Below are 136,203 nucleotides of genomic sequence, written 5' to 3'. Positions count from 1 at the left end.
TCATCAGATCTGAGCTCAAGAGAGCAGGAGACGCTGCAGCCTGTACACGTCATCAATGTAGACATTCAGGATAACCACGAGGAAGCCACGCTGGGCGCCTTCCTCATCTGTGAGCTGTGTCAATGTGTGAGTCTCCTACCAGGGTTTTCAAATGCTATTGCACCCGACACAGCAGCGGCGAAGTGGAGCTGAGACGCCACAAAATATGTTGTAGTTAATATATGTAAAGGGAGTGACTGGTTAAAAATAAGATATACTAATGAAAGTATGCAGTAAGTTACGAGGATTTATAAATGAAATTATCTGTTAAGCCAAACAAATGAGTCAGTAGTGACCTAATGAAAATACTGCCAAGGCTAAATAAAGGTGCTATAGATTAATAAATGCGTAATAATAAATGATTAAGTTCCCTGGCGCTGATGAGCAGTGTGTGCATGCAGGCTGTGTGTAATTTGTTTCCTCCTCCTCTGTAGATCCAGCACACTGACGACATGGAGAATGAAATCGACGAGCTCCTTCAAGAGCTTGAGGAGAAGAGCAACAGGCCTTTTCTTCACACCGTCTGCTTCTACTGATGCACAACCGAAAACCCGCAATAAACTCAGACCACAAGCAATCAAACAGAGTATGGACATGCATACTCCCTGCTCCTCAGTCATCTGTAACACAGTACATAGATAATGTGTGCCTACACAGCACTCACACACACATGGAGCTTTGGTCAGGGCCTAACAAATGGCTGCGCTTGGACATGTTGGTGATGTTGGGTTTTTCCTTAATGCAGAGTACAGACTCGCTGCTCTCGCTCTGCCTTTATTCCTTCGGAAAAGGTCAGACCAAGGTCCTCCCGCCATGCCAGTCCAATGAAATCACTGTCATGTCTCCTCAGGGAGAGCCATAACACCCCCTACCCCTACACCACAGCCCCTTCCGGTCAAACAACTGCTTTAGGAGTTCCTCTGATTTTTGTTCACTGCAGCATGTTGATGCTGACTTTTTATTTTCTCTAGATGATATATCATTGTAATTGATTTGAGCATAAATGTCAGATTTTTTTTCTCTGACCAGGTGCAGTGTAAATGTGTCTCTTGGGGTCAGACAGGGAGGAAGAGTAATTGAAGTGAATGCATTGTTTGTGCGACCGTGTGTGGTAGATTAGTTAGGATTAAGTTAAAGTTGGGTGGGATAATAACGGATAACCAAACCTAGGCCTCTCTGAGGCTCTCCTCTGACGTGTTTCCAATATAATGTGTTGATTCATATTTAAACTTGGATATGTTTATCTTTCAGGGTGTAGTTTTCTTTTTTTTGTAAATGTTAAACTGAAGCATTGTAATTATCTGCAAACTGCGAGCTCAGCTCAGAGTGCCTAACTTTTCTGTATGTACAGATGAATCCACTAAAGAGAACAAACAAGAAACATGCAGCGACTCTTTATTTGCTCTGACATGGGGTTCGTGTGTACACTTGTATATTAGCATGTTACATGAATTAATATTGAAGACCAGACCATCTGCCCTTTTTGTTTGATTTAGTTAATTTCTGCTCCATTTAGTCTGCTCCATCTTTTGGTTGACTGACAAATGTGTAAAAGATTGAGGTGTGCTAAATAAAGCTTACCTGGGTAGTTCACAAGTAAATGCATCTGTGTATCTATCCCATTTTCACTGACGGTACAATTAGCATATACATCTTGAGTAATGTACTTAACATTAGTTCTGATATATTGATAATTCATTAGAATCATTTTAAAATGTTACATCATGTCATTTTAAACAATGAAATGATTACGATCCACTTTACAGGATCTTATATAAAAAAAATATATATTTGGGCCAGTTTTAGCTTTTTTAAATGTAATGATTTTTAGTGATAGCGAGATGAAGCTTCATGAAGCATTGAAGCTTTCCATCCAATTGGTTCACTCATGGGCCGAAGCTTCATTTGCTCTACTGTGCCATCAAGTGGACAATAAATGTAAAACAGCTGGAGTGATTATAATGACACCATGGCTTTGGTGTGTGACGCTTTGAATTGAATAAATTAATGAATGTTTGTGATGCCAATACATAAATTATAAACTTATTAATATGGTGTCTGTATTTATGATACAATGGCGGGATCAAAAGGGAAAGTGGAAACAAATTGGGCAGAGGGTTGTGATGTGAATGTGCTTGTGTTACTTGTAACATGTAACACGTAAAATAGGGACAACATTTTATTCATTTATATTTAAAAATTACAACTTTTCCACAGTGCTCGGTTTCAGGCGGTTTCTTTTTTTTGCAAACAAACGCGCAATAAAGTCCCAAGTCCACAAAATGTGAGGGGGGGGATCCATTGCGTTTCGCTGCCCCTTATATTTCGATTCGCACGCCCAACCGGCGAACCATTTCCTAACTCAGTCACGTGGTACGGCCGGCTTGCAAGGCTTTGAACGTCACCACATACGTCATCAACACGAGCCTCGATACGCGCTTCACAAAAATCTTCCTGGATTACTCGATACACGATTCGAAGCCTCGACACGGAAGGACACATCACTAATATATATATAGATGGATGGATAGATAAACAAAATCATCAGTGATGTGTCCTTCCGTGTCGAGGCTTCGAATCGTGTGTCGAGTAATCCAGGAAGATTTTTGTGAAGCGCGTATCGAGGCTTGTGTTGATGACGTATGTAGTGACGTCATGCAGATGTTGTCCCTATTTTACGTGTTACATGTTACAAGTAACACAAGCACATTCACATCACAACCCTCTGCCCAATTTGTTTCCACTTTCCCTTTTGATCCCGCCATTGTATCATAAATACAGACACCATATTAACTAGGGCTACGTTGTAGCACTAACGGGCCCGAGCACACGCATTTTGAAGCCTGTTGCGGTTAGTGGAGAGAGCGATCAATGACCAAGCGTTGCATGCGTTTTGCTCACTGCGGCAAGGACAAACTCTTCACTTCCTGCGTCCGTCACACGATGTCGATCCTTGCCTGCTAATTGCTCATTACGGTCCACGCTATCAATTGCACATCACACTGTGAACATTTTATGTAAATCGAATGATAGTTGTAAAACAAAGCTTACTTCCTGTTGCCACTATTATAAATAAAATTAAATTCGTCAGTCTGTCCGTCCCAAAAAAATCCAAAATAATACGGACAGACAGACGGACGAAAATCCGTCCGTCTGTCCGTCCCCCAAAAAATAAAAAAATACAGACAGACGGACGGACAAAAAAAATGTTTAAAAAATAAAATCCGTCCCTCTGTCCGTCCCCAAAAAATTTAAAAAATACGGACAGATGGACGGACGAAAAAAAATTTAAAAATAAAATCCGTCCGTCTGTCTGTCCCCAAAACAATAAAAATAATACGGACAGACGGACGGACGAAAACAAAATTTAAAAAATAAAATCCGTCCGTCTGTCCGTCCCAAAAAAAATACTTTTTAGTTACTTTGGTACTTGCAGTTACTTTTTAGTTACCTTTGTACTTGTAGTTACTTTTAGTTACTTTTAGTTACTTTTGTACTTTTAGTTACTTTTGTACTTTTAGTTACTTTTGTACTTTTAGTTACTTTTCAGTTACTTATGTACTTTTAGTTACTTTTGTACTTTTAGTTACTTTTTAGTTACTTTTGTACTTTTAGTTACTTTTGTACTTTTAGTTACTTTTAGTTACTTTCGTACTTGTAGTTACTTTTTAGTTACTTTTGTACTACAAAAGTAACTAAAAAGTTAATTTTGTACTACAAAAGTAACTAAAAAGTAACTAAAAGTACGAAAGTAACTAAAAGTACAAAAGTAACTAAAAAGTAACTAAAAGTACGAAAGTCACTAAAAAGTAACTAAAAGTATGAAAGTAACTAAAAGTACAAAAGTAACTAAAACTACAAAAGTAACTAAAACTACAAAAGTAACTAAAAAGTAACTAAAAGTACGAAAGTAACTAAAAGTACAAAAGTAACTAAAAGTACAAAAGTAACTAAAACTACAAGGGTAACTAAAACTACAAAAGTAACTAAAAAGTAACTAAAAGTACGAAAGTAACTAAAAGTACAAAAGTAACTAAAAAGTAACTAAAAGTACGAAAGTAACTAAAAAGTAACTAAAACTACAAAAGTAACTAAAAAGTAACTAAAAGTACGAAAGTAACTAAAAGTACAAAAGTAACTAAAAGTACAAAAGTAACTAAAACTACAAGGGTAACTAAAACTACAAAAGTAACTAAAAAGTAACTAAAAGTACAAAAGTAACTAAAAGTACAAAAGTAACTAAAAAGTAACTAAAAGTACGAAAGTATCTAAAAAGTAACTAAAACTACAAAAGTAACTAAAAGTACGAAAGTAACTAAAAGTACAAAAGTAACTAAAAGTACAAAAGTAACTAAAACTACAAGGGTAACTAAAACTACAAAAGTATCTAAAAAGTAACTAAAAGTACGAAAGTAACTAAAAGTACGAAAGTAACTAAAAGTACAAAAGTAACTAAAAGTACAAAAGTAACTAAAACTACAAGGGTAACTAAAACTACAAAAGTAACTAAAAAGTAACTAAAAGTACGAAAGTAACTAAAAGTACGAAAGTAACTAAAAAGTAACTAAAAGTACGAAAGTAACTAAAAAGTAACTAAAAGTACGAAAGTAATTAAAAAGTAACTAAAAGTACGAAAGTAACTAAAAAGTAACTAAAAGTACAAAAGTAACTAAAAGTACAAAAGTAACTAAAACTACAAAAGTAACTAAAAAGTAACTAAAAGTACGAAAGTAACTAAAAAGTAACTAAAAGTACAAAAGTAACTAAAAAGTAACTAAAAGTACGAAATTAACTAAAAGTACGAAAGTAACTAAAAGTACGAAAGTAACTAAGTACCGAAAGTAACGAAAAGTAACGAAAGTAACGAAAAGTAACTAAAAGTACGAAAGTAACGAAAAGTAACGAAAAGTAACAAAGTAACGAAAAGTACGAAAGTAACGAAAAGTTACGAAAAGTCACAAAGTAACGAAAAGTAACGAAAAGTAACTAAAGTAACGAAAAGTAACTAAAGTAACTAAAAGTAACGAAAAGTTACGTAAAGTAACGTAAAGTAACGTAACGTAGGTGGCGCTATGACCCTGAACTAATATTAATATATGGATGTGTTCAGGTCAGGATTGTGATCATAGTCAGTAGTTGGGAGCCGGTTGGATAATGCAGAGTGGATTTACAAAGTACTTCCTGTTTCATGGCAAATCAGTAGGTGGCGCTATGACACTGAGGAAATATTGACACATAGAGCTGTTCAGGCTTGGTCTCTGATCTGATCATGAGACAGCAGTTTGGCGGTGATAGGACAATGTACACTGGACTTATGACAACATCGTCTCCTTTGGCGAAGGATGAACCTTCGCCGCACCTCAATGTTTACACGGTTTGAGGAAATGTCACAATTCTGACCATGATCCAATGACTTGACTGAGCTCTTTTGAGCTGTATATTGTAATGCAGCCAGGAGCAGTTCATCAAAGTAAAAAGTCACTTCCTGTAGCCAGCAGGTGGCGCTGTGATTTTAAGTCAAGATTTCTGTGTAGATGTCACCAGGCCGGGACTCTTGTCTTACATGTCTAGTTTGGAACTTGATTGGACCAAATATGTCAGAGATACAGAACCTCATGTTTTGATGGCGTGTAATCACACTTTGATGCCACGCCACGGTCACACCGTGTGACGAAAAATCGATCTTTGAGTTAGTTTTTATCTCCATCTTGTTGTGATGACACGCATCTCAATATGAAGTTGATCTGATGAAAGCCCTACGACAAGTTCGTCAAAGTAAAAATGTGAAAAATGGCCAAAATGGCCACTAAAGTCAAAATGGCGGGCTTCCTGTTTGGTCTAGCATATCTATCCAAGAGACTTATTTGTTTGTTATGAGAAGACACATGTCCCTAATGGTTTTTTGTACATGTCCGCAACTTGTGGTGCCGGGGCTGCCCTTTAGGGGGCGCTAGTCAGTTATTTTGCCACTCCCATTCCTTAAAACCATATGAATGTCTGCAGGGGGGGCTGTTGCTACACAAATGTAGTTTGAGGGAGATAGACCCATGAACACGGAGGTTACAGCAATTTCGTGTGTCACAGCGAGTCAATGAACTTTAACGGCACGCCATTAATATGGCGTTTGATGAAAAGTCACAGTAATCTTATGCCTACATTATCAATGTCTTGAGACCCTTTTGACATAGGTTTGACATGGCTGCGGTCAGTAGATGAGGAGGAATACTTCCAAGTGTAAGACATGCAAAAAACAAGACATTTCCTGTTGCTACCAGGGGGCGCTGTGTTTTTAAGTCATGATTTCTGTGTAGATGTCATCAGGCCGGGACTTTTGTCTTACATGTCTAGTTTGGACTCAATTGGACCATGTATGTCCAAGATACAGAACCTCGTGTTTTGATGGCGTGTAATCAAACTTTGACGCCACGCGACGGTCACACCGTGTGACGAAAGATCGATCTTTGAGGTAGTTTTCATCTCCATCTTGTTGTGATGACACTCATCTCAATATGAAGTTGATCTGATGAAAGCCCTGGGACAAGTACATCAAAGTAAAAATGTGGAAAATGGCCAATATGGCCACTAAAGTCAAAATGGCGGGCTTCCTGTTGCTTTTTTCCCATTGCACCTCTGACCTTTTTTGTTTGTCTGGTCATGATACACCTGGGCTACGATTTTTGTGAAGATCGGTGAAAGCTAACTGAGGGGCTTTTCCTTAGATGGCGCTGTTGAGCCATTTTTCCACGCCCATTTCAAATTACTCCAGAATACAATTACTTTTTGGGGTTTTGAATTCCCTGCAAACTTTGGTAACAATTTGAGCGTCTAGGCCCTGAAAAAGCCCCAAAAGGGAAATACAAATCCTTCGAAATACAATAGGGTCTCCCACCGGAGGTGCTCGGGCCCTAATAAGTTCATAATTTATGTATTGGCATCACAAACATCATTCATTCATTTATTCAATTCAAAGCGTCACACACCAAAGCCATGGTGTCATTATAATCACTCTGCCTGTTTTACATGTATTGTCCACTTGATGGCACAGTAGACCAAAGGAAGCACCATGAAGCTTCGGCCCATGAGTGAACCAATTGGATGGAAAGCTTCAATGCTTGATGAAGCTTCATCTCGCCATCACTAATATATATCTATCAGCAGTAATGTCCGGTTTAAGACCCAAATGTAAATCAGGAAACAACTGTAGTTTAATTAGAATATTCTTCATGACAACATAAAGCTACAATGGAAGTGAGACAGTATCGATGCAAACAATGACTCGTTTAGTTCATTGTAAACAATTAGCAGTAGGTCGTTACACACACCGGGCAGGACCGTGGACAGCGATCGGTCCCCGGTGCAAACCCAGGAGATCGTGGTCCACGTGTTGCCGCTCACTATTCACTGATGGAAGGTAAGAGACATAATGGAAACGCTCCTCGTTGGTTCAGTTAGTGTGGGATGTCAGGAACTCTCCTGGCGCACATGAACGCGATTCTTAACCGCGTTCACGACTTCATAAGGTTAGTGCGCGAAGAGGGTGTGTGTTTGTGTGTGTGTGTGTGTGCGCGCTCTTGTACAGATATCTTTGTGAGGACTATTTTAAATAGACTGCAGAGTGAGGACATTTTGAAGGTCCTCATTTCTTCAATGTGCTGTTTGAGGGTTAAGACTTGGTGTTAGGGTTAGGTAAGGGTTAGGGTTAGGCATCTAGTTTTGATGGTAAGGTTTAGGGTAAGGGGCTAGGGAATGCATAATGCTAATGAGTGTCCTCACTAAGATAGAAGTACAAACATGTTTGTGTACCTGCGGAAAATATATATTAAGGGGAAGCGTAGGTTTTCTGAAGAGAGGCTGTTTGCAGTTATTTTATAGTGTATAATAAATTACTATATTTAAGATATGCTCTCCATTAAATCAAGTTAAATCAAATTCACCTTTTTTGTTCAAAATATGTTTGTGGTTTATGAATGAGTGCACAGATAAGAAAACCAGACCGTTACTTTTCCAAAATAAAGTTACACAACAGTAACTAAAACTGAACCCAGAATTAGGAGCATTCTGGGAAACCTGTGGAACCCTTCAGGTTATCTAAACGAATTTGCCCTAAAGAACAGAGTGGGGGCAAAGTAATGGTGTAAACAAATGGATGCTTAAATGCCTTCCGTTTATTTCCTGTCATCTTGTATTCTGTATTCTGGTAACTCACGCTCCTTACAGGTCATCCATCAGCATCTAACTCTAAATTCATGTTATTTGTCCCTCAGCCTGGCTTTCACCAGTCCAGTTTACCTAGTCTTTCTCTACATGTGAGTTTTTGGTCACAGATGCTCAGATTCAGTCACACAGAGGACTCGTCCTGCCAGTTACACCCAAAGCACAGAGGTCTCCAGGGGAAAATGGTCCACATGAAGCAAATTGTGTACTGTAATGTCAATGACACTTGAAGATAAAATGTGGACTAAATTCATCAGATACTGTTTGGTTCGTTCTGTCAAATGAGCATGATTTGCAGCTTTGATTAGTCAAAACACATTTTTTTGTAAGTATCTATTAATGAAGGAAGAAGTGAGGTGAGATAGGCAACAAATGCCTCCAGCCAATTACAATGTTTGGTTACTTAAATTAACACATGAATCATAGTTCATGGAGATGACTTATAATATCTGAACGTTTCATCATGTAGCCTATTTTTAAACAAAGGACAGTTTCATGCCGTCATATCAGTCTGAAAAAAAAGTTTTTAGACTAAAACATTTGTCATTCAACTACAAGAAACATCATTTGTGTTGTCATTTAACAAACTGTTCATAAGACACAGATTAGATCATCTTTGTCTCTTTATAAAAACAAACACATTTAATCAGTTCAAGAGACAACATTTATATACTGTTCTTACACTCTGGTTTCTATGTAAAGTACACTTTTACATTCTTTATTAGAATCAAAGAGTGTCAGTTATTGTTTGTGTGTTGAAAGGTTAATTGATTATTCCCCCTACCTACAAGCCTATGAACTCATCTTCTGTCATGAATGACAGTCCAGCAGGCTTTTGCAGATAAACTGACAGACTAGTTAAAAGGGACAGGACACTAATCTCTCATATCCAGGGCGCACCAGTGAACAAATCAAACTGGAGTTCCATCCTTAGGAGGAGTGGATTCAGTCTTGCCTCCTGTTTTCACCTTGCCCTCGCTGTCAGTGACGCTAGCAGGCTCGGCTAAACTCTCAGCTGGTTTCACGGATTCTGCTTTGGCAGCATCTTCACTGTCCTGTCCAGCTGGGAGGGCACTTTTGTCCTCTGCTGATTGGTCGATGTCTGAAGAAGGTGGTGTAATGTCAACATCTTGTTTTGCATTCACCTCTGAGGCGGGAGCAACCACCTGTTCGACTTCTGAAGGAGGAGATATACTGTCAACCTCTGGCTTTGCGCTCAATTCCAGAGCTGGATCAATCACCTGTTCGACCTCTGAAGGAGGAGGTATACTGTCAACCTCTGGCGTTGCACTTATTTCCAGTGCTGGAGCGATCACCTGCTCGATTTCTGAAGGAGGAGGTATAGTGTCAACCTCTGGCTTTGCACTTATTTCCAGGGCTGGAGCGATCACCTGCTCGATTTCTGAAGGAGGAGGTATAGTGTCAACCTCTGGCTTTGCACTTATTTCCAGGGCTGGAGCGATCACCTGCTCGATTTCTGAAGGAGGAGGTATACTGTCAACCTCTGGCTTTGTGCTCATCTCCAGGGCTGGAGCAATCACCTGCTCGACTTCTGAAGGAGGAGGTATACTGTCAACCTCTGGCTTTGTGCTTATTTCCAGGGCTGGAGCGATCACCTGCTCGATTTCTGGAGGAGGTATACTGTCAACCTCTGGCTTTGCACTTATTTCCAGTGCTGGAGCGATCACCTGCTCGATTTCTGAAGGAGGAGGTATAGTGTCAACCTCTGGCTTTGCACTTATTTCCAGGGCTGGAGCGATCACCTGCTCGATTTCTGAAGACGGAGGTATAGTGTCAACCTCTGGCTTTGCACTTATTTCCAGTGCTGGAGCGATCACCTGCTCGATTTCTGAAGGAGGAGGTATAGTGTCAACCTCTGGCTTTGCACTTATTTCCAGTGCTGGAGCGATCACCTGCTCGATTTCTGAAGGAGGAGGTATAATCTCAACCTCTGGCTTTGCACTCAGTTCCAGGGCTGGAGCGATCACCTGCTCGATTTCTGAAGGGGGAGGTATAATCTCAACCTCTGGCTTTGCACTCATTTCCAGGGCTGGAGCGATCACCTGCTCGATTTCTGAAGGAGGAGGTATAATCTCAACCTCTGGCTTTGCACTTATTTCCAGGGCTGGATCGATCACCTGTTCGATTTCTGAAGGAGGAGGTATAATTTCAACCTCTGGCTTTGCGCTCATTGCGAGGGCTGGAGCTATCACCTGGGTGATGTCTGAAAGAGGAGGTATAATCTCAACCTCTGGCTTTGCGCTCATCTCCAGGACTGGAGCGACCACCTGCTGGGCCTGAGGTGCCTCACTGCGGGGCAGATTGAAGCCCATTTTGCCTCCAGTGGTTGTCGCCCCAGCTGAGAAAGGCGTAAGGGTCTTGGCATCATCCTCTCCAAGCAGCCAGTCCATCTTTTGAATGTGTTGCTTGACAGCGTCGTCGACACGAGCGTCAATCATAGCCTCTGTCAGGATGCCGTCTTCAGAAGAATATGCTGCCGCCTATGAAATCATGAAGCAAAACACGTGTTTTACAAATCCGTCTAAATTAAATAAAAATCCTCAGAAAATTTGAAGAGCAGCTGGGTGGTCATGTTTACACTGCAGTTTTAATTGAAGATCACAGCAATGACTTCAGGGAACTTACCTGCCAGGCCACACCCAGCTTGGAGATCTCCCTTCCTGACATGCCACCTGTCCTCTTCGCAATCTCAGAGCATTTGATTCCATAGTCGAACTGTGCCAGCTTCATCCTCCTGTACAAACACAAGGAAAAGCAGAAAGATGAAGAAAACAGGGTGGAGTTTCACACGGTTTAGCTGGCCTGGATGCAGTTTCATTCTAACTTTGCCGGGTTTTTGCACCTTATTTCATTTCCTCCTGGCCGGTGTGTGTCACTCCACCCACCAGATCATACATTGTTGTCGTGAATGCAATGTTATCGACAAAGTCACTTACATTGAGTCCAATCCGTCTCTGCTACAGAGCGCTGGTTGCTTATTTATTCAACTTTTATTTATTCAAAACGGCTGTTCCCATGGCCCTTAACAATATACATGCCAAGTATGAAGCCGATAAGATGAATGGTTCTCGAGCTATGCGTTCAACATTCAGACAGTCAGAGATTTTTGGTATTGGTAAATAATTATGCTGTAGTGTTGGGATTGTACTCACTGTCTCCCTACAGTGGCGGGTTCCAGCACATATCTGTCAAAGTACAACCGCACCAGCCTGTCCCGCTCCTCAGGGCCCGGCAGAGCAAAATTCACTATTTCATCTATACGGTCGTTTATGGCCCAGTCAAACTGCTCTGGCTGGTTACTGGCCAACACCAGCATGAACCTGCAGGAAGCACACAGACATGAAGCAGATTAGAAACGTGCTGCAAAGTATATGAAACTGTTCGGGTTTAGTTGAAAGCACCAGACTGACAGAGTGAAAATAAACATTTACTTATTGCTCTGTTCTCCAGTGCGATACAAGAACGCATTCAAAGTGGCTCTGAGGTCTTCACTGATCTTCTCCTACAAAATGTAAGAATGAAAAATGCTTGTGATGTAATTGATGATAATGCAGCCATTCAAAATTACATACTTTGTAGAGAAACTACCAAGGTTTCTGATAAATAAAATAGATGCACACTTACTGTGGATCTCTTGCGTAGGAAGGCATCAGCTTCATCAACAAACAGCAGCAGCCTGTGACAGAATATCACTAAAATCACTTCACTGGTGATACTTAAACAGCACATCGTCAGATTATCGTAATGTGGAAGAAATATACCCGCGTCGACTTGTGCTTGCCCAGTCGAAGACTTTATGCATGGCGGTCACACCATCACGACCCATGGGTGCTACATCACCACCAGTCATAATTGCATAGTCCATCCCAGAATGCATTGCCAGCTTCTACTCAACACAGAAAAACCTCAGTCAGTCAAAGCTTCACTGTACACGTAGTCTACATCATGTGGACATCAGGCGTACCTTAGCAAACAGCGTTTTGCCAGTGCCTGGCGGGCCGTACATGAGGATGTTCCTGTAGAGGCCGTTATTCTGCCTAGTGTTTCTTGTTGCTATGGCGATGTCACGCACGCGCTCTTCAAGGGAAGGCTAAGAAAAGAGGGAAATGCATTTGTCTGAAGTTATGAAACATTAAATTGGGTAAAATCTTTTGTAAAGACTTTGATATCCACTTACACTGAGCACAACTCCTTCAAGTGCATCCTGAGGTTTGCTCCTTAGTCGTTTAGTCGTCTGAGATGTGAAGGAGGGACAGGAAACTTATTATTAACATATTATAATCTGCAGCCACAAAAAGTAAAGAGGTTCAATTAATAATCAGGTACCTTGACTGGATGCTTGATTGCCTCTCCCACAGTTAATCGGGACGTCTCTCGCACCAGCGACGGCTTCCCAAGCCTCGCCTCGATGTAACGTCCTGCCACCCCTGTCGCGTTTCGGGCTGAATACACGCCAACAGCTAGAAGGGTCAATCCTGCCACCTGGTTATGTGACAGAACAGTTAATACTATTTTCAAACATTGGTCAATGCAAGGATCGAGAAAACTGCATCATTCAAACATTTTAATGGGGATTTATGAACACTCCTCTATTGAGTGTACTCATTGATAATACAAATACATTATTTAAGGATGGCTATGGTGATATGAAGGAAACTACTTGCTTTGATCATTTCTGCTATCAACAGTTTTTCTTCTCAAGGGCTGGATATGCAAGTACTTATGTGTGACGTGTTTGTCCAAGCAGTAGAAACACAATGTTTGAGCCATAAGAACAGACAAGCTTAAATCAGTAGTGTCTTTATATTGAGCTACTTTAAACACCTAACCAACCCTTATTTTGAGGAAGAAACCGTTTCAAAGAACTCATTTTGTTGCCCAGTCTGTCTTTCAGTGACATTCAGTGGCAAATTCAAACCTTATCATATAAAAAATGTAATTTTCACTAAGTGTGGATGGAACCAGACGTCTCACCGTGGCTACGACTTTGTCCCCGTCTGAAATAAAGGCTCTGAATCCTTCTCCAAACACAGCACCAGCGGTTCTAAAAAGCAAATACTCTTATTAACTGCCAGGTTGCCTTTAGGGTGCTATATACTAGTGTGATGGTGACTGCAACTGTTTTAAACACTTCAACATCTTCAATTTACTAGATACATGATTCAGGACACTAGGAACCATCAATAAAGTATATCGTATTATCGTAAACACTAGAGCCCAAGCAGTATGGATATTTGGGGGGGCGATACCAATATTAGAGAGTAAAAGATTTGATACCAACATATACACACATATTTTTGTTAAATGGCAAAGGTTTCTAACATGTCAACCCTTGTGACAAAGAAATCACATTTTGTAAGGAGTTAGTTTTAATATCGGCAAACATAAACGCTGATACAATGTGTCTGTATTGGCCAAAATTATCAACTTACAGATAAATGGATCAGGCTCTGATAAACAGTGTAGTGTAAAAATCGCAGTGTGTCTCACTTGATGGACTCCAGCACAGTCTGTCTGTGTTCTGCAGCCTTCAGACGGATCTGCTCACGGATGATATCAGCGTTCTCTCTCTCCACGCGGGCTCGAGCTTTGGATTCGGCCTCTATACGCAGGAGCTCGTTCTTGTGCCTCAGCTCCATCTCGTGCTCGATCGTCGCTGTAAAAAAAAAAAAAAAAAACACCACCACAAATACATAAACCTCAGCAGCTTCCAGGAGACCCTGTCATCAGTGTAACAGTGGTAACATCCATACCTTTCCTCATGGACTCCTGCTTATGTACTGACTCCTCCTGTTTGCGGAGGTTGTCGTCATTCAGAATTTGCTGTTAAAAATAAAAACAAGAAATCATCAGTAACTACAGCTCATTTGAAAGTATTTCACACTAAATATGAAGGCGATAACATCACCTGTTGCCTGAGTTGTTCCTCATATCTCTGTCTGGCCAGTTTGTCTTGGTACTGAGCTCTCTGTGGAGGGACAGAAAACAATCAACTGTAAACTCCAATTGTTCTGATTCACTGCTGCAATATACTTCAAATTCTTCTTTACCTCAAAAATAAAGGAAAAACGTATTTCTGTTCATACCGCTTGATGCTGCTTGGTCTCCTCATTCAGAGTTTTCCTCCTCTCCTCACCCTGGACTCGTATCTGGTCGCCTTTGAGCTGCTCGACCGCTGCTTCGTACTCCTGTTACAGTGGCACAAAAACAATGAGAAATCACAATACACAACACTTCATTGTATTGTGTTCATTGTAAGACTATGGTCCGGTGAATTCCCTCCAGATGTCAAGATAAATCTCTAACAGATGTTTTTTATAAGTGCCTTTTGATTTTCTCAGTGTTTAACTTTTCATAACATAACTGAGAAACGTAATTTATTTCACTGACTCTGCAGCACAGACTTAAACAGATATATGGGAGGTATGAACCCTCAGTGTTGCTCTAAGACTTGTTTCAAGACCTGTTTGCATGGTTTGAAAAAACTAGGATGTAAATTGACAAGTTCAATGAACTCTACTATGGCACTGCCCTGCAGCTGATCGAGAGTGGAGCAGGTGCAAAGTGTCCGTACCTTTATTTTGCTCTGGTGTTCCATCTGGGTGCTCTGCTCCTGCATGCGAGCCAACTCCAGAGCTTCTTTGGCGTGTCCTGGGTAGAGGAGAGAAGAGCGGACAACACACAGCTGAATGATGTGGTGTCTGTGTTGAAATACATTTTTAATTTGAGTCCTACTGTGGCTCTGTCTCAGTTCGATCTGCAGGATCCAACCATGCGAGTCCTGACAGGAATCCTCTTGTCTTTTACCTGACTAGTTTACATTCCCTTTGAACCTGATTGGTAAACTGCTTCGAATGAAATACTAAATACATTGCACGAAATAAACACAAAATAAAAGCTGGTGCATGTGTGTGTGTGCAGGTGGAAGGTGGGGCGTTACAAGCCAAGTCTGCAAGGTGATGACCTTTGAACCCAGTCTGATTGTTTGAATGAAACTGTGGCAGGCACGTGACTGTTCTCACGAGCTACCAGAACAAATAATATGAATGGTATAAGATGAAACTAAACACATGTGTATAGCTGCTGTTTTAAACCATGATGCTGGGCCCTTATTGAATGACTGAAGCGACCTCCACCGCGGAGCAGAGAGGAGCTGGTTGCTGCTGCTGCTTCAACGCTGTCACTGTGCAGTAATGTTATTAAAATCGGGCTCCTCCTGCTAAACACTTACGGGATTTGTCTAGCTCCTTGGCCGCGTTGGCAGCTCGCTCCAGCCCGGTGGGATCGAAGTTGCTCCATTTGTCCTTGGGTTTGTCTCCGCCGCCGCTGGAGCCTCCGGCCGGCGGCGGCGGGGGAGGCTGAGCCGGAGCTTCGGGCTGCCCCCTGTTCAGGCCGAACAGCCACGACATGTCTGCAGAGGAGGAAGAGAGGTCCGAGTGTCCGGGGCTGTAGACAGAGACAGAGACAGACAGGAGGCGGCGGCTGCTGCTGCTTCACTGATGTCCCTGCACTTCCTCCACACGTGTGTCACACGGAGCTTATCTGCGCATGTCCACCAGAGGGCGCACGGTTTCTCTAAAATAACAGCAACCGTGATTGGCTGGTGACGAGTATTCCCTCCTCTCATTGGCTAGATCACTCGCCACCGTGTTCGCGAAAGGTCAACTGTAGTTCCGCCCACAGTTGGTACGGCAGCCGGAGAGGGTCAGAACACCGACACAGCACATAGAATGGGACAGTATGTTCCTTCTGTTGCATCAGGCTGCTTGAGGTGTTGTAATTCAGAGGTCATGTGTTCTTTTCAGTGAGTGAGTTTGATCACCAGAGAAAAATGTACAACCAGCACAGGTTCCAGAAAACCACATGCACCAAACTCTCTGTGCACTCCTGATTCACTCTGTTTTAAATTCATTTAAAGTAGTGGTCACCAACCTTTTCAAGCCAAAGATCACTTTTTAATTCAAAACGTAAACTGAGACCTACCACCTGAATATCTCACAAAATGTTTGCAATTTCTGTTAAAGGCTCAATGTACGAGCATAAATACACACAAAGAAAGGCAGTTATGCAACTTTATCTATTCAATGCACAATATTCACATTAATATCAATTCATATTTACAGGATCTGTTGAATGCACAGTATTCAGCTTCTCAGATCAACAATATGTTCTGCAGCACAATGTTTTTACATCGGCTTTGCCTTGAAAATGGCCAGAAATATGACTATTTCCTTGTATAAAAGTTGTACTGTGTACTCAAATAAATACAAGTACTATACAGTATGAAGCCGTGCAGCTTCCGCTCCTGCAAATACTTCACAATAAAACAAAACATTTTACACAAATAAACGGATTTATTTTGAAACGCATACAGAAAGTGTTGCAACCATTTATGTTTGTTACATAATTCATCAGATAAACATTCAAACTCAGATAATTTTCTCTTTTTATTCTGCTGTGAAACACAATCTTTATCTGTCTATGTCACAAACGTATTCCCAACACTTCCCGAACCCGTTTCAAAGTAAAAGCACTCCAGCGTTAATACATTAATTTGTTTTAACTGAACTGATTGTTATGGACAGACCGGAAGATGCACGTCTTCATACCGTAGTGTCCTGACATTTAGTTTAGTACATAATCCGACTTGTATTGAAGGAAATGCATTAATATTATGCCTATTTTTATTGTTCCTATATTTATATTTCTTAAGTTTAGATTTTCCTATTACTATATTTCGTAAAAATGTACATTGTTCCTATTTTCTTATATTTCTCTATTTTATGTTGTTCCTATTTTTGTATTTCCTGGTGTTTACATTGCTAATTTTTAACAGGGGCCTCTGATCTATGCTATGATATATAGGAGTATACAATATACAATGACAGTATCGTCAGACATTTAATAAGCGCCTAGCAAACGTTGCTGGCACACGAGACTGACTATTGTGCTAATATGCACATTTAATTAGTAATAATATTAGACATTAATAAAAGTAATAATTAAGCATGTCTAGACATAATTTTGGTTTGAATGGGACTGCGTTGGACAGGAAGATTTTGTAGACTTGAAACTTGGGTGTTTTTGCTTCTCAAATGCCACTGGAAAATAGAATGTAAGTATTGTTGTCCTTGTGTTCAACAGTTTACTCTGTCATGCCAATAAAAGAATATTTGTAGGAATATATCGGCCAAAGCAAATAACATTCAGAATAACATACCTCTTAAATTCCCATCCTTAAAATAGCTGTTTTTTCAATGAAGAGAATCAAGAATAAATATCAAAATGTTTAATGAACTAAACATTATGAGGACAATCTTTACCAAAACAAAGGATAAAATACATATTTACACAGAGACAAAAGTCATCACATGATAACGCTTGAGGTCACTCTTTTCTTCCCAACCTCCAAAAAACTCACAATCCAACAGCATCAAATCATAATTTAACAATGGTTGCATGTGGTGAACATAAGAAAAGTTGTGGAAATTGATAATCACATAGGAGGAAAACAGCTTAGGAGCATTGCTATAGTATGTTGGATCGAAGTCAGTGAATGTAGCAGGCACAGGTGTGTGCAGACTAACAGTTGCTATGCTGTTTAATGTCAGATCTTGGATTATGATGATGCTCTATTGATGATTCAGTGCAGAACTGAAGTGTACTGAACTGAGTGTGTCTGGTCAAGTAAACCATTGTCAGCACTGTCACACAGGGAATAATGAATAGCAGGGGCTTTAATAGAAGTCTTATACATTTGACAAAACTCTTCTTTTGAATGGGTTTGAGTAGCATGCGTGCAGGGGACCACAGCGTGTAAAGTAACGGTCCTTGAAGGTCAAAGACCAAGGCACTTCAACAGTAATCATCTGCCCTGCCAAAGTGTCCTTCAATATGATATAACATCCTTTTCTACTTCAGGGATTTAGATCTGTTGGCCACTCTTTTTCAGTCAGAAGGAAGAGGGTTAGTAACAAGGACATTTTTCTTTTTCAAACTCAGGACCAGTGTGGTGCTGATCTATGTGGGACACACAGGCAAGAGACACTGATCAGGCAGTGGATAACAAACTGTCAGTCAGTGAACTCCTCACAACGAGCACCAGGCAAACCATGTACCTAATGGTGGTCAGACCCTGATCGCAACGTGGGTCTTTTCTGTGGGTTGTTAAACATGGGACAACCCTGGTATACTGATCAACAAGAGTGAAAAATACCTGATGAAACAGCCTATGTAAAGCAAAGAGGTGAGTGTATGTCTGGTCAGTTTCAAGATCATCAACAATCCAAGGTGCTGCTCTTCAAACCATACAGCAACTGGAAATACATAACTGTAGCAAGCTGTTTATTGTAATAACACAATTCGGGAGAAGACACCAGGGGGCTCTTTGCCGTCGCCCAGCGCTGCACGGAAGCCTTCCTGTCGCCGAGCCTGTGCCAGCTTAGCGAGTGAGAGGAATGACCGAGGTTCTGTGATGGCCAGATCACTGATAACATGTCGGTTCAGATCAACGCTGGTCTGTGTGGAAGAAGAGAGGAAATGTCTTACAAACATTACAGTGAAACGTCAAAGCTAAAAAGATCTTACAGAGTGCTGTTACAACTTTGTAATACGTGACACAACAAACCTTTGTAAGGTTGTGCATGAGGGCAGGATACTTCATGCCGTGCTCTCGTGATGCTGCTGCAATGCGGGAAATCCACAGCTGAAGAAATGACAGCACACATTAGAATGATTACCTTGATCAATCACAGATCACAAATTACTTGTGTATACAATGGTGTTTTTGCCAGATCTCAAGTAACTCCCTGTACTGTTTACAATTAATACACATTCTGCTAGCTGAAGACGTGAAATAGTGGTACCAAACAAAACTGAGATTGGAAGGACACCTGACTTTTAAGTAAATGACAATATTTTAAACAAGTTTTCTTTGTCATCTTGTGCTAAATGGATCTAACATTTGTAGAGCTTTTCTGTGGTGTCATCCAAGTGTCTGTAAGCCCCGAAAATCAAATTGGACTCGAAACGAGGTCATATACACCATGTTTTCAGCCTAAATGTCCTCTGTGATCCACGTGTGAACGCGGCTCCAGAGGAGGACATCAGAGGACATTTAGGCTAAAACGATGTAAACCCCTGAAGCTCCAAGTGTTTTGTGGAATCAATCACTTCACCCACCCCTCCATCCATCGGCATAGTGGAGATGGTAAATGGTGAAGAGATAATGAGTGGATTTTCATTTTTTGGGTGAACTATCCTTTTAAAGAAAGGTAGAGGAAGGAATAGGACTCAAATTAAACATGAATATAAGATGTAGGGTCCTGCAGCAGTAGTCTGGACCACACAGCTGTTCGAATAAGACGAGAGGTTAGAAGACACGTGTTTAAAAAGGACAAAACCTTACCGTCCTCATGTTGCGTTTCTTCAGCCTCCGGGCTTTGGTGGCGTAGACGAAAGCTCTCCTGACGGCCCGCACTGCCAGAGTGTAGCAGCGGTTCTTCCTGCCCCTGAAGTGCTGGAGGAACAACCGACAGCAGGGTGACTACACCGGATCTACCGGGAACATGTCTCACACATTACAGTCACTGCACCGGGGTGACGGCGAGCGGACCCATCTCTGAACAGCACAGTGACTCACTCGTTTCCTGAGGTCACGACAACAGACAGCACAACACGATGACATAAGACACAACAACGTGGGAGCAGGTTCGCCCCATCTGCCCCAGGAGATAGTCGCGACCTTACCCGCGCGTTTTTGAGAACTTCTTGAACTTTCCAGTATCTGTCGGGCCCGCGGCTTCTGATCCAACAAGACAGCGTCAGGAAAACCATGGTTGTTTTCCAGCCGAGGTGATTCAACAGAACGAAAACACGGGGTTTGCGTGACCTCGAGCCAGTTTCACCTGGAAGGAGATGAAGGAAACTGGGTTCACTTCCACACGCGACTGACGCAGATACACTGGGTGCGCTCGTTTTCTAACCCAGGACACGGTGTCTGCGTAGGAGTGTCATAAGACTGTGTGTGGAGGAGTATGTTTCCTCTGCGCCGCCCGGCTGGCATGTGGGGAGGAAAAAACAAGCGCCACGGCGAGAGCAGTGACGCGGCCGCGGTGGATGCTGGGATAGCAGGCGCTGTCGGTGGAGGTCAGAGAAACTCCAAAATGGCTGCTGTTTGTTTCACGTCCTTGAGCCGCTGCGGCGTTGTGGCGTGTCGTTCCCCCGCAGGACTGGTGGTAAGTTAGACTACGTGTCCAGTTTATATTGTTCTGTCGCTTCACTCACAGGGACACTTCACCTTCTGGCAGCAGAGGTCTCCGTCTATGCCCTGAAGTCAGTGCTAACGGTAGCCCTCCCTGTCAGCTGCGGTCACACTGACTGTGCTGAAACTTCAAAACATCTGATGTTGTTGGTTATCGGTTCGAGTGCTTAGCATCAAATGTAAACTGTTTTAACTCAAAAGTGTTTAACCTATAAGTGTTTACCTTAAAACCTTTAGCTGAAACCATTCAAGCTAATTAAAAACATCAGCCTGAGGGAAGTGATGGTTTTCTAACGTCACTGTAGTAATAGCGCCCAGTTCAGCAGTATTTCATTATAATTCAAATATCTGATTATTGACAGTTCTATGTCTATGAATGGAAAAGCATTTCAGATCAGAACTCCAAAAAACAATCCAACAACAAAACCAAAACAAGCCACATAACAAAAAGTGCTCACTTTGTAAAATCAACAGTCTTATACTGTATATAGCACAGATCCAAGACAATTTACTGAAAAGAAACCTATAGGTACACAGAGAAAATATAATAATGTAATTACAATAGTAAATAAACAGATATTTAAGATAATTAGGATCAGTCATCACAGCCCCTTGCTGTTTTCATCTGTAAATTTAGTTTGCTTAAAATAATAGAAAAAGGAAATCGGTTATAAACCCTGATATTATCTCGGCGATAATGGATTAGATGACTGGAGAAAGGTCTGCTACTCTCTTAAGAAAAGATAAATAACTGAAACCTTCTCATGTGTGAGGAGGATTCTTGAAAGAATCCACCAGTTTGAAGTATGTGGTGGATGTATGTTCCGAATCTTCAGTGCTTAACTACAAAAAGCTGCTTTCCCAAATTTTTTGCAGTTGTATTTGGCACATTTATCATTAAGCAGTGAAGAGTTGAAGGTTTTGGGCCATTTTGGCTTCAAAATGGTAAAAGAATTTTAAAATCTATTCTCAATGTTACAGATATCCAGTGCCCTGATGCTTTTACTGATGTGATATATCCTCTTTTCTTAGTTGTGGATACAATCCTTGCTGCTCATAATCTTTTTAATGTTGGACACATAATTGGGTGACATCCGAATCACATTTACACCTTGATCCAATTTTTATTCCAATTGGAAGCAATATATTGAAAACAGAAGGTGAACAAGAATTTAACCCTGAAGGAAACATCTCCAAGACAATTTCTGACTTAGTGTTGTCTCGTTACTATGCATGTATGTGTATATAATGAAAATAGACCAGCATAATAATCATATGTTGTCTCCCCTTGTCCCTGTTGTTAGGCGGTGCGGTACGCCCAAACAGCAGCGGCTCCGGCAGCTCAGCCCAGAATAAAGAAGTTCCAGGTGTACAGATGGGACCCAGACACTCCAGGGGACAAACCCCGCATGCAGACCTACGAGATAGACCTCAACACGTAGGTGTTACAGCTTTTCTCTCTGAGTGAGGAGGATGAGGAAGGCCAGTTTGTGCTGCATTTTGTCAGTGCAACTTTCAAACTGTGTTGGCGTTTATTATCTACTTAAATACACATATAACTAGAAATGCACCCAGTAGAGAGCATACTTCTGCCAAGGCCCAAAAGTCCTATTAAATTAAATCAAGCTGCACCAAATTTCACACACTCACAGATTCCCTAAATGTGACTGATTATTTTCATCAAGATCCAGGAAATATTCCTTGGTAAAACAGTGAAAAATGTCACAATTTTAAAGAAAGTGAAAAGGCGGAGGTAATGACACATTTGTAATTCTGGCACTAATGGTGGCTTGCTGCAAAGAGCATTGCTCATTTAATCCAAGTACATGAGGGCATAATTAATGACCTATGAACAGCCTACAGGTGGATTAAACTCAGGTGGATTAAACTCAGGTATATCTGGCAGCCTGTCATGTTTCCTGCCCTCCTCCTTCACCTGTTCCTCTAATCAGCTTGAGAAGACTCAACTCTCTTGTGTCAAAACAACTTGCAGCATTGACTCCCTGCCTGGTTGTTCTCTTCTACAGTTGTGGTCCAATGATTCTCGATGCACTGATCAAGATCAAGAATGAGATGGACTCCACTCTGACCTTTCGCCGCTCCTGCAGAGAAGGTCAGTGACATGGAGGCTGGAGTGTGCCAACAGAATCTATTATCAACTTTGATATGTGCCATTAGAAATTAATTTAATACAAATGCTTAAACATTCAAATGTACAGAAGCATTAGTTACAATTGCCTGTAGAAAATATTATGATCATTAAAAGTTCAGTGTGTAGAATCTTTTGACATCTAGTGGTGAAGTTGCATGTTGCAGCTGAATAACCCCTCACCTCACCCTCTCCAACCTGTGGCAGCCTTCAGTTGTCATAAAAACTCAAAAGGTGTTTAGTTTGTCCAGTTGCAGCTACTGTAAAAAAAAATGGCGGCCTCTGTACAGAGGTCCCGCTCCTGATGTAAATATATAGTATTTAAATATAAAGGGCTCATTCAAGGGGTAAAGGAAACAAAATTTCTTCAAACAGAAAATATCTTCTACTACACTCCAGTAATAAAATGCTTAAGTAAAGTTTAGTTATAGAGACCTTGTTTTGTGCCATAAATGATACTGAAAATGTTTTATCCATCTTTCTGCAGGTATCTGTGGGTCCTGTGCAATGAACATTAATGGAGGAAATACACTCGCTTGTCTCAACAAGATTGACACTAACATTAGCAAGCCAACCAAGATTTACCCTCTGCCACACATGTATGTGGTCAAAGACCTGGTACCCGTAAGTAAAAACCCTGAATAAAGAATCCACTACAGAGCTCTGGGAGCAGATGTTACTCCAGTTGTTCCATTTGTGTATAAAGCACGTTTCCCTCCTTAACTTAATTGATGATTTATTAATGTCATAACATTAAGGATTTTATTGTCTGTATATTAATTGAATGCATGTGTTTATGTGACTGCTGCTGTTAAGATAAGTTCAGCCTCATTTGATTTATAGCCTCTTAGGTAATGTCATATTTAAACCAACTGGCCAAAGGTCTTTTCTTGTTGAATATCACAGTGATAACAGGTTAACCCTCATGACAACTATTTCTCTCTTCTGTGTTGATGTGTTGCTGTTTTTTGAACATGGATGAATTCCTTTAACACAATCAGACTTATTTTTTCAAAGTGTATATATATATTTTTTAATTAACTTTTATTCTGACTTTTGTTTGTGTTGGCAGGACATGAGTAACTTCTACGCACAGTACAAGGCCATTGAACCCTACCTGAAGAAGAAGGACGAGTCAATGGAGGGGAAAGAGCAGTACCTGCAGTCTGTAGAGGACCGACAGAAACTGGTACACTGCCGGTTTTATTTTGGTAACACATTGCAGGCTTTACAGTGCTCAAAGTCCCATGACAATGAATATCCCTTCTTGCTTCTCTCCTGTGTAGGATGGCCTGTATGAGTGTATCCTGTGTGCCTGCTGCAGCACAAGCTGCCCAAGTTACTGGTGGAATGGTGACAAATACCTTGGACCTGCTGTGCTGATGCAGGTGTGTGTGCGCAGGTTGAACACATCAACATTAAGGACAGATCATTCTGGATTAATCTGAGTCAATTAAATAAATAGCCATGTGTCAGTATTCATAGTCATATATCCTGCCGTCTCTCAGGCGTATCGTTGGATGATTGATTCACGAGACGAGTTCACAGAGGAGCGTCTGTCCAAGCTGCAGGATCCTTTCTCCCTCTACCGCTGCCACACTATCATGAACTGCACCAAGACCTGCCCCAAGGTGACTGGTCAACACTCGTGTCTCGTGCACATCACAGTTCATACCATGACACAAGTACATCTTGTTTTCCCTAATTGCATTTTCAAGCGTGGTGCAAGGACAGAACTATAAACCAGAAAGAAAGAACCAACAAGACAGGGTTTTAGTAAAAGGACACATCCTTTATTCTCAGTATCCACGAGTATCATGTGTAAAAAAAAAAAACGTAATTCTGTATTTACAGATATGTTTAGCCACAGTTTGTGTACCTTATTGCGTTAATATGTTAACCGGCAGCGAAGCATTTTTTTCAGTTTTTTGATTTGCATCTGCATTTATTGATATCTGTTTATGAAAATCTTAATTTAAATGTCTCATGACAAAATATATTTTCTACCTGATGCACAAATATTTTCAACATCATATATGAAAATTACAGTGATGAAAGTGTTTGTTGTTAAATGACCACAGCTAGGTCACTGGCTGATTCTGTCCTGTATCTTGTGTCCTTAAACACAGTCTACATCCTGCAACATCTTCATCTAATATCACAATGATTCTCACCGGTCTCTTTTCACCCGTCTCCTCTTCCTCACAGGGGTTGAACCCAGGAAAAGCAATTGCTGAGATCAAGAAGATGATGGCAACATACAAGGAGAAGGCAGCTGCTGTCGTTTGAAACCTCCACTTCAGCGTCCTTTTTCTATAACTTTTCCCTCCATGATATAAATTGTATATTAATTAAGAATTCTTAAATGGTCTGAAGGGCCAGTGCACCAGTCAGCTCAACCACCACCACCACCACCACACCCTGGGTCAACTAATAGAAGTGAGTGTGTGTGTGTGTGTGTGGTTGGAGGACTTGGTGTTATAAACGCACATGTACAGTATGAATGCAGATGAGAGAGTGTGTATTAGTCTGTACCACATCATTGGTATTTATCTCCAGTTCCACTGTGTGTTTGTTTGTGCTCTTGAGAGAAACGATGCTGCATAGCAAAGTAAAAACATTTGTGTATCTTTCTTTTATGGCTTATTGCTTCTCAGGTTAGCAGCCCAGTGTTTAACTTCATTCAGATCTTCCAACACACCAACAACAGTCCTTGTTTTGATGGAAAATAAATAGTCAAAATGCCTGTCTTCCGTTTTCATTGGTTATTACTTGTCCTCATTAATGTCTCTCCTACTATTCACCTACCTCACCTGCAGTCATTGGCTGACTGTCCACTAGAGGTCATTACTGTGCAGAGGCCAAGCCCAAAATGGGTGGAACCAGCAGAAGCTTCATTGCTGGGTTTACCTGAGACCTGTCACAAAGGCAGACGTTTGTGATGAAGAGTGTCTGAGTGACACACGTCTGTGTCACAGTGTTTTATGTATTGTTATTTAAAATTTTTTTATGTTTTACTGTCCGTTCGTGCCATTCTTCTGAATATGATATCTACGGAACACCTTGACACAATCCTTTCACATTTGGCACAAACATTTACTTAGACTCGAGGATTAACTGATAAGAATTTGTTGCCTGGAGGTCAAAGATCAAGATCACGGCGACGTCACGTTCCAATGCATGTGATAAATCAGGACTCTCCATAGGGAATTTCATTACATCTGGCACAAACATTCATTTGAACTCAAGGGGTCAAAGGTCAAGGTCACTATGATCTCTCGAAACATGTTTTGTATTGTTAATGTAATCTCTCAGGAACACCTCAAGGAATTTCTTTTAAATTTGGCACACGTGTTCACTTTGACTCGCTGATTAGATTTTGTTGGTCAAAGGACAAAGAGCAAGGTCACAGAGGCCTCACAAAACATGTTTTTGGCCTCTTGAATGTGATATCTCAAGTCTGCCTTAAGGGGATTTCCCTAAATTCTGACCAGTTGTCACCTTGACTCAAAGATTAACTGAAAGGTTCAGCTCATAGTGACCTTAAATGAATATGGAAAAAAAGTTATATAGACAGAAACCGCACTAGTTGTCGGAGGCATACAACCGCAGTAGGATATTTCTACATTAAATATACCTTTTTTACCAAATTCAGTTTTCCCTAATCTTATTGATGATTTGCTTTGAGGATTGATCAAGTGCCTTTCTGAAAAAGATCTAAACTGTATGAAATGTAAAAAGATGTGTAACACCATAGGTTATTAGTTGTGTTCTTTTGGCACGACACAGAGCTTTCAGATTAACAATCTCTTCTATTTTGCTGCACACTAACTGGTTCATTTGGAAAGCCTCACTCTGCGCTCCAGGATGAGTGTTAGCGTTAGCCTGGGCTCATGTCGTAACCTACAGTTTTTGTAAACTAACTAGTAACATCGCAGTTTAGATGAGTAGAGGGGGAAAAAGCCCCACATGCTTTTAATGACATATATATATATATAAAAATGAATTCATAATAAATAATGAGATACATATAACTGACTGCTAACCGCAGCCGATAAAGTTTTTTTTGTTCGAAAGAGACACAGTGTGTTGATATTTATTTCACAGCTGATGATGACATTTGACAGGATTCAAATGGTTTTCATGTCTGGTGTTGATTCAATGCTGTAGTTCAATTCTGATTCGTTTTTTCACATGTTCATAACTTTTTAATAAAATGGTGACATATGGCATTTATATCACTCAGACTGGTAACCTATGGCAACAGTATATGTGGCAATAATCCAGCCAGTATCTATTATCTAACATTTGACCAGTTCATCAGTATATTTTTTCTTCTCTTGACCTGTTACATTACAAAGTGTAACCCTGATCTTGCTGGGTCTGGGGGTCGGATAACGGGGGCTGGAGGCTGGATGGGGAGGAGACTACAGATGTGGGGTGGTACAATGTGGCTGGAAGGTCCTCCTGCTCTCACAGGACACATGAGAGCTGAGCAAAGTCGGAGCAAACTGAACCAGAGTTAGGTAAGAAAACCACGTCTTAAGTTTGCAGGATTTTTGTTTTCAATTGGACACACTTTGTTATTTTCACAGCATGCATGTGTGTGCAGGGCTTGACTTGTGCTGAGAGTTATGAAGGGAAAAGAAATCAGGGGATATATGAGGAATGCATGCAGCCCAGTCAGTGTTTGAGAGACGCAGAAGCATCCCAGCTGTTTATCAGTCCTCAGAATGAAGAGCGAATAATAGAGGAGCATTTGTGTGCATGTTAATGGCTGTGGAGCGCTGACATGTGGTCCTGTGTTTTCACTGGAGAGAAGACGGAGGAGGGACTTCACAACACAGCCTGTAGCAATGGCACTACAATGGAGAGGGGGTGCCAAGAGGGAAAAAAAATCAGCTGCTGCTAGAGGCTGGGGGTCAATGAGGGCACATGGAAAGATGATTTTAAATGTGTGCTTGTTTTTTATTCATAGTTGCATTAAATCAAAAGGTGTAAAATAGATGACAGCAGTGGATCATGTTGCTGTCCTCAGAAACTCTTAGTAATGTGTGAGTGTGAACGTGGGGGGGAGATGGGGTCCCTAGCTGGGAAGGGAAGGAGTCATTGGGGAGAGGGGGGCTAATCGCTCCCAGATGTGTGCTGTGAAAACATATGGTTTCTGATAGCCACTGTGATGCACAAGAAGAATGTGTGTGTGTGTGTTTGTGTGCATTTGTGTTGCAGTATTACACACAGACACGCACACACACACACAGATTTATTGTTACACATGTAGAACTTGTGCAAACAATGTTTCCATCACGGTTGGCTCTCAGTGCGGCCTCACAGAGCAGTAGTCCACAGTGTAGGATGTGTAGAAGGCACATGTTGTGTGTATGAGGTGGCCTACAGTGCTGCAGCGGAGGAGGAGCATTCATACTTTCCACAAAGCAGAAAAAAAGCAGTTTTGTCATTTCTGCAGGAAGCAGGAGTTAATGGACTTTTCTGTTTGCAACACTGTGACTCACTGAATCCCATCGACAGCTTTAGAATGAAAGAAATTGGTCTGGTTGTCGGTGATGTCTTGGTGTTGTCAGTGTTTCGATTTTTCTGTCCACATGTCATTTGGACTCAACCTGAGAGGCCCTCACTGCTTGGTGGAGTGAAGACGAAAGAGTAAGGGGGTGAGGAGGAGGGAGGGTTCGAGGAAATGACCAGTGAGGGCGACAGAAGGAAAACGAAGGATGTGGAGGCAGACGTAGGGAGGGAAGGAGGGGTGAACTCGGAGGGCGGGGTGGGGTTGAGGGGTTCTCTGTTTCTTTTCCTGGAATGCAGCCTCCAGACCGTCTGCTGCAAAGAGGGAAAAGTAGGAAAACAGAGGGGTTGTTCTAAGGAAGACGAACGTGCCACATTCTTGCTGTCAGACTTTTCTCCCCCTCTCTCTTGCCATGGCTGTTTTTTTTGTTGTTTTTATTTGTTTTTGTTTTGTGTGTGTGTGTGGGGGGGGGGCGTCAAGGGAAGAACAGTGGGGGGTTGAAAGGTGATGGAGGGCAGGGGGAAAGAGGGAGACCAGAGGCACATCCAGCACTTCACAGCACTTCATTCCCCTCATGTCGCTCTGCCCTGATCGTTCCATCTTCTCCTCATCTCCCTGCAGTGTTGAAGTCAGTCTACCTCCCAAAGTGACCATGAGAGTCCTCCTGCTAATCTGCATGCCAGGTAACTGCACCGCCGTCCTCTGTCAGCTCTGAAAACGTGGCCTCAAATCGTCCATAGATTGCTTCATGCTCCAAAATGTGGCACTGTCAAACATGATGATTTGAGAAGCACTCTAGTTGCTTTCTTGCCCACAGTTGGATGAGAAGCGTCTGAACAATACATTTTTGCATTGACTTAGCATAAACTCTGGAAACAGCGAGCCAGGCTCTGTCGACAGGTAAACAAAACCCGCCTACAACAGAAAGGCACAGAGCATCACCCTTTTTTCACTCTGCATCAAACCAGCGAGAGGACGACAAACAGGATTTAAATAATGCAACCGTCTCTCGTGCAATACAAGATTGTAGCTTTTGTAAAAAATAGTTGGACCCCGTCACTTGTAGAAAAGAAACGGTTGAGAAAATTGGTTTTAAGGGATATAAGATGGTAAAAGTTCTTCAAATAGAAGTAAGAGTAGGTGTGTTGCAAATTAGTTGAAATACAAAATTATTAAAAGATAGGATGAAAGGTGATTTAACGTGCAAATGGTCTGGAAATACACACTCCGAAGTCAGGAGATTTAACGGCAACACTATATAACTTTTGAAAGGAACAACTTTCCCACATTTGCACAATCTAGTGGCTAGTCTGGCACGCCCCCTAACAAAGCCAGGAAAAGCGATATTTCCTACATGAGCTGGAAGCGGTTGTCCAATTACATCAGAGTGGGCCAATCAGAACAGCCTGGGCTTTCCTGGGAGGGCGGGCCCCGAAAAATCTTGCGTTTACTGACAGAGACTGAAAAGAGGAGCTGCAGCAATTGACAGTGTGAAGAAAGTGATGTCATTTTATAACATTAGAGCATGTCAGCCTTTTCAAGTAATAACACAAACTAAAATTTTTTTCCTGAATATGAGCATAACATATCTCCTCTAAAGCACTGAGGTGACTTTGTGTCACTTTTACTTACTGTGGACATGACAGGACAATGCTAAAGACTGTAAAGTTGTGCAACAGTAACACACACTTTAAAGCTTTTGTAATTATTGTAGGGTGGCTAAGGAGGTACAGCGGGTCATCCACTAATCAGAGGGTCTAAGGTTCGATCCCTGTCTCCCGAATTCCGGATTCCGAGATACTGAACCCTAAGTGGCCCCTGACATCTGTGCCAGCAGTTTATGAATTGTCTATGTTAGGGAAAAGTGCTGCACATACATGTACTGTATGAATGTGTGTGTGAATGGGTGGATGTTAAAACTTTAATGTTAAGAGCTTTGAGTGATTGTCAGGGTTAGAATATATATCTATATATATAATATATAAAGACCATTTAGTTATTGTAGCTTTTACCTTAAAAGGACGTAAATACAATGTTTCAAACTTCAGAAATTGAGATTTTGAAATCAAAAGTGAGAGCAGATAACAGATATTTAAAAAAAGTAGTAATGCACAACAGTGTTTCTTAGTTACAGTATCTAGAATACTCGTAATCACTGACTTTGTACCCTTGCATTGCACTCATTGCTTCTTTTTTGTGATGACTGTATTTGTCTGAAACCTCAACAGTTCTGCTGCTCGCCCAGGCTCAGTACCAGGAACGATATCCTTTTTTGGGTGAGTTCCTTAAAAGAATATGGGCCTGGATTGTTCCAGCTCAGCATCGGTTTATATCAGAGTTCTCCACATCTGGTCCTGATCTCTCCCTGTCCTCTGATATGTCACTTAGCCTTGAGGAGCTCTTTCTCTCCCTCTCGCTCTCTCTCCTCTTGTTGTTATTTACCACCAGCATAGCAACCGTTTTCACAGTGTAATCAGCTCTCTAACCACTCTGCATGTTATTGTTTGTAAACATCTTGCATATGAAGTCATGGATTAGGACCCCACAAGCTGCCAGTGTTCTTCTCCAGCTTTGGCGTGCAGGTGGTTCATTTTATGTGGAGCAGTGCTTTCTTGTGTGTGTTTGTGTATTTGAGGGGGAATGAGGGGGTGGAGACGGTAATTGGTTTCACAGTGTTGATCTCATGAAACATTCTTCTCTCCTACTTATGTCACGGCTTCACAGAGGACTATGGGCCAGATTATTTTCCAGGTAAAAAAAAATTGAAACACATAGAAATGTTCATTTTAGGTCTTTAGGTTTTACGTTCACGTTTAAATGTTAATTGCTTGGTTAAAAGAGATTGCTCCACTTTTGTTTCAGAGGGTGCAAATCCCGACCCTCCTTCCGGAACCTTCCAGCAGCAGGTCAGATTGGATACTCTGGTCCGTCCAGAAAAATCAGGTACATGTGTTGAATTCTCCTGTCAGAGTCACGAGTCACGTCAGGTCGCTGTGTTTAAAAAGGTTGTCAGCGACTCATTTGAAATCTACTTTGTTATGTGAACGTCAGAGTCTGAGTTGGAGACGGAGCCCACGGAGCCAGGACCTCTTGGTGAGAACGCTGCAGAAATGAGGACAGATCATCAGTTGTTTACTTTGAGTGGATAAATCATTTTTTCTTTGTATCTGATTTCCAGATTGCAGAGAGGAGCAGTATCCCTGCACCCGACTCTACTCTGTTCACAAGCCATGCAAGCAGTGCCTCAACAGCCTCTGCTTCTACAGGTATGCGTTAGTTTTTCATGTGTTTTAAATGAGCAGTACGCCTCAAATAAACATTCAGCCATTTTCTCTCAGTCGTCTCTAAAGTTTGTAGGACCAACAAACACTTCTCCTAAACCAGACTATTACAACTGCTCCAACCAGAAAAGTGTCTGTTTACAGGCTCTTTCCTTGGGCCATACCCAACCATCCCACTAATTTGCATTAAAGTCGGTTCAGTAGTTTCTGTGTAATCCTGCAAACAGACTAAACAGCAATTAAAATACTGATGGTGTGAGTCTTCGAAATCAGGTCACAAATACACATGTATAGTTTCAATAGGTATAGTTTCATTTGAAAGAATCCCGGGTATCTTTTTAAACAGTTAGGTAATGTAGCTTTTCGCAAACCTTACTTCCAAAAGGAATTAAAAAAAAGTACATTTCACTGGGGACTGTAGCAACTTCAGGAAACAAAGAGTCGCTGAGAGGCTGAGGTCGGGCGTCAATAGTTTGAATGACGGGCTAACCCGAAGATTACTGAGTAAAATGCGTTTAACTTTTTAAAGAAAATGGTGGTCAGCTTATTGCAACATGCACACACTCGTAAATTGAAGCAATCACAGGGATCAAAAGAAAAATAGCATAGCAGTTTTTACAGCAGTATGTGGTATCAACTGAAAACAAATCATAGTGCCTATGTTTATTATGATGAAGAAATGTGTCACTTAGTGCAACACTGTGGTTCCTTGGTCCATGTTTAAGAGTTCATGGATGACATTGGAGGTTTATCGAACAGATGAGTGTGTTACACAGATTATGCTTCCATGAGACTTTTCAACAGTAAAACATTTATAGAGATATTCCTGTTATAAGCAGGGTTTTGATTTATGTGAAGATGAGGATAACTGTGTATTTTAGGGTGAACTGCTCCTTTAGCGTCCCTGGTTCTTCAGTGCTCCACTTAAACTGTATTTAAAGACCCTTTATGTGCATAACAGGAATAAACATGTGTTTTCATTCAGTTTGAGACGAGTGTACGTCATCAACAAGGAGGTCTGCGTGAGGACTGTGTGCGCACATGACGAGCTGCTCAGAGGTGGGTTCGGTGTGTTGTGTATCTCTGTGTGTGTGTGTCGGTCCAGAGACTCTTGTTGTGTTAACTCTTGACTCCTCTGCGTCTGCGTGTAGCGGACATGTGTCGTGACCAGTTCTCTCGCTGTGGCGTGGCGGCGCTGAGTGGACAGTGCGCATCACTAGGAGGAACCTGTGGAAAGAGCTGTGGTGGCTGCTGATGGAGCACTGAGATCAGGGACAGACCACCCGCCCAGATACTGCCGCTTGTCTACAACTCGTCCACATCCTCTGACTTTGTCCTCCTGCCTCTTTTTCCTCCTCTTCCTCACTTCTCCCTCTGACTCTTCTATACCAGACTTTTCCTCTGTTTCTCTTTATTTCTCCACATTTATGTCTACCCAGTAGAGCCTGTGTGTATGGTTAAATATACTCCAAAAGACATTGATGACAGTACTAATCACTGGTGCTATACAAACATCACACTGGTGCTATAAAGAGTTAACCTTTAGAGATGCACATAAAACTGCAGAACATCTTCTTTTTTTTTTTGCCATATTGTATCACATTAATCTCATGCTTTGTGTTTGTTGATATGTTACTGTACTTGTGTTGAGAAGCAGTCATTGTCAAGATGATCAGCTCATCAGCGGTGGCCACTGTGCTCTGACATCAGAGAAACACTGATCAGTATCCAGCCGTCAGCAGTCTCATGGTTGAAGATCGTGAGATATGTGAAGAGACAGGTGGTGAGTGACCTCAGTTTTTGCACTTCTGCCACGTGGATCTGAGCTTAGCAACCAAGCAGCAAGCGAAAAATATATAGAATTATATTCCAGTGGCAACAAGTGCTCTGAAAAGGCATCTCACAAGCGGCCTCTGTACTACTGCTTTGTAAAACTGTCACTATAAAGACTGAGAAAAAAATTAAAACTTTTTTTTTTACTACAACTGTTCAGTGTGTGATTGAGTCGAATGGGATTTGTCGCTGTGATGTAATCTGAGGCAGTTGGCTGGCAGATACACATCGGCAGATATGAGCCTTTCAAAGCCGTATCATCATCAGTGTTTAAATAATTGACTTTGAATTTACAGAATAAACAATGCAAAAAAGATGCGCATTCATATTTACTTAATTCAAGTTCTATTAATGTGGGTGTATTTGTATTTTCTCAGGGTTTTATAACAACATCTCGGAAATTATAGTAAAAAATGTTAATATATATTGGACGATATATCAGTATTGGAAATATTTTACTCCCAAATATCTTTATCGTACGTTAGAGCATTAGGGCCATATAGAAGTTTTTGAATTCTTGAAATTACCAGATTTGTAATTTAATAAGTCATGATATTTTAAGAAAAAGAAAATATAAATTGTTTTGGGTTTTTCTTTGTGGTTCTTTCTTCAGAATAGACAGTTCCTTGAACAAACCTTCCTAAATCCTGACACTTATGATAACCTGGTACTGTTGAGGCAAAATATTAAGCATTTTAATGTTTGTGAAACTTGTACTAAAGAATAACTTAACAAGATGCTCCACATTTCTCTTTCTAAAGCAGATAAGAGGCTGATCTTCTGATACTCCCCCTCTGAAATGACATGTAACCAAAAATTAAGACTTTATTTTTCGAAATCATAGATTTTTTTTCTCTTTCAGTGGCACTAATACTCTATTGGCTTCAGCCCCCAAAACACTTCATTTAATTCACTTATGAAAGACAAGAATGATGCACACAGTGAGTTTATTCTCCTAAACATTTATGAATACTGTCCAAACAAGTCACATTTCTCTTATTAATCATCAGTGTCCTACATACAGTTGGTAAAAATAAAAGAATTTACACTCAATAAAACTAGTAATAACTAATAAAAACACACATGCTGTAAGTAAACCCTCCCACTGCAGCAGTTCACAGCTTCTGGCCCATTTCTCAGTTATAAAATAGACTCTATTCATATAATCAGTAAAATCTGTGCCTGTTGGGTTAGAAAATACAGTGCAGTTCCTTCATTATGGTCAATTCTTTAGTTTCCTGGCACTCGTCCACAGTGAAGACCTTTGTTCCTTCTTTCTATGTTCTCCACTACTAATATGTGGAGGAATGGAGGCCAAACTGGCAGAGTTTCTGTCCTGCACCACATCCAGATTGTGTCTGGAGGAGAATCCTGCAGTGATTCGGGTTTCTTTTGTCTTGAGTGAGAGCAGGACGTTTTTGGGAAGATGTTGAGCAAGGATCAAATGTAGATGGTTGCCAGTAATCAGCAGGCTGCTGGCATTTTGAGCACAGCTGCTGAATCCCATCACTCCCTCGCCTGTCGCGTGCTGCAGTCCTACAGTTTGAGTTTAGTGTTTTTAATGTAAGAAAACACCATCAAAATCAGACTAGTCCTCATTTCAGAGTCACACAGTACAACATATATTTTTTTAACAGTAGAGTTAGAACATGTGAAACACTGTGTGTTTCTATGGGTGAATATTGCTTTCAGACTCATGATGTGTAGATTTTCCCTGGACGGCTGGTGATTCTGGGTTTAAGCTGAATCTCAGTTTACGGTCGATGGTAAGGACGAAGTAAGAGAAGGTTGCCGCCGTTTAATCTCCTGCTGCAGCTGCTCCTTCAGGGTGGAGACCTGCAGGATAAACAGTGGGCGACAAAACGCAAATTTTACATTTCTAACCTCAGTCATTTAGATTGTATGGGTAAGAAAAGGGCTCCAGAAGGCTGTGAACAAGGTTCTCTCTTAGTTGCAGATAACATGAGTGTGTGTGTAATTTGTTGCAGCTTGATTCAATTTAAATGGACTGTTGGGACTGTTGAGGTATGCTGTTGAGTGCCATTCTAGTTCAGTATGTTGTCATTATTTATGATTTGAAACTACTTTCTATGTGTTGCATGTGAGGAAGCGTCCATCTTTATATACAGTCTAGTTTATATGTGGTCCATCAGCCTTTGACTGCTTCTTACTTAAAAAACAAACACAATTGGAAAAGTATTACTCTGATCATGTAAATGTGATCATATATTGAAGCAGGGAATGAGAAGTGTCAAACTTCAAACCCTTGAGACCCGAGCCTGTGTGTGTGTACCTGCTCTTCCAGGCCTTTGACCCGGTGTCGGTGAGCTCGCTCTCTGGTGCCCAGAGTGCGCTCGATGTCCCTGAAGCCCGTCCTCAGTCTCTCTGCCTCCCGCTGGGCCTCTTCACGCTGCCTCCCCAAACTCTCACAGAGACTGTGCGACTGCTCCATCTCAACCAGCTGAGTCTACTCATCACACACACACACACACACACACACACACACACACACACACACACACACACACACACACACACACACACACACACACACACACACACACACACACACACACACACACACACACACACACACACACACACACACACACACACACACACACACAGGGAAAGGAAAATTGTAGAAAGTTTGGCAGGAAAGTGAATACTAGAACAGTTTATACAAATGAAGTTGAAACACTGAGCAGAGTTTGGCTGGAATAGGCGTCTAACTCAGTTCACTTTTGGAGTTTCACTAAACTTAAGTCTTTCTGGAGCAATGTAAATGTCACCATAAAAACATTACATGTAATTTGGCAACTGTGCTATGACGTAGCTATAGGGAACATTGAGAACATACTCACATTGACGTAAAGCTGATTCTCGGGGTGACTTGATATTGTTTGGGAAATTTAATAGAATTGAAAAAGGACTTAGGAGAGTCTATTTGTTCAGTATATTGATTCATTAAAAACTTCTATACATTTTTAAACATGAAATTGCTGCAAATGATAATATACTTATACAAGTGACAAACTCAGTATGAAATGTTATTGCTACTTGCATCAATTAAAGAATAATACTTAAAACTTGGCTTTTTATTGGTCTGAACGAGGCCAAACAGTTGGTGTGATATGAATGTTGTTTTCAGATTTCAGGTTAAAAGACACTAAATTTAAATTCTCCACCTCTTTCTATTTATTTTACCTCACATATTGATGATATACTTCATCTTTTTGTGAGTAATAACAAAAGGTGCAAATTTCTATGAGGTTTTATGTTTTTAATGTGCTACTTATTTATAATCAGATCATATTGGGACCCTGCAGCACATACTTGAGCGTTTGTGAATTTCTGCTTCAATTGATGAATTCTCCTGCATTCTGAGAAACACTGAGTAAGGAGAAATTAACAGTGGTCCGAGATGTCAAGTCAGTCTGAAATAAACAACTTTAACGACTGTCTCTACGTTCTTATGAAACCCACTGTAGCTTTATTTATCTGCTTGTTTAAAGCATGTCTGTGGTGTTTTTAAAAAGCGTTTTAGAAGTTAGGACCAAAAATGAAGCCTCCCCAGAAACATCTCACTAACTGCTTTGGTAGAACTTATTAGTTTTTGGTGTCAACTCCAGGATGTGTTTCTAGCAGTAAAACAAACGCGTAATGCAGAAATGAAGAATAAGAGAAAAGCAAGTCCGGACTGCTAATGTTTGATGTCTAACAGGAAGCAGATGTACAAAGCAGTTTTCTTTAAAGTCACTTTGACGTCACTTGACACTTCGAGGTTTCATGATTAAATCTACGGAAACTTTATGAAGATTAAATACCCAAAAAATTGTTGATACACTTAATATATCTGGTGTGGCTGAGCTGTAGTGTTACTCTCATGAAATCCCTTCATCTCATGCAAACTAAGTCCTTTGTTACTCAAGCAAGTCTTTCACACCGTGAACAGTATATTGTGTGGCAGCCGTGTTTGAAAGAGAAAAAAATACATAAATATACCACAAAAACATATAAAGTCCAAACTCTGGAGTTCATTAGTTGTGTTTAAGACATTTTCTTCACAGTACAAGGCTTTGTCCTTCAGTAAAAGGTGATGGACTCCAGGATGTGCACGAGCTCACACCTCCAGCTGAGGTGTGAAGCAACAGCTAAGACAACAACTCGGCCAGCTGTCACTATGGGCCCGTACACACCTCGTATTAACATCCGTCCTGAGAGATCCAATCACAAGTGGTCAGAGTTAAGTTCATCTGTTCACACCTGGTATCAACATACACCCTGAATGTGTCTCCTGTGACCAATTGTGATCAGATCTCACATCCCCCCCCCGCTCTCAATAAACATGTACATCATCTGAGTTCATAGAGATAGAATGATGTAGTCTGAATATACACATGTGTTTGTGTGAGATATTGGTGTGCGTGGTTGCGTGTGTTTGTCAGTATGTTGGCACAAGTGAGAGATGGACAAAGCCGGGGACAGAGAGTGGAGTCAGGAGGGGCTGAATTAATCAATGAGCTTGTTTTGAGGTTTCTGTGTTTATAAGTCCCACTGAAGACCAGTAAGTTAGTGTAGTGAGGATCAGTGTATGCTCCCCACCTGCAGCATCAGTATCTGTTGCTGTGCTTCCTGCAGCTCCTGTTCAGTCGTGTTCAGAGAGCGATCCAAGCGACTTTTCTCTGCAGACAGTCTCATGCTGCCTTCCTCCATCTTCAGCTTCTGACGTTCAACCTAACAACAGAACCAAAACAAAAAGGAGAGGAGTGAGATCCTGAGCATTTTATTTTATTGTGAGTGTTAATATCCCTATTTCTGTTTTCACATAAAAAACAATCATGTACTGTTTTTTATGTGAAAACTGTTTTTACTAGCTGATTATATCAGGACTATTATCAGGACTTATATCTATTTTGCTGCCATTTTAAAGCAATTTGTTATGTGGATTTGGAAAAGTGCTACATAAATAAAGTTTATTATTATTATTATATTATATTTGTAAAAACTGATATCCTCCACCTCACTTATATCTTCTTTATGTTTTCAGACACTATCACATACTTACATTAGCTTTGAAAGTGTTTTCAAAGAGGCAAAAACACACACAACAAAAGATCTAATGCATCCAAATGACTTGGGAGCTGCACCCTTAAGAGCACAATGTAAATACACATAAGAAACCTCCTCACTGTCATATTGTAAAATTGTAAACACGTAACATTCCGACATGTTTCCAGAAAGTTCATGGACTTTGATATCACAAAGGTTTCTTTGTGAAGATTGGCTGACCTTATCCAGAGTGCTCCTCAGCGCGTTCTTGTCCTTCTCCAGCCTCACAGCCTGTCTCTCAGCGTCCTTCTTCTCCGTCTCCAGCATGGCGACCGCTCGCTGCAGCCCACGCAGTCTCTCCTCCACAACCACCCGCTCTGTCTGAGCTGACTGGGCGCTGCGCTGAGCCTCCACCAGGGCGGCAGAGCGCTGACGCAGAGCCTGACAAAGGGAGGACACACACAATGGCGTCAAGAGGGACGGTTGAGGCAGAAGTAGCACTCTGAATCATAGGTCATGTGCTGAAGGTTTAATCTGAACAGATGTTTGTTTGAGAAAATCTTCACCTCTTGAGCGTTGCTGAGCTCAGCCTCCAGCTCCTCTCGTCTCATCTCACTCTGGTTCAGCTCACTCTGCAGGCTCTGCACGCGCTCAGTGAGGGTGGCCACGTTCCTCCTTGCTTCACCATATGAGGCCCGGACTTCATCCATTCGTTCCTTAGTGGCACAGAGTGATCATCACATAACCGTTCGCTTTTCATCCTCATTGCGTCTGGACGTTTTTTCCCTACTGTTTCGCTCACCTGTATAAGTGTTTTGTCCTGTTCGGCCGTACTCAGTGTCTTCTGCAGAGCGACCAGTCGACTCTGTGTGCTGCTGTGAGTGGCCGCCGCCTCCTGATGGTTCTGGTTCAGAGAGACGTTCTTCTCTCGGAATAAAGATTCAACTTCCTGAGCTTTGAGCAGAGCCTGACTCAGCCTCTCCACCTCTCTCTGTAGCAGAGACACCTGGGCTTCTCCCTCTGCCACCTGCCGTTTGAATCAAATTCAAATGAATGCAATTCAGTCAGAAGACCCATTATTATATATACTTCCTTTAATAATATTACATAATTACACACCTGAAAAAATAATTTTCGCTCAACACTTCTGAGGTTCAATTATAATATCACAAAATTAAACTTACTGCAGTTGTTTGCCTCTACCAACCGGTGCAGTTTCAGACTACATACTGTTACCCTTGACCACTGGAATCCAGTCAATTAATCTTCGAGTCAAAATGTGAAGATATTCCCTTAAGGATGACTTGATATCATGTTTAAGAGGCAAAAACTGTGTTTTGTGAACTTAACCTTTGACCTTCAATCACCAAAATTGTATTACTTCATCTGTGAGTCCAAGTGAACATTTGTACCAAATTTGAAAAGATTCCCTGGAGGTTTTTTACTGAGTAATCATGTTCACAAGGCAAGACACGAAAGGTCACAGTGACCTTTGCCATGTAAAATGTAATCAGTCCATCCTCGAGTCCAACTGAACATTTGTACAACATTAGCGGAAATTTCCCCAAAGTGTTGTTAAAATATCGTGTTCACAAGAATAGGACGGAGGAAGGACACTGGCACTGATGCATAAACACATCTCCAACTGTTTCAATAAACAGATCACTTGTTGTACCTGTTTGAGAAGAGAGTCATGTCGGTCCTGGGAGGCCTGGCTCTCTGCCTCCCTGTCTCCCAGACTCAGCTTGAGTCTCTGCAGCTCCCCCTCCAGACTGCGCCTCCCTAGCTCCACCCTGGTGGCGCGAGCTTCAGCTGCCTCCAGAGCCTCCCGCAGACGCTTCCTCTCGGCCTCCAGACGCATCTCAACAGCGCGCTGCTTATTCAGCTGATCCTGCAGTGATTGAGGGAGGTCGGAGTATGTTTTAAAGACAGATTCCTTGATTTGTATCAACTGTGAGAGCTTCACTCTGACTTTGTGTCCCTGTTTCCCCTCTGGTCCAGAAGGGGAATTATTATGAGAGGTGTTGGCATTAAAACAGACATATGGCGAGCTGACATGAGACACCACGAGAGGTGTGATACTGTGTGTGAGGCATCTGTTGTTATTACATTTCCTGACAGTCTCTGCTTCTACTGTTGAGTGCTGCCATATGGCGATCATGACATCATCGGCCACTGCTGAGTGTGTCAGAGTTTGCATACGTGTGTACCTGTGTGTGTTTTTTGTCCGTCTCAGACCCCTGCAGCATTCGCTCCAAGTCCTTCACCCTGTCGCTGAGAGCTCTCCTCTCTCTGTCTCCTCTCCTCACCGTCTCCTCCTGCTGCTGGAGTAACATCTGTGTCGTGGTCAAACGCTCATCCAGACCACGCCTCCCTATAGCCACAAACATAAACACACATCAATACAATGTACAGTGTCTGCAGTAGCCATTAGTTTAGTTTTAAGTTTAGATGTATCGATGTATCGATGTATCTATCTATCTATCTATCTATCTATCTATCTATCTATCTATCTATCTATCTATAACAACAAACGACTAGCTTCACGTTTGTACGATGGGAGAAAATGGTGACGTCTCATCCATTTTTATATACATTCTATAATCCATCTAGATGGATGTACCTTCTTGGTATTCTTGTAAAGTGTTTTGTAGCTGAGTCAGACGACTCTGAGCAGAGTCTCTTCCCCGCGTGAGCTCCTCCAGCTCCCGCTGCAGGGCCCCCTGCTGGCATCGAGCATCATCCTTCAAAATCAGCCAGAAACAAAGACTTGAATCATACAAACAAACAACAAAAGTGAGTGTGTGGTTAGTGTGTCTGTGTGTGTGTATTGTGCAGCTCTCGTACCCGCTCCCGCTGTGTGTCTCGCAGGTCCTGAAGGAACTCTCTCAGACCACTTCGCAGTGTGTCGGGGTCCAGCTCCGGTTGAAGAAGGGGCAGCGGTGTTTCCCCTCTCTCAGGAGACACAGCCGCTGAGCCTAAAGTGTTGTCAGGGGTGCTCACGTGAAATTCTGTGAAAATTAAACAAAAAGAATTGCAATCAAATGCTGTTCGTTTATATGCTTGAACATCCACAGGAGGGAAGGAGGGGTCCGGTTAAGTCACCTAACAACAGAGCTGTGATTTAGTGGAGTCTGTCGTGCTTCTCAACAATCAAGGGATTATGAAGAAACTAAAGAGGTTTTCCTTGAAGACAGGCCTGCAATAGTTTAAATAAACTGATTTCTATTTTATTTTATTGGTCAATTATACAATTTTATGTTTTGCACGCTAGATGTTCTGTTGCATTTGATGAAATTCCATTGTTGTTTTGAAATGTTGATATTTTATTCTTGTTTGTTTGTGGTAAATAATTTGTAAGCTTAGTTTGGAGAGGAACACTTAAACCATTCATGCCTTGCTACACTATCCAGTTTCTTTGTATTCTAATTGAATTTGCCGTTTTCCTTTTTTGTATTTGCTATTCATGTATAGTGTGTATTTTTATCTTTATTTATTTATGGATCAATGTTCCAACCCTCACCTATGGTCATGAGCTCTGGGTTGTGACTGAAAGAACGAGATCACAAATACAAGCGGCCAAAATTAGTTTACTCCATCGGGACGCTGAGCTCAGTCTTAAGGATAGGGTTAGGAGTTCAGACATCCAGGAGGAGCTCGGAGTAGAACTGCTGCCCTTTTAAATCAAAAGGGAACAGTTGAGGTGGTTGAATCCTGGGCACCTTTCTTTGGAGGTTTAACGTGCTCGCCCAGTCGGGACGAGACCCGGGGTAGAGGTAGAACTCAAAGGAGGGACTTTATATCCCATTTGGCCTAGGAATACCTCAGTATCCCCCAGAAAGCTACTTCTGCAACTTGTGACTGGATAAGCGGAAGACAATGGATGGATGGATGGATTGATTTTTATTTACTGCATATTGTAGATGTTAATAAAGTATCTAAAAAAGATTCATTCTTACCTTTAGGAGGTGAGAGTGAGGAGCGCAGGGGTGAGATGCTGTGGTGGCGTGATATGTTGCAGGGTGACATGGAGCTCCCCCCCGGGCTCCGCCCCCGGCCCCCTCTGCCGCCTGCTCCGATGCCCAGCGTTCGCGTCAGGGCCGACTGGAGGCTGTGGAGACGAAACTCCAGGTCCCTCCTCCCAGCCTCTGCCCTGGTCAGCTCGGCCTCTGTGGCGGCCAGGCGGCCCTGGGCCTCGCTCAGCTGCAGGCTGGACTGAGCAGTAGAGTCTTGGGCTGTCTGAGCGCGGAGCGACAGGTTCTTAGCTTCATCCTGGAGCTTCTTCTCACAGCCACGTGCCTCCTGCAGCTGAGCGCTCAGCTCTCTCTCGCAGCATCGCCAGCCAGACTCAGACTCCACCAGGCGCTTTTGAATCAGGGAAAGCTACAACAAAATATAACAAGAACTAGAATTACCACACTGCAGTTTTATACCTCCACCTACCAGTGCAGTTTCAGTCTATAATCCAGACTAATATGAGGTCACCATGACCTTAACCTTTGGCACCTGAAATCTAATCAGTTCATCTCCCTAAAGACATAACAGATATCAAGTTCGAGAGGCCAAAAACAGGGGCTCACAGGGACCTTTGACCAACTAAATCTATTCAGTAAATCCGTGAGTCTCAAATTCGAAAGGATTCTCTCAAGGTGCTCTTAAGATAATATGTTCACAAGACCACAAACATGTCTTGTAAAGTCACAGTGACCTTGACCTTTGACTTCCAAATTCCAATCAATTATTCTGTGAGTCGAGGTGAACATTTGTACCAAAGTGGAAATGATTCCTCGGAGGTGTTCCTGAGATGTTGCATTCATGCATACAAGGTCACAGTGACCTTGACCCTTCATCTTCTACCCCCAAAATCTATTCAATTCATCCTTGAGTCCAACTAAAAAAAGTTTCATCAAAATTGTGGAAATTCCCTCAAGGCGAACTTGACACGGCCGGACCGACGTATGAACGGGTGAACAACCTAAAAACATTATGCCTGTGGCCACTGGCTGTTGACAGTGAAGACAGTTATTAATGACTGTAAATGTTTTAATTGTTTTCCTCCTCCCCCATCCTCACCTCTTTTTTGAGAGATTCTCTGGCCGCTTCAGCTTCATTCAACTTCTGTTTGAGGACGAAAACATCTTTCACTCTCTCCTCATCTCGTTGCTCCTCCACTGACAGACGAGTCTGCAGCTCGGCCACCTCCATCCCTTTCTGCTCCTTCTCCATGTCCAAGACCTTCAGCTGCAGCCGAGAAAAGCAAAAATCACAGCGCCGTCACTCTACCGAGAAAAACCTGAAAACGTCACAGTGATTTATCTCTAACTGACTGAATGTTTAAACTGAATACATAATGAGCACATAATCTCGAGCATGTTATGTGGCGGCGTGTCTGACCTGTCTGCGGAGCTCCTGGAGTTCTCTCCGAGCTTCGAGTCGTGACCTTTCAACTTCTCTCAGGCAGCTGCGTAGCTCTGCCACCTCCTTCTGAGCGGATGAGAAGTTCTCCTCCAGCACAGCGAGCCTCTGCTCCTTCTCCTCACACTGTCGCTTCACACTGACAAACACACAAACACACACTTACTTAAACACACTGATGCTAACATACCTGTATATTTGGCCAATGGTCTTTCCCATTCTTTCAACTGTTTACCTGATTCTCTCGGTTTCCGCACTTCGCAGACTTTCTCTCAGCTGGGTGTTTGATTGGCTGAGAGTGTCCCGCTCCTTGCTGACATCACTGAGGTTGCGTCGCAGCTCCATGCTCTCTCTCCTGTGGCTTTCTGCTGCGTCCTGAGTTTGGTTGAGATGGCGCTGGGCGTCCATCACATCCCGCCTCAGCTGGTCTCTACTCTCCTCGGTCGCTGCGAAAGAAGCTCTGCACTGGTCCAACTGGAGGGCGAAAGTATCAGATAAAAAAAAATCTAAATTAAGCTAGAATTATCAATATAATGAATACAGTCAGTACATCCACCACAGAGGTTTGATTGTTTATATCTCTAAATATCTTTCTGTAAAATATCATGAAAAGCAAAGGATGAAGTGATCAGTTTTTTAAATATTATTCTGCCCAGTGCAGGCTCATCTACCTCTTTGAGAGCAACATCAGCACGTGACTGAAGGTCGATACAAGTCTCTCGTAGACTCTGGAGTTGACGTTCGTGATCACAGGCTGCGTCTTCCAGCTGAGAGCGAAGCTGCAGCAGCTCAGTGGTCAGAGTGCCGACTCTGACCTGCAGAAAACAGAACCAAAAATTCAGTCAATCGGTCTTATGTGTTTGTGTTAGATAAGACTGACGCTTATTCAACAACAACAGAAGATAAATACGGACAGGAAGAAGTCCCATCACCTGCTCCTGCTCTTTGTAATGCACCGCCTCTCTGGACATCTTCTCAGCCTCCAGGGATGCAGCCGACAGCTCGACCTGCAGACTGCTCACCCTGTCAGACAGAACACTCTTCTCTGCCTCCTTCAGAGAAAGAGCCTGGGGAGAGAGAAGAAGTCTGGTTAACAAAGAGATGGAACTCATAGCAGAAGTTCCAGAGGTGATCCTCACTGCATTAAATAACAAGACAAGTCCAGACGGAACATTTAAAACCATTATCAAATACTCATCCATTGTTTTCATCTAGAATATTTTAAATCACTTTCTTTAATACTGCGAGATAGAGTGTTTTTCCACATTGTCGCCAATTTCCCAGGGAATAAGTCATGGATCCTGATGAAAAAATCTGGCATTTGTAGGGGAGTGGTATCTATGAGTGTGTGCAATTTGGTGCATATCCAAATACAAATCTAGATCTACTGGAGTCCCTCAGGGTTGGAGTTGGATCAGACCTGTTGTTTCTCAGTCTCGGCCTGCAGCAGACTCTGGTCTCTGTCATGCTGGAGACTCCTCAGTTCCTCCTGCAGCTCCTCTCGTTCCCTCTGCGCTCGGTGGAGATGTTCCTCCGTCTCCTGCCGGAGCTTCCTCAGCGCAGCCTCGTGCTCCATCAGCAGGCATTGCCGCAAGATTTCCTGTGAAGCAGAGTGGCCAAGAGAAGAGATCAAACACGGATTAAAGAGCCGTCAGCATAGACCAGCCTGATTCCAGATGCAGAATAGATTCACGAATAGCTCTTAAAGTACCACACTGAACCACTTCTGACCTTTTCTGAGACCAGCCTCTCCACCTCCTCCTGGTGTTCAGAGATGGCCTTGCGTAAAGCCTGCTGGGCCTCCAGCTGTGCAGCATTTAGAGACTGAGTCAGAGCCTGTTTCTCCCGCTCGGCCTGGGTCAAAATATTCTCCCCCTCTGAGCGAAGATGCCACAGTTCAGCTGGAAATCACATCCAAGAAAAACAAAACAGAGGGAAACACAATTCAACCACAGTGTATCATATCACTCACCAACTGGCTTTCTCATTATATCAAATATCTTCTGTTTTCTCTCCTCTGTTTTATTCATACAATCCTCATCTCTCTTTGGGTTTTACGTGCTGTCTCCCCCGTCACTCACCAGCAGCAGTTTCAGAGCGGACTCGCAGGGTTTGGTTCTCCGTCTCCAGCTGCTCTCTGCGAGACTCCAGCTGAACAAGCTGCTGCTGCACCTCGAACAGGCTCGTCTCCAGGGACTCACGTTCCGACCTGCAGGGTTACGCAAACACAAAGCTCTACACAAAGCCACTCGCACGTGTGACAGCGAATGTGTTGAGGACAAACAACGACGCACACCTGTAAGCAGCCAGCTCCTCTGACAGCACCGTGTTTTCTCTCTCAGACGCCGTCAGCTGAACCACGAGAGCCGCTTTGTCTCGGGCCAGGTCTGCCCGACCGCGGCCGACCTCCTCCAACGCCACCTCGGTCCTCTGGCCCTCTCCTCTGGCAAGACTTAACTCTGACCCCAGAGAGGTCACCTCGCCAGAGAGCTGACAACAAAGTGAGTGGAAAAAATTACAAAACAGACAATTTTGGCTGCATTAAAAGTATCTATAAATGAAGTCAAATCATCTATGTGACCTAATCGTGAGTGAAACAGGCTCATAATTGGCAGTTGCATTACTGACAGCTTTTGCTGAAATGTTTTCAGGAAAACCTTTAACCTTTAAATGATGATGTAATATATTCTGTTATGTACCTGGGTGACTTTCTCCAGCAGCTTAAGTCTATCAGCCCTGAGACCCTGGAGCTCGGCCTCCATTCCAACCCGGCTCAGCTCAGTGTCCTGCAGCGACTGGTGCAGAGTGATGCGCGCGGAGTCCAGCTCCAGCCGGTCCTGCTCCAATCGCACCAGCTCGTCCCTGATGGTCAACTTGTCCTGCTCCGCCTGCCGTTTCTGAGCCTGCAGGAGGGTCCTCTCCTCGTCCATCTTTGAGAGAGAGGCGAGAGTGAGACGTTTACATTAGAGGCCCTGAAAGCTTTTTACTATGAGCAATGAGATCCTGTAGTAACAAACAATTTTCTGCCAAAGTTGGATCGTTTTTGAATATTTCCCAATTTTCACAATATTTCTATGTTTCAGATTTTTTTTGCTAGTGCTCTTTTTCTTTTTTTTCTATATTCTTGGCTGGTATTGTATCTTTATTTAATTATTACATTTACCAATGTTCCAACTTTTCTTATCCCCTTTGCTGCTGTAACATGAAAAATGTCCCCATAGTGGGACGAATAAAGGATCATCCTGTCTTGTCTTTTCTTAACTTGTCTTGTATGTGGTCTGAAAAGGGAAGGACTCAGGAAAGAGGGAATTTTCATGTAAGAATTTAGGATTTGGAGTCTTGAGTCTTATGACAGTTGTGGGGCTGGTTAATTATGTTGTCCACTCAATCAAATCTCATTCAGTCCTAATGAGGCAGCTGCGTTCTGAATGTTAAACTCTTTTTCAGTCGGAAACATTTAATGTCCGAGAAATTGTAAAGGTTTAAGACTGGAAGATTTAATAAGGATTTCACTCTGTGAACATGAACTAGGGGATGGCTGCATCTGGGGATTTTTGTAACTTTCCAACAATGATGTCTAATTTACACCAGTGTGTAAAAAAACCTCAGCTGATGCACGCGTATTCATTTCCAGGTCCCTGAAGTTCCCTTACCTGTAATATGCAAGTGTTCAGTTCAGTTTTTTCCTGGACCAGACTCTCATTCATGTGGCCCATTTTGGCCAGAGAGTCTCTGAGAGCTGCGGCCTCAGACTGCAGCTTGTTCAGGAGCAGAGAGAGCTCTGCATTACAGCTCTCAGTCTGGAGGGACAGGGACGTCACAAAGGTCAACACAACACAAAATACAAACACAAATAATTAAACCAGAAAACATTAAATGATTCAACTTTTTCTCACTTTGGCGAGTGCCTCAGAAAGTTGGGCTTTCTCTCTCTCCAGCAGCTGCCTCTCAACCTCCCCCTGCTGGTGAGTTTCCTTCACTGTAGACAACTCTGCACGCTGAGCGGACGCTCGAATCTCGCTCTGATCCCACTGCTTCTGTCTGTATCAAACCAATGCAAATGCAGAACTATAACAATACTTTATTGCCTGAGCCAAGAGGCTATGTTTTCATCTGGGTTTTGTTTGTTCAAATGCTTGCGGTATTACACAAAACCTACTGGACGGATTACCACGAAACTTGGTGGAAAGATGTTCTGTGGATCAAGGAAGAAACTTATTTAATTTTGGTGCAGATCCAGATCAGGGGACAGATGCCTGGAATTATTTTTCACTTTTTTTAATCATTGCGGGATAAAGTTTTTTTCAACATTTTCATTGATTTCTCAGAGAATAACTCATGGATATTGATTTTAAAAAACGTACCTTAAAGTGATAGATATTTATGAGTGTGAGTGTGAAATTTAAATAAAAATCTGGATCTAGTACATTTAAAAGTGGTTTCATAAGGGGACTGCGGTATCCAAGCTCCAGAGTGCTATTTTAGTTTGAAGGCTACTATTGCAAGAATTAGACAGAAGATTAGAAATACAAATGTTTTATAGACTCAGTATTTTATTCAGGTATCTTCTTAGGAAATAACACTTTTGTCAGGCGTCTGTCAGAGGAGCCGTCGTGGTGCTTTAGAACACAGGATATATATCAGATCTTTTCAAAAGTTGGTTGATGAGGTTTGAGAATCGACAGACAGAGACTTTCTGCTTCGTAAGCTAATACACAACTTCTTGATGGCTCCCTGTGAGTATGTGTGTGTTTGCTGTTTGTGTGTTGGCTGCACCAGACTAGACTGTGGATTAGTGTCTACATCGCATTCACTTAATCACTGTATATTACCCTACTTACATCCTCTGAGTCTCTGCCTTCACACGGTCTCTCTCCTGAATGGCAGCCTCCTTCTCCTCCCTCTCATGATCACGCTCTCGCTGCGTGGACGCCACCGTCAGCTGCAGCTTTTCGCAGTCCATCTGCAGCATCTGGTTGCTGCTCTGTGCCGCCTGTACGGTCTTCTCCAAGTTAACCTTATCACTGCGAGAGGCATGTAGGAGAACACATTGTAGAGTAAGTGTTACTCAAGGATCAGGAGCAAAATTGTTAAATGCGATGAGACTGAGTGTGAACCTGGCCAGCGTGTCTCTCTCCTGCTTCAGACGGTCCTTTTCTCTCTGTGTGGTCTCCCGCTCTCTCTGAGCAGCATCCTTCTCTCTCTGCAGAGTTTGGTTTCGCTGTTCTGTGTCTCTTTTAGTCCAATCTGCCTCTGAAAGCTGCTTTCTTAACTGTTGCATAGAGGACTGGGCTGAGACGAGACGCCCTCGAACATCCTGCAAACATGCATATGTGTGTTCTTGTTAATGTTGTCCTCTGCGTCTTCCAATTTAAACACTAGCATACAATGAATAAAGTATCTATTTAATTTCTCTGAGTAATAATGAAATATAATGAGTGCTTGTGTGGTCCTAAATCAGACAGAGGAGTGTAAAAATGTACTTGTCACCTGCAGCTGGAGCAACTTGTTTGTGACTGCAGAGCGCAGAGCAGACACCGCTGCCTCTGTGGGAGCAGCCAGCGAGGAAAGACGAGAGGGGGAGGACGACCTCCTAGAAGAGGAGGAGCGGTGAGAGGACGAGCCACGCATCAAGGCCAGCAGAGGAGCCATAGAGCTGTCCTGGTCTGCTTCAGATGACGACTCTCCGTCTGACAAAATCGTCTTGAAAAGACAACTCAAATGAGGCTTTTGCATCCTAATGGTGTGAGTGTGTGTGCAGGTGTGTGCAGCTTGTTACCTGCGCAATGTCTTGCAGTGTTTCCAACAGCATTTCAGTGTGAGCTCTCATCATCTGCATGTCAGTCTCATCATGACCACTCTGCTCCTGCAGGAAAGTTCAGGAAAAATTAGCACAGATCCCCCGGTGACCTGAAGGAGTAGGATTAATGCAATTATGATCGTCCTCTCACCTCGAGCCTCCTCGTCAGCTTGACCACTTCTCTTTCTCTCTCCTCCATTTGGCCCTTTAGTCTCTCCGCCTCTCGCACACAATCCGACAACCTGATCGACAAACATGAAACAAAACATTTGGTGGAAAATCAGCCGATGTACATATGAAAGATGCCAATGATTCCTAAGACGCTGTTCTCAAATCCTTATGACAAAGAAATGTAATTGAGGCTTGATATTTTACAGTTTGACATAAACTTTATTAAAAATAAGTATAAATAAAAAGAAAACACAAATACAACAAAATATATAAAACTTGACAATAAAATTATGATACTATGATTTTTTAAGTAAAATGTAAACATGAATGCACGTCTTTTCCTGATATCTATGAGTATGTGCAATTTAATATATATGTATAACTTCTAATCTTCATCTTTTCATGTACACAGGATTCATCTTCTTAAAGAACCAGAACATTTGTAACACATATATTCATCTTTTGCACTGATGATGTAAGGGGGCCTGTTTCATGCTTGAACTGTAAATGACCTGACATTGTTTATGGAGACAATGGATGGGACTTTTCCATGGAAACTTAATAACAATGGTACTGACCTGGTATTGAGCTCACTCCTCTCTGTGTCTGTCCTGGTCTGAACATTCATCATCTCCGTCAGTCGCTCTCTCAGCTGCTGCTCCAGCTGAACCCTGAGAGCCTTCTCTCCCTCCAGAGCCAGAGCTGCTCCTCCCTCTCGGCAGTGCAGCGAGGCGGACACACCTGCACAGGACACCTGAGCAGAGTGGGAGACCCGGGCCAGCTCGTTTCGCATTTCTGACAAGTCCCTGAGATTGAAGGGAGAAGGAAGGGGAGGGAGGAAAACATGAAATGTGAATGTGCACAGCTCCCAAAATACAAACAACATGGACGTGCAAATTGCTGATCTTAACCTCTCAGTGGCGCTCTTCATTTCACAGACGTGCCTCCTGAACCCAACCACTTGCCGCCACACCATCAGCAAACGACTGTGCTCACTGGTGAAATAACTGTGGAAAGACTGAGAGGAAGAGAGGAGGGAAACACAAATAAACTATCCAGACTTTACGTTCTCCTTGATGCTCCTTTAAATGTTTCAAAGTTTACGGCATCCTTCTCCCACCTCTTCTTCTCTCCTCCAGTCAGACTCCTTTTGTTCCAGCTCCTCTCTGGCTTTCGTCCAATCAGCAGTGAGCCTGCGGATGTCCTGGCTGAGTGCCTCATTGGCCAAACCCGCCTGCTCCAACTGCTCCCTCAGCATCGCATTCACTGCAGACAAACTGCTGCTCCTGACAACGAAACGAAACACAAAGGAAAAACTGACTGCGCGGTTGACAGTTTCAGAGAGTCGGAGAAAACAACAGGATGTTTTGACATTTCTGTCAAATTTAAGACCCATGTAAAGTACGACAGATATGAAGAAATATCAGAGTTCCAGAATTACTTTTAAAGTATTTTAAAATGTATGTTACGTATGAATTTGGGAACATGGTTTATAGTTTTATCACAGCCTGCAAATATGTGGATCGGAGGCGGATGCAGGGGTGGGGCCGCGGAAATCTGATTGGACCCTGAAGTGCCCCTCTCCTGTCAGTAGTCACTTACTTACAATAAATATTTTCTAAGCTTTTTTGGAGGGTTAGGGTTAGTTGTCACCTCTGTTGTTCTTCCTCCAGACAGATTAAAGCATCTTCCAGGTTGCTGCCTGATTCTTCCTGACGGCGACCGTTTGACGTGTCATTGGGACTCTAAATGAGAAAACGTGTCATGACAAGTGTGGGGTCAATGGTCGTGTGGATAAAAGTTGGTTTCCTCAATGTTAGTAAATAAACTTACACTCAGCCTGTGTTTGTCCAGCTCTGAAGACTTGTCCTGCAGCATCTGCTCCAGATCCCCACATCTCTTTTTGTACTGAAGTACCTGCAGACACAGCACAGAAATCTGTATCCTAATTCACGTATCACTGACCACGTCACAGTTAAGGGCAAGTGTGAAACTATCCTACCTTGGCCTGTAACTTCTGCACCAGCTGCGCCTGCCTCTGCTGACCCTCCTGGTAGGCGGTGAGTTTACGCTTGTAGGAAGCTTGTTCCTCGTCCAGCCGTCTGCGTAAATCCACGTTCTGCTGAGCCAGGCTGCGGGACTCGGGGGAATTGTGGTCGCCATCTCCCGTGTCGAAACGTAGCGCCTGCTCCAGCTGAGGGTTAAGCAAAGGTGAGAGGCAGAGGGTGATGTTTGATGAAGTGACACCTGGTCAATATTTGAGGAAAGATGTCATGTTCATGAGGCCAAAAACATGTTTTGACCTTTGACCACCAAAATCGAATAATTTAATCCGTGAGTCTCAGTGACCATTTTTTCTATCTTTGACGGACAACTCAGAAACACCTAGTTCCAGTCACTCACTGTTACTTTGATGTTATTGAATTGAATTAGTTAAGGGTGGAGATAAGATGTCACTATGTTGCAGAGAACACGTATAAGCTACTGGATTTAGAGTTTCTCAAACATTGCTCTGAAGACCCCTCCTCAACTCAATAGACTGAAAATCTGTTTAGTATTGATATATAATAATCAATAGAGTTTGGTAAAAGAGCCATTTTATCTGACAGTGAACCTACTTTAATCAGAGCTGCCTCTTGGTTTTGGGGACGTGGGTTTGCTTTATTAATGTTCAACCCAAAAACCCACTTTGACCACTACACCTCCTCTCCACTCAAGCCCCTGTTTACAGTTGCCCAGGGTGACAGACACCATGGCAACATTCCACTTCAGCTCATTCCAGCCCCCATCACCTGGGAGACCGGCAGACCTCAGACAAAGAAACCCCAAGGAAACAGGAACATTTGGAAAAAGGGAAGATAGCACAGCCCCTTTAGGTTGACAGTATTTAACCTGAAGGATTTTCAAATGTTTGAGAACTAACTTTTTATAAAAGAGTGCAGATGATGTCAGGGGTCAAATCACGTTTGAAAATCAGGATACTGGATAAGGACATTGTTCACCATCATATCTAGTTTTTATCCAGCTTACTGCAGCTCACGTCTCTACTGTTGCTGTTGTCCTGGTGTGTTGCCTTACCCTCTCACTAATTGCACCGTACTTGATAGCGAGCTCATCACGGTCTGCCCTGCTGTGTGCCAGCAGATCCTCCAGCCTCCCCAACTCTCCCTGCAGCACTCGGTTCTCCTCCTGGAGGGACATGACCGAGGACATGGCCCCCGCTGTGGAGAGGACACAGAGAAAGAGACCCCGATTAGGCAAAGAGAGGGGTCTCATCTTTAATTTGATACCACATAAGCAGACTGTGGCCACTCACAGCTATCGCTGAGGTTCTTTGTGACGATCTGTCGTACTCGTGCTGGCAGACATGTAGCGGGAGCATCAGGCGAAGGGCCCCGGACCGTCAGCCGCTTCTCCTCAGACAGAACACTCTCCTCCAGCCTCTGTGAACAGAAAACACACATTAATCCTTCAGACAAAACAGGACGAGAGGCAATGATGACAGTAATCAGGAAAATATGAATGTATAGCTTGAGACACAGGCAGTGACAAGAATGAAGTGAAAGATTATGTTGATTGTGATGAAGTGCCACAAGACCAGGGGGTGGCACACTGCTCCAAAACCGCTGCGTAGTGGACACAACAGCGTCCTCCAACAGGAACACACACACATACAAAGGTCACCAGATGGATGTGTCACATTGAACACCAGGCAGCTCCTACATTAAGTAAGCGATACGATCCAGAGGAAGAGCCGCTGCACCTCACCTGGATCACGCTCTCAAGCTTGTTGGAGTCCGCCTCTGAGTTTTCCGCTGCGCTCATCGCGGTGCCAGCAGATATTCCAGATCCCACGGGGGTAATCGGATTAACTCAGTTCAACGATCGTCTTTTACTTCCCGGACGAGAGCGAATCAATTCAGAGGGGGAAAAACTTTGCAACCGCGGTTGTTTTGTTGCTGTTGGAGTCGCAGAGGAGCGGAGCGTGTGCGCGTCCGGCTCCGGCAGGCACAGATTGAGGACAGCAGTCAGCAGGATTAGTGGGTTTAAAGATGCACAGCTCCTCCACCGCCTCCACACTCTCACTGCACGAAGCAACACGCACCACGCACAGTGGCGTTACTAGAGTCTACTGGGGCCCCAGGCAAGACATTCCAGGGGGCCCCTCAAACAGCATGTGTCAGCATTAGTTATAAATAATCTTACACCAATGAAGGGTAGGAAGTGTAGGCATTTTTTGATTTCAAATTTTTCACTTAAATGGTTACATAAAAAAAGAAAAGAAAATGAGCCAGTGTTCACATTAGCAGACATAAATTGGCACAATGTAAATATATAAAACTTAAATTCAAGTGTCTCTCCCATTGGTCAACGCTAATGACAGCATTCAGTTATCCTGTTATCTGCTTCACTAACTACTGTCTTGCTTTTCTTTTTCCTCATCATTTCGTTTTTCCCTTTCTTTTTTCACTTCCAGATGGATAACTCCTCTTCTTTACTTTCATTTTCAATTCAAACTTTGAGAATGGTCCAATATACACCTGGTATTAACATGTGCTATTTTTGCGTGGACAGCTCTGAGTGCATGCATTCAACTGAGTATTAGCGTGTGTCTCAATATGCCAACAAGCACCTATACATCATTTCTGTTCACAAAGACCCTGTTATGTTGTTTTACCCACTCTGAGTACACAAGTGTGTCCGATGTATCTCTGTGGTTGTGTGTGTGTGTGTGTTTGTGTGTGTGTATATTGAGCAAAATCTGAATGTTTTGACTGCTGCCGGATGTTTGGTTATTTTTATAACTATACACATTTCAGGTCGTAAAACAAATTCAATTCAAAAGGCAGACTACGGGTAAACTCTGAAGCCAATTCACCAGATTTTACCTGGAGGTCATGTCTGAAAATGGCTAACAAGAACTACTGCCAATGCCTTGCCCTCCAAAACATTGAACTCTGTTCCAAGGACACATTTTGTCGGAGAAGGGGGCCAGAGACAGAGATGGCCTCCCCTCGTACTCATATTCTATTTAATTGTGCAGGCCTACAGTCAAACCAATAAATAACCTGCCGAATATTAAGTGGGATCTCCAGTCATCGATCATCAACTGCTTCCTCAGCAGTTATTTGTTTGTTACCAACATGACCTGGAACTGGACGCTACAGTGTCTATAGCTGCATTTAGACAAGCACTGAACTCCAAATAATCTCCTGACATTCACCTTAGATATTTGATTATTGATATATATATATATTTAAATTTTAGTGTCTGTCACGTGGTCATTTGTCACCAACAACTCATTGGCAGTGAATCCTGCTGAGGCTCCTCCTGACTTTCTGCGGAGTTTTTAAAATGGAGCCGGCGGGAGTCAGAGCCTCCAGACTCTGACTCTCGTGTGCGTCCTCATATACAGCCCCTCCGGAGAACAATGTCTGAAAACGGCGTTTGATTCATCACCTACAGCCTCTTTATCTGATCACACGCACACAAACGCATCCCAAAGGACACGCCCAAGTTTTCAAAAGTCTGTCTGGAGTTGGAGGAGCAGAGGAGCAGCAGGAGGAGGAGGAGGAGGAGGAGCAGCAGCAGCAGGAGGAGGAGGGTGTGTTGTGCGTTAAACTGCGAAGCATCAACACCACGCAACAGGAGGCGAGCGTTCGCTTTATTTGGGCTTCACGCTGACACAAACGCTGCGCTGTGGAAACGACAGTCTGAATATGTACAGAGCGACGCATCGTGTCGCGTCTCCTGTCGCCTTCGCCGCGGAAACATCCACTTCCCTGTCTGCAGTATAATGTGACGCATCTCACCTCGAGTCACCTGTGTGATCAGCGACCCTCCGCCGTCCCTCCATCCCTCCGAGCGGGCTCTGACTCCGCGAACAAGCCGCGTCCAGAAGTTGTCGTCAGGCGGCGCAGCCTCGAACTCAAATCTCCTACGACATGCTTTTTCCGGGGAGGGGCTTTCAGTTCACCAGCCTGGAGTCAGTCTGTGTCCTGTCGGATCGACGTGGTGTCCTGCTGCCATCGCGTCATATGATTCATTTCTGCTTAGAATTGAATAAAACCAGAAACATTATTTTTCTTTATTTACATTTGTTTAAAAAACTTGACACCCATTAGTCAAAAATCCAAGAGGTGCTAAAATCAAATCTCTCAAACTCTATTTTATTTTTTTAATGGAATAAAAAAATATTTTCCACTTAAATTTGTCTATTTTTTTCAACTTTAAGATAGATATTATTCAAACCAATGAATACTATGTTGAAGTGCGCAAATGGTTGATAAGTATAATGTAAATAGTTATTGTACTTGCATTAGTTTTTGTAATAATGTAATTATTTTTCCATCTTTAAATCTAAACGTGGATGCTTAGGATACTGAATACCTGGCCAATAGAATGTAGAAACCTTAAAGGTTTAGTGTGTAGAATGTACAGGCAGCATAATGTTCCCCATGTGTTCAGTGTGAACCTGCTTCAGCTTTTAGTTAGTTACTGGTTGGTACATATGCCACTACTGATATTTCTGTGAAGAGCTGGTATTGTTCAGGTTTTAACTTCTTGGCTTGTGTGATGCTGCGCTAAATCAACTTGCAACACAATCAGAATCAGATTTAGTGTCACTTCTATAATATTCACTCAGCATACACAGGAATGATGAAGAAGAAAATGCCTTTCTCCACAGATCAGTCATACATAGTAAAAACTGACATTTAGAAAAAAGCTATAGAAAACAGGACTCAGAAGTCATTTGTATTTGGAGTTGACAAAGTGCTTTGTTAAATATATGCTTAATACAAACCATAAAACAAAATCGCAGATCCCAACTTTGGTGCCGACACAGATCAGACAGTGACATTCATCACTTCTCCAAAGGAAAAATATGTGAATTTTATTCATAATTTATCTTAAGTCATTTGTTTTTCAACTGCAGAACAAATCCCTGACAATGCACAAAGTATTATACAAGGGACATGAAGGGTAACGTATTGCATAAGGAACTAAGTGAAGCAGTTTATTAGGTACACCAAGCTAAAACTAATACAATCCAACACCAACAGCCCTAAAACATGTCCTACCTTCATGAAATGTACAATATTTATATAATATATGGCATTTTGTATGGGACTGCATTAGTTCCACTCAGTGTACCTAGGCATTGGTTATTAAATTAGGCATGGCTGTATTTCAAATAAATACATTTTCAAGGTACAACTGGAATTGAAGATCTCTCACCTAAGATGGAGCACAAAAATAAGGGAGCAAATTCTATGATTATATTTATATACATTTCCAAAGTTGGAGGACCTTAAAATATGTTGGGAAAGGGACTTTGATCATGTGATCCCAGAAGATAACTGTAAAAAAACTTCTTTGTGTCATGGTATTGTCATAGATTAAACAGAGTATTTTGGACTGATTACCGCCATCTACTGAGTTGGTGAACCGTTCCTAGAGGTACTGCAATACAAGGTCGATCCAAATGGATTCAAGATTCAAGAGTTTATTGTCAAATGCACAACAATTACATTAAGCAGTCGCTGGCAATGAAATGCGTGGGTCACAGGCTCTCTTATAGCAATGCTCCGAATATTACAAGCAAAAACATATTGAATAAAATAATATAAAATAGAATATCAAAAATTTAAAATAGAAAATAAAAAATATATATATATATAAATATATATATATACACCTAAAGAAAAAAAACAATAGTGCAATTATGTGCAATAGTGCAAATATGCTAAGGTGCTGGTTTAGTGGAGTTATTGCAGATTGGAGGAGTTTAAAAGTCTTATGACCTGGGGGATGAAACTGTCTCTGAGCCTGGTGGTGCGGGCCCGGATGCTGCGGTACCGTCGGCCAGACGGCAGCAGGCAAAACAGTTTATGGCTGGGGTGATAGGGGTCTGTGATAATCCTGTTGGCCTTCTTCCTACACCGCTGGGTGTAGAGGTCCTCCATGGATGGTAGCTCTGTCCTGGTGATGTGTTGGGCAGACTTCACCACCCTCTGTAAAGCCTTACGGTTCAGGGCGGTGCAGCTGCCATACCAGGTGGTGATGCAGCCAGTCAGGATACTCTCTATGGTGCACCTGTAGAAATTGCAGAGAATCCTGGCATCCATGTTGAGGCTCCGCAGCCTGCGGAGGAAGAAGAGCCGCTGTCTGGCCGTCTTCCTGATGGAGTCTGTGTGGTGGGTCCAGGTCAGGTCATCACTGATGTGGACCCCAAGGAACCTGAAGTTGCTGACTCGCTCCACCGTAGTCGGTAAGCGCAAGCGTGTACGTGTATTGTCTGAGAAACAAAATGGATATAATAGTTCAATGAATGATTACCTTTTTGTCTGCCTACCAACTAACTATGTTACAGTCAAAGTTGAGGGGTGTGGCTTATTGTTACATCAGAGTTTCCTTTGATCTATTAGTCACATCATAGTCCTTTAACCCCCTTTGCTTCAATTCCTTTAACCCCCTTTGCTTCAAATCATTTAACCCCCTTTGCTTCAATTCCTTTAAACTCCTTTGCTTCAATTCCTTTAAACTCCCTTGCTTCTTTTTCCCTTCCTATTATTTAAAGAGGCTCTTTATCTCAGAAAATTAACTAGTGAAGAGTCAGTCTGCACTAACCAGCGAATTGGTAGAACAAAGAAGATAAGAGATTTTTCATGAGAATTTGGAAAACACATCTTGAACAGCGAAAACAACACATTGAAACAAACAACAGTCGCAATGGAGATCACTCAGAGAGTGAAACAAATGGATATAGAGGTAGAGACTGTCCGCCCGTACTTCGATTCCTTTTTTACGAAGATCAGTGCAGAGCAGTGGGAGCTGTTGAAGTCATGCAAACCGGATGAAGCTACAACATTTATGTTGGCAGATCTTCTGCTGAAGTTAATGGCGACCGTTTCAAATGCCATTGCAAAGCGATGTCCCCCTGCACCCATGTCTGAGGAAGAAGTTCGGTCCATTCTGGGCGACACTCTCAACGACAGTCTTTCACCAGGCACAACAAAGTCTACGAGTTTGGATAAGCTCACAGACTTGGTTGTAGAGGAGGTGACGAAGACTGTCAACTCCACCTTGTCTGCAAGCTCCACCTGTGTGAGCTCTGAGAAGCCTATACCAACCCGCCTCATTAACCCCGCTAAAGTCCAGAAGATGATCTGTTATGCCTGCGAGACGTTAAAGGAAGATGCAAAAATCGAACTCTTGCTCGAGTGTCAATCGCGCAGGCGAAGTCAGGCCAATTCCTCAGAGGAACAGGACGCTTCATATGATCCCATTCGGATGTGTAGGACCTCTTCAAGCTCCCCCTCTTCAGGAGTCAGCTACAAGTCAGGTAGTTCCTCAGAGGGAGGTTCAACAACAAGCAGTATGGACAGTGGGAAGATGCTTGTCCAGGAAGCAATCAACAATAGTTTGACTGACATCACAGACTTCTTTGATGAGTTCCATCACAGCCTCTTTCTCAATTCATCGTTTTCTCCAGAGATTGATATGGCTTTAGATGAAATTATTGAGTCAATCAATAAGGAAAGCAAAAATGGAAAGGAATCTCCACAGCCAAACCTGTCAATCAGTAAAGGAATGAGGACGATCAATAGTCTTTTCATAAAGACTTTTGCCACAGCAGGGACGCTTCAAATACTGACAGGGGTCGCGAAAAAATTCAAGGAGGAGACCAAAGTCAATAGGAGGCTGACGATACACTCATTGATGGCTAATATTGACGCTGTGCTTCTGGAGAAGGAGAAGCCGGGAGGTGGAAATGAAAGTTCTGCATTCCCAACACTGAAAAAGCTTCCATCTGAAAAGGTTCTTGTATTCACAGAACAGCTTTCAGATCTCATCTATGCGTACATCACACCTGGAAGGAATTCAGACATTAGTTCAGGTCCAGCGAAAAAGTTGGCTGTTCCTATGGCACACAGGGGCATATATGCAGAAATTCAGATCAGGGTGTTTTGTTTTCTGTCCTTGATAAGCTGGTGGCTGAACAACCAAGTTAACCGCCACACAAAAAGGGTGTCAGAGGCTTTTATGGCCATCGACTCACTGGAAACAAACAAGCAGTCATCATCATTAGAGGTCAACAGCATTGAGGAGAAAGGATCAAAGAAGACTTCATCATCAGAGGTCAGCAGCAGTGAGAATACAAGATCGAAGCGGTCAACACCAGCAGTGTTCAGCAGCATTGAGAGGAAAAGATCGAAGCAGACTTCATCATCAGAGGTCAGCAGCGGAGGGAAGAAAAGACCGAAGAAGTCAACAACAGCAGTGTTCAGCAGCATTGAGGGGAAAAGATCGAAGCAGACTTCATCATCAGAGGTCAGCAGCAATGAGAATAAAAGATTGAAGCAGTCAACACCAGCAGTGGTCAGCAGCATTGAGGGGAAAAGATCGAAGCAGTCATCATCATCAGACGTCAGCAGCAGTGAGAATAAAACATTGAAGCAGTCAACACCAGCAGTGGTCATCAGCATTGAGGGGAAAAGATCGAAGCAGTCATCATCAGACGTCAGCAGCGGAGGGAAGAAAAGATCTAAACAGTCAACATCATCAGAGTCCAACAGCATTGAGGAGAAAACATCGAAGCAGTCAACACCAGCAGTGGTCAGCAGCATTGAGGAGAAAAGATCAAAGCAGTCATCATCATCAGAGGTCAGCAAAGATCAGGAGAACTCAGCATCATCAGACAGGAACTCCAGGGAGGAGATTGCAAAGATGCTGGCAGCAGACAGATATAAAATGTATGTCAGTGTTCTCTTGGACCAGCTCATATCACAAATCTATTATAAGGCAAAGGTGACCAGGACTGATGTCGACATAACAGACACAAGTCATCATCTGCTGGAGAGAATATGGGCCGAGGTCAAAGACATTGACTCAACTTTCATCCCCAAAACAATCTTTGAAGAGGTCATTTTCAAGGAGTTGTGTAAGAAGTGGCCTTGTCAAGAGATGCTAATGGTTTCCTTTCTTTTAAGAGATCCAGAACTTGAGATATCAATTTGCTCCTCTTTGAAAAGACGCCTGTGCAAAAAGCCTGGCTTCTTCTCCTCTTTCAGAGCAAGGTTCTCTTCCTTCTTCTGGAGATAAAAGGTGGATGATGTTATTCCGATAGCTTCACTTTCAAATTTAAATATTTTCTGAACAGTAACGGTGCACCAACACAGTAGATGCACCTAAAAGTTATTTATCATGCTGTGACATTACTGTACTGGTACAACCCTAAGCCTAACCCTAACCTTCATTGTTTGACTGATGAGGTTTTTGATTTTCTTTTCTCTCTCCTAATCACCTGTTCTACGAAATGAAGGGGCAAAGCATTTTCTTTTATTATCAATATTCTTCGATTATAATTACCTTTTACTTAGTCTAAAGTTTTGTGATGGGTTTTCTCCAGGTGCTCTGGTATCCCCACATTTATAATGAATAAAATGTATGAAATGGAATTATTTGCTCTCTTGTTGTGGCTTTCCTCCAGGTGCTCCGGTTCCCTCCCATATTTAAAACAGTTATTAAAAGATTCAAAATCGAATAATTTGTTCTCAGGATTTATTCCACTGAGACTAAAGTTTTGCTGTTTTACAAGCTGAAAATTCACTGTTTCACAGGTGCAAGTTTAGTTTCTTCCTTTAATTCATCAGCCATCAGCACCTTCACCTGAACTTAGCTCCAACAAGCTGTATAAGGCAGAGTAGAGTGACCTCATTATGGCTGGTGATCAAATAGCGATAGTAAGCATCTAACTGTCAGATATTTTCAGAATAAGACAGTTGCTGCTGACTATCACCGTAAATCGATACAGTGTTACTTGATTGTGTTTGTCTTAATTTTGAAGGAAATTTGAGATCTCAACTAATTCAATTTTGGAGTTAAATTTCTGCAGGAAGATGGAAATATTACAACTGCAACATATTTTGTATATCTCACTTATGTAAAAAGCAACAAGAGTTTATATGATTTAATATATAGGATAAGATGTAGAATATCCCTTGTACGTCTGAAGGTCTTCTGCACAAATTACCACAAACAAAACATTAGATGTTAGCAGGTGTTAGGGGCCACCAGCGGATGTTAGGGACATAACTTCAGTTGTGCACCTTAGCGTCATCAAGTGTTTTGACCTTCTGATCAATGATACAGGCCGAACTTGAGGGTATTCTATGAAAATTCTATGATTATATTTATATACATTTCCAAAGTTGGAGGACCTTAAAATATGTTGGGAAAGGGACTTTGATCATGTGATCCCAGAAGATAACTGTAAAAAAACTTCTTTGTGTCATGGTATTGTCATAGATTAAACAGAGTATTTTGGACTGATTACCGCCATCTACTGAGTTGGTGAACCGTTCCTAGAGGTACTGCAATACAAGGTCGATCCAAATGGATTCAAGATTCAAGATTCAAGAGTTTATTGTCAAATGCACAACAATTACATTAAGCAGTCGCTGGCAATGAAATGCGTGGGTCACAGGCTCTCTTATAGCAATGCTCCGAATATTACAAGCAAAAAAATATTGAATAAAATAATATAAAATAGAATATCAAAAATTTAAAATAGAAAATAAAATATATATATCTAAATATATATACACCTAAAGAAAAAAAACAATAGTGCAATTATGTGCAATAGTGCAAATATGCTAAGGTGCTGGTTTAGTGGAGTTATTGCAGATTGGAGGAGTTTAAAAGTCTTATGACCTGGGGGATGAAACTGTCTCTGAGCCTGGTGGTGCGGGCCCGGATGCTGCGGTACCGTCGGCCAGACGGCAGCAGGCAAAACAGTTTATGGCTGGGGTGATAGGGGTCTGTGATAATCCTGTTGGCCTTCTTCCTACACCGCTGGGTGTAGAGGTCCTCCATGGATGGTAGCTCTGTCCTGGTGATGTGTTGGGCAGACTTCACCACCCTCTGTAAAGCCTTACGGTTCAGGGCGGTGCAGCTGCCATACCAGGCGGTGATGCAGCCAGTCAGGATACTCTCTATGGTGCACCTGTAGAAATTGCAGAGAATCCTGGCATCCATGTTGAGCCTCCGCAGCCTGCAGAGGAAGAAGAGCCGCTGTCTGGCCGTCTTCCTGATGGAGTCTGTGTGGTGGGTCCAGGTCAGGTCATCACTGATGTGGACCCAAAGGAACCTGAAGCTGCTGACTCGCTCCACCGTAGTCGGTAAGCGCAAGCGTGTACGTGTATTGTCTGAGAAACAAAATGGATATAATAGTTCAATGAATGATTACCTTTTTGTCTGCCTACCAACTAACTATGTTACAGTCAAAGTTGAGGGGTGTGGCTTATTGTTACATCAGAGTTTCCTTTGATCTATTAGTCACATCATAGTCCTTTAACCCCCTTTGCTTCAATTCCTTTAACCCCCTTTGCTTCAAATCATTTAACCCCCTTTGCTTCAATTCCTTTAAACTCCTTTGCTTCAATTCCTTTAAACTCCCTTGCTTCTTTTTCCCTTCCTATTATTTAAAGAGGCTCTTTATCTCAGAAAATTAACTAGTGAAGAGTCAGTCTGCACTAACCAGCGAATTGGTAGAACAAAGAAGATAAGAGATTTTTCATGAGAATTTGGAAAACACATCTTGAACAGCGAAAATAACACATTGAAACAAACAACAGTCGCAATGGAGATCACTCAGAGAGTGAAACAAATGGATATAGAGGTAAAGACTGTCCGCCCGTACTTCGATTCCTTTTTTACGAAGATCAGTGCAGAGCAGTGGGAGCTGTTGAAGTCATGCAAACCGGATGAAGCTACAACATTTATGTTGGCAGATCTTCTGCTGAAGTTAATGACGACCGTTTCAAATGCCATTGCAAAGCGATGTCCCCTTGCACCCATGTCTGAGGAAGAAGTTCGGTCCATTCTGGGCGACACTCTCAATGACAGTCTTTCACCAGGCACAACAAAGTCTACAAGTTTGGATAAGCTCACAGACTTGGTTGTAGAGGAGGTGACGAAGACTGTCAACTCCACCTTGTCTGCAAGCTCCACCTGTGTGAGCTCTGAGAAGCCTATACCAACCCGCCTCATTAACCCCGCTAAAGTCCAGAAGATGATCTGTTATGCCTGCGAGACGTTAAAGGAAGATGCAAAAATCGAACTCTTGCTCGAGTGTCAATCGCGCAGGCGAAGTCAGGCCATTTCCTCAGAGGAACAGGACGCTTCATATGATCCCATTCGGATGTGTAGGACCTCTTCAAGCCCCCCCTCTTCAGGAGTCAGCTACAAGTCAGGTAGTTCCTCAGAGGGAGGTTCAACAACAAGCAGTATGGACAGTGGGAAGATGCTTGTCCAGGAAGCAATCAACAATAGTTTGACTGACATCACAGACTTCTTTGATGAGTTCCATCACAGCCTCTTTCTCAATTCATCGTTTTCTCCAGAGATTGATATGGCTTTAGATGAAATTATTGAGTCAATCAATAAGGAAAGCAAAAATGGAAAGGAATCTCCACAGCCAAACCTGTCAATCAGTAAAGGAATGAGGACGATCAATAGTCTTTTCATAAAGACTTTTGCCACAGCAGGGACGCTTCAAATACTGACAGGGGTCGCGAAAAAATTCAAGGAGGAGACCAAAGTCAATAGGAGGCTGACGATACACTCATTGATGGCTAATATTGACGCTGTGCTTCTGGAGAAGGAGAAGCCGGGAGGTGGAAATGAAAGTTCTGCATTCCCAACACTGAACAAGCTTCCATCTGAAAAGGTTCTTGTATTCACAGAACAGCTTTCAGATCTCATCTATGCGTACATCACACCTGGAAGGAATTCAGACATTAGTTCAGGTCCAGCGAAAAAGGTGGCTGTTCCTATGGCACACAGGGGCATATATGCAGAAATTCAGACCAGGGTGTTTTGTTTTCTGTCCTTGATAAGCTGGTGGCTGAACAACCAAGTTAACCGCCACACAAAAAGGGTGTCAGAGGCTTTTATGGCCATCGACTCACTGGAAACAAACAAGCAGTCATCATCATTAGAGGTCAACAGCATTGAGGAGAAAGGATCAAAGAAGACTTCATCATCAGAGGTCAGCAGCAGTGAGGGGAAAAGATCGAAGCAGTCATCATCATCAGAGGTCAGCAGCGGAGGGAAGAAAAGACCGAAGAAGTCAACACCAGCAGTGTTCAGCAGCATTGAGGGGAAAAGATCGAAGCAGTCATCATCAGACGTCAGCAGCGGAGGGAAGAAAAGATCTAAACAGTCAACATCATCAGAGTCCAACAGCATTGAGGAGAAAACATCGAAGCAGTCAACACCAGCAGTGGTCAGCAGCATTGAGGGGAAAAGATCGAAGCAGTCATCATCATCAGAGGTCAGCAGCGGAGGGAAGAAAAGATCTGAGCAGTCATCGTCATCAGAGTCCAACAGCATTGAGGAGAAAACATCGAAGCAGTCAACACCAGCAGTGGTCAGCAGCATTGAGGAGAAAAGATCGAAGCAGTCATCATCATCAGAGGTCAGCAAAGATCAGGAGAACTCAGCATCATCAGACAGGAACTCCAGGGAGGAGATTGCAAAGATGCTGGCAGCAGACAGATATAAAATGTATGTCAGTGTTCTCTTGGACCAGCTCATATCACAAATCTATTATAAGGCAAAGGTGACCAGGACTGATGTCGACATAACAGACACAAGTCATCATCTGCTGGAGAGAATATGGGCCGAGGTCAAAGACATTGACTCAACTTTCATCCCCAAAACAATCTTGAAGAGGTCATTTTCAAGGAGTTGTGTAAGAAGTGGCCTTGTCAAGAGATGCTAATGGTTTCCTTTCTTTTAAGAGATCCAGAACTTGAGATATCAATTTGCTCCTCTTTGAAAAGACGCCTGTGCAAAAAGCCTGGCTTCTTCTCCTCTTTCAGAGCAAGGTTCTCTTCCTTCTTCCGGAGATAAAAGGTGGATGATGTTATTCTGATAGCTTCACTTTCAAATTTAAATATTTTCTGAACAGTAACGGTGCACCAACACAGTAGATGCACCTAAAAGTTATTTATCATGCTGTGACATTACTGTACTGGTACAACCCTAAGCCTAACCCTAACCTTCATTGTTTGACTGATGAGGTTTTTGATTTTCTTTTCTCTCTCCTAATCACCTGTTCTACAAAATGAAGGGGCAAAGCATTTTCTTTTATTATCAATATTCTTCGATTATAATTACCTTTTACTTAGTCTAAAGTTTTGTGATGGGTTTTCTCCAGGTGCTCTGGTATCCCCACATTTATAATGAATAAAATGTATGAAATGGAATTATTTGCTCTCTTGTTGTGGCTTTTCTCCAGGTGCTCCGGTTCCCTCCCATATTTAAAACAGTTATTAAAAGATTCAAAATCGAACAATTTGTTCTCAGGATTTATTCCACTGAGACTAAAGTTTTGCTGTTTTACAAGCTGAAAATTCACTGTTTCACAGGTGCAAGTTTAGTTTCTTCCTTTAATTCATCAGCCATCAGCACCTTCACCTGAACTTAGCTCCAACAAGCTGTATAAGGCAGAGTAGAGTGACCTCATTATGGCTGGTGATCAAATAGCGATAGTAAGCATCTAACTGTCAGATATTTTCAGAATAAGACAGTTGCTGCTGACTATCACCGTAAATCGATACAGTGTTACTTGATTGTGTTTGTCTTAATTTTGAAGGAAATTTGAGATCTCAACTAATTCAATTTTGGAGTTAAATTTCTGCAGGAAGATGGAAATATTACAACTGCAACATATTTTGTATATCTCACTTATGTAAAAAGCAACAAGAGTTTATATGATTTAATATATAGGATAAGATGTAGAATATCCCTTGTACGTCTGAAGGTCTTCTGCACAAATTACCACAAACAAAACATTAGATGTTAGCAGGTGTTAGGGGCCACCAGCGGATGTTAGGGACATAACTTCAGTTGTGCACCTTAGCGTCATCAAGTGTTTTGACCTTCTGATCAATGATACAGACCGAACTTGAGGGTACGCTGAGGATAAAGGTAAATCTGTCTGGCTGCTGGGTATTATGGCAGTACTATGAAAGCCATGTGGCTGCTCAGTAGATCAGACATCATTACCTCTTTAGCCTTTTTAAACTAAACTCTGTACCATTTTAGAACATAGGACAAGATGGAGAATATTCCTTGTATGTTCGACCGCAGCAATTAATGCCTATTGCCAGATGATGTTAGCGGATGTTAGTGACCACCAGCGGATGTTAGGGACATATCTTCAGTTGTGTACCTTAGCGTCATCAGGTGTTTAGGCCTTTTAATCACAAGAAATCCTCTTTTAAGGCAGGCCCACCACAGGTTGATCAGACCTTGGTGCATGTCCCTAGCATATTGGGGCCCAGTTGGGATCTTTCCTCCTGATCCAGAGCCATTGGCTGCAGCGTTCTGCAGTGTGTGATGTTTCTTTTATGGTCCGGCGCAGGGCTTGTCCATGGATCTCCAGATCTTTGTGCAACCTAATGGTGCAGCCAACCTCCACAGGGCAAGCTATTGCTTTCCAGCCACATTGCTGTGCCTCAAATGCAAGGTCTGCATACCACAGCCTTTTCCTCTCATTTGCTTCATCAACATTATCCACCTAGGGTACTGTCAATTCTAAAAAGTAGACGATGCACAGGGTATTAGACCAGATTATCAGGTCAGGTCTTAGGGTGGTAGTGACAATATGTGATGGGACTGTAAGTCGCTGGCCCACATCCACCAGCATCTCCCAGTCTCGGACTTGCTCCAACTGACCACTACTGGCCAGTGGAGAAGGCCCTCTCTTTTCCTGTTCCCCCTCGCGGATAAATGTTGTCCTTTAAACTGCATTCGATGTTTTGGACGGCAAGGCATTGGTAGCAGTTCACTTAGTTTCTAGTGTTGCTGCAAGGCATTATCTGGTTGTGTATCAACGTATACCTACCTTAGGAGATACTTATTTTACAACCAGTGAGGATGTGCCTGACCCTAGCGTAATAATGTTAGTTAGTTGTCTCTATATGAATCCAATCATGACACAAAATGACTCGAGTGAAACTGATCTGACTTAAATGATCTGATTATTTTACAACCGTAGACCATACAACAATTGACAGTCTGAAATAAAATATATCAAACTGAACCAATTTAACTTTCAACATTCTTTAGTTTTCAACATGATTCTAAGCTGACTTCATGTTATCATTTGATGCAGTGTTAACCTTTAAACTCATGGACAACATAGTGCAAATGTGAAGAGGAAAAATCGGACATTAGCTTTAGAGAACATACAAATTCAGATTAAATCCTGTAATTCCACAGGCAGACACTGGTTATTTCGTTGATTTAATTCACAAAAAGAGCCAATGAAATACATCGTTTATTTACATGGAAACATAACATTTTATAAGTTTTAGATATTTTTCAGAAAGGCACTTGATCAAATTCTTGTTGCAAATTATCAACAAGATTAAGGAAAATTCTATTTGGTAAAAGGCACATAAAAAAAAAAAGAGGAAAAGACATGGAGGGTGTAAACAAACATGAACAGACAACCATTTTCAAACTTTGAATCACAGACAAAATGGCAATCACGACTCTATCCCAATACAGTGATGAAAAGTTGCATTTCTGATGATGGTTTAAGAACTTCAACGTAAAGTTAAAGGTGCGAGGAGTATTAAAGGGCCCTCGCTCCTTGGATAGATCAGCACATGTAGGTGAAACAATGGATTCTACTTCTAATCTACAAAACTTCTGCTTTGTAAATGGAGAACGAGACGGTAACATTTCAAGTAGAGTGACAACGGAATGGGCAGAAAGAGACAAAGATACTAGCAATATGAGAATTCACAAGTTTTACACACATGAACTTTCACCATAATCACAAGACAAAGGAGAGGGGGGAGCTGACAAAATAAGAAAAAATAATTACTTTATTTAGGGATGGGTAAGAAAAGAAAACCTGGTAATAAACAGGCCTCAGGGTAAAGACGAGAGCTACAATTGACATGACCCTAACATTTTCAAATAAACATCCAAAATTGTGGACTTCCTGATGAATTTACTTCATGAACCCAGGGGGCATTCTTTAAGTTTTTGCCTGACATATCTGTCTACCACATTTCATAAATCCAGGAGAAATGTACCCAACAGGGTCTGTAGGGGGGCACTACCAAGGCATCTTGCCAGACCCAAATGTTTTGTTTCCTGTCCTTGATAATCTGGTGTCTGAACAACCAGGCTAACAGCCACACAGACAGGGTGGCAGAGGCTTTACACATCAGAGGTCAACAGCATGGAGGAGAAGTAAGGGAAGTACTTTTTGTTAACAGAGCCACAGGGTCCATTTCATTATTGTTTTGGTTGTGTGGTTTATTTTAGTCATATTTTATTTATTTCTGATATTTTAATATTTTCAAATGTCAGACTGAATATTCTCAAGACTTCAAAGTTCATTGGTCTTTGAAAGGTCAATTATTAATATGCTATAATATTATCATCAGCGGTATGAACTGGTTTCAAAATTATTACAATATCATTTATCACAATCATTTCTGGGTACAATGAAATATCCCTAACTGAATGGCCTTGTCCAGAGCTGCTAATGGTTTCCTTTCTCATAAAAAAGCCAGAAATGAATTGCTTCCTCTTTGAAAAGTCGCCTGTACAAAAAGCCTGGCACCATCTCCAGCTTCTTTTTCCTCTTTGACTGCAGGACTCTCCACCTTCTTCAGGAGTTGAAAGATTGTTGAAGGACTGAAGATTGTCAGTAATCCAGGTTATGGTATGTAGTAAGTGTCTGTGGGCAATTGGTCTTTTTTTAAATAAATAAAAAAAAAAAATTTCACCCAACGAAACGGCCGGAAACTAAAACCCTTTGCATTTTATTACAATTAAAGTATCAAGATTAGACTGAAAAAAATTGAAGAATAAATTAATTCCCTACAACGAATTCATCAGAGTGTATAAATGGCAAAAAAAGCCTAAGATTTGACCAATAAATTCAAAATGGCAAATTTCCTGTTGGGTATAGCGTACAGCTCCAAGAGGCTTCTGCCTAATAGACACATCTCCTGAACTTCATACATCTAGAGCAAAGTTAAAGCAGGGATCTTTGAATTTTTAAACTGTGCAATCGAGCCATTTGCCATGCCAATGTGCAAGACCCAGAAAATATATAATTGTTCGCACAGCGAGCATGTTTGGGCCATGTAATGTGCACCATTCTGTGCCCGGGCCCTAACTAATTAAACAATCAATGTAAGATCACTAACACACACATAGACAAGCTAAACAAAACATATATACTTCAATTGTAAATCATTGTGTTTTCCCAAATGGTTCAGATAATTTTGAGATGAGTTGTGCTGGTGTAATGAGATAAATGTGACACTGACAGCAGAAGAAAATTAGAGGGATACGATTCAAATCTGGTTTTTGACAGATTGACTAGAAAGTAGGTATAAAATAAAGGAGCATTTGATTTAAGGCGGTGGACACGCACCTGTTAGTGTCAGGAAACAACCTTGCACTTCAACCATCAGTACACTCACTTTTCTGAGAGAGCAGAGTCTCTAACAATGACAGTTTAGAGGCTACCAGACTACTAAAAATCAAAAGACAAACCTCACTGCATAGCAGAGTATGAAAAGAATAGTCATATTGTCAAAATTCTGTACATTTTGCTGTTTGTTCCTTCAGAATGTGTTGGTCAGCGGGCTATGGTCAACATAAACAGACTCTTTACAGAACAAAAGCAGTGACGGAGGCGGTCAAGTTTTACTAACAGTTCCTCTCTTTTAGTTTCTTTTTGCCAAAATGGTCCTGCCCATGGAATGTATGGAACCTGAGTGTGTGCACATTTTCTCACAACTCAACTAAACTGCACCCATCCTGATTTGACAGCATCTTTACTGGAGCTGTGGAGGAGAGGTGGTGGAAGATGAGAGTGATAATGAGAGGAATACCTCAAAAACAGTCACGTAAAACTGATACATATATGACAAATGGATGAGATGTATTACTACACAAGAAAAAGATGCTGAAAACCTTACTTGGAACCTGCAGATGTGAAATCCCCCCAACCATCCGAGCTGGGCTGGGCTGCAGGGACTGGGGAACCGAAGTCTAAAAGAGCGTCTATTTGAAGAAAAAACATATAAGTAAAGTATGAATGACTTTAACATCTTGTAATGATTTTTAAAATGTTTATCTAATATAAAAGCAGGGTGATCACCAGTGTTAGTTTGAACAGCTGGGACTGCCTCTTGTCCTCCAGGAGGTTGCACCATGCCTCCAGCCTTTGCGCCTGGTGGGGGTGGGAGCAGACCTCCAACCGCCCCCCGCGGTTTGACACCACCCGCATCCTTCTTCTTGATGTTCTGTGGTAGACAGAGTTACAACAGTTTCTAAAACTTTAAATCATCATTTTCCTGATCAATACTGTTGTCATTATGGTCATCTCCTTCCACCTGTGATGTCTTGGTGACATACTCACCCCAATGCTGATCTTGATTGTCTGTCCCTCTTTGAAGCTCAGGTCCAGTTTAGGGGCTACGCAATCAGAAGCTTCCATTTTTGCGAGCTCACCCTCTTGCTTCACCCATCTTTAGAAATAGAGTTGAAAGCATAACAGTTATCATTGTAAATCATTTTTGGTCAATTTAAACTTTAAGGTGGTACTTAAGAATGAAACAGGGATGGTGCAGTTGCAGATACCAGACAACAAATTGTACATTAATGGGTAAAACATTTTAACAATGGTACGACAGAGTATTAAAATAGTGTCACGTTGCTTGCTGCTGACATAGTTTAACAAATACCTTTTTTGTTTTTTCCACGAGTCTCTGTTTTAATTATTTCATAAGTCAACAAACGGCAATCAATGACTCACTTTTATAGAATATAATTAAAGAATACAATTTACATATGCATGCTGTGCAACTTTGCATAATATCCACTCATACAAGATTAAATGTTGGAAATTAACTACACATTTAGACAAAAACAAAAAGGTACAAAGATGCGTCTAGAAAACTGTAGCAGGTCATACAGACTTGATCATTCATAGGTCGTATGTTTAAATATCCATTGGGGACAAAAATACACATGTAACAGGCAGTAACTTACTTAAAATGGTCTTGTAAAGCAACATTGAAGTCAAATGAGTCTCCACGATCAGCAAAGCCCAGACCAATAAAAGCATGACGTCCTTTAATCAAAGCAATTGTAAAGACAATAAAGTAAACTTTAGGTAATGTAAACTAACTTTACATCTCATAAAACAAATATATTCCTACAATATTTACACAATAAACATATACTAACAACCTTTATGTGACACAAATATTCTTAGAAAGAGTGACGAGAGTTTGTCGTATTTACAGGCTTGTTTTTAATTCTGCTGTTTATATACATGTGATATAAAATTTAAGAGACAATAAGCACAGTACAGCTACCTGCTTTATTTAGTGCAAAATATTTCCTATTTAGAAAAGATTAGTTACAAAAAATAAGATGTCTTTATAATCAGGGTCGTCATACATTAAGATCAATAGGGTAAATGGATAAATTAGTTTACGTATTGCCACATTGTACATATGTAACATTCTCATTTGAATTGATATCCTGTTGAAAAAGTCTTACCATTGCCATCCTCTATCCGTATCACAAAATACCTGCTGGAGTCGGTGACGGATTCAACCACACAACCTGGATACTGGTCGACTGGAGCTTGTGCAAACAGCTCTCCTGCAAAGAACAAATTTACACCACATTGTGCCTCAGGGGTATTTTCTGAGTGGTAAATAATGAAGTAAAAAGGCTGCTTCACAGGCACTTCGATCACACTGTGACTAACGTATGACGCTTTCTTCTCCGTTAACATGAAATAAGCAAAGCAGAGAATCTGCTGTAATAACACAAACGCATAACTTTCCTCAAACAGCTTTTCTCTTGTTGTGAGAAAATGTTTTCTTGTGTGCTTGTCATCTTCCTGAAGGACAAACACACACACATTGTGATAAATGTGGAGGAAATGTGAAAGGTTATATATGAAGGTTTATCCCATGGATTAGTGAAACTGTGAGTACAGCGAGATGCTTTCACATAATCTGTCTTTGTTTTGTTCATTTAAATAATTTGTTTCTATGGGAAATCTCAGAAGTCACTTGTGGGCTTTGAATAGCTTTCTATTCGATTAATCCACTAGAGAGTTTACTACAACAGCAAGTGCCATTGTGCTGTGGACCATCGGTTTGAGGCTTCAAACATTTTAAACGGTTCAATGTGTAGAATTAGTGACATCTAGTGGTGAACTTGCATCTTGCAGCTGAATAACCCTCACCCTCCCCTTCCAAACATGAAGGAGAACCTGTGGTAGCCTTCAGTTGTCATCAAAACTCAAAAGGTGTGAATTTGTACAGTTTGGATTACTGTAAAATACATTGCAGCCTCCGTAGAGAGGACCTGCTCCAGATGTAAATATAAAGGGCTCATTCTAGGGTAAAGAGAACAACAATTTAGATGATTAAACACTAGTGAAAACATCACTAGGATTATTTTACATCCAATTCATAATCAAAAACATCCCTTTCACCTACACACTGGACCTTTAACTGCCATCATGTGCTACCTAAATGTGACACTAACAAACAACCTAAACAAATAATTACCACACGATCTAGTGTAAATTCATTGCTGATGAGCAGATCCGGCAGGGTAGGCTCTGTATCTCTCTGGCTATACTCATCAGGGCCATTCAAAAGGAACCGATGACCAACTTTGAATGGTTAGTTGCTGAAACGTCATCAACACGCCCACATGCTCACTTTGAGTTTTCCATAAATTTCCCTGCTGTATCCTCACATGAGGCTTACTGACATTTTACCAGAGCTGAAATAAGTCAAGCAAAAGGTTTCATAAAGGAGTTGATTGTGAAGCATTAATAAATTATGAACTCAATGAGATGCATGCAGAAAACAACATCACATGTAGTAAGCAGATGTGTTTACATCATTGTACCTGTGTTTTTGTCTTCTAACTTTATGAAAGCGATCTTGCCTTTCGCAGTGATTTTCATCCTTCCACTCCATGAAGGTTCATCCAGCTTCCAGTCAGCAGCACTAGAAAAACAAGAAAAAATCTCATCTGGATAAGAAAGTGGTTTGTGTAATTGTCATTCACAAGAACAGCTGACATAATCTAAGCTTTCATGCATGGGAGCTGCTGCTTCACACAGCAGGAGGAAGCGAAATTGGAAGTTTTTGGTAAAACTAAGATCAGACAATAAGGGAAACTGAGTACTTTGGTTCAGCAGTCACATGAATAAAAGCAAAGGTGTCACAAAGAACTAGACTGCAGGATTGTAAAGTGTCTGCACTGCCTGAGTGAGCAACACTGCTCAGCTCCTCTGCTCTTTTCTAGTCACTCACACGTAGAACTGATCTCTAGAAAAACCTGCTGAATGTATATTTATGTGTTCATGGACAAACACAGTGTTGCTTCTTCTGCAACAATGAAATAAAAACATATTGCGTCATAATCTGCAGGAAGAACTTCTCTCCTGAGTGTGCATGTGCGTTTGTCTGCCACTCCTCACACAAACGATGATATCTGCTCATGAATCCGGATGTTGGACCTTTTTTCAATGTGATTAAATAAGTGTCTCATAAACTCTCGAGCGAATCAAACAAGCACAAAGTAAACTTTAAGTACTGTATGAGTCGTAGAAATTTTTCATCAGTGTTGGTGTTCATTAATAACGTGTAAAGTGAGCGCAGGTCAGCGGGGGAGTGAGGATGGAGGACAGCAGTAGGGTAATACTGAACAGTACCAGGATACCGGGTCCAAAATGTGTGTCTGCCCTGATCCTGAAGCAGGGGCGGCCATAATAAACGTAGCAGTAATCCCAGTGTCCTGGCATTTAGTTGAGTATAAAGCCCGTGGTAAATACAGTTGGTATACCAGAAACCTCACACTGCAGAAGCGCAGCAGAAATCCTGCCTGTGTGAACAACATACAACCATGAACATAGCAGAACCACGGCGCAGCCACTCATGCAGACAGTGTGGCAAGGCTCGACAGATCTAAATGCTCAATGCTAAACGGAATGCAGGGTGATAACCGTTTTGTTAAATACTTTGTTTACAAAATCATTGGAAGCCATAATCATAATAATAGTCGCCCAGCCCTCGTGCCAATGACGTAATTTGGTGCTAGAGACTGCACAGTAGTAATCGAGCTGCGGTATCAAAGTACCACTGATACACACTCGACCAATTGCGAGATACAGTCAGCCGTGTGTTTCGAATTTTGTGTTATTTTTCAAAGTCCCATTTACTGACATGAAGTAAGAGGGGTTTGTGACCTATACTGTAGTCAACCACCAGGGGGCGGTCGAGACGTTTTGGCCTCGTTTTTCGTGGGAGCTGTCATGTCGTCCAACTTCATATACAAGCTTGTTTGATAAACACAAAATGTAAAATACAGAGCATCACCAGAAAAGAAGACTACACGGTGAAGTCAGACCGCCAGTGTTGATGTTTAGCTTCAGCAGTGCGAAGGTCCAACGTACTTTTAACCAAAATACGGACAGAGACGACATGGGGTGAACCTGCGGCTTTCAGGGCCCCTGGCGGTGGTGTTTTGCATGAGCTCAGCTATTTAGAACTTTTCATAGTTTTATAAGCAAAGTCCCTCGCGTCTTTCACGGGCAGCTCGTGTTAACCGTTTTTCACGACAACAGGTTTGAGATTCAAGTAAGCTGTTTGTCGGTGGCGGTGTCCGGTTCCCGAGAGCATATGGAGTGGAGGGTTTCTTTGGAAACAGCGGGGAACTTCTTGGCCACAAACCTGCACAACAACCACGTGGATCAATCTAAATACTATGTGGTGTAGTGTACGGACTTTGTGGGCTTTCAGCGTCGACGACATTTATCGGGGAAACGGAAGAAAAGTAACAAAACACCAGCCAAACGAGCCTGTCCGATAATGGATGCATGTCCGTTTAAGTTAGCTTCGCTGACCGACACTTGTCTGTCACAAACGTAAGCGCCCTCTGACGTCAACTTACCGATATCCACGGTTAGAGGCGCGCGGCGGGATCTTGTAAACGTGGACCTCGGGCTTGACGCAGAGCATGGACTCATAAGAGTTGTCTTCTGCCATTTTGTAAAGTTTCACTAACTAGAAAACAACTTCCGACTTTCAATGGACACGGCTGAGGCTGGAGCTGAACAACACGACAAGCTACCACAGCGCCGCCCCTGGTCGGAGTGGGCGCAGCGCATGGCCTCGCATCCACTAATGAGAATAACACCCCCCTCCGTACCTTCGCTACAAGTATTAGATGGACTGGGATAAGAAACTTGTTAAATACTTGGGAATTTACTACGGACTTATCCAAACTAGAAGTAATTAACTATGGCCCTCTCAAAAAGGAAACGATAGAAGATATTAATAGATGGATTTTAATTCCTTATTTAAATATTAGCTCATGTATAGATTCGTTAAAGATGGATATCCTACCTAGACTTTTAAATTCATTCCAAATATAACATTTTTTGGGGTGGGATAAAATCACCTCCAGATTTACCTGAGCAGGGGAAAAAAACAAAAATAAAATTTCAAACTTTACAACTTTCAAAGTAGAGAGGGAGATTAGCCCTTCCATTCTTAAAGGTTCAGTGTGCAGAATTTATATTCATATTTATGACACAGATTTCAGGCCCAGCATATATGATACCAAATTCAGATGCTGGACGGAAAATGGTCTCACTGCGTATTGTACACTTTTAAATCAGGGTACAGTCTTGAGCTTCCAGGACTTAAAAGACAACCATGATCTTCAAAATCAGGATCATTTAGGTACTTTGAAATTAGATTTTATTTGAAATAACTTTCCATAAGAAAATAATACAGAGGGAGAGGAAATTTCATGATATTTTTCAAAAGCTTTTAAAGATGCTACATACCAAAAAGTAATATCTAATTATATATAGATCTTCAAAACTTAAAAGGGGATAATACTTTGGCTATTTAAGCAAGATGGGAAGCAGAGAGCAATTTCACAATGTCACAGGAAGAATGGGACAGGATCTGCAGACAGCAATGGCGGATGTCCAGTGCTCCCTCATGGAAAGAATTTAGTTGGAAGAACATGTCTTGCTTTTTCTCTGCTCCAGCGCAAATCTAACTCCTCCAATCAGACAGCCTGCTGGGGATCCTGTGGTACTGCAGTGGCAAACCACTTTCCTTTTTTTGGGGAATTGTCCCTCCGGGGCTCCATTTTGGAAAAGTGTCCACAGTGTCCTGGAGGCAGCTTACAAGATATAAATGTATTTTAATTTTAAAATCTTCTACCGTGAGGCCCTAGAAGAACTTCATTGTGCAAAGTAAGATAAATACATGTTGAGGGTGCTGCTAGTTGCTGGCAAAACAGCTCCAACCAGAAAGTGGCTAAAGACAGCCGTACCAAACATGAATGAGTGGTTTCATATAGTGTACAATATAAATACAATGAAGAGAATTAAATGTAAATTAAGAACTCAAGTTGATATTTTTAAAGAGACATTTCGTTAAAATGGCTTAGCTGTGTGTGATTTTCAACACCTGATTTTCTTTAACAGTTATATACCCATGCTAAGGATGATAAGGATGTTTTTTCTTTCTCAAACAAGTGCCTATGGATATGCATATGTCTAAGCATGTAAATTAGACTTGGAAAGTATGCTGTATGTTAGGATAAGAATGAGGGCATGTTAAAGAATATATACAGACTGTCATTTATTTAAAAGATGGATCCTCCCCAAGATGTTGATGTTTTTTTTGTTTTGGGTGGGGAATCTTTTTTGTATGTATTCCATATATGAAAACCAAATAAAAAAAGGAAATATGGATACCTTCAAAGCCAGGTTTACAACCAAGTGAATGCATTATATATTATTTAGATGACGCTTTTGACCAAAGCAACTTCAAATAAATGCGAACATAAAGCTGCACACCTAACTCCGACAGGTTCACAACTGATGATGTGTCCCTAACTTCCACTGGTGGTCACCAACATCTGCTGGTAATCCTTGACATCTGCTGCTATCTGGCAATTTGTTCATCACTATGGTTCAGAGGACCTTCAAATGTACAAGGGATATTCAACATCTTGTCTTATTTTTTTAATATCACCAGTACAATTTCAAATTCACACTTTCATCCTAGTTTTAGGTTTGTAGAGTTTGCAAAGGGCTTGAATGGTGTGAGAGCCTGAAAGATCTTGATTTAAAATAAGGTTTATCAACATGTAGCACAGGACCCAATGGCTACAACTCCAGTTGTTTTATCTGAATATTTAAAAGTTGTCAATTAACGTACTTTTGTATGGCTTATTCTTGAATTGTGCTTTTCTAAAGGCACTGAAGACACAATCAATTATGGTATTACTGAACACAAGTAACCAAAAATACAGTGTTGTAAATGTTTTTGTTTACAATTCACCTGAATGACTCAACTGTAATCATCTGTCATTGTGAGAATAACCATCCTTTAATCAATGTATTTATATTTGCCACAATTAGTTTATTCCTATGTGTCAAAATAAATAATTTAGAAATAACATGTGGTTTGAATTCATATTACATTCTGCTAAAGAACCAGTCTAATGAAACATAAAACATACACCAAGTTCTCTTTTTGAAGTACGTCTATTAAAGGGTATTCAAATTTCATTTGTGTTTTTCAAATTTGCTGAAATTCTAATGAAATCAAATCAGCCACAAACCCAACAGGTGGCTGAATGACTGAAACAAAGCATCATGGGGAAATCTCACAGGTACAGAATGACAATTCTTCTAAATTCTCCATTTGAAATTATTACAAATTCCTGTTTTTCAGCAATTGAACCAGATCCCTGGGAGAAGTTATTATGGGCATCAATAGACAGCAGTGATGTTACAACCTTGCATTCCACTCATCTTGACAAGGGATGTTATCACATATAACAAAAATACTGAGATTGTAGAACTGCAACAGACAACTGCACAACGTTGTTTTTCAAACAGCATCAAATTCAGCTCTGCTTTTACTTTCTTATTTGATCTATAGTACATTTGCTCACAAAAGCAAGATGTTCAACAATCAATTCACCAGGAATTATTTGGACAAATGATGGTGAAAATGTTGCATGGAGTCTTTCACTTAGAGAAGCTTTACTGCACAGCCAGTGAGTGGTTTTGTATCCGTCTAAAACTATAGCTTGGTGCAGCTTTAAACTGTGCCTCAAATACACTGGATTTTTTCAAAGAATAATTAACTTATCATGTTTGCACAAAAAGAAAGATTAATTAGCACCAACAATTGAAAAGTATATCCAGGGTAACTGTTATTTAAGGCAAAGTATTAAAAGGTTGTAAAATGAACAGCAGGTTCTCATCTACAGTGAACGTCTTAATAACTGGTGACTTTTCGGTATTTGATTGCATTATTAAATTCATGGTTTGCAAACTTTTCTTTTCAAAATGCTGCAAACAATGTTGTAAAACCCTGGTTTGTACAAAAAGCACAGGTCACAGAAAAACATTCAGTAAAACCAGGCAGTTGAATCTGGATTCATTCTGGAGGAGACAGATTAAAAGATGCATGTTTATATAATTTTCATAATTTAAATCACATTTCTCTGACCCTGATTGAAGGAAGATTACTGGAATTCTTATGTCATCTTCCTCCTTGTTGAGTATTTAAGAGTTATTTCTGAACAACTGCCAGCCAAGCACACAATTTGTCAACAAACTGCCACCTGTGAAAAATCTGCCTTAAGTCTTCTTTGCTTAACAGATGAATTGCAGTTGGTTTTAAGAGTTAACTATAAGTCTGTAGAAAAAGTCCAAAAAAAGACTTCAGTGAGGCAACACAAACAGGGACATTGATGCATGACCACTTAAGATTTTCAATACAGGGATAGGTCTGACTTTTTCCAATTTGACGACTTTAATCTTGATACCACCAGTGAAGTTTCCTACACAAGCTACATTATCTATTCGGTACACACTATTGATCTCCTGAATTAAACATAAGATTACTCAGAAAGGAAAAAAACTAACTAATAAAACAATGTAAACTGATTAAAACAAAAAACACAGCACAGGTAATTCGTCAATATGTAAAAACAAACAAAAAGTAATAATCCAGGGAATAAATTCAGTATTATTATTGCTTGAATAAGCTTAGATTTAGTGACACTCTGTCCTTCCGATCTATAACCTTTGGCCACAGGCTGTGAGCCCATTGGGCATTTCTTTAATAGCTACCAGTGCCAAAGACAGGCCTGTGGATTGTGGAAAGTGCTGGTCTGGGCCACTACAGTATTGAAACACACTTTTCAGCGCAGAGCACTTTTACGCAAAAAGCAGAATCGTTACGAATTTCTGTCAACTCGCACTCAAGGTGCTGAACACGCAGTAAACTCTCGGCACTTAATTTTCACGGAACCCAACAAAACTGAAGCCAGCTTCACAGTGGACATCCAGCCATGATCCACAATCCACTAGTGACACGGCCAGCTCGTTCGTTTTCATGTCTCCAGGGAATTCCCATAGATTCACAAGCTCTCTTTATTATCCCTGAAGAGACAGACGCCTTAAGCCTTGGCACTCTGCCGGCCGATCAGACCTAAAATCATAGGGCACCTCATGGTACATCGAAGTATCACAGTGTGTAGGGATGTGAGGCAAAAACTTGTTCAGTGTGGAACAGAGGTTTCGGATCTTTGGCTGATCTCTGCCAGCCCCTTGCAATGTTCCACAGAGGGAAAAGACAAGGTGAAAGGCAAAGACCATGCCCGTAAGCAGAGTAGAGAGAGGGTGGAGAAGTTCGTCACAATCCATGCTACGTCTTCATAATTCTAACATCTGTCAAATTTTATGTTGTTCCACCACTCTGCTCTTCATACCACACACAATCCCTTTAAACTGTCCCCCTTCATAGCCTCTCAGGGAGACAGATGTTTCCTTGCAGCAGGTAGCTTCAGTTTATCTGCAGAGTCGAAAGCCTGAGGTGCCATCTGGGCCAGTGGGCTGGCGGATCACGTGATTGTGTGGATGAACTGGTTCTGATGGTTGCTGCGCACTCAAACGAGCTGGCCTAATCAAATGAGGAGACATTTAGAGTAAATTAATATTAATCTATGTCTTTTCTTCCCAACTTTGACAAATGTTGGTTTTCCTACCTGTCGTGGCATGGATTGTCCTGAGGCGTTTCATCTGAAGAAGCACTACCCAAAATCCTTTTCCTGGCTTCTGCATATTCTGCCTCCCTCTGGGCCAAAGACTTCATCTGCTGAGAGGGACGGGATGAGGACGCGGCAGCGGTACCGTTATTTGTAGGACGCTTTAAAATTCGGATTTGCGGTGGGGGTGCTGCTGGCAGAGAGTCATCTTGAGTTACCATTGCAGTTCGCACAAGTGAAACACCTGAGCCCAAGCTGGACTTCCTGCACAGGTGAAAAAAAAGTGTCAGAGGAATACAAATATTAGAGAACACATTGCATATATATATATATATATATATATATATATATATATATATATATATATTCACATCATATTTCAAAGATTTCAGACACATTTTCTGTTTGCTTACTTTGCTTCCTGGTTTATTTTCAGTTTAGCTTCAAACCTTCTCTCTATTTCCTGAGGAAAAAGACAAAAAAAATAATAATGTATTACTGCCCAACAAGTATATTTCCTAAGTCTCATTGCTCTATGTAGCCAACATGTTTACGAGATCCATAAGTCTGAGAAAACACACTTCTGACCCAGCTCAATCATTATAACCCATTAATCCCTCACTAGGGTGAGGGATCTGTTTAATCTCTGGACACTCATGGATGATCCACAGTAGACAAAGCATCTACAGAGCACTCAGCAATTCCACATGGGTGGCCTCTCATAGATCTAATTACACTTATTGATAAACTGAATTGTTTTTCATTGCAACTGGATCACATCCAGGGGATTTGATCACTCAGTGTTGCAATCTCTGCTACTGTTGGATTTGAATGTTTGCTGGGGGGGGGGGTCATGGTTATGGTTAAATTCCTGTCAAACTTTCAAAGTTTTTACTCTTTTAGTAAGTCTACTGAGTTTTTATAATTTTTTATAGATTTGTGCATTTTTACTTGTGAAATACTTAGATACCATGTTTTAAGTGCTTTGAAAATAAAGATATTCCTATACTATATTAGTAAACTAATCTTGATAGTATGATAGTAAATTTGCTGCTTTTAACAATACAAATGGTATATTTATCATCCTGGTCCCGCTATTAGTTGTATTTTAGAGTGGAACAACATTTTCTTTGGTCCATTCCCACTTTCATCGACCAACACGTACAAGAAAACCCAGCTAGATTTCTCAGATTACTTCTTCTAAACCTGATTTACTACAACGTAATGATGTTGTAATGTTTCACCAGCCTATCATTTCCGCAATGGGCGGGTGTAAACACTACGTCCACTGTGGGAGAAAAGTATACTGTGTTAAAAAAAAGAAAGCTTTCTTTATGATTACCACTCGGGTTTTCCAACAGATTATAAATGCCAATACCTTTAACGAGAATATAAAATGTCATGAACGCAGGCTTAGCCACACGACGGTATGGGACGGTGAGGCCTGCAGACCTCATCCGGGGGAAAGAGGCTGTTTTCTTTGACAGGGAAACTGATAATAAAAACGATCCAGCTCATCTTAGATCCTTTCGAAGTGTCTGTCGAAGTGAATTCAAGTTACAACCTGGTTTGTGTAGCACGACATGTGTACGTGTTTCTCACCCCGCTGTCCGCTGCCTCTTCCCAGCTCTCTGCAACCTCATCATCCTCCATTTTTGTTAACCGGACCGCTGGCTGGTTACCCCTTCAAAACTATTTCCCATCCGAGCCGAGGGCCAGGGACGGAGAGCGGCGTCTGCACCGGACCGCGGGAGCTCGACTTGGCGGGCTTCGGTGGTCAGGTGAGGTCGGAAGAAGGAGATTCCCAGACGTTTGCCAGGCCGCGTGTTAGCCTGCTAGCCTGCTAGCTTGTTAGCTTAGCACTCCAGTGAGGACACCTCCTCCTCCGGGCGCCTGCGACTTTAAATTTGGCGTCACGCCCCCCGCCCCACTGAATCAACCGGTGTGACGTCCACCACATGTCGTTCACACGAAAAACTCCAACACACAGTACTTATTAATGTTCGAGATCATGTATGTGACTTTTCATAAACTTCCTAAATCTGGAAATACGATAAGATGAGATCAAATAAGATAAGATAAGATAATCCTTTATTAGTCCCACAATGGGGACATTTTCTATAATACAGCAGCAAGAGTCAAAATAGGCATCAGTAAATAATAAGTAACATGCAATACTTAATTGTGATATTAAAACCAGCCTTTCACTTTATATACAGTCTATGATTTCACCAGAGAACAGTCATATAATGTAGTTTTCAGAACACTGAGTATGCAGTATCTCTTAGTAAGTATAACTATATAGTTTACTGCTATAAACGATTATTTACACACTCTTTCTAAAGTGACTTTTTGAGAATCTTTATATAACAGAATCGGGTTTTATTGCCGAGCAGGTTTACACATACAAGGGGTTTTGTTGTGGCGTATTTGTGCAAGTATAACTATGAAAAAAATAGGAAACAAAATGAAATATAAAAAAATACTGTACGCACCAGGGGGAGGGATTGTGCAATACGTTGTCAGTAAACACTTGAGACTGGATTGTGCAAAGTACAGTTATGTGCCACGGGAAGTTAAAGTGTCACAGTCACAGGCAGAGGCATCATATTACTGTAGCTCAACGTGCTAATTTAATGATCTGAATACTTCGGCCACCTCTGACATTTTCAGGGTTTCAATTTGGTTTTAAAACGTGAGCTGTTCCCCCGGGTGACGCGGCTGAGGACCCACCGGACCCACCCTGGTGCCACGGACCGTCCGCGGCTGCCTGAGCGTCGCTGTGCTGCGGAAGATGCTGTTCACTGAGCGGAAGATGGCGACTGTTTGGAGGCTGCAGAGGAACCTCCAAAGCTGATACCGGGAAGGAGAACAGACACACGCAGCGACCCCTGAACAACACGTCCAAAACCACGGTACTGGGTTCATTTGTTTGTTTTTTTTCCAGTTTCAGGGTTGAAATCCAGGGAAAGTGTGTGTGTGGCATTGGAGGAGCCACCGCTAGCAAAGATTATCAGCAGTGCTCCGGGACTGAACATAGCAGCTAGCTTGTTAGCTGCCAGGGTGTAACTTAGCTTAAAAAGGATGTCGTGTCATCGAGACAATTGAGAGGTAGGGAAGTCCAAAATGTGTCTGGCAGACGTATTTGAAACAAGACATGTATAATGTGTCTTTTTACCGATATCGACAGAGTAACTGATGTTGGCTAACGCTAGCTTGGGTGCTCATGTTAAGGGAGCTAGCGTCGTTAGCCAGTGCTAGCTCATATATTCCAAGGACCAAACGTTAAATTCAGCAACATGTACGGGCCGGTTGGTCAGTTAAAAAGCACAAGCCAGTCTTCTTTTATAAGTATGATGTATAATATACTTGATGTATTTCTCCAATGCAGTTATCTCTTGGTGATAATTCACATTAGCAGCACAACCGTTTATTTATTGTATGACGGCTAACGACAGCTAGTTGGATGTAGCCTACGCTGTAAAGGGGACGCGCTGTGTGTAGGGGCCAGCTGTTCAGGCTAAAGAAAGGGCACCACCCGTTTTAAACAATGGCTGTAACAATCAAGACTGCTGAGCACATACATGCTATGTTGGTCCCAGCTCTGCAGTGTCATTGGGTTTCCAGGGTAGGATCAAATCTCATCCAGTGTTGTTATAGGATTCATCCTCAATAAATTTGATTTGCAGGAGTCCAGGAATGAACATGGTTTGAATGTGGGGAGTCTACTGCCACGAATAGAATAATTAAGTCATTGTAAAAGTCACGTCTGTTTAGCCAAATTCGGCTGATAGTAAACATGCTCCTGAGCACTGGGATCATTGGTGCATTCATCACATACAATGTCTCCCCATGTCTCAACAGACAATAATGTCCCGCTCCCCTGACAATGAGGATGGATGCTTTGTTGCCATGGATACAGAGGACGACGGTGCAGGCCCTGCTGGGTTAACTGAGGAAGCAGAGGCAAAGATGGGGTCCTCCTGGCGACAAGAAGGGACCATGGACAGTGGTGCCAAAGGAGGGGAGAGAACGATGTCGGAGTTGCCAGAGGAAGTTCTTGAATATATTCTGTCATTCCTCTCACCCTACCAAGAACACAAGACAGCTGCGCTTGTTTGTAAGCAGTGGTATCGCCTCATTAAAGGTATGCCTCTCGCATCTGCATAATCCTGTGTGAAACTGAGAGGGACGGTGGAATGGTTAGCTCGCTGTGGGTGTGAGGGGGCATTACAACATCAGCAGAGAAGTGAAACATTACTTTAAAGGACCAGCGAGCAGAGTTTAGGAAGATCAATTGGCAGTACTGAAATATAACTTTTATAATTGTGTTACCTGAAAATAAAGAATAAATTGGTTACTGTTAGCTTAGAATGAGCCCTGCCTATCTTTATAAAGAGCAGGTCCTTCTTTTTTGTGTCCGCATGTTGCACTGCCATGTTTCTACAGTATCCCACAATGGACCAACATAACACTGACTCTGAGTTTTTACCTTATCTGAACCCAAAATTACCTGGGTGAGGGGAGGGGTATGCAGTTGATTGCATTCTACAAACCTAACTGCTAGATACCACTAAATCCTACACACTGGTTCTTGAAACATCTGAGAAGTGACATATAAAAAAGAATGACTCATTCAAATCTGCTTATACTGTAGTTCGAACATTCTGCAAGTGGAGAAATTTAACCTTTTGTGTAACTTATCTGTATTTTCTCTGAACTAGGTGTTGCTTATCAGTGCTATCATGGTTTCTTGAGAGCTGTCCAGGAGGGAAATATCCAGTGGGAAAGTCGCACATACCCATATCCAGGAACCCCTATCACACAGCGCTTCTCACACAGTCAGTACATTCTGCTTTACCACTTGTTGTACTTTTTTTTATACAGTGAATAATATCACTGACATACCCATGAACCATGAAATTACTGAGATATACAGTCCTTCAGGTTTTGTATCTAGTGTCTCTAAATGTTTTAATGTCATTTTAACTGTAGGTTTGGTTTAGAGGACAGGGGACTGCAGATAAAATAGGAAGAGCAACTTCAGACTAGCCATTTTGTCATCGGTTGTGAACTCCAACAACACACAAAGTGTTGGCATTTTGGCGGCAACACCCAGCCATGTTTTTAGAACATTTTAAGCAAATGTAACCGTGTGATGACTAGTTTTACAGTTTTTACAGTTTGAAATCTATCTCCTTCCTGTGCAATAAGAACTTATGTTATTTATTAACTTTCCAGCTTTAAAAGATTAACATTGAACCTTCCAGTGTCAAAGGCTGTAGCTAAATTTACTGACCTAGAAGCCCACTGATCATATAAGTTTATCTTTATGTCAGTGTATGTCTAATGGTTTGTTGTAATATAAATGTAGTGTCAGATGATCTTAACTGGATTTTTAAAGGTAATCTGATCAAGATTTGTAATTTAAAAAAAATCTCTGCATATGTACTGTAAACAACAAATCTGGAAATGTCTTCCATAAATTTTTGTATTGGAAATGCAGGTAACTGTTTTTCTTGGTTGCACACCAACAAACTAGATTGCATAAACAAACAGAAGTAAATATTTATGAGTCAAAGTGGTCAGTGTTTGCATAAATTTGCTGTTAATCTTGTGGCTGATTTTTGTGTTTTGCAGGTGCATGTTATTATGACTCAAACCAGTCTATGTATGTGTTTGGGGGTTGCACTCAAAGTAGCTGCAATGCTGCCTTCAATGATCTATGGAGACTTGACCTCAACAGCAAGGAGTGGATCCGTCCTTTAGCCTCAGGTATGAGTCCGTCACAAGCAGTAAAGACTGAGTGGAAAAATAAATTACAGCTCTTAAAAAACCCTGAAAAACAACACATATGTAGCTCTGGTGGAAAAAGTAAGACGGGGCTTATGTAAGAGCAACTGTGGGAGGGTGAACCTCATGTGTGAATGCAGTGTTCAGATAATGAACGGGAGCAGCTGAGTTGGCAATACAAAACAAAGACGCAGCGTTAAAATGAGATTGTAGTGAAATATTTTACTGATGCTGTTAAATTTCTGTAAACTTTGGAGCTTTGTTTCCTTTTATGAAACTGCTAGTAGAGCAGTTTCACTTATTGGATTAAAAAAATTGACTCCCATCTCTGCTCTTTTCTTGTACAGGCTCTTATCCGTCTCCTAAAGCTGGGGCGACTCTAGTGATGCACAAAGATCTGTTAGTGCTCTTTGGGGGGTGGACTCGCCCCAGCCCATATCCATTGCACCAACCAGAAAGGTTTTTTGATGAAATCCACAGCTACTCTCCTTCAAAGAATTGGTGAGTTACATTTCAGTACTGGAAAGTAGCACCTTTCATCATGGGTTTTCTGTCGATGTGTGATTTACTATTTCTTTTGTGGATCAGGTGGAACTGCATCGTAACAACACATGGACCTCCACCTATGGCTGGCCACTCTTCCTCAGTAATTGGAAACACCATGGTGGTGTTTGGGGGATCATTAGGAGCTCGTCAAATGTATACATTTATTACTTATATCATACATTATTAAAAACTGAGATGCATGAATTAAAGCTGGAATATGTAACTTCCTGCAAGTTCAATCTGCAGCAAAGATGATGGGGCATCTAGTGTCACATTTGCAAGGTTTCCTCCCCTCCTTATTCAAGACAGTAAAAATATTGTCAGGTGATTATATTCTTTACTGAGGTTATAAAGTTACATCACCTCAGTTACATCTACAGAGCCCACAGAACAATTGCTGATGTTATACTCATAAAATAGACTTAAATCCTAAAAAGAAGGTTGTGTTTCTTCAGTGGAGCTCAAGTAGAAAGAGCTGTTAACACAACTTGTTCAGCCAGCCTCTTAGAGGGCTTTATAAATGTCACCTGGTTTTGTCAAATCTGATCAACAATAAAGGATCCAACCAAGTTAGTGTTTCATCACAAACATTTACACATTTCAGCTTTAATTCTTAGACTTTAACTGGGCTTTGGTAGTAAATGAAAACTTAAGCTGTCACATCTCACAATGTCGTTCTGTCCTTCGTTGGTTCTGAGCAGGAGTAATGAAGTCTGGGTTCTGGATCTGGAGCAGTGGTCCTGGTCCAAGCCACCCATATCTGGCCCATTACCACACCCACGAGGAGGCCAATCACAAGTAAGGATTCATTCAACAATTCAAGCTATTCAAAATCCATTGTGATTTTATCTTGTTTTGTTGGTCTGACAAGTTGTGGATTTTTACCACTTTAAGACTGTTTTCCATCTCCATGTAATTTTAAGTAGGTGAAGTTGTGATTGAAAACCCCACCCATCTTATTGATATAAAATGTAATTCTACTTTTTAAATCTTTCCTATCAGATTGTCATCGATGATCAGACATTGCTCATCCTGGGAGGATGTGGTGGTCCTAATGCGGTAGGTTTATTTTGTATTTAATTCTAATATCAGAACAACATGTCTAAATCTCCTTTTAATGTGACTACGGTTTTGACCAAAACCTTTTATCTCTGTTAAAGCTTCTTAAAGATGCCTGGCTGCTTCACATGGACACACCACCCTGGAAATGGCAGCAGCTGCAGGTTGAAAATGAGGACCATGGAGCCCCAGAACTTTGGTGTCACCCAGCTTGTAGAGTAAGTGTCTGTCTTAGCTGTCAGTCCGTGTGTGTGTGTGCGCGTGCAATCCGAAAATCAATCAATGTGTCTTTTATTATCTTTCTCATCTTCTTCAAGGTGGGCCAGTGTGTGGTCGTTTTCTCACAGGCGCCGTCTGGCCGTGCACCGCTCAGCCCAAGTCTCAACTCTCGGCCCTCCCCCATAAGTGCCACACCTGCCCCTCTGGGCCCCGAACCGCCTTCCCTGCGCTCTCAGTCTCCTGTTCGGAGTGGGGCCGCCGGTGTTGTCCTGGGAGCTGTCGAAGAGGCTCCGTGTGTAAATGGTCGATGGGGAACCCTGAGACCTCGCCCCTCAGCAAGAGGATATGCCAGAGACGGGAGCCCATCCTCGTCCCAGCAGCCGTCTCCTTTGCAAGGTCCAGACAGCCCTCCTCTTCCTCCACTTCCTCCATTATTAAACGGATCATCACCTTCACCCGGGACCAGCCCAGCCCAGGCTGCATCTCCTCCCTCTCGCCCTCACCTGCCTGCCTCCACGGACTATGATTGGGAGTCTCCCCCTTCTGCCTCCCACCACCCTGAGGTGCCCAGCACTAATGGACTGCATACACCTCCTGCAGGCTGCCCACGCACTCCCCCAGGAGCAGTGTCCCCGGCTGCCTTACGACGAAGTCTGGAGGCAGTAAAAAACAAATCTTCCTCATCTTTACCATCTTCATCATCATCGTCATCATCATCGTCATCTTCCTTTCAGACACAGGGAGCCTCTACCGGAGGAGGAAGTGGTGGAGGAGCTGGAGGAGCAGGTCCTCCTGGAACTCCTCCCTCATCATCCTCCAGCCCTCCACAGGCCGCTGGAGCTGATGGACATGCTATCCCACCTATTGCACGGCGTCTTGGTCATCACCCTCCTCAGAGCCTGAACGTAGGAAAACCTTTGTACCAGTCTCTCAACTGCAAGCCCATGCAGATGTATGTTCTGGATGTATCCCGGGCCAAATCTGCCAGGGTGGTGTCTTGGAGAGTTTATGGGAACGGGACTCCTGCAGCAGTCACAGGGCCACCAGAGACCAGCCTCCACACAGTGGTGCAGGGCAGGGGAGAGCTCATCATTTTTGGGGGTCTCATGGACAAAAAACAGAATGTGAAGTACTACCCTAAAACCAACGCCTTGTACTTTGTACGTGCTAAAAGGTAATGCAGCTCCAGACGGGACTGGGAAGACGGACGCTTCCACCTGTGACCACACAAGGAACGAAGACACACAGCCTTTTTCCTATAGAGAGGATTATTGGAAAAGAACATTGTTAGATGTTCCACTTCAGAAGTTCACGACCCTCCCTTCTGCCTACTGCAAGCATTCAAAATAAAACACTTTAACTACACTTTGATAAAGCATACGGTTAAATGAGAATCCTGACTGTGTGTGTGCTTGTTTGACAGCGAGTGTGTGTGTATTTGTGAGTGCCAGGACATTTTTTGTTGTCCCAGTGATCAACCAAACAAAGTTTCTGTTTTTTTTTTTTCTGTGTCACCCTTCTCTGAACTCTTAACAGAGAGGAGCTCTGGAAGAACTGACAGAAATGGTTGACGACTACCTTGATTTTTGTATCACTCTTTAAGCCTGCTATGTTTACATTGAAAACCGTGTGCGTGTGTTTGTGTGCGTGTGTGTGCGCGTGTGCCTGTGTGTGCGTGCGTGCACAATAGTGGTTAAAAGTTTTTGACTAATGTGTGTCGGGATCTTGGTGTGAGAGATATGGCACTGTACTAAAAAGATAGTTGAACAATAAAGGCCTCCATGTCTAATCTGTCACAGTCTTCATATTGCTACAGTGTTTGTGGTCTATCATAAGTAGCTGTTTTAGAGCTGTCACTGATTTTACCTGTTCTTCAGAAGGTTGTCATGGATATGGATCATAAATCAATATCTTTCAAACTGAACTTGTAAGCCAAAGATGGATGAGAAGTTTGTGGAGACTAAGAGAAGCCATGATATTTTTTCTTTTATAAGCAAGAAGTTTTAATTTTAGATTAAATTTACTCGTATACTAAATGCTCATAAATGCTATTAAATTTATAGCATAGAAATGCTTTTAAAGCTTGAATTACGTTTGAACTTAACTTAAATCTGTCCAAATATATAAAGAAATAAACAAAAGTAACCTCAGTTTCAAATATGGAGAATTCACTTTCTCAGCAGCACTGATTAAGTCAGTACACGTAGTTTATCAGGGGCTGAGTAAGAGCGGCCTCTAGTGGCTGCTCTTAAATCAGCACAAAAAGGAAAGGGGTCATTCAGTGATGAGTCATCTCAACTGCAAGTAGCATCATCTAGTATAAAATACCTTATAGAAATTGATACCTCATGTGCAGATTTTTAACATTTTTAATTACAATTAATCCTTATCCTCTTTTAAATCTCCCCTAAAGACTCATTTTTATAGCTGTGCTTTCTCTGAATTCTGATCTTACCTTCTATTATGATCATTTTATAATGTTTAATGAGGTTTTTACTCTTTTATCATCTTGAACAATTTTCATTTCTGTATCTGTTGCTGTGTGATCTTCAAATAGCTTTTAAATTGTTTCAAATTGTTTGCCTTAAATTTTTCATTTTTAACTTGTGAAGCACCATGTAACTGTGTTTTGAAAGGTGCTATATGAATAAAGTTAATAATTATTATTACATATATCATATAATTCACTAAGGTAATTGGTTACACTCTAAATGTATCTTACTCAAATATTTATATACTAAATGATTAATATTGTGTTACTAATAATAATCAATAATTGTTTCCGGTTTAAAGTCAGTGGTGAAAAAACTATTCAGATCAAAAGTAGCAATACCACAGTGGTAAATGTCCATTAAAAATGTCACTCAAGTAGTTGTAGCTCTAAGTAACAACATGCACTTTAAGTATCAAAAGTAAAAGTGTATATATCATATCATATAATATATTATTTGCATTCATTTGTAAGTACCTTTTATTATATACGACATTCTTTGATATACTTTGGTATATATATATATTTTATATGATATACTACGTTATATTAAATACTGTGTTTTGAAAGGTGCAATATAAATAAAGTTTATTATTATTATTGTTATTATATATATTTTTAAAGATTTTCTCGAAAGCAAATGTTTATATACTAAATAATAATTATTATTATTATTAATTAGTATTATTTGCTAATTCAAAATTTTGTTTACTAGACTATCCACACGATCTTTTGCAAATTGACCTTGTTTCCACACCCACAGTCACTTTTTTTAAATCCTCAGTCTCCTCTCCCTCAGACTCTCCATCCCCCTCTGCGAACCAACAACCTTTTACCCAGAGAGCTGCTATAGGAGCAGAGCAGGGGCAGCTCGGAGCTCAGCAGTCTGATTTGAGCAGAATCAGGGAGGTGGTGAGGTGGCAGACTGCACTGAGGAGGTATTGGCTCTGACAGCGAGGCAGTGGGAGGAGCCTGTGACAATGAATGTGCTGAGGACACATGTTTACAATGATAGGGGGAGAGAGGGGGAAGAATGGAGCTGCTGCACAGGACCACTGCACACTGTGAGTTTCCCAATGAAGTCACCCAATGCAAGAGACGTTTGTTTTGCTAAGTTTTCATGAGGCAAGTGAGAGGAGCGTTCTGCTTGAGTGTGGTTGTAGCTGGTGCTGTGCAGGTTTGTGTAGTTGGTTTGAATGAATTAAAGTGTAGGCCTTGTGCGAGAGCCTGTGTTTGTGTCTGCAAGAGAAATAATTGTCTGCTTTCTAGGATGCATTCTTTAATGTTAAATCTAACTGGTTACTATCTTGTTTCCACATCTCTGCTTGTAGTGAAGTTAAGTTAAACTGACAGACTGGTTTCAAAATATGTCAGCCATGAGCTAAACCTGAATATTTCAGTCTTCCTCATGATGCACAACCACTCTCTGCCCTTGTAGCCTAAACACACCTGAACCTTTTATAATTCACAACATAAACAACACTATTTGATTCTCTTGCAGATGGTGCCTCTATTAAACAGCCTGACAGTCAAGGGAGCTAATGAAAGTCACTGCAGAAGGACACCAGAGTGGCTGGGTGTCATGTGATACACATGCAGAACACACATTCAATGAGTGATCACAAAGGCGTTTGCTTTTGACGTCACTGTTCTGCTCTAAGTACAACACACTCTCCCTGTTCCCTGCTATCTCAAACAAGCAGGAGGTGACACAACAAGGACAAAGTGTCATTTCTCCGGGATGACCAGTTCTCAGCTGCTGGACACTTCATCCACAGAGTCTGTGTTTGGTGCTCAGGCTCCCCACAGGATGGCATCCACAGTGTCTGCGGCCCCGCGTGGAGTCTTCGGCCCCTCGCCGCCCCCTCAAGCTGTTTGGCCTCCTCTGGACTTCGCCCTGGGCGCCCTGGCCTGCTGCGCGGCGTGTGTGTTCACCAATCCCCTGGAGGTTGTGAAGACCCGTCTGCAGCTCCAGGGAGAGCTGTGCGCACGTGGATCCTACCAGAGGCACTACCGGGGAGCCCTCCAGGCCCTGTGGGTGGTGGGCCGCACAGACGGACTCCGGGGCCTGCAGAAGGGGCTCTCGGTCGGCCTGATCTACCAGGGAGTGATGAATGGTGTAAGGCTGGGCTCCTATTCCTACTGTGAAGCTTTGGGTATAACCTCACTCCACGGGGGCAGTCTGCTGTCAGGAGCAGGGGCTGGGGCACTGGGTGCCTTCATTGCCTCTCCTGCCTACCTGGTAAGTTTACTGAAGTTTCTCTTTTAGTACACCCTCCAAAGAAGTTATTTTGAATGTTCCCAAAGGAAAGTTTAGGGTGAAAACACATCACTGATGCTATTTTAACAAACAAAGAGACTCCATAGACAGTGACATGTAAACTGATCTGTATTTTAGAGGTTGAGTATCAGGTGAAATATCCATTTCATGGCTCACAATGTTTTTTTTGCTTGTTAGCCTGTAAAACAAAGCAATCTGAAATTGCAACCCCTCATCACAGGCTGCATGTTTGTGAGGTGACTTTTACCCTTTCAGTATTTAATTTATAATGATCCCTGAGGAGCAGAGGTGGTTCTAATATTTTTCTAAATCTGGGGCCTTAAAGGGGCCACAACTTACACAGAGAGGCCCATTACATGTCCAAAGGCCGTGAACACTTCCTGATTTAGTAAGGAGCACAAATCATTCCTTGTTTACTGTTAGCTCTATAACTTTGAGCAAAGCCACACATATTGAATATATTTTGAAAATTGTTCCTTGTTCATGAACATAATGTACTTCCAAAAAGTTTGGAAAATCTAAGTCTTAACAAATTGACACATTTATTATTAGAATTGTTAGTAAGTGACTAGTATTTTAAAGACTACATGCAGGACAGAGGCCCTTCAGGGGGCAATCAGATTTCAGCTGGGGCCAGTGCCCCCATGACCCCACCTCTCACCTCTGGATCCGCCCCTGCTGAGGAGGTGAAACTATAGTATTCCGCAAGAAACGAGAAAACCGTTGAGTAAAGTTTGTGTCTTATTTTTGGCTTGTGAAATAATAACCTAATCTCTTTGAGATCTTTGCTTCATGATATTACATTCAGGATAAAAACTGTACCTGTTACTATTTGTGCTTTATTATGTCCCTCAAACATTGTTTGTGTCGGCCAGTATGTTGTTGTGTTGGTCCTGTATCTGTTGTAGTTTGCGAGTGTGAACTTAAACACTAAACCCAATTGGAAGTTAAAACCTGTGTACAATTAATAATTGATCTCGTCTGATTAGGTTACACTTGTCACCCTTAACCTTACACACACTTATAAGTTACTTAACAACCAAACAACTGCAGGGACTGCAGATACAAATTAGAATGTATGACTAAAACGTGCACAAAGACATGATGTACCCAAGTGTTAATTTGCATTTTCTCATAAACAGTTAGTTTTCATCTGCCTGATCTGAACAAACCTTTAATTAAACCTCCCTTGAGATTGAATCTATAGTAAAAAAAAAAAAAAACACATCAATTCAATGTTCTGTCTGTCGCTAATTTCCAACAAGTGAAAATTATTGACAGGACACAACAAATTCTGTAAATTGAGTTCATTTACACCATAAGATATATTTTATTAGCCACAGTAGGACATTTCTGCATTACAAGACAAGGTCACCATTTTGTATCTTTGTACTATCCACATCCACGGTTTTGTTTACTGTAATCATTCCTCTGGCCCTGAAACAATTCTTTCATAACACATTTGCAGTGAAAGTGATGGGGGCTTCACTGGTCTTTAAACAAATCAAAGTTTATGGTCATTTTACTAGGAAATTCCCTGTTTTTGTTTCCCAGGAGCCTGTTTTCTTGCTGAGCTTTGATGAAGGAGTTTTGTACTGTGTATTGGAATCATGTTGATCTCAATCTTTACACCAAGAAAGGTTACACCAAACATTAACTTTCAATGAACATGCTGTACAGGCATGTCAGCATTGTTTTAAGACTGACTTAATTACATTTAAAAAACTATGAGGAAGAAACATTTGTGAGCATACAGTAGTTGAATAAAGATCAACCCCTGTAGATTTTTCTTATTTAGATTCACAAAATCAAGATAATTTTTGGGACCTGCTGATCTGTTGATAGATATCAGCACTCCATACATGCCTGATTTCATTCACAAAGATCTCTGCGTTATTTCTTGAGAAAATTAAAATTAAAAAAACGTCGGATAAACATCCTATCTTTCAATGTTAAAGAAAGGGAAAAACAATTTCACGATCTGCCCCCTCAATTGAATCCACTTTAAAAGTGAGTGGGCTCCTCCTTGGCCCATACAACATCCTTCCATCAAGTTTCAATAAAATAGGTTCAGCATTAGTAGTTTGTGTAATCCTGTTAAAAAACAAACGGCAATGAAAACATAACCTACTTGGTGGTGGTAACGATCTAAAAAACCCAACATTGAAACTTTTTGTAAATCAGCAGTATTGTGCGTCAGAACAAACAAGAAACATGAAAGAACAGGGCTCAGTTTCAAAGGCGTCTCAAATGTCCTGGATCTATTTTTTAACCAGGGCGAGAGCTGGTGTAGCAAAGAAATTATATTAGCTTTGGGTTTGTCATAGATAAGTTCTCATATTGACTCCGCTTTGCTGTTCAATATGGATGAAGATGTAATGGTCATCTATTAAGCTAGCCACAGTTTGACGCCCTCATAATATCAAATGTCACCATGTCTTGATTAACAGCACGTTTTTATGAACGTCCTCCTCTGCACGTCCTCTTTTAATATGATACGAGTCATGTTGATATTTTTCTGCCTCAGCTGAAGCATCTGACCTTTTACTCCCTCATGGAAAGACAATACTATGGGATGACATGCTGGTCTATATCTCGGTCACTAAATATACCCTGCATGTGGCAACAACCTACCGCCTGCTGTCAAGAATATACGGTATCTTATGGCTCCTTCCTGTGAGCTGTTGGCAGGGAGTTATGTAATTGACACTCTGTATTAGGTCGAGCGGAGAGGCTTGCTTTGGTGCGTGTTGTTATTGTGTCAGGTAATTCAGGTTTGGTGCAGGAATTTCTTTGTCGAGTTCCCAGCAAAGTTTCTTGACTTAGTGACAGGTTTGGTTTTATTACCGGATGTTATGTTTTCACCTCTGTTTGTTTGTCAGCACGATTACGCAAACACTACTGAATGGAATTCCATGAAACTTGGTGAAGGATGGGACATGTGCTGAGAAAGAACCCATTCGCTTTTGGTACAATTTCCCAGGGAATAAATGATGAGCCTTGTTAAAACAACAAAACGGGCACATTTAGGGGACTGATATCTATGAGTGTGTGCAATTTGGTGCCGATCAAAATAAAAAACTGGATCTAGCGGATTTCAATTTGCTTTAGTGGGGTAGTAGGATTTCAGCTGCTATTCTACAACAAATAGGGCTAGAAACCGGTAACTAGCCGAGATAATGTGGATTCAGAGGGAAATCAACAGTTAATGTGTCTTTCTATTGGTCCCATCAAACATGAAGGATTTTGTCGAGAATTTAAGGGAGCTGTTACAGTATGGTGTGATGTATAAACCTGAAAACTCCTTAAACCTTGTGTGGTGTATTTTATTCACAGGTGAAGACTCATCTCCAAGCTCAAACTGTGCAAGCCATAGCAGTTGGTCACCAGCATAACCATCTGGTAAGACACATGAATACAAGTTTTCATCTGGAGTCATTTCATACTATGTGTTCAGATGCTTCAGTTGCAAGTTTTCAAGAAATACATAGTGAACCATTTCAGTATTTTATTTTTATATATCATTCATCGCAGCTAAGTAACTGTGGTATTTTATTGTTGCAGTTGGTCCAGGTTTGGGTGCTTAATCAATGATGATGCATCATCTTTTATAAAGTCATCATATAAATTTCAGTTTTTCCACAGCTTCTCATGAGTATTTTCTGTTTTTTGTTTGTTAATTTATTTCATACATTTCATACGTCATTTCATACTTTATTTCCAACACATTCTTAGAAGAACATCAGGTTTAGGATAAAAAAAATCCTCATCGTATAGACATGAAACAGGTGTTTAGTGTCTATAATTTGCATGTGATACACTTTTATTCACAAAAGATGCTGATACCAATATTAGGGAGTAATAACTTTCTGACATGATATTTTGGGGGAAAACAACAAAAACCTGGCAATTCCTCCTAAGATTTCATTATCAAACCCTTTTGATGAATAAATGTCATTGAGGCTTAAACCATAAAACTCAAATATGACCAAATATAAAGAACTTGAATGAAGATTCCTTTATGTGAAATATAAACATAAATGCACATCTTTCTGCATCGTTTATTCTGTAAAATAAATGTTTTTTTCTAATCAGTGCATATCAGCGAACATAAATGTCTGTGAACAGCTCATATTGGATGACATTACCTATAACCAACCTATAAATCGGTCAGGCTCTAGTAAGGAGACTTCTTCACATGACTCAGGGTGATATCCAGGAAAAGGTTTTAAACAGCAAATTGTTCACAAAAGGATGAAAATATTATATTTGTAACCCATGTATTACCATTACACAATAGTAAAACACACACTTTGTTATTAGACACTAATATCTGCTGCTTCCAATAACTTTTTCACATTTTGTTTTATTTTGTCATTTCAGGGAGTGTCTGATGCCTTCGTCTCCATCTATAGAAGAGAAGGTTTGATTGGTCTCTGGAGGGGTGTGAACGGGGCCGTGCCGCGAGTCATGGTGGGATCAGCTGCTCAGCTGGCGACCTTCACCTCGGCCAAGGACTGGGTGTCACATTCCCAGGTAGATGTGATGAGCCGCTGACATTTGTACTATTTGCACATGTACTCTACAACAATTTCCGTCACGCTGTCAGCCAGAAGTCAAATTCCAGTTACACCTCAGATTCTTTGTTTCTTTCCAGTGGCTCAGTCCAAACAGATGGCTCACGACATTGATCGCTGCCATGATCAGCGGCGTCGCCGTGGCCATCAGCATGACGCCATTTGACGTCATTAGCACGAGGCTCTACAACCAGCCCGTGGATGAGTTTCGTCGGGTGAGTTTAAACAATCTCATCAAATTTGGGTTTTGTGCTCAATCTTGGTTTAATGGGATTAAGTTTAATATGTAAACACGCACTATAGGACCAAAGCTTGTTGTTTTCCTTCTGTGCCTCTCAGGGACGTCTGTACCATGGGTTTTCTGACTGTATGCTGAAGGTGTGCCAAGCTGAAGGTCTGCTGGGGTTGTACAAGGGCATGGGCCCAGTCTTCCTGCGTTTGGCCCCACACACAGTGCTCAGCATGGTGTTCTGGGACCTGATGAGGCATCATGGAGTCGACCAGAGCCAGGAGAGGAGCTAAAACTACCCAAATGCAACGGCTGGACTCAGTTAGAGCTGTCGGAGTGGTCCATCAGTGAATAAAAGACAAATGACATTTCTACGATTAGTGATACCACTGTCATGTCTGTACAGCAGTCAGAGCCAGGGTAGATAAGTCGCTTTGTTTCCAGTCCTTATGCTGTACTTTTATATGAACTGTGCAGGGTGACTGTCGCCTCACAGCAAGAAGGTTCCCGGTTCTTTCTGTGTTGCGTGTTCTCGCCATGTCTGCATGGGTTTTCTCCAGGTACTCCCGTTTCCTGCCACAGTTCAAAGACAGTTCAGATCGTGGTTAGAGTAATTGGCCGTGATGTGAATGTGAGCATGAAGGATTGTTTGTCTCTATATGTTGGCCCTGCGATACTGGCAACCTCTCCAGTGTCTCTCGCCTACCGCCCAATGTCAGCTGAGATTGGCTCCAGCTCCCCCCGAGACCCTCAAAGGATGAGCGGGATAGATAATGTTTGGATGGAGACACGAGTGCTGTATCAATGTTCTCCGTCAGAATGTGAATAAGCACATTTCCCAAAATGTCAAATAATTCCTCTCAGAGAGCATTTGTCTCCCAGGAAGTCAGGATGTCGGCTTGACCTACAAACACAGAAGACGGACACATGTTGCACAGACTCTGACAGAATTACTATCAAAATTCTCCAATATATATGTTTGAAGCTGTCTACAAACTATCAGGTTTTTGCCTCAAAATACCTCAAATGCAAAAAGCAATTTCTCTGTGGATCACACTGGAATGAGAGAAAGGCCTCCTGTTTATGTCTCGAGCAATTTAACGAAGCACAAGAACAAATCTGGATTATTAAAAAGTGTCTATTCCATGTTTATAATCCAATGTGGCTGCTGTAACGTGTTGTGGTTTTTATTTAAAACAAGGGAACTTGAATCCTTTGAACAGCTGTTTATAAAAATGAGAATAATAATAATAAAAACATTTTCTTGTATGAAATATCTTGTATAAATGTGTTTTTGTGTCCGCTTAGGCACAAATGCTGCTTCTTTTTGTGATACATGATATCTTAAGTGACATTGTAAACACTGATTTTATTCTGAAAAGGTGTCTGATTGGTCTGTAAACCTAATCATCTGTTTGGAGGACATTCAGTCCTATTCATCAGGAAATGACGAGACAAGATAAACACAGTCAAATCAAAGTTGACCTTTGGAGCTTAACTGTGGAGCACACTCACACACTTTACCAAAGCTTTGACTCACAGGAACTTAGCACAAACTGACTTGTTGGTCTTTGCTGAACAGATTGTAGTAGCATGTGTGAGAGATCATAGTGTTTTTTGTGTGAAACAAACATGTTTCTCCCCTTCTCCTGGATCCTGGGGACTTCTGAATGGATGCCTTTTGATTCAAACACCCCAACTGACTGTTTTCTTCAAGGTGAGTTTATGTGTAAATCTTCCTTGTGGCAATATAGTTTATTTGTTTTCCTCAAAATCCTTAATCCTGCAAAGTTAGGACATTTTTTTAACATATAACATATTTTTTTGTTGTTATCAAAGGTCTTGTGGGTGCATGTGCAATATCAGTGCTGTGCAGTCTGATGAGAGTTTACTATTTCCTTCAAACATGCAGGTGAGTTTATTGTGGAGAAAAGAAAGAGGAAAATGTAATGAACCTTTAAGAGCAGGTTTCTGAGTTAATATTCTCTGTGTTTCTCTCCACACAGTGATTCTGAAACTGAAAGTAAGCAGAGGTCATCGTCACCCGTCAATCCTCTGAGAGGGAACTGGAGAACAGCCCTCCAGTTCTGGTCCCTGACGCTCGTCCTGTCTCTGGTGGGCTCCAGGGTCTCCTCTCTCATAGTGCTGGAGTTTTCTCTCCGAGCGGCTTCCTCTTGGGCATCAGCAGGACTGGTGAGTTCCTCAAACAGACGTACAGAGCACCTGAAAGCGCTGATTATGTCTTATTTACATTTAATTCAGGAGATACTCTCAGTTGTTTGTTCTTGTGTTCAACATATGAATCCTTCTAACACTGATGTGACTCATTTTCATCCATGTTTCAATATGTCTTTACTCAGGATGCCCATGGCCGAGGCCTGTACCTCCTCCTGCTCCAGTGCCAGTTTTCCCTTGGTTGCTGTTTCACCTGTGCTCTGGTCTTCCTCCATCAGGGGGCTCCACACAGCTCCCTAAACTTGTTCCTGGCAGCTGCGATCAGCTGGGCACTGGCAAGTGTCAGCCACAGTCTGTGGAGCCATGTGGCTAGACACTACCCGCTGCATAGCACAGAGCCTTACTGTGGGAAATGCATCACCCTCCTGACCTCAGGACACACCATACTGACCTCACTGCAGAGAGCGGTTGTCTTGGCTTTTGCTTTTGCAACTGTGGCTTCCTTTGCCACAGTATATGACCACTTCCTGTCCCAGAAGGATGCTCTGAAGTTTTGGACTCCACTGACACTCTGCTACACCATGTTGGTTATTTACATTCAAGGTGATGGTCAGGGGAGTGTGGGTAATGAAATGGTTCTTAAGGAGATAGTAAAAATCTTAGATTAGATAAACTAAAAGGGATAGTTCACCTAAAAATGAAAATTCACTCATTATCTACTCACCACTATGCCAATGGAGGGGTGGGTGAAGTGTATGAGTCCACAAAACAGTTTCAGGGGTAAACAGCATTGCAGCCAAATCCAATACAATTGAGGTAAATGATAACAGATTCTTTAAACGTATTGTTATTCTTGCACTGCGGCAAATAATACAAAGACAACTAACACTAATACACAAACTAACTTATATTAGAGTATAAGAGACCTTAAATATACCAAATAAACAAACCTAATACATATAAAACCAAAAACCATCCATATCTCAGAAAAGACTCAAGCACAAGACCTTGTAGCATCATTGTGTAACTTTTTTTTCTTTTCATTTTATGCAGCTGATCAGAATCGGCAGACGGGAGCGCAGGCCCTCTGGCACACGGCCGTGCTGCGACTGGGAGCTTTACTGGTGCTCATGCTGACAGTGGGCGACTGGTCTGACGTCTTGCACATCCTCATCTCTTTCCTGGGAGAAGCAGCCTGTCTGCTGCCCTCTCAGGACCTGCTGCAGGCCGTGTCAAGGGTTTGTATAAATAAATCCATACCAGTCAAAGACTATATGTTGCATGTTTCCCATTGCTCTATGTTCAGTATATAACTGTTAGGTGTCAGTATTCTTGAGAAATGTGAAAATGACAAGGGATGTTTATTTGTCATGCTCCGTTTGTAGGAAGAAGAAGAAACAAGCCCGAGAAAACAAGAGCAGATCTCTGGTCGCAAAACGTTTGAAGTCAAAAGGAAACCAACATCAGACGACAGCTGATAGTGTCCCGGAGATCTACCTCATCACTACCTCAAATATTACACTGATATTCTACTTTACTTAATAAAATGATTATTGTGACCTCTCCTAAATTGTGCTCCAAATCACTGCTGCTGTTTTGGTTCTTGTATTATAACCAATAGTGTTATCAGAAGATTTGAATCAATTAGAATCAGAAATACTTTATTGATAACTGCCCTTATGGAAATTGGGAAATAGTAAATAACCAACACATTAATTCAACGTCAGGTTTGAAACATATTCTATATCACAACAGTGGATAAAATGAAGCAATAGAACAAAAATGTTTGGTTAAAAGCTGTATAGTAAAAAAAAAAACATAAAATAAAGTAATAAAACAAATGTCTGATAAAAGCTATTTTATGAAATGCTTTTAAAAAAAGTTTCAGCAGAGGATACTGAAGTAGCTTGTCTGATTGAAAGAAAGTCACTGAGATGTCACAAAGTAAAGGTGGACTCCGTCAATTTTACAAAGGATATCAGATCACTCTGTAAAAACAATATACTATTACTACCATTAAAATACATGTATTATATCTTCTGTGACTCTGGAGAGTCTGCATTTTAAGCTGGATGTGTGGGTGGACATGTTGGTGGCAGGGGAGTTTAATGAAAACATTATCCAGTTGCATCATGGGAAATGTAGGATCCACATTTCCTGAGCTTTACCCTCCCTTGGGACTAAAAGGAAAATCATTTCGACCTCTGTTGAGGTTGTTTCTCAGAGTCCATTATAGCCTAATTGCTGAAGTCCTAGTCTAACTTTTACCAAAAGCAGTTTGAAAAAGACATTTTCATCAGAAGTATTTCTTTTCAGTACAGTTGTTACCATCGCTGCAGATGTTTACATTTACAAAAAAGCATCAAGCGTGATTGTGAACATTCAGTCGTCATTGTTTTTCCTTTATCCTGTGTTTCTTCCTGTTGCTTTCCGTTCATTTCCCTCCATTCATGCAATTCTCTGTCTGCACATCCACTGACACTGAAGTAGAGACACATAATGTGATGGTGGTGAGTCAAATGGAAAGTCGTGCTGTTAGAGGCAGTGAAGAGGTTCAGAGGGTTTAATGAGGATTGTGGCTGTGAGATGGGCGGAGCGTGGAGGTCTGGGGATTGTGTCATCAGCAGGCATGCTCCCTCCTGCAGCCGTGACATCACTGCAGCATTCCTTTCCACAGAGCTGGAACAACAGAGACCCCCATCACTCTCCTCATCTCCGTCTCCTGTTAACCCCCTCTCACACATTCCTCAGCCTCGATCAGGAAACTTTCGTTTCAGCTCACACCATCCTCATTTTGACTCTCGGAAAGACAGTAGACCTCACAAGGTTCAGCCCCGGAAACCGAACACAATATTTGCTGATCAGCAGGCCTGATACCACTCAGACTCATTCTGGTGGAGAGCGGCAAAAACAACAAAGCAGCTTTTTCATGGCTCTCACAGACATCACTCACTGTTCCCCCCCACCTCTCCTAATATACCAACATCTCCTCTTGCACAATGCCGTGATTCATTGCCCTGTAATGCTGCTGCTCCTGTAGAGCAGAACAATAAAAAGCCTGATCAGGAGAGTCTGATGAAGTCCAACCCATATAATCAGACAGTGTGCTGGGCTCTGCACGTCAGTGAGGAGGCAATGCCATGACACGCTGATAGTAAGTCAAGGCTGGACTGATATAATGTAGTGGGGGGAAGGGAGGAAAGAGAAAGAGGGAGAAGAAAAAAGGAGGCAGACTCAATGAGGGAGGTAGGGAAAATAAAGCTGACAGAACAATAAGGCAGAGCTGCACAGGGGAGAGAGAAAGAGGGCCACTCGAGGTAGAAAAGGCAGGTACAGTCACATCCTGCTGGCATGCACAAAGATAAAGAAGTGGGAGGTGGCTCTGTTTGTCTATGCTTGTCTATTTAAGGGTGAAAGCCTTTGGAGAAACTTGATGATACAGTAGGCGTTATTACATTTGTTGAAGGTCAGTCTGTTTGCTTGGCTGGATTGCAACAGTTGCATGAGTATGTGTCTGAGTGCATGCATGCCAGTGTGTGTGTGTGTGTGTGTGTGTGTGTGTGTGAGATTTCATAGTGGATGAATGTGTCATGTTTTTTTTACTGCACTTTGCCCGAGATTAACTGTTCACCTTTTACGGTCGGGAGGGAGGTGGTATTTTCATTCGACCAAAGAGGGGAGGGAGGAGGGGTCGACGGACGAGAGAGTTGGGAAGGGAGGTGCAGGAGGAAAAGGAGTGGCCTTCTGCAGATAGTCGCCCTCTCTGCCGGAGTAAAGTCTTCTCACTGTGGCAGCACACAGGAGGGAAAACAAAAGTTTAGAGACACAGAACAGGGAGAAGGAGAGAGAGAGAGGAAAAGAGGGAGAGAGAGACATCTTCAAACCACACTTTCTCCCAGGTAGGTAATGGTAGCTCACAGCCATGGTGAGGGGGTTACAGATAACTCAGATTTGTGCTTTTTGCCTCTATAACCATTCATCATAGATTCAAGATTCAAGAGTTTATTGTAAATGAACAAGAGTTTATAGGTAAAGAGGGATGTGAGTTTGTGCATTTCCCTCTGTATTGTGAAAGTGAGAGCTCCCACAAAGTTAACTAAAACGCTCAGATTAAATATTCTTGTGGTGAAAGAGAAAAATGTTCCTTATTTATGTTTTATTCTTATTCTTACTGATTAAAAGGGTCACGTAAGATCCTAGGATTGTCCTGTTAAACAAGTCTGTAAAACAATAAATGTTATGAGCGGTATTGAGTCATGATAATCACTGTGCTTTCTTCCTGTTAGACTGTGTGTGGGTTGAATACAGTCATGGCATCAGCAGCTCCACCAAAGAGGATGGTGTCCTCCGTCTTTATCACTCTGGCATCCCCCTACCGAGCCACGGTGACACAGCAGCAGCAGCCCACCCTCCAAGCCCACAGTTCCCCGGCTAGAGACAAACAGCACACAGCTGTGCGAGTTAGCCCAAGTGAAAGTGTCCCCGTCTTGAGACACAGGAAAGAAGACGTCCTCTCTTCAGCTGAGTTTCACAGCAGCAAAGACAGGGGTCATGCAGGAGCCTTGACCCACGTTTCAGGCCCTCAGAGTCCCAAACCTGCCCAGACTGGACCCAGGGCAAAGAAAGAAGACCACAGAGGTGCTGCAGGTACATGACAACATCTTTTGCATACTAGTTCTTTTTTTTGATCCTCTGTTGAGGTGGTGGGATTCCCCGTTCATACATGATCAATATCTGCACTTTTGGGGTCCTCCACAAATACCAATAAGGGTTTATGCTTTTCTGTCTTTGTATTGCAAGATGTCTGAACTCCACTGATTTTATACATACTTAACAGAGGTTGGACAACACTATTAGATATGTGAAAACATTTCAAGTACTAGAATGTGACTTAGTATTTCACAAACTTCTGCCGAGGCCCGACAATCAAGCCCAACCAAATTTCACACACTAACTGATTTCAGTCCCCTAAATATGCCTGATTTTGTTCATTGAGATTTCTGCATATGTGCTGGGACAATGGTATAAATGTTAAAAATGGCTACGTAAAAGATAATGATAAATCTTCCCGAAACCGCCCCCTTGTCTGAATCTGCACCATAATGGGTTCCTCGGCTTCCATGTTCTATTCCCATCCCCAAGATTTTGTGGAAATCCAGTCAGTAGTTCTTGCATAATCTTGCTTACATACAAACCAACAGACATAGGTAAAAACACAACCTCCTTGGCAAATGATATAAAGCCATTGAGCTTTCAAACCTCAGTAGCCTGCATGCTACTCATCTCTGTTTGAGGCTAGTGGCTTAGGGAGATAACGTGTGTAGCTACAATAGCTGCATTGTGGGTAATTTAGATGCCAGGTTATGACAAAGAAGAAGAAGAAGTTGGGGGAAAGATATGCCTGGTTATGCTGCATCAGCTATGATCATTTTGTGTCCATCATGGTTACCACAGTGTTATAATAGTGTAATGCCAATGCTGTGAAATCTTCCAGCGCATTAAACTGGAAATATTCTCCCCTACTCACATGTATGTTCTAGGCTCTGTAAATATATTTATGTTATTAGGGTAGAAAAAAGTATTACCAGCAATTAACAGTTTTTGGAACATGTAAGATGGTTGTTATTTGTATGAAACATGTTCAGAAGACACGTCTCTCCGAGCTTCAGTCTACACTGTATGTTGACAATATGTATTTACATTTGTTAGGTCTACATTATCCTGAATTTCCCTTATTTCAGGAAATTTCCGCACTTACTGGAAACTATTTACACAATTTTTCTGTGTATGTTACTACAAAGTGACAATGTCTTTTTGCTGTCAGAGTGCCTTCCTCCTCCTCCTCATCCTCCCCCTCCAGCTGCCGTGCGGCCTTCCCCTCAGAGAGCAGCGCTCCCTGAGGATTCAGCACTTCCACCACCACCTGCCCAGACGCCTCTCTCACACCCTCTGACCCCAGGCCAGCAGCCGCTTTACAACAAAGAGGTATGCAGACCTCTCTCTCACACACTGCCGCTAAATATCAGCCGTATTTTCATCACACACATCTTTATGTTCATATCACTGATGTCATTTACTGTCTTAAACCTCTGATCCAATTTCCTTTGATCAATTTCTCTTGAAGTAGACAAGTGATATAATTTACCACAGTGAAAGATTACAACTTTCCACAGCTTTTACAGATAGTGTATTATGTTCTGCAGTGGTTGTAAAGAATCATCTGCAAACTACATTATGAGGGAAAAAACAGCTGTTGCTTCAGCTGTGGATAAAAGATCAGAAGAAACTTTATGAACTGTGCACAAACAGAGCACTTTCCAGTCTGCTGATAACTTTATAAGACACTTGTAGCTCCCATATTTTCAGCCCCAGTCTCTGTGTAGAAACTGTAAGATGCATAGCACAATATTTTCAATGCTTTATAGATTAATCTTGAATGTTTACCTCCGCCAAGGTCCGACAGTCGCCTTCTGAAACCACATTTAAATTCACCAGATCTGTATTTTTATTTGGATCAACACCAATTTGCACACACTCACAAATATCAGTCAACTTAACATGTCTGATTTTAATCATCAAGATCCATGAGTTATTCTCTGTGAATCAAGGAAAATGTTGAAAAACACACACACAAAAAAAAATCATAGATCCCCCCCCCTGAACTGGATCCACATCAAAATGTAATGCATTCTATCCCATACCAAATTTCATGAAAATCGGTTTGGTAGTTTTTGCGTAATCCTGCTAACACTGAAGAAAAAATAACCTCCTTTGCGGAGTTAATTAATTTCAACTTCCTTGTTTTGGAAGAACTTGCAGCTTTTTCGGGTGGTTCAGGTTCCTGTATTAGAAAAGCCCACGTTAAACACAGAGAATGTAAAGACTGTTTGGTTGATACATTATGAGCTTACTCGACTACGATTCTCACAGGACTTTGGCCAATATTAGGTTGGTTTTTTTTAGCAAAAGAAGTGATTGCAATTTTTTACTCGTGCGACAAAAGTTCAAGGATAATCTGAATCTGTGTCTGCACTAAAGTCCTCGTGATTAGAAACAGTCAAATGAAAAGTGAAATGTTTGGAGCAAGTCGTTTAAAAAGGCAACAAAAGCAGAATAAAAACTCTGAAAAGCCAAACACACAATGAAATGTAAACTGTAAATCATTGCAGTGCAGTCCTGATTGTGGCGGCTGACGTTTATGTTTCAACCTGTAACCACACAGAACAACTCTTTATCCTCTTTCCTTTCAGCATCAAACACAAACCCTGTAGTCAAAACCAAGCATCGCAAACTTGTGGTTTATCCAATGAGGCCAAACCCAAACAAGAGCATGAAATGTGTCCCAGTTCAGCCTTTAGGTTTTACATTAATAAAGTGTTTTACATTAAAGGTGGAAACAAGAACACCATCTAGTGGGTTAAACCGAGGTGAACAATCCCATAACAATGGCCAGGACGCATGTGAGGAGAGTAAAGGTAACATCATCTTTATTTACTCACAGACACACACACACACGACTATAACCTGCTCTGACATTGGATGTTTGTATCCGACACAGAGGTGTGTGGCTTCTGTCGGAAACCCGTGGCTCTTTCTGAACCTGCGATCGAGGCCTTGAACAGGACTTACCATGACGCCTGCTTCCAGTGTAGATCCTGTCACCTTCCCCTGGCTGGTAAACAGTACTACAACAAGTCAGGAATCCCGCTCTGTGAAGACTGCTACCAGGTAGGTCCAAGTCCATTCAGTTTCCACCACATGATAAATGGTCTGTATTTATATTGTGCTTTTAGTCTTGATGATGGTTCAAAACACTTTATAGTAGAGTTTTACCATTCACCCATTCACACACACATTCATACAGTGCATCTATGTGGGCACTGTCTCTATTACACATCACTAATACGCTGCCGGCAGTCATCAGAGGACAGAGTTTCTTGCCCAAGGACACTTTGATATGCAGAATGGGGAGACTGGGATCAAACTACCGACCCTCTGTTTAGTGGACAACTTGCTCAGTCTGCTAAGCCACAGCCGCCCTTGTAAAAGGACCATATCAATGTTCTTCACCCTCATTTTCTTTAAGTAATTTATGATTTACATGAACCAAGACTATAATAGTGTTTACATTTAAACTGCGATTTAGTTTCTCTAACTTTCAATCCAGCCTCAATCTACTTTCACAGACATGACATTTTCTTGAAATTCATCCAGCACATTCAACATTGTGTCACCTGTTATCAGAGTCAGTGTTATGTCATAATTACATGGTGTAGTCACAACTTGAGCTGACTGTGGTGTAAAATTGTATGTGTTTATTGTGATGTAAGTGGTAAATGTTGACTTTTATTCTGTGCTAAAATGAAGCCAATGGCCACTTGGAAAGAAAAACTGAATTAAACTAGAATGGCACTCAATAGAGCACAAACCTCCGCCAAGACCCAATTAATAAATTCAGTCAGGTTGCACCAAATGTCACACACTCGTAGATATCAGTTTCGTAAATGTGCAGGGTTCCATGAATTTTCTCTTGAGAAATCGGTCAAAATGTTGAAAAACACCATTTCCTGGACGTGCATCAATATTTAATGGGTTCTTTGCCGACAGATACCGCAACTGTCACACAGTTTTGTGGAAATCCATTCAGTTGTTTTCGTGTAATTTTTCTGACAAACAAATGAACACGGCTGAAAACATAACCTTATTGTCAACGTTATGTTTTGCAAAATGTCAATCAATCATAAGTAGTTGAATAATGGAAAATGTTAATATCACCCTGGAATATAGAGATGTTTTCTGTTGACAATTTATTTCTGTCTCTCAGGCCAGTCTGGAGCTTTGTTGGTCATGCGGCGAGGTCATCACAGACCATGTGATCCGCGCCCTTGAGCGAGCGTACCATCCTTCTTGTTTCACCTGCACAACATGTAAACAGAAGATTGGAGAGCAGGCGTTCGCTCAGGGAGAAGTTGGAGAAGTGTATTGCCTCCAGGACTACTACAGGTATACGAGTTAAAAATTATTCACACAAACACACCTATGCACAAATAATAAAGATACTTAAAATGATATAAGAACTGAATTTATTTTCCTATTTATAGTTCTTTTTGGTGTATATCTTCATCTTGTGTAAAGTAGTTTTAACTTCATCTGTGGTGAAATGTGCTATACAAATTAAAGGGCCTCTACTAATATCGTTTTTTTCTCTAAAATAATGTCCATGAAGGAAATATGCTCCAAAGTGTTGCTCCTGTAGCCACCTAATTATTCCAAAAGAGGATGGTACTGACAGCTTCACTGTTGAATGTCTGGGACGCTCCTACCATGAGAACTGCTACAGATGTGAGGTAGGTGTGCAAACTATGTGTTGTATGGACACACTGACAAGTAGGCAAACATACAGACGCACACTAATCACCCTCAGTCAATCAGCTTGTCACATTGTGTGCAGGTCTGTGTCATTCAACTCTCTCCTGAACCAAACGAGCACGGCTGCTATCCTCTGGACGGGAGGATGCTCTGCAAATCCTGCCACATGAACCTGGTACCTGCTCAGCACTAACGCCACAAGCTGCAGCTGATGGAAAAAGGGCCACGAGTCCAGGCATGGGCATTTAAGACTCTGGCATGTGAATGTCACACTAACGTTATTGTTTTGTTTTACAATAATGAAATCTGGTTATCATTTTTATAACATATCATACTTTCTGAAGACCATCGTATTCCTCTTTTATACTTGATAATTTTGCACTCAATAAACTCTACAAAATGCACCAAATATATTTATGCAACAGACTTAACGCAATAATTATTTGAATATTTCAAAGTCTTAATTCGTATACTGTTTCTCTATCACATTAATCCTTTATAATAAACAAAAAACTTTATATTAAAAAAAAAAACCAAAAATATATATAAAAGTAAAATAATATATTTTATCTGAAACCAGGCTTCAACATGCATTAGATTTGTTAAGTCACACATACGCTATCGATAAGTACCAAGATCAGAAACATTACAATTTAATTCACAATTGCGTAGTAATACAAACCACAGTGAAATTCAATCTTTTTGTAAAATGCAAAAACCAGGTTGACATGTTCACTACATTCACAAAAGGAAAGTTTTTTCCTTATGAGAGCAGTGAAGACCTCTGTGCTGGAAGATGCAGAAACTTCAACCGAGGTAATTGAATAAATTGCATTAGATACATTTACAAAACTGAATATAAACATTTTAATGTGAAATTTTGTTTCTTTAAAACACAATAAGTGATTCTTAACCACTCATTATGGACCTGTACTTTTGAATGTGATCACATCCATTTGTTGAACACACAAAGATCCTGTCTCAACCACAGAGCCTGTATTTTGTTTTAGCAGCAGTGAACTGATCACATCTGGACTTTACAGTTTTAAAGTGTCATTTGGATCCCAGCTGAATTACTTGGTTATTTATGTTCTGTATGTCAAATGAATTATTTGTTGAATTATATGTCTGTTTATTAAAAGCATTAATTAAAACTTTTTGTACTGAAAACAAGTAAATTTGCTGTGTATGTTTCTATTCACCACACTTCCATTTTTTTCCTTTCTTTTATTTTCCAAGGTAAATATTGCAGTTGTTGTTTCATCATTATCTTTTGGTCTTTAAAGTGAGACTAGTTAACGTTTCAATGATGATATAGAACATTATTCTTTTTGGAAAACTATAAAGTTGAATTCGGCTAAGGTCTTACTGACTTGGTCTGGTATAATCACTTTAATTTATTTATTTCATAGTTGAATTGGATGTAATAATTGTAAATATTAAGTTTCCTAAATTAAAAAGTTATGTTATGTCAAGTCAAAAAGGTTGGCATGTTCTTTATGACAAGTTATCTTTTTAATTTGTCTAAAATGACAAACATTAGCTGGATTTCATCTTCCTAAGTGTACAGTTTAAAACATACAATGCTATAAAAACATTGATTGGGCTTGAAAAAAATCCCTTAACATTGAGTGACTGTGACCACAACCCTCAAACTGAGGCTGTTGTTTAACCTGACTGGAAGCCCCTGGGCACATTTCAGTATTGGCCTGAATGTTCCCATAATATACACAATACACGTGACAGCCTCATACACAGAGACTCAGACCAACCAGTACTCTGATACTGGAGAAGAGGGCTGATTTTACCCAGATTTTATCTTAACTTATAAAACACAACACAATTTAGGAAACTGCACAATCAAATAAGTTATCAAACTACTAACAAATAGTGGTTAACCAGACTCACCTCAGGCCCCAAATATAAAAAAAGATAAGAATGAATAAGTGTAGAAATAATAAATAAATGTAGGAAAAAAAATGAATGCGGAAATACAGAAATATACTTTTTTAAATCTGAAGTGTGTTTATTTAATCATTGTTTTGTGTATTCTTCTGGAGTTGTGTCATGTTTGTCCTTCATAGTTTTGATCGAAGCTGCTTGTCAACATGTTCACAGAGAGCTATGACGCAACAGTTCACTTTGCATCCAGCACTGATACGTTGAAAATGATTGGATCGCCTGCTACTGCTGACAATAATCGATAACACTAATCGATGACGTTGATCGCCGTCTCGTGACGTTGCAGACAAAATCGAGCTCGTGCGCTGTGTCTGATCCTCTTGAAGACATCGCGTGCTCACTCACTGTCACTGGTGCACCGGGGCCGCGCACCTCGCTCGCACCCAGACCTGCCAAGAGCGAGGCCGACGCGCGCTCCCGCGAATAAGCTCGGGGACGCCGCAGCTAAAGCTACACGGGCATCGGCCACCGGGCCTCATCGCTCACGGAATCCACCGTCGTTCATTTTGTTCAGGCGGACCTCCGACCGGCAGGGATTAGAAACGTGCCCGATCATATGTGTGTGGAGGGGGGAAGGATAGCGCATAATGGTTCGGGAGACCAGACACCTCTGGGTGGGAAATTTACCCGAACATGTCCGAGAGGAGAAAATTGTGGAGCATTTCAAACGGTAGGTTACGCAAGAGGGATCCGCTGTCGGCGGAGCAGCGCGGGCTAGCTGCGGCTCCACCGTTAGCCGCGTAGCCTGCGACCAATGCTAGCACCGCTAACGTTAGCATTTTTAAGTTTTATTTGTCAGTGTGTTTGTTGTGCGGTGCATTTGAATTCTCACAACACGGTGGCATCCACAGAGGCGACATGCATACAACAGAAGCACTTAAATGCACACGGGTACAATTTGTAATGTTTAGCTAACTTTCGCTAACGCCAATAGGCGGGTAGCTAGTTGTGCTAGCCACCGAGCTAACACCCAACCAACCGACCATTTTGTGGGAAGTGGAGACGTTTTCATGATCGTACGAGCCAAAGGGACGCTAATGTTAGCTGGGCAGCAGGGCACACAACACCAGATGACTCATGCTCGTCACTCGAACCGTCGTCACCACCGTGTTATTATTTGTCCTATCGACATTGTTGTTGGAGAAAAACCGAAATGTAGAAAAGCCACAAACAGCGAGCCCCACGGTGCTGATAATCCGAGGTTACCAAGTTGTTGAGCGGCTTGACGAAGCAGACATCACTATTCTTAAACACGTTCAACCGAACTCGGCTGAGATACTCGTTGTCTCGAAAGTTTGCAAGTTACATGTAAAGTGTGACGTTTTTGGCCCCGCCAGTCAGAGACTAATTTGGATTTAATGAGAGCTGATAGCCTTAACTTGCAGCCTCTCCGTCGGTCACGTAAATCATTTAAGACTATGTAACGTTACATGACTTCAACGTCTGCGACCTAATGTGAAGTCCAGCCGAGCAAATCTGATCCACAATCAATACATCCATCCCCAGTCAGACTGGTACCACGTTACAAGTGGTCTGTTGACATCTGTGTTTTTAAAGATGTTGCTTTTCATAGTCAAACATGGATGTTTGACACGTGTGAGGTTCAGAAAATCCTGCCAACAATACTTGCAAATCGAAGTATAGTCATCCAGTGTAATAATTGCAAACATGACTGTAGGAGTTTAATCCTGCTAAGTGGTTGAGAAGGAAACTAGTGGAAACGTATTGTAGCACATAGTTGCATCTGAATAATTACTTTTATGATCATCATATTAGTGTCTCTTCTCTTGATTTACCAGACTTTGGCATGAAAAAAAAATGGTTGCACTCATCCTATTTTTAGCTGGTTTGTATATAATTTCCTCTTTTGTTTTCATTGTAATTTCCTCTCAGGTATGGGCGCGTGGAGAGTGTTAAAGTTCTGCGGAAGCGAGGGTCAGAGGGTGGTGTTGCAGCGTTTGTGGATTTTGTGGATATCAAAAGTGCGCAGAAGGCTCACAATGCTGTCAACAAAATGGGAGACAGGGACCTGCGGACTGACTACAATGAGCCCGGATCCGTCCCTAGTGCTGTTCGGGGCCTCGAAGACAGCTCCCCCTCGAGCAGTCGAGACGTTACAGGATTCTCTAGGGCAACAGTTGGTCCAGTGTTTGGCCCACCTGTGTCCCTTCACACCAGAGAAGGACGTTATGAACGGAGAATAGATGGGTAAGTGGACACGGCCTCCCCTTAAAATCCAGGGGATTCTAGGTATTGGATGGGTGTAAGACCTAAACACATAGCGGGGTTATTCGTGAGAGATAGATGCCTCAAGGTGGTTACACAAAGGTAATTTAGGGATTATTCCACTTTTCATCATAATCGACTTGCCATTCCCACTGGATCTAAGTATATTACCTACACAATATCATTTGGTAAGGTAACTATAATTCAAGGTTTGACATCTGGTGTGGATATTACATCTGTGAGGAATATCCAAGTGAGTTTTGGATTTATTCCATTTTTGTGGGAAACTACCTCGGGAACTTTTGGATATTTTTTAAACGTTTTTTCTCTAAAATATGGGATCTAACAGTGATTTTTTTGGGTCCTTGGAGTCGTTTGAAGATGGAAGTATATCCCTACTTTGAAGGATGCACTTTTCTCTGAAGAATCTTTACAGGTAATGCATAATCACGTCAAGGACCTTCCATCTTGGGTTGTCATTTTTTTTCTCTTGGCAACAGTTGATGGTCGGAATACTAATTTTTGCATCTGTGGATACGGCCCTGTCTGGATTTACTTTATGAACAAGTGGATAGAAGATTTTTACATTCGTCTCACACCCAAAGAAAGACAGATTAGTGTTTATCTCCATGGCTATTTAATCATTTTAGGGTGAGATTAATCACAGCCACTGTTTGTCCCAAAATATGGAAGCTATACCAAGAAGACTTTGCAAGAACACTGAGGATCCAAACCACCAGCAATCATCAAAAGTTTGTGGAGATAATCTGGTTTTTGATTGCCATGAAGAAATATGAAGGCTGCGTAAATGGGATCTAACCTCCTGGATGTATGCAGTAGGATACCCCATGATGGATGTACTGATGTGGAACCTAGCATGGATAGGTGTAGATGCCATTCATTTGGATTACTCATGAGTGGATGTAGCTGTGTAAGGCTGAGGTGAAGAAAACTCCCAAAGAAGTTGCAGAGAGCTGAAGCCTACTTTTTAAAAGTAAATTGAAACTCTCTTACAGAAAGATGAAACCTGCCAGTACACACCTGAGGGAGTCCATGGTTTGTGGAATTATGTCATCTGTACGTGCCCAAGAGGATTTTATGTGCCGTGATCATAGTGTTAAGCTGGTTAAACTACTTGACATTAACCAGTGGAATACATTTTTGGCAATTTGAATGCCATTTTAAAGCTTAACATTTGGAAAATACTACCTCCGCAAGACTGATCTAGTTGGATGTATTTTATATTTTGGCAACAAAATGCCTTTAGTCAACCTGGAATCTGCTGAATTACCCCTAAATTTAATTATCCTTTTTTATTTATTTTTTTAACAACTAATAGTTATTTATTGAGGTATGTTTCTACGTATTCCCCCCCCACATGCCCTGAATTCCATAAAGAGTTCCATCTGTGGTTGCTTTTGTTTTTATTTTTTCCATCCAGTGAAGAGAATTGAGTAGCCTAACTGTGGACTACACGTCAACAATCGACTGGCCTGGTCCTCCACAGTATTATGAAGATAACGCGCAGTGCGATTCAAGAGAACCGTCTTTGCCAAATTAGATCAGTTGATTTTTTTTTTTTCTTGGTTTTCCATTCGGGCTCTCACATTCTGACCACCTAGATTTTATTTGGATTAGTTTCAGTAACTTCTTTTCCAAAAGGTTGGTATTGCTCTGCCCTCTGCATATTTTCTTTCTCTAACTTTCCTTAGTGCTTTGTCTAATATTAGGTCTTGCACTGCTTCTAGGAAAAACAATTATACAAGAGAGGAAAACATATTTTATAAAATATTTACATACTATTTGTCATTTGTTTATGTAACTTTTTTTCCTAGCATCTCATGATGTACTATAGAGTATTAGTTTCACATTAAACACATTGATCTGACCTCTAAGGCATTTTGAAATTCCACACCACACAGTTCCTTGACCTTTAAATATTAGAGTAATGTTTAGTTTGGATATTTTCTTTTTCTCTCACCAGCAGTAGTTTATGTACAGTATGAAATCAGCCCTCTTGAACCCCCTGAGGAGACAAACATGATTTTGATTTTACAAATGAAAGTAACTGAATGAGGCAAGAACATCATTTCAGCATCGCTGAATTGTGTTTGTATGGGTAAACCTTCCATCTGCATCTGAACATTTTGGTTGTTTTGAAGAATGAAAAGTCATTTTAGGCTGCTTACAGTTTAGATATGGGTGGAGTCACATTAGTATTTACAGACGGTGCCAGTATTTTCTTTTCTTGAGGAGTTAGTTATTTATCCAGCTGTGAGGACTTAAATATTTTCCAGATCATAATAAAATTATGTATGCAGAAAATCTTGTAAACACCAAATTTTTCATATGGTGTAAACACCATATTTTTAAGAAGATGCAACATTTTATGTATTATGTTGCTGAAAAGATTAAAAAAAAATTTTGTTTTTGACAAATGTGAACTGTTCCAGTTTGATAGTAATAAATCAACTGATAAAATTTACAGTCTCATACAATTTTGCCAAAGAGAGAATCTACAGGATCTACATTAGAAATATTGTCACTGGTCTTTGTATCACTACTAAAGGGAGAGTTCGCCCAAAAATGTAAATTCACTCATTATCCACTCACCACTATGCCTATGGAGGGGTGGGCGAAGTGTTAGAGTCCAAAAAAATGCCTCCATACTCCGTCATTTACACCATGTTTTTATCCTAAATGTCCACTGTGATTTATGCACAAATGTGGCTGCAGGGAACGATATCAGAGGACATTTAGGCTAAAAACATGGTCTAAATGATGCCGTTTCGAGCGGAACTTGAATGTCGGGGCTGACAGACACTTGGATGAAACCGCACAGGTAGTATGGAGGCATTTTATGTTTTTTTAATTTTTTTATACATATGATGAATTGGTCACCATTTACTTCAATTGTATTGGATTTGGCTGCAATGCTCTTTACCCCTGAAACTTCTTAAGTGTTTTTTGGACTCAAACACTTCACCCACCCCTCCATCGGCATAGTGGTCAGTAGATAATGAGTGAATTTTAATTTTTGCGTGAACTCTCCCTTTAAGCTGCTTAAATCGATTGTGCATCTGACCACTGTCTATTAGTTATTTTTTACTTTACTAGAGATTTTAAAACATACAATTGCTGTTAATCGTTTTGTCTTTATTTGTTTGTAATCATAATTTTTCCCTCTCTCCCCTTTTCTTACTTTACAGTAGCTCAGAAACCCGTGAACGTGCATATGATCACAGCCCATATGGACACCATGACCGCAGTGGCACTTTCGACCGGCAGCGTCACTACAACACTGAATATTACCGTGATCGTTCTATGTTTGCTGCTGCTGGCCCGGGGAGCAGTGCTGTTGGGGGAAGCTTTGAGGCAACAGACCCACATTTTGACTCTAGAATTCGAGAGCCCTTCACTCTTACTAATTCAACACGACGTGACCTGTACAGAGATGACCGAGGACGACGTGTTGACAGAACCTACCATCATCGGCGAAGCCGATCGTCTCATTCCTCACAGTCAAGGCACCCTTCCCCACAACGGACCACGGGACAAACCCCCAAAACCCCTCATTCGCCTAAAAGAGCTCCTTTGTCCCCTGGTAGAGGCCCAAGATCTCGGTCCCGCAGCCGATCTTCAAGCTCTGATTCTGTCAGCAGCACCAGCAGCACGGGCAGTGGCAGGTGTGTCATTAATTTAGTCCTATTATCACTCGATGTCTAATGAGTTCACTGACATAAGCATCATAACCTATTGTTTTTAGTTTTTTAGTTTTTACTCTTTTTTTTTTTTCTTCTTATGTAACAGTGATTCAAACAGCAGCTCAAGTGATGGGTCCCGTGCACGTTCTGTTCAGTCGTCGGCTGCACACGCCCCTACTCAGTCATCAATGGGGCTGGACTCAGATGAACCACGCAGAAGCTTTGGAATTAAAGTTCAAAACTTACCAGTGCGCTCCACAGGTGCGTTTCCTTATGTTTGATATGCTCCCTCAAAGAGTTTATGAATCCATCCAAAATTCATATTTGTAATGTTAAAGGTGTGTAAAAAAAAAAAAAAGAGATACTTTCAAGTTGTCACTTTACTCATGTAGTTACAGCAAAGATCACAGCCCACAATGTTGCATTTTGTCTCACTTCAAATCCGGAGTTAGTTTAGATTTACTTTGGAAACTGAAAACATGCAAAGAATGTTTTTCTTTTGCAATTATTGCTGTCCTCGAAGTCAAAAAACCTTTTTGATTTAACTTTACCTAGCAAAATCACAACAGTTGGTCAGTAGTAGGAAGTAGGGCTGGGTGGTTGCACAAGGCAAATTTTCATTTTATTTTGCTGATATAATGGTCTGCCTCCTCAAGAATCCATTCAGCTGTGCACATGAACCTACGAATTGGCACCTCATGTATTATATTCTTTCAGTCCATTCTGACTTTGCTTGCACACTTTTAGGAAGTGTAAGAAACTGTCCCAGTCAGAATTAAGTAACTGCTTAAAGACGTATTGCTACTTCAGGCCTTACCATGGGTCAAAATACCACCCAGTACATTGCGAAGTTTACATGTGTTTACCAGTTGACACCCACATCAGAATCTGTTACAGTGTCGTGTTTCAGCAAGGAGTCAGGGATTTAAAAAAGCTTAGAGTGACAGTAAAGTGAAGCTGTACGCATAGAAAGAAGCCTGCAATATGGAAACCATTGCCCCTCTATGCACAGGTTTATCTGCAAACTGGGAACAAAGCATTTAAGTGGCACCTAAATTGGTTCATGGTTATTATATTTTGTTCTTTTAAAACCTGATGGTTTCAGTGTTTTTTCCAGAGAATGATCATGATAATGATTAGTTTTTGCTCCACAGACACAAGTTTAAAAGACGGACTCTTCCATGAATTCAAGAAACATGGGAAAGTGACCTCTGTGCAGATCCATGGAGCATCGGAGGACCGTTATGGTTTGGTGTTCTTTAGACAGCAAGAGGATCAAGAGAAAGCCCTAACTGTTTCCAAGGGAAAGCTTTTCTTTGGCATGCTTATTGAAGTCACTGCCTGGAATGGTCCTGGTAAGTGATGACAAATATACATTATTTATTGTTGCAATTCTTAGTGGTGACAGATGAATTCCCTAAATAACTTTACATAAAGCTGTTTGTGGTCCTCATGTTGGTGAACATGAGCCTGAACTTGAGTAGCATGTCGGTTATATAAATGATAGATTTCCTCCTTTCTTCAGAAACAGAGAGTGAAAATGAGTTCAGGCCCTTGGATGGGCGGATAGATGAGTTCCACCCAAAGGCCACTAGGACCCTGTTTATTGGTAACCTTGAGAAGACCACCAGTTATCAGCAACTCCTTGACATCTTTCAGCGGTTTGGAGAAATTGTGGTAAGCTGGCATTTTTGTTTACTTAACACAATTATATGAACAATTTACAATTGATGGGTTATTTCTCTAATCGTCAGTCATTTCTCCTCAAGGACATTGACATCAAGAAGGTGAATGGAGTCCCCCAGTATGCCTTTGTGCAATATTCTGATATTGGCAGTGTGTGCAAGGCCATAAAGAAGATGGATGGAGAGTATCTGGGGAGCAACAGACTAAAGGTAGGGTTATTAAATAACTGTAACACATGTCTATCTTTTCAATTTAATGTAGTTTTAATATAAAATATGAATGTTTTTCTCTTTTCTCTTGAAGCTTGGTTTTGGGAAGAGTATGCCCACAACATGTGTTTGGCTAGATGGTTTGGCAACCAACATTACAGAACAATACCTCACCCGTCATTTCTGTCGCTATGGACATGTAGTTAAGGTAATGTTTTCTCTCAACAAAGATCTTCTGCTTTTGATCTCACTGCTATTTTCAAAATTGTAAGGGTGACTTAAATTTGTCCTTCTTTTTAGGTTGTGTTTGATAGATTGAAAGGGATGGCCCTTGTCATGTACAACAACACAGATTTTGCTCAAGCAGCTGTAAGGGAGACCAAAGGCTGGAAGATTGGTGGCAATAAAATAAAGGTAAAAAATTACAACTATTTGTCTGTTAAATAAAATATACTCATTCTGCTTACTTACTTAAATGTTTGTATTTATTTGTAATAGGTGGACTTTGCAAGCCAAGAGAGTCAGATGGCGTTTTACAGATCTATGCAGGCATCTGGCCAAGACATCAGAGACTTTTATGAAATTCCTACTGAGCGAAGGTAAATTGCTGATATTGTATTTGCATGCAGTTGTCAATAGTTTATTGCAGAACTTTTGAAAAGTTCTTAAAAATTATAATAACCCGGAAATGTCACATGTATTGTTAAAAATCACAGCAATTTTGTAAAATATTAGAATATGAAACTTCAAATTATTAATTATTTACCTTAACAGAAGTCATTATTTTGCTCTTCCCATTGTATTTGTTCACTCCAGGGAGGAACGCAGACCTCCGTATCATGAATTCACAGCAGAAAGAGCATACTATGAGAACATACGAACCCCTGGCCTCTACCCCACAGAAGAGGCTCGAAGAGACTATGCTGCCCGCAGCCGAGAGCGGTTTCCTGAACTGGAACATTATCAGGGAGAACCTTTTGACCCACGTTACCATGAAGACCCAAGAGACTACAGGGACTACAGAGACCCCTTTGAGCAAGACATTCGAAAATACACATACATTCAAAGAGAGCGAGAAAGAGAGCGAGAACGCTTTGAGGCGGATCGCACTAGGTGGAGCCCCTCCCATCCAAGGCGACCTATTACTCCAACAGTATCGCCCTCTCCATCTGAGCGTGCTCCCAGAGACTCAGAGAGACGGGTTTATAGCCAGTCCTCTGAGCGAAGTGGCAGTGTGAGCTCAATGTCACCACCACACTTTGACAAATCGGAAAAGACTCCGGTGGAGCATTCTTCTAAGAGTGACAAAGCTGAAAAGAGCAGTCAACCTGATCGTTTGGCTAGTGCTGAGAAAACCAAACGTGCAAAACGAAAAGAGAAAGTTGACAAAGACAAAGCTGAGAAGGTTAAATCAAGGAAAGCAAAGGGGCAATCCCCATCCAACCCAGTACCTGAAACAGAACTTGAGGCTGGTTTTGAAGGAGGCTCTGGAAGAGGAAGGGGATCAGACCAGGATGCTCATGAGAGGCAGAAATCTAAGGGGGAGGGTGACTCGGTGTCTGGAATTCAGGTGCCAACTGCTAATCACGACTCTCTGAAAACTGAAAGATCTGAAATTAGTAAAGGAGATAATTCAGATATGGATGGGAAAAGTCGACTCAAGAAACATCTCAAGTCTGATACTGGAAGTGACGGAAAAGATTTATCAGTGGATTCAGATCGCCTTGCAGCAAGGAAAAGACGCTTTGCTGATTCTGGTGGAAAGACTGTTCATCAGAAGAGAAGCAGACATGAGGATGAGGATCAGTCCTCTGACTTAGGTACCAGTGCCACATATTTGAAAGAGTCAGACACTGATAAACACAAAGAATCACTACGAAAAGATTCAAGACTCAAAGTTGATAAAAGTAGCACTCAAAAAGATGCTCAAGAGGACCTTAGAGGACAAAGAGAGAAATCAGAGGGATCTTTGGACACTTCGGAGTCAAAACGCCATGCGGGGCACACTTCATCGAGAAGGTTTTCACATGAGGGGGTTGCAGAACAAGGCAATACAAGAGAACAAGCACACCACGTTGCTATTCAATTTGGTGGTCAGAATAGTGACACTGACAAAGGCCCCAAGAACAAGGAAGACCATGTTGACATTGACCTGTCTCAGAGTTACCGCAAGCAAATGGAGCAAAATAGACGTTTACACCAGCAGCAACAGCAGCGCGAGTCTGACAAACCTCACAAACCAGATAGTCCTCAAGGAAGTGAAATGGAGGACTTGGAGCATCGCAGTCTTGTGCATGAAGTTGGAAAGCCCCCTGAAGATGTCACGGATAATTTCCCATCTCACAAACTAAAGAAAATTGACCAATTTGACACAGACTTGGGGATAAAGAGAGAGCGGGTCTACAGGAGCTTTAGACAAAAAAGTGAAGATCCTGAATGGAACCACACCGCCTCTCCAGGACATCACCACCTCTCTCTCCATCCAGATGAGGACTTTGCGGATCCATCTCAAAAGGAGTCAAGTCGAAATGATGAAAAGATTCACCCAGATGTGGAGCTCTTATTCAAAAGGACACATAACACACAAATGAACAAACAAAACACGCCTATACTGAGTGTGGAAGAAGAGCAGCAAAAGAGATGGGAGAGCAGAGTTAAACAAGACTTGATACCTGACCTTAACTTTTCCAGAAGTCTTAGTAAAAACATCCACAATTGCAAGCGTTTGGAATATGGTATTTGGCATGACTTGGAGCCAGGAGAAGTGCGATCAGATTCTGAAGAGGACAGAGAGCCGAAACCCCACTCTCCTGTGCCCTCGACATCTGTGCCTTTTTCCGAGAGGCCAAGGGTTGACAGGTTTTCAGACCCCAAGCTAGCACAACTTGAAAGGAACAAGTTCTACTCATTTGCACTCGACCAGACTATTACACCAGATACAAAGGCTCTGCTTGAACGTGCAAAATCTCTTTCATCTTCTAGAGAGGATAACTGGTCATTTTTAGATTACGATTCTCACTTTGCAGGTTTACGCAACCGAAAAGATACTGAGAAAGTAGAATCAGCGCCAAGGCCTACACCTTCTTGGTACATGAAAAAGAAAAAGATTCGGATTGGATCTGAAGACAAACTTGAGGACAGGAAAGAAGAACCTAAGCCAGAGGAGCATGAACGGAGGGAACTATTTGCCTCCCGCTTCCTTCATAGCCCGGTATTTGAGCTGGACTCGCGACGTCTTCAACACTTGGAACGAAAACATGAAGAACCTGAGCATGCTCAAAACCAGCAACCTAGTCAGCAAGGTATAGCAGATGGTGAACTTGACTCTGGGCCAGTTGTCCTTTTCCATAGTCGTTTTTTGGAACTCACACGACTGCAACAGCAGAAGAATAAAACCCAACAGCAGCAAGAGGCAAAAGGAGACCCAATGGTCACATATAAGGGAAAAGTGCTGGTTCAAGAGCAGCAAACTTTACAGTCACCTGAAACAATAGGATCTATTATGGAGCCCGAAATTAAACCCATCAGTCCAGCTGAAGAGGTAATTTCTGAACCCAGACTCACACCTACGTCTGTCACCCAATCTGTGGTTAAGGACTTTCCTCCACCAGAAGACAAATGTGCTGCGATAAATCCAGCCCCTGATCCATATCCCCACGTGTCTTTCATAAAGGAAGAGATAAAAGAAAATAAATATGTGGTACCCATTCACCCCCCGCCAGCTGAGACATCTGAATCAGAACCTGCACCTGTTGTATCATCCGAACCCAGTCCCTCGGTGGATAGATGTAAGCTTTCTCCATTTGAAGTGAAATTGGAATTTGTTCCTGAGGATGTAAAACCTGTGGTTGCAACACCATGTCGCCGGAGTTCTCAGGATGAGCTTGTTATCAGTTTAGAACCAGAGATGGATCTTGAGATGACACAACCAGAAGTGCCTGTAGCCACTAGTCCCATACCATCTAGTTATCTAGATGAGGGGGATGTCCAGAAAGTGATACATTCCACTTGTAAAATAGTATCAGAGCCTGAGGGAGAAAATAAACTTCAAGTTAGTAAAGTGCATATTCCTTTTGATAGTGCCAAAAATGATGAGCCAGTCTCACCCCAGAAAGAGCATAAAACAAAAGAGAAAAATAAAAAATGCAAGCAATCCCCTGCTCAAGTTATTCCTGTTCCTGTCATGTCGGCCTCAGTCTCTGAGAAACAAGCTACTCGCAAAAGTGAACGCATCGACAAAGAGAAACTGAAACGTGGATCTTCCCCCAGAGCTGAATCAAGATCCACAGGCAAATCTCCTATTCATGGATCAGACCCTGATATGTTGGAGCAAAGCATATCTTTAGGCAGAGCCAGACGAAGAAATGTTAGGTCTGTGTATGCTACCCCCGTTGAAGATGATGCACCAGTTCGTTCTGGAAAAGAAATTGCAGAGTCTCCACGCTCTGCACGAAAGCGAGGCACAGACAAAGAAGCAGCACATCAACAAAACATTGAGCAGGATCCACCTGCTCCAGTCCCTGCAAATAAACGGGGCCGTCCTCCCAAAAATCGCAGACATGGTGATGATGGTACAACTATTAAAGTGGACAAACCCAAAATGGATAAAGAAACTGATTCAAATGAATCAGAAAGTGGCGAACGAGTATCAAAAGGCAAAACATCACCTCATATCACAAAGGGTTCAACAAATCAGATGTCCACAGCCTTTGGTTCTGGATTAACACGGAAGGGGGACAAAACGGAGATGACAGAGGATGACGATGAGGAAATGGATTTCACAGAGGAAGATACATTGGCCTTTCAAGATTCATCAAGTTCATGTAAAGAAGATCCATCAACTAAAGTTGACCAAACAAAAGAGGAGAAAGAAAAACAAGGAAGAGAATTGGGCAAAGAAAAAGATGTGACCAGTGAGGGTAAATCAAATGGAAAAGAGACGGATACCTCAGTCTTAGAAGAGAATCTGACCTCGGAAAAAGAAAAGATTGTTAGAGGAAAAACCAAGTTGACAAGGACTCCCAGGTCTCCTGTCCTCAAGAACCTCAAAATAAGACTAAATGTAACTGAGGTGAAAGACCTTCTTCAATTAGATGAACTTGGGTCTCAAGAAGACAGTTCAAAGTTCAAACCTGGTGAACACAGTGATCCTGTTTCAAAGTGCACTGACGCTATTAAAGGGGACGCCCATAATGTAGTAAAGGAAAATGATGATTTAGATGAAGAGGTCCTGGAAACACCAAAAAGCTTAATTTCACAGGAGCTTGAATTGGAGCAGGCTCTGAAGAACATTGCAAATCCAGACTTTCCAGGAGAACTACAAACACCAGCTGTTTCACAGGCGGAAGTAAAAAACCCAGATGAAGAAAAATCGGCCACTCCAGCTAGCGAGACAGAACTCATGGCTGCTATTTACTCGATAACCCCTGAGGATACACCTGTAACCCAGCCTCCTCCACTAAGAACAGATGTAGCATCCGAGTCTGAGATGCAAGACTTCATTCATCCTGCCAAGGAAGATGAAACGAAAACGACCACCATACAGGAGGAACCTGTTTGTCAAACCACGCCTAAAAAGGGCACCAAGGGCAGACCTAAAACGCCAAAACGGCAGAAAACCCAAAAGCAAGTAAGAAAGGATATAAAGGAAGGACCTTCTGTAAGTGAGGAACTGACAGCTACAGTAACAGAGAGCATAGCCTCTGGTGTAATGATTGTGTCTGAGACAACTCCATCAGCAGCTGCGACGGTTATTACTCCGACTGCTTGGAAACCAGAACCCGAGCCTTCCGTTGTCAAGGCTACTGATGTAAATGCAGAGTCTGAATCATCTTCTGAAGAACAAATTCAACATCTTAAATCTGCTTACCCTCTGCCTAAGAGTCCAATATGCCCAAAGCCTCTGCAGCTGCCATCTGAGTGCATCTCCCCTTCCTTGTCTCCTCTTGCAAGTAAGCCCAATATCAGACCCATGCAAACAAGTACAAGTTCTATTTCTCCTACAGATTGGCTCCCACTGTCTAAAGATGCAGGTGTCTCCACTTCACCTGTTGTGACGTTGACTTCAAAGGAAAACCCGCCTTTACCCTTAGAATCTGAAAACATGGAAAGTGAACATGGTACAAGTGACTTGAGACCAAAACTCATGAAATATAAAAACCTTTCACTGCCGGTCAGCAGTTCTTTTTCTAGTGACCTACCCTCCCTCCGAGATCAGAACCAATCTGAAAGAAATACTCAATCACCGAAAGTCATGAAATATAAAGACCTTTCACTGCCGGTCAGCAGTTCTTTTTCTAGTGACCTCCGAGATCAGAACCAATCTGAAAGTAATACTCGGTCACCGGAAGTCATGAAATATAAAGACCTTTCACTGCCGGTCAGCAGTTCTTTTTCTAGTGACCTCCGAGATCAGAACCAATCTGAAAGTAATACTCGGTCACCGGAAGTCATGAAATATAAAGACCTTTCACTGCCGGTCAGCAGTTCTTTTTCTAGTGACCTCCGAGATCAGAAACAATCTGAAAGTAATACTCTGTCACCGGAAGTCATGAAATATAAAGACCTTTCACTGCCGGTCAGCAGTTCTTTTTCTAGTGACCGCCGAGATCAGAACCAATCTGAAAGTAACACTCAGTCACCGAAAGTCATGAAATATAAAGACCTATCACTGCCGGTCAGCAGTTCTTTTTCTAGTGACCTCCGAGATCAGAAACAATCTGAAAGTAATACTCGGTCACCGGAAGTCATGAAATATAAAGACCTTTCACTGCCGGTCAGCAGTTCTTTTTCTAGTGACCGCCGAGATCAGAACCAATCTGAAAGTAATACTCGGTCACCGAAAGTCATGAAATATAAAGACCTTTCACTGCCGGTCAGCAGTTCTTTTTCTAGTGACCGCCGAGATCAGAACCAATCTGAAAGTAACACTCAGTCACCGAAAGTCATGAAATATAAAGACCTTTCACTGCCGGTTAGCAGTTCTTTTTCTAGTGACCTACCCTCCCTCCGAGATCAGAACCAATCTGAAAGTAATACTCCATCAGCTATTGTGCCAAATAAGTCACCACTACCTGATACTAGAATGGCTGCTCATTCAGCCCCGTCAGTTGTTAGACCTCCTGTCACGCTGCCATCCCCTGAGACCAAGTCTGTGATCTCCGTCATTGCATCCACTGCAACCTCTGTTATCAGTCGTGTATGTAACCCTCCTGAGCCTGAAAACAAAGTAAACATGAGTATTGGAAATCCCTGTGTGGACATGACTCTACCCAAATCTAGCTATAGGCCCAGTAAAGACGATACTGGATCATACCATGGGCAATCTGTCGGTGATGAAGGGGGAAGTGCTTCCCGTTTCATTGTTGAGAGCACCACCCTTGGTGTGGGATCCTGCCCTGGTCTGAGGGTAAATACATCTGAAGGAGTGGTTGTATTGAGCCACTCGGGCCAGAAAATAGAGGGACCTCAGCGAATTAGTGCGAAAATAAGTCAGATCCCACAAGCAACTGCTGGTGACATGGAATCTCAGCAGTTGGTGTCAATGCCCCAGATAAAACAGGAAATGTATGGTCATTCTCAGTCAGGACATCAGAAGGGGTCTTCACTGCAGGCAGATCATGGGCATCCTGGTAAGACGCAGTCCGCTTTATCTATTAAACAAGAAAGCTGTGGTTTGGAAAAGATTGAATCCACTTACCAGTCTGGACCTCAAGGAGTAGTGAAGCGTCTCACACCGGGTAACCAGCAAGTATTAGGCTACCATCAGGATTACATGCCTTTGAAACATCAAAAGAAAATGGATAGTGCTGATCCTCATAGTACTGATGGAGCTAAACCATCTTGGACATCTGCTATAAGTCCAGCTATCAGCCCCCATTTGCCCTCTCCACCGGGCAACCATGTCGGTTTTGTTTCAGCAGCTGGTGACAGAGCTCCCTCACATCTCAGTGGGGTCAAACAAGAACCACGATCTCCACGCAAGTCAGGTCATCCACACTCTACATTTACTAAAGTGTCCTCACCCATAGGCTCCTCATCCCCTAAAGGCATACCAGTGATGTTATCCACTGGACTTCCTGCCATGCAGCAGTTCATTACTGGTGTACATCATCCAGAGCAGACAGTGATCATGCCACCTCACAGTGTGCCTGGAGGCTTGGGGCGGATGTCTCCTCACTGTGTTAACCAATCAATTCCAGTGGGCCATCTTGTCCAAGATGTCCGTGTCAATACTCCACCTCTCTCTGTGATGAGCTATGGGATGCATAGTGAGCCTCTTGCGTCTCCCTGGTCTGGTCCAATGCAGCCACGGCCAGCCTCACCCCAGGCTGTTGGCAGAGAAAAGGTTCTCAAGGTAAACCCTGGTTCTTTGAGGAGTCATGATGGGGAACAGGAAGAAGCCAGACACTTCCACATGGCAGGAAGACAACCGAGCACACAGCTCAAACCGGAGACTTTGCAGTCAGATCCTCGTGGGTCATTGCGAAGTGGTGTCCAGTTGGAAACATACATGGCACCGAGAGAAATGCGTGTGCTGTTGCACCAACAGGGAGAGCGTTCAGCCCAAGACCCACATTCTGGACACATTCAAGAGATTCCCCCCCTGTCACCAAGACCCCATGTTTTGCCTAAAAGTGTGTCTGAGAAGGATATAACAAAGCCATTAGATGCAAAGAGGCCCCACTCCCCTCTTCCTAAAGATGGAGTGATGGGTATGAGACAATGTGGACCAGCAATGGCGTCTCCCCAGAGAGTACAGCTAATGCAACCAGGGCCCAGTGGTTCATTCTCAGAGTACACAGGGATGTACCCAAACCCAAGAGGCATCCATTCTCAACTACCAGAGACATCTCCTGTTAACCAGCCACCACTGAGCGTCACCCCAAATATCGTGAGTTTGTTTATGTTGTTAACATACCAGATAATTAGATACACCTAGCTAAAACTAATTTGACATTCTTGCAACAAAACCTACCTTCATCAAGATTTAATTGCATTGCACCAAGAGCCATTGCACTATTTTGTCCACCTGCTGTATATCAGTGAGGGTCGACTTCATATGAGACAAACATCTATATAATGCGAAACTGTTCAACAGCATCACAACCTGCAGTCTCAAAAATAATTATACTGTCAAGACCTTTTTAAAACAATTTCTACAGAAACTGAACATTATCACATATACATGTTCCTGTTAACAGGGTGTAAATGTGAGTTGATATCCTCATGTTACAGAAGCTGCTCATGACACAATGCTCTTATGTTGTTGAATCCTTAGGGTACAGAACTCCAGGCAAAACCAGATAGCAAGATGACGCAGCCTGCTAATATGGTGCAGTTGCTCACGGTGAGACAAGTTGTCACAATTGTTTTCAGGTTTGTTCGTCTGAATCAAAGCCGGCTTTGTCTGACAAACTTGCTTTTGTTTTGTCTCATATTTAAACAGAAATACCCCATCGTGTGGCAAGGCTTGCTGGCGCTGAAGAATGACACAGCTGCAGTCCAACTGCATTTTGTCTGTGGAAACAAAGTTTTGGCTCATCGATCACTGCCCTTACAAGAAGGAGGTGCACTGCTTAGGATTGTCCAGAGAATGAGACTAGAGGTTTCACAACTTGAGAGTGTAGCCAGAAGAATGACAGTACGTGTGTTTTAAATAACTCACATTGAGTACACCCTTGTTTTACTAAATTGAGTCTGCTAATATCATTTTATTTTTGCTAACAACTTTTTCCCATCTGCAGGGGGACAGTGAATACTGTCTTCTCCTCGCTCTACCATGTGGACGAGATCAAGACGATGTCCTGAATCAAACTCAAGCTCTTAAGGCCGCTTTTATCAACTACTTGCAGACAAAGTTGGCTGCTGGTATCATCAATATCCCCAACCCAGGTTCCAATCAGGTGAGATAGCATGGTTTATAAGTAAAGATTATTGTCTGTAATCACATTCTTTAACTTATAAAAATATTAATAATTGATATTAAAATATATTGGTGAGCTCACCCAAACGAAGACAAATGCACACTCTCAAAATACATCATATAAGAATGAAGCGCATATATAAAATCTGAGCCCTTGAAAAGAATAGAATAAAACTTAAAACCAAGTGTTCAGCTGAATTCTTTGTGCGACTTTAGTCTTATTTAAATCTCGCATCTATTTTCCATGCATGAATCATATAGATTGTTATTTACTGTTACAAACAATGCATATTACCAGATAGCAAATGTGTTGGTTCTCTATAACTTCACATGTATAATTCAGGTTTTCCCTTGTTTTTGATTTTTCAGCCCGCCTACGTGCTACAGATCTTCCCACCGTGTGAATTTTCAGAGAGCCACTTATCCCAGGTCGCCCCTGACCTCCTCAACCGGATCTCCAGCATCTCGCCACACCTCATGATTGTCATCACCTCTGTGTAACCTTCACTGCTGGGAACTGTCCCACAGATGAATGTTCTCGACGATGAGCCTCAGGAAACCAGAGGAATATGAGAATATTTTTTTTCCTGAACACAATAGGAATGTGTAGGATACACCCATCAACTCTTTTCCTTTTTTCATCAGTCTCTATTTTTTTTTTTTTTGTCACTCCTGTCTGGTATTTTTGTCCTTCTCAAAAGAACTCAGGGATGGACCGAACCAGAATCAGTCTTATTTGACCATTTCTCTGCTGTATTTCTATTTATTGGAGTTTAATTTTAATGTTCAGAGATGCTTTGAAAAAAAAATTCAGGATGTTTGATGACGAGCGTGACTATTTGGGTGGCCTTTTTCTTTTTCTGTCTTTTTTTTATTGATTGTCCTATTCATTTCTTCGCCAGAGAGGATCGTAGAGGCTGTTGTACCACAATGGCTAAAAAGACATTTCAATGTGTAATTTTAAATAATTATAAACAGACCTCCTCATCCAGGTTTTCTTTAGAGGAGGAAGAATTAACAGAGACCCTGTAGAGGACCACGTTTGTTTAACAGCTCCTTTTAATTCCACCAGCTCTGCTCATGTTCCCACTACTGACGCAGTCCCACATCCGGCACCTGTCTTTGCATTGAACAAGCTACAGTATGATTTGGGAGTTTTTGAATACAGGACTTTGTAAATATTTTAAATATTTAAACTTTGACTATGGAACTTGGACAACAGAGATTTGAACTCTGGGGAGAACCGGAGCACAGTGTGGAAAATTTTGATGGATAATGACTTTTGGGTGTAAATACTTGTAACTCAAGAAGGTTGGCAGACTCTCCAGTGGAGTCTGCTGATGGCACTTCAGATTTTGTAACTCAAATAAAACAAACTCCAGAAAATTTGAATATTTAAGAAACGATCTTTTATTTTTTGCCAAGAGTGTTAATATTTTCAATGAGATGTACTCTTAAATATACTCTTAAATAAACAGTTTATTAGGTACACAGTCCAAACTAATGCAGTTCAGTAAAATCAATAAAAATGACAGTTACAATGTTAAGATTTTGCTAAACTTTTTTAAGAGGTGTTTCAACTGTACAATCATTTTGGAGGAGGCAGCTGTTGAACTGTATTGTGTTATAAGGAGAGGGGTTTCTCTTATTCAGCTTACACTCCAATAATAATTCAGAATAATAGAAATACAGTGGAGTCCAACAGAAGTAATATCTTCCAGTTAAATCAACACTTAAAACTCTAAAACTGCAGGGCTGTTGTATTAGACTACATCTGTTTCATCTGATTTACATCCGACATAACTTGTCAGATAGTGTATGTAAATGTTTATGTATACATTTCATGTCACACAACAGGTAAAGTAAACAAGAGGAGCTTGTTAACAGTTGCTGATGACCACCTTTGCTGTGCAAATAGACAATGGGTCAGCACCTTGTACAAGTAAATACTGAAGGCAGTGATTGACAAGCACAGTTAAAGCTAACTAACTCCAGTTATGTTGCTGTTAAAATAAGTATGTGTTCAACAACTGCAAAAATGTTTCTTAATTTCTGGCCCCAGTCGTGGAAATTATTTTCAAGTTTTTCTCTTAATTTACGATGTGGGACAGTTCTCTATTCCGCTCTTATGAGAGGTTGATTATGAGATATAATTTTAATATTTTGGAGAACTTAGAAACAAAGACTTAAGTAAATTAATAGAACATTATCTGCTCAATCTAAATATTTTAAAGGTTATATACATACAAAGGTTTGTAACGTTGATAATAGCAAATAACTATTTTCTACATGACGATGTAGTGGAGTAATGGCGTCCTGAGTAAAGAACGGAGTCACCCTCCTGTTTGTTTTGATCCGAGCTTGGTAGCTCGGATCAAAACAATCCTGGTAGCCCCATTGGGCCCCCTCCCCATATTTACAAAGCAAGATGGCTCCAGCTCTGATCGGCCGTGATGTAAATAACAACCAGGTGGATATTCTAATTTTCATCCCTTTTCCACCAATGTGTTGTCAAACTTAAAACACCTTATTTCTTATATACAGAGTGGTGTGGCTGAGACTGCTAAGAAAAATGAGTGCAGCCATGTTTGTTTTAAAAACACATTTCACACATTTCAACCCAGGCATCTCACACTGAGGTTCTTCCGACACTCACAGGAGAATCAACCTGTTGGTGAGACGTTCATTCAGTTGTGCTTCAGTGTTGCAGCTTCACTACAACCTTAGACTCTACAGGTTACACCTTGCTGAGAACATTGATAGATAAATAACTTATTGATCTCGGGGGAAATTTACGGCGGAGGGAGGGTGAAGGTGTGAATGTCATATATATATAACATTTAACCTGTCAGGTGTTATAACATCTATCCGTCTTTAGAAGCATAATTCACATCTGGGGTTTTCCTATTGTGACATGTCAAAATGTGCTTTAACACGAACAACAGGTGAAATGTTTAACCAGGAGTTGTATAAAGGTTCCATAGAAAGTTACGACATTTCATGCAATCATCAACCACTCAGGAATCTGAGGGTGTACTGTAGGATGGGAGGGTTAGCGTGCTCAAAGTTATACCTCCATTGTCCTGAACTGCCAGTGAAATAACTAGAGGTAAAGCAGGTCGTCCAATAACCAGGATGTCGTGGTTCGATACCTGTCTTCCCCTTTCCGCATGCCGAAGTGTCCTTGGCAAGTGATGTGTGATAGAGAAAGTGCTGCAATGTAGATGCACTGTATGAATGTGTATGTGAATGACAAAATAGTAATTTGAGTGTTCATCAAGACTAGAAAAGCTCTATCTAAATACAGACCAGCTGTGTTACCTTGACTCCATCCATCAGTCAGGTGTAATCGAGCATTAGTTCTGCTTTGGGTGATAAAATAATAAACATGGTTTGTTCTACCTCAACATATTGACCTGTCAGCAGCAGAGTGATGCAGGAACAGTACAAATGACTGTTTATAAAACAGACGTCTCTATGTCGTTCTTACCTCATGGGGAAGATAAACACATGTTACATGCAAAACCTACTATGTTTGACCTGCTGATTTATAATTTTCATGAACTAGTGTTTCAAGTCCACACTGGAGCCAAACAGCGCCACCAGCTGGTCTTCATACTGGGAGATGTTCCTCTTCATAATGTCCATACAGGGGCCCAGCAAACGCTCAAACGCCTGGATGTCGATGACTAGAGGAAAAACATTTCAGGTGTTTTATTTTCCATTAACAACAAACAAATATATAAACTTGTACTGTCACACATTTGTCATGTGCAGTGGATCAATATAATGTCAAATGAGGATTTCAAGAGAAAACAGTATATGTGGTATATATTTCACAATGATGATCTGTGGATAATATAGTTATTTTATCACAGTGAAACAGCAGAGATCCTGATTCATTGAATTGCTCTGTTGGATTGAAATCTGAAGCCTGTGCAGTGAATTCAAGTCCCTGTCTACTTCCTGGAATCATGTTAAAGTTTGAATTCTTTATGGAAGTGTTCATTTGTGAGGTCAGAATTAGAATTTAACTTTACTCCCATGATCTGATGTGTTTTAATTTAAATCTAAATTCCATGACTGTAGATTTTGATCTCATCAAATCTCTGCAGAATCACAAGTCAGATATTAAGTCACACTTATGGGAGGAGAACATGTTTCCAGCTTAACTGCAATTTCTACTGTTAACTGAATAGGGCGTCTGTGGCCGTTGTCCATCTCTGTGGTTTAGTTTGTTTCTCTGTCATCATTTAAGTGTCTGTCATTGGTTTCAGTCTCTTTTTGGTCATTTTGTGTGTTTTGTAGTCATTTTGCTTTTATCACTGTAGTCACGTTGCATCTCTGGCTGTGAATCTGTCTCCTTGTGATCATTTTGTGCTTGTTTTTTGTCTGTTTGTAGTCTTTCATACAAAAAAAATCAATAGTCACTTAAAACAAAGGCTTTAGGGCTTCCTGTTCCCTCGGGCCACTGGGTAGGTGCTCAATAGACCCATTCAGTAACCCATAATCCATAATAACAATAATAATTATTATTATACATTTTATTTATATCGATATTTCCAAGCACGTAAGAGTAAAACTTTTGGATAAAAATCCATGATATCCTCTGTGTAGAACAGACAGTGACTGTGTGGATTTTGATCTCAGCCACATCCAGCGACCATCAGCACCCCAACCTGAACTACAGCACCTTTCATTGAAAGCAAAACGGCAGAGTTTTTGCTCCTGAAAAACAATGAGACGTACCTAAGCATTTGGTTTCTCCCACAGCGTAAACTGAAGCTGCTCGAGGTTTGTTGGTGACCAGCGCAAGTTCTCCAAAATACTGCCCCCTAGTGCAGCGAGCCACCTCGACCTCCGCACTGTCCTGCTGGCTCGCCTGCGTCTGTGAAACACAGAGACACCTGAGACTGCTGCACTCATTTAGCACTGTGACATTATATACATGTATACATTTCCAGACACAATAGTATAAGTAATGACCCTATGCTAAAAAATGAAATACATAGATAACTAGAATTACCATGCTATGGTTTTATGGATCTGCCTGCCAGTGCAGTTTCAGTCTACATAGAGTACATTTCTCTTTCCAGACTCATGAGGTCACTGTGACCTTTGACCAGTGAAATCTAATCAGCACATCTGGTCAAACTTTGAAGGAATTCCATAAGGCAGACATGAGATATTACATTCAAGAGGCCAGAACAATATTTGTGAGGACATCTTGACCTTTGACCACCAAAATCGAATCAATCTATCTGTGAGTCCAAGAAAACCTTTGTGCCAAATTTAAATGGATTCTCTTGAAGCGTTCTTAAAAAAAGCGCGTTCACAAGGCAAACAAGGTTTTCAACCTTTGGCAAACCCAAATTCCAATGAGGTCATCCTTGACCAAATGTAATGAAATTCTCTGTCTGTGTTCCTGATGTAACACATTCACAAGTCAGGAGGTCACTGTAACCTTTGACCTTCGACCACTAAAATATAATATCATCTTTGACTCCAAGTGAACGTTTGTAATAAATGTGAAGAAATTCCCTCAAGGTGTTCCTGAGGTGTTGAGATCACAGTGACCTTTTGACCATCTACCACCAAAATCCAATCAGTTCATCTTTGAGCCTTAGTGAATGTTGGTGCCAAACTGTAGGACATTAGCCCAAGCTGACCTGAAGATATCACATTCAAGACAAACTAAAATAACATGACATTTTAGAAAATGAATATAGCTTCAGTTATAATTAAAGTAGATCCAGTTATAATATTAAAGATTGTGCTCACTTTGCTTTTAATCATTATCTTCACCTCCCCAGATTCCACAATGAAGAAGCAGTGGGCCTGATCCCCCTGCAGGTACAGAAACACGTATTCATTTAATCTCATCAACATTCAATAAACATACGTTTAACACGTCTCCCACAGCTGTACCTGCGTTATTACTCGCTCTTCGTCTTTGAACGCACGTGCTCCCAAAACATCAACGATCTTCATTCTCTCAGAGAGCTTGGGACAACAAAAACGAAGCGTGATGACAAGTCAAATGCCTGAAGTGACCTGACGCACAAGCCGACTAAACAACCATGTATTCAATGATTATGTTGTTTGTGTAGAGGTTGTGTTGCCCGATCACAAACCTCGAGAGACTTCAGAAGAGGAACACACTCGATAAAGGCCTCGTACATCCTCCTTTTCTTTGCGTTGTTTTTCACGATCAGTCTGTGAAACGTGGCTCGATCCTAAAAAAGAAAATTGTTTTGTGTTTAATCATTATTCAGTTGAATGTATTTCAGTGGACTTGTAGATGTTCCTAAATGCTCCACCTCAGTATAAGATTGTCGAATGTCTTCATTTACTTTCAATAAATGTGATATTTGCAATATAACATTAAGAGAGAATTTACTTCAGGGCTTTTGGTCACAAATGCAGTTTAGTGAAAGTTCAACCAGGAAGACATTCTTTCCTCCTCATGACTCACCAGGCCCCACAGGGCGCCGTCCTGCGTTGCGACGATCGTGGCAGCTCGTGGAGTGTTGTACATCAGAGCCAGCTCACCGAAGCTCCCCTTGTTATCGTACTTTCCAACACACAAATCCCCTCCACCCTTCTTCACAAAAATATCATACACACCCCTGGAGATGTTGGCACACAGAGAAAACAGGGAGGTCACTATCTGATTGACTCAACATCCTCTATAGTTTATCATCGAAGCTCTGTAATTTTTATGGTTAAAAAACGCTATCATGAGAATTAGTTTTTCCAATTTTATTGAATCAGTCCGCTTTTCTTTCATCTGCTGGTCCGGA

At 41.5% G+C, this 136,203-nt stretch overlaps 14 protein-coding genes and 3 long non-coding RNA genes across 34 annotated transcripts in view; 10 read left to right on the top strand and 7 right to left on the bottom strand.

Moving 5' to 3' along the window:
• The window catches only part of ssu72 (SSU72 homolog, RNA polymerase II CTD phosphatase), a 4,968-nt gene extending 3,336 nt beyond the window's left edge, over window positions 1–1,632 (top strand). The window contains exons 4-5 of the mRNA XM_034586147.1: window positions 8–126; window positions 474–1,632. Of these exons, the coding sequence (XP_034442038.1) occupies window positions 8–126; window positions 474–575 (221 nt within the window). The 3' untranslated portion in view covers window positions 576–1,632. The remainder of the gene's footprint in view (window positions 1–7; window positions 127–473) is intronic.
• A 7,127-nt stretch (window positions 1,633–8,759) lies between these two features.
• atad3 (ATPase family AAA domain containing 3) lies at window positions 8,760–15,799 on the bottom strand. Of its 4 annotated transcripts, none has more exons than XM_034586009.1 (18): window positions 15,506–15,797; window positions 14,849–14,925; window positions 14,361–14,462; window positions 14,183–14,242; window positions 14,028–14,097; window positions 13,765–13,930; window positions 13,249–13,318; window positions 12,601–12,756; window positions 12,452–12,508; window positions 12,239–12,364; window positions 12,036–12,160; window positions 11,899–11,950; window positions 11,706–11,776; window positions 11,427–11,594; window positions 10,900–11,008; window positions 10,092–10,754; window positions 9,804–9,869; window positions 8,760–9,503 (listed from the first exon to the last, which is right to left on the bottom strand). In XM_034586009.1, the coding sequence occupies exons 1-18, from the start codon at window positions 15,681–15,683 to the stop codon at window positions 9,165–9,167; spliced, it is 2,655 nt and encodes an 884-aa protein (XP_034441900.1). In that variant the 5' UTR covers window positions 15,684–15,797; the 3' UTR covers window positions 8,760–9,164. The 4 variants fall into 4 exon arrangements, with proteins under 4 accessions (XP_034441900.1, XP_034441901.1, XP_034441898.1 ...); XM_034586010.1 differs by having other exon boundaries at window positions 10,167–10,754; XM_034586007.1 differs by having other exon boundaries at window positions 8,760–9,869; window positions 15,506–15,799.
• Window positions 9,843–10,288, top strand: LOC117761865. The gene is made up of 2 exons (XR_004613893.1): window positions 9,843–9,889; window positions 10,040–10,288. It is a non-coding gene; the product is annotated as an uncharacterized LOC117761865 (long non-coding RNA).
• Window positions 15,800–18,269: 2,470 nt separating the features above from the next.
• mrpl20 (mitochondrial ribosomal protein L20) lies at window positions 18,270–20,322 on the bottom strand. The gene is made up of 4 exons (XM_034586162.1): window positions 20,023–20,322; window positions 19,682–19,792; window positions 18,902–18,979; window positions 18,270–18,792 (listed from the first exon to the last, which is right to left on the bottom strand). Exons 1-4 carry the CDS (start codon window positions 20,107–20,109, stop codon window positions 18,619–18,621), a joined length of 450 nt encoding a protein of 149 aa, XP_034442053.1. The 5' UTR covers window positions 20,110–20,322; the 3' UTR covers window positions 18,270–18,618.
• sdhb (succinate dehydrogenase complex, subunit B, iron sulfur (Ip)) lies at window positions 20,322–25,431 on the top strand. 2 transcript variants are annotated; one of them, XM_034586103.1, is made up of 8 exons: window positions 20,322–20,510; window positions 21,841–21,974; window positions 22,564–22,649; window positions 23,173–23,309; window positions 23,758–23,874; window positions 23,972–24,073; window positions 24,194–24,316; window positions 24,894–25,431. In XM_034586103.1, exons 1-8 carry the CDS (start codon window positions 20,337–20,339, stop codon window positions 24,972–24,974), a joined length of 954 nt encoding a protein of 317 aa, XP_034441994.1. In that variant the 5' UTR covers window positions 20,322–20,336; the 3' UTR covers window positions 24,975–25,431. The 2 variants fall into 2 exon arrangements, with proteins under 2 accessions (XP_034441994.1, XP_034441993.1); XM_034586102.1 differs by lacking the exon at window positions 24,894–25,431 and adding an exon at window positions 24,420–24,632 and having other exon boundaries at window positions 24,194–24,346.
• Window positions 25,432–27,107: 1,676 nt separating this feature from the next.
• mfap2 (microfibril associated protein 2) lies at window positions 27,108–33,472 on the top strand. The gene is made up of 9 exons (XM_034586159.1): window positions 27,108–27,211; window positions 28,828–28,889; window positions 30,435–30,482; window positions 30,931–30,957; window positions 31,069–31,149; window positions 31,258–31,299; window positions 31,385–31,472; window positions 32,473–32,546; window positions 32,639–33,472. Exons 2-9 carry the CDS (start codon window positions 28,859–28,861, stop codon window positions 32,740–32,742), a joined length of 495 nt encoding a protein of 164 aa, XP_034442050.1. The 5' UTR covers window positions 27,108–27,211; window positions 28,828–28,858; the 3' UTR covers window positions 32,743–33,472.
• A 790-nt stretch (window positions 33,473–34,262) lies between these two features.
• On the bottom strand, window positions 34,263–53,867 carry LOC117761773 (rootletin-like). Its single transcript, XM_034585993.1, has 37 exons — window positions 53,527–53,867; window positions 53,075–53,201; window positions 52,837–52,979; window positions 51,761–51,952; window positions 51,592–51,675; window positions 51,412–51,503; window positions 50,879–51,044; window positions 50,670–50,776; window positions 50,337–50,564; window positions 49,739–49,829; window positions 49,567–49,653; window positions 49,278–49,490; window positions 48,905–49,104; window positions 48,629–48,811; window positions 47,684–47,828; window positions 47,441–47,587; window positions 46,487–46,717; window positions 46,084–46,277; window positions 45,869–45,996; window positions 45,519–45,688; window positions 45,208–45,387; window positions 44,720–44,854; window positions 44,459–44,602; window positions 44,023–44,261; window positions 43,767–43,926; window positions 43,446–43,613; window positions 42,332–42,755; window positions 41,220–41,383; window positions 40,996–41,116; window positions 40,583–40,746; window positions 40,048–40,263; window positions 39,175–39,399; window positions 38,939–39,088; window positions 38,613–38,813; window positions 37,926–38,057; window positions 35,614–35,787; window positions 34,263–35,156 (listed from the first exon to the last, which is right to left on the bottom strand). The coding sequence occupies exons 1-37, from the start codon at window positions 53,581–53,583 to the stop codon at window positions 35,070–35,072; spliced, it is 6,069 nt and encodes a 2,022-aa protein (XP_034441884.1). The 5' UTR covers window positions 53,584–53,867; the 3' UTR covers window positions 34,263–35,069.
• On the top strand, window positions 51,989–52,600 carry LOC117761866. The gene is made up of 2 exons (XR_004613894.1): window positions 51,989–52,102; window positions 52,138–52,600. It is a non-coding gene; the product is annotated as an uncharacterized LOC117761866 (long non-coding RNA).
• A 14,498-nt stretch (window positions 53,868–68,365) lies between the features above and the next one.
• necap2 (NECAP endocytosis associated 2) lies at window positions 68,366–75,967 on the bottom strand. Its single transcript, XM_034586143.1, has 8 exons — window positions 75,808–75,967; window positions 73,759–73,859; window positions 72,382–72,486; window positions 71,866–71,947; window positions 71,234–71,342; window positions 70,973–71,117; window positions 70,791–70,875; window positions 68,366–70,655 (listed from the first exon to the last, which is right to left on the bottom strand). The coding sequence occupies exons 1-8, from the start codon at window positions 75,900–75,902 to the stop codon at window positions 70,610–70,612; spliced, it is 768 nt and encodes a 255-aa protein (XP_034442034.1). The 5' UTR covers window positions 75,903–75,967; the 3' UTR covers window positions 68,366–70,609.
• A 2,286-nt stretch (window positions 75,968–78,253) lies between these two features.
• On the bottom strand, window positions 78,254–82,916 carry LOC117761860 (SUZ domain-containing protein 1-like). Its single transcript, XM_034586160.1, has 4 exons — window positions 82,552–82,916; window positions 81,363–81,412; window positions 80,950–81,213; window positions 78,254–80,864 (listed from the first exon to the last, which is right to left on the bottom strand). The coding sequence occupies exons 1-4, from the start codon at window positions 82,600–82,602 to the stop codon at window positions 80,753–80,755; spliced, it is 477 nt and encodes a 158-aa protein (XP_034442051.1). The 5' UTR covers window positions 82,603–82,916; the 3' UTR covers window positions 78,254–80,752.
• A 540-nt stretch (window positions 82,917–83,456) lies between these two features.
• Window positions 83,457–90,369, top strand: fbxo42 (F-box protein 42). Of its 3 annotated transcripts, none has more exons than XM_034586044.1 (10): window positions 83,457–83,864; window positions 84,811–85,096; window positions 85,674–85,790; window positions 86,590–86,724; window positions 87,090–87,243; window positions 87,331–87,441; window positions 87,987–88,086; window positions 88,291–88,347; window positions 88,449–88,565; window positions 88,665–90,369. In XM_034586044.1, the coding sequence occupies exons 2-10, from the start codon at window positions 84,820–84,822 to the stop codon at window positions 89,742–89,744; spliced, it is 2,148 nt and encodes a 715-aa protein (XP_034441935.1). In that variant the 5' UTR covers window positions 83,457–83,864; window positions 84,811–84,819; the 3' UTR covers window positions 89,745–90,369. The 3 variants fall into 3 exon arrangements, with proteins under 3 accessions (XP_034441935.1, XP_034441934.1, XP_034441936.1); XM_034586043.1 differs by having other exon boundaries at window positions 83,458–83,864; window positions 84,814–85,096; XM_034586045.1 differs by having other exon boundaries at window positions 83,660–83,864; window positions 84,814–85,096; window positions 87,990–88,086; window positions 88,665–90,352.
• A 1,629-nt stretch (window positions 90,370–91,998) lies between these two features.
• On the top strand, window positions 91,999–99,418 carry slc25a34 (solute carrier family 25 member 34). 3 transcript variants are annotated; one of them, XM_034586110.1, is made up of 6 exons: window positions 91,999–92,121; window positions 92,559–93,299; window positions 96,675–96,740; window positions 97,722–97,874; window positions 97,996–98,130; window positions 98,255–99,418. In XM_034586110.1, the coding sequence occupies exons 2-6, from the start codon at window positions 92,799–92,801 to the stop codon at window positions 98,435–98,437; spliced, it is 1,038 nt and encodes a 345-aa protein (XP_034442001.1). In that variant the 5' UTR covers window positions 91,999–92,121; window positions 92,559–92,798; the 3' UTR covers window positions 98,438–99,418. The 3 variants fall into 3 exon arrangements, with proteins under 3 accessions (XP_034442001.1, XP_034442003.1, XP_034442002.1); XM_034586112.1 differs by having other exon boundaries at window positions 92,054–92,121; window positions 92,836–93,299; XM_034586111.1 differs by having other exon boundaries at window positions 92,079–92,121; window positions 92,761–93,299.
• Window positions 97,410–116,472, bottom strand: LOC117761867. The gene is made up of 3 exons (XR_004613895.1): window positions 116,322–116,472; window positions 115,700–115,707; window positions 97,410–97,425 (listed from the first exon to the last, which is right to left on the bottom strand). It is a non-coding gene; the product is annotated as an uncharacterized LOC117761867 (long non-coding RNA).
• LOC117761832 (transmembrane protein 82-like) lies at window positions 99,601–102,359 on the top strand. Of its 2 annotated transcripts, none has more exons than XM_034586109.1 (6): window positions 99,601–99,861; window positions 99,984–100,056; window positions 100,151–100,259; window positions 100,505–100,922; window positions 101,373–101,558; window positions 101,703–102,359. In XM_034586109.1, the coding sequence occupies exons 1-6, from the start codon at window positions 99,777–99,779 to the stop codon at window positions 101,795–101,797; spliced, it is 966 nt and encodes a 321-aa protein (XP_034442000.1). In that variant the 5' UTR covers window positions 99,601–99,776; the 3' UTR covers window positions 101,798–102,359. The 2 variants fall into 2 exon arrangements, with proteins under 2 accessions (XP_034442000.1, XP_034441999.1); XM_034586108.1 differs by having other exon boundaries at window positions 100,151–100,337; window positions 101,373–101,557; window positions 101,705–102,359.
• fblim1 (filamin binding LIM protein 1) lies at window positions 104,058–110,318 on the top strand. 2 transcript variants are annotated; one of them, XM_034586097.1, is made up of 8 exons: window positions 104,058–104,218; window positions 104,606–104,966; window positions 106,180–106,304; window positions 107,710–107,794; window positions 107,878–108,047; window positions 109,144–109,322; window positions 109,546–109,666; window positions 109,771–110,318. In XM_034586097.1, the coding sequence occupies exons 2-8, from the start codon at window positions 104,630–104,632 to the stop codon at window positions 109,879–109,881; spliced, it is 1,128 nt and encodes a 375-aa protein (XP_034441988.1). In that variant the 5' UTR covers window positions 104,058–104,218; window positions 104,606–104,629; the 3' UTR covers window positions 109,882–110,318. The 2 variants fall into 2 exon arrangements, with proteins under 2 accessions (XP_034441988.1, XP_034441987.1); XM_034586096.1 differs by having other exon boundaries at window positions 106,144–106,304; window positions 109,771–110,317.
• On the top strand, window positions 111,899–130,792 carry si:ch1073-335m2.2 (msx2-interacting protein). Of its 6 annotated transcripts, XM_034585989.1 has the most exons (16): window positions 112,018–112,320; window positions 113,544–113,858; window positions 117,086–117,562; window positions 117,687–117,841; window positions 118,735–118,935; window positions 119,106–119,257; window positions 119,335–119,475; window positions 119,570–119,683; window positions 119,776–119,889; window positions 119,974–120,074; window positions 120,292–125,695; window positions 126,497–128,368; window positions 128,756–128,824; window positions 128,924–129,118; window positions 129,222–129,380; window positions 129,770–130,792. In XM_034585989.1, the coding sequence occupies exons 1-16, from the start codon at window positions 112,238–112,240 to the stop codon at window positions 129,899–129,901; spliced, it is 9,684 nt and encodes a 3,227-aa protein (XP_034441880.1). In that variant the 5' UTR covers window positions 112,018–112,237; the 3' UTR covers window positions 129,902–130,792. The 6 variants fall into 6 exon arrangements, with proteins under 6 accessions (XP_034441876.1, XP_034441874.1, XP_034441875.1 ...); XM_034585985.1 differs by having other exon boundaries at window positions 111,899–112,320; window positions 119,350–119,475; window positions 120,292–128,368; window positions 129,770–130,786; XM_034585983.1 differs by having other exon boundaries at window positions 112,016–112,320; window positions 120,292–128,368.
• A 2,133-nt stretch (window positions 130,793–132,925) lies between these two features.
• The window catches only part of prkar2ab (protein kinase, cAMP-dependent, regulatory, type II, alpha, B), a 5,060-nt gene continuing 1,782 nt past the window's right edge, over window positions 132,926–136,203 (bottom strand). For 2 of the 3 annotated variants that reach the window (XM_034586098.1, XM_034586100.1), the window contains exons 5-10: window positions 135,876–136,029; window positions 135,535–135,636; window positions 135,329–135,403; window positions 135,182–135,247; window positions 134,150–134,288; window positions 132,926–133,089 (exon numbers count right to left, since the gene is read on the bottom strand). In XM_034586098.1, coding sequence (XP_034441989.1) covers window positions 132,965–133,089; window positions 134,150–134,288; window positions 135,182–135,247; window positions 135,329–135,403; window positions 135,535–135,636; window positions 135,876–136,029 — 661 coding nt within the window. In that variant the 3' untranslated portion in view covers window positions 132,926–132,964. The remainder of the gene's footprint in view (window positions 133,090–134,149; window positions 134,289–135,181; window positions 135,248–135,328; window positions 135,404–135,534; window positions 135,637–135,875; window positions 136,030–136,203) is intronic. The other variant, XM_034586099.1, reaches the window with a different exon arrangement.

Source organism: Hippoglossus hippoglossus, chromosome 5, assembly GCF_009819705.1.
Source record: "Hippoglossus hippoglossus isolate fHipHip1 chromosome 5, fHipHip1.pri, whole genome shotgun sequence".
In the NCBI taxonomy this organism is placed as follows: Eukaryota; Metazoa; Chordata; class Actinopteri; order Pleuronectiformes; family Pleuronectidae; genus Hippoglossus; species Hippoglossus hippoglossus.
This window is presented reverse-complemented; position numbering and strand designations above follow the sequence as displayed.

What these genes read in the sequence shown, in the direction of transcription:
- atad3 (XM_034586007.1), bottom strand. Translation starts at nt 15,683, where the DNA reads ATGTCGTGGCTGTTCGGCCTGAACAGGGGGCAGCCCGAAGCTCCGGCT. An exon ending in TCCTACGCAAGAGATCCACA is followed by an intron (nt 11,777 to 11,898) that starts GTAAGTGTGCAT and finishes TACATTTTGTAG; the next exon opens with GAGAAGATCAGTGAAGACCT. An exon ending in ACTGGAGAACAGAGCAATAA is followed by an intron (nt 11,595 to 11,705) that starts GTAAATGTTTAT and finishes TGCTTCCTGCAG; the next exon opens with GTTCATGCTGGTGTTGGCCA.
- mrpl20 (XM_034586162.1), bottom strand. Translation starts at nt 20,109, where the DNA reads ATGGTTTTCCTGACGCTGTCTTGTTGGATCAGAAGCCGCGGGCCCGAC. An exon ending in AGAAACGCAACATGAGGACG is followed by an intron (nt 18,980 to 19,681) that starts GTAAGGTTTTGT and finishes TCATTTCTTCAG; the next exon opens with CTGTGGATTTCCCGCATTGC. An exon ending in TCATGCACAACCTTACAAAG is followed by an intron (nt 18,793 to 18,901) that starts GTTTGTTGTGTC and finishes TCTTCCACACAG; the next exon opens with ACCAGCGTTGATCTGAACCG.
- sdhb (XM_034586102.1), top strand. Translation starts at nt 20,337, where the DNA reads ATGTGGGGAGGAAAAAACAAGCGCCACGGCGAGAGCAGTGACGCGGCC. An exon ending in TACGAGATAGACCTCAACAC is followed by an intron (nt 21,975 to 22,563) that starts GTAGGTGTTACA and finishes TCTCTTCTACAG; the next exon opens with TTGTGGTCCAATGATTCTCG. An exon ending in TCGCCGCTCCTGCAGAGAAG is followed by an intron (nt 22,650 to 23,172) that starts GTCAGTGACATG and finishes ATCTTTCTGCAG; the next exon opens with GTATCTGTGGGTCCTGTGCA.
- mfap2 (XM_034586159.1), top strand. Translation starts at nt 28,859, where the DNA reads ATGAGAGTCCTCCTGCTAATCTGCATGCCAG. An exon ending in CCTGCTAATCTGCATGCCAG is followed by an intron (nt 28,890 to 30,434) that starts GTAACTGCACCG and finishes AAACCTCAACAG; the next exon opens with TTCTGCTGCTCGCCCAGGCT. An exon ending in ACATGACGAGCTGCTCAGAG is followed by an intron (nt 32,547 to 32,638) that starts GTGGGTTCGGTG and finishes GTCTGCGTGTAG; the next exon opens with CGGACATGTGTCGTGACCAG.
- LOC117761773 (XM_034585993.1), bottom strand. Translation starts at nt 53,583, where the DNA reads ATGAGCGCAGCGGAAAACTCAGAGGCGGACTCCAACAAGCTTGAGAGC. An exon ending in TGCAGAAGTTACAGGCCAAG is followed by an intron (nt 51,676 to 51,760) that starts GTAGGATAGTTT and finishes CTGTGTCTGCAG; the next exon opens with GTACTTCAGTACAAAAAGAG. An exon ending in CTCACTCTCACCTCCTAAAG is followed by an intron (nt 41,384 to 42,331) that starts GTAAGAATGAAT and finishes TAATTTTCACAG; the next exon opens with AATTTCACGTGAGCACCCCT.
- necap2 (XM_034586143.1), bottom strand. Translation starts at nt 75,902, where the DNA reads ATGGCAGAAGACAACTCTTATGAGTCCATGCTCTGCGTCAAGCCCGAG. An exon ending in ACGGATAGAGGATGGCAATG is followed by an intron (nt 71,948 to 72,381) that starts GTAAGACTTTTT and finishes CTTTGATTAAAG; the next exon opens with GACGTCATGCTTTTATTGGT. An exon ending in TTCACATCTGCAGGTTCCAA is followed by an intron (nt 70,656 to 70,790) that starts GTAAGGTTTTCA and finishes TCTCCTCCACAG; the next exon opens with CTCCAGTAAAGATGCTGTCA.
- LOC117761860 (XM_034586160.1), bottom strand. Translation starts at nt 82,602, where the DNA reads ATGGAGGATGATGAGGTTGCAGAGAGCTGGGAAGAGGCAGCGGACAGC. An exon ending in AAGAGGCAGCGGACAGCGGG is followed by an intron (nt 81,413 to 82,551) that starts GTGAGAAACACG and finishes CTTTTTCCTCAG; the next exon opens with GAAATAGAGAGAAGGTTTGA. An exon ending in AAAATAAACCAGGAAGCAAA is followed by an intron (nt 81,214 to 81,362) that starts GTAAGCAAACAG and finishes TCACCTGTGCAG; the next exon opens with GAAGTCCAGCTTGGGCTCAG.
- fbxo42 (XM_034586044.1), top strand. Translation starts at nt 84,820, where the DNA reads ATGTCCCGCTCCCCTGACAATGAGGATGGATGCTTTGTTGCCATGGAT. An exon ending in TCATTAGGAGCTCGTCAAAT is followed by an intron (nt 87,442 to 87,986) that starts GTATACATTTAT and finishes GTTGGTTCTGAG; the next exon opens with CAGGAGTAATGAAGTCTGGG. An exon ending in CACGAGGAGGCCAATCACAA is followed by an intron (nt 88,087 to 88,290) that starts GTAAGGATTCAT and finishes CTTTCCTATCAG; the next exon opens with ATTGTCATCGATGATCAGAC.
- slc25a34 (XM_034586110.1), top strand. Translation starts at nt 92,799, where the DNA reads ATGACCAGTTCTCAGCTGCTGGACACTTCATCCACAGAGTCTGTGTTT. An exon ending in TTGCCTCTCCTGCCTACCTG is followed by an intron (nt 93,300 to 96,674) that starts GTAAGTTTACTG and finishes TTTTATTCACAG; the next exon opens with GTGAAGACTCATCTCCAAGC. An exon ending in CCGTGGATGAGTTTCGTCGG is followed by an intron (nt 98,131 to 98,254) that starts GTGAGTTTAAAC and finishes TGTGCCTCTCAG; the next exon opens with GGACGTCTGTACCATGGGTT.
- LOC117761832 (XM_034586108.1), top strand. Translation starts at nt 99,777, where the DNA reads ATGTTTCTCCCCTTCTCCTGGATCCTGGGGACTTCTGAATGGATGCCT. An exon ending in CTTGGGCATCAGCAGGACTG is followed by an intron (nt 100,338 to 100,504) that starts GTGAGTTCCTCA and finishes GTCTTTACTCAG; the next exon opens with GATGCCCATGGCCGAGGCCT. An exon ending in TGCTGCAGGCCGTGTCAAGG is followed by an intron (nt 101,558 to 101,704) that starts GTTTGTATAAAT and finishes CTCCGTTTGTAG; the next exon opens with GAAGAAGAAGAAACAAGCCC.
- fblim1 (XM_034586096.1), top strand. Translation starts at nt 104,630, where the DNA reads ATGGCATCAGCAGCTCCACCAAAGAGGATGGTGTCCTCCGTCTTTATC. An exon ending in TCTGTGAAGACTGCTACCAG is followed by an intron (nt 108,048 to 109,143) that starts GTAGGTCCAAGT and finishes TCTGTCTCTCAG; the next exon opens with GCCAGTCTGGAGCTTTGTTG. An exon ending in TGCCTCCAGGACTACTACAG is followed by an intron (nt 109,323 to 109,545) that starts GTATACGAGTTA and finishes ATGTCCATGAAG; the next exon opens with GAAATATGCTCCAAAGTGTT.
- si:ch1073-335m2.2 (XM_034585983.1), top strand. Translation starts at nt 112,238, where the DNA reads ATGGTTCGGGAGACCAGACACCTCTGGGTGGGAAATTTACCCGAACAT. An exon ending in TTGGTGGCAATAAAATAAAG is followed by an intron (nt 119,890 to 119,973) that starts GTAAAAAATTAC and finishes TATTTGTAATAG; the next exon opens with GTGGACTTTGCAAGCCAAGA. An exon ending in GAAATTCCTACTGAGCGAAG is followed by an intron (nt 120,075 to 120,291) that starts GTAAATTGCTGA and finishes TGTTCACTCCAG; the next exon opens with GGAGGAACGCAGACCTCCGT.